Source organism: Mobula hypostoma, chromosome 8 (assembly GCF_963921235.1).
Source record: "Mobula hypostoma chromosome 8, sMobHyp1.1, whole genome shotgun sequence".
Lineage (NCBI taxonomy): Eukaryota > Metazoa > Chordata > Chondrichthyes > Myliobatiformes > Myliobatidae > Mobula > Mobula hypostoma.
Window position 1 is genome coordinate 65,817,671 of NC_086104.1, and position 144,179 is coordinate 65,961,849.

General features: G+C 42.0%; 2 long non-coding RNA genes across 2 annotated transcripts; one reads left to right on the forward strand and one right to left on the reverse strand.

Annotated features, from left to right (window-relative positions):
- Positions 1-4,177: 4,177 nt before the first annotated feature.
- On the reverse strand, positions 4,178-62,881 carry LOC134350131 (uncharacterized). The gene is made up of 3 exons (XR_010018827.1): positions 62,834-62,881; positions 23,629-23,833; positions 4,178-4,241 (listed from the first exon to the last, which is right to left on the reverse strand). It is a non-coding gene; the product is annotated as an uncharacterized LOC134350131 (long non-coding RNA).
- LOC134350130 (uncharacterized) lies at positions 57,603-83,916 on the forward strand. Its single transcript, XR_010018826.1, has 3 exons — positions 57,603-57,749; positions 82,789-82,841; positions 83,566-83,916. It is a non-coding gene; the product is annotated as an uncharacterized LOC134350130 (long non-coding RNA).
- The last annotated feature ends 60,263 nt before the right edge of the window (positions 83,917-144,179 follow it).

Genomic DNA, 144,179 nt, shown 5'->3' on the forward strand with positions numbered 1-144,179 from the left:
GCTTGGTTTCTATTGGCAAGGATCTTTGCTAAGTCATTGATCAACCCTGCAAGTTGCATGTCACAAGATCTGCCCTGACCGGAATCCATGTTAATGGTGAGTAAGAGCATTGTGTCTGTCTAGATGGTCCATAATGTGACGGTGAATAATATATTCAAGAATTTTACAAGGGATGGAAGTGAGTGAAACTGGTCTGTAATTTCCCAATGTCAAAGACACTGGCATTGAAAGGTGTGAGGGAAGAGAAGTGCAGTTACTATTACAAGGGAGAAGGTGCTCAAAAGCAGAAAGACCAAAGGGTATACAAGTCACCCAGGCCAGAAGAACTGCACCCTAGAGTTCTAAAAGAGGTAGTGTTAGAGATTGTGGAGGTATTAGTAATGATCTTTCAAAAATCATTGGACTCTGGCATGGTTCCAGAGGACTGGAAAATTGCAAGCATAACTCCACTCTTAAGAAAGGAGGGAGGCAGCAGAAGGAAATTATAGACCAGATAGCCTGACCTCAGTGGTCGGGAAGGTAGGATGAGGTTTTGGAGTATCTGGTGACACAGGACAAGATAGGACAAAATCAGCATGGTTTCCTTAAAGAAAAATCTTGCCTGACGAAACTGTTGGAATGCTTTGAGGAGATTACAAGTAGGATAGATAAAGGGGATGCTATGGATGTTGTATATTTGGATTTTCAGAAGGCCTTTGACAAGGTGCAACACATGAGGCTGCTTACAAAGTTAAGAGGCCATGGTATTATAGGAAAGTTACTGGTATGCTATGTTCCCTCTAAGCTGTGCGTTTGTGCACGTGCACACACGTTTTTCAATCGGCGCACAAAGGAAATTAATGTGTGCACAAAAGGTTAGTTACCTAAAATAATGTAGTAATTATTAATCATACTTATTGAAAATAATCTTTTAGCTAAATGTTTCTGTTAACTAGTTAGTCGGTTTTTCAAATACCTCAATGCACGTCACTAATTTACGTCACCTCACCTTTCCTGTTCCGGTTTGTACAGCTGCATCATGGCAGCAGCCACCTTTGGTGGACAGTGTTCATATTGTAAAGTTTACAAAGATTTGTTTCAAATCTTGTAGATAGCTTACTAAGTTTTTATTGAAAAAGATCAGTCAAATGACCCTGTGGCTAAATACTGTCACAAGAAATTGATAAACATCACATAAAAAGTAGCTTTACAGGTTTTAAGTGATGTCTTTGATGAACTGGCTGCAGTGTGCAAGATTCTGCAAAAGAGTGGCCTGACACTGATTGATTCACTTCATTTTGCGCGAGACAAAATTAACAAGATAAGAAAGCAGTATCTGGGAGACAATATTTCGTGGAGTGACAAAGTTAAAGTTTTGCTAAGCCAGCAATGTGAAGAAAACGTCACAGTAGATAACAAGTTCACTGTTGACTTTTATAAATAGTCTTTGTGTTCATTTAGAAGAAAGGTTTCCTGAAGATGAGGTACAAGAATGGTCAGCTTTTGATTTCTCCGCAATTGCAGATTGTGACTTCACATTTGGCGATGAACAAGTTAATGCCTTATATCTAAAATATCATGATTTTCTAGCTGAAAATACTGTAATAGTTAGTTTAATGATTTCAAATTTTCCATGCAAGAAAAAATTAAATCCAAACTGATTTCAAACTTTGCTCAAATGGTGGCATTTGTACTTCAAGATGAACAGTTTTGCAACCTTGCACAGTTGATGGACATTGGGGGAACCTTTCTTGCGTCTAGTGCGGACTGTGAGCAAGGTTTTAGCCTAATGAATCAGCTCAAAAACAAGCTGAGAAACCATTCAGGTGAATGTCATTTGGATATGTTAATGAGAATCACAAGTTATCAATTGGATAAAAGTTCTATTAGTCTTGATAGAGTTTACAAAGAATGGGTAAATGCCAAAGACAGGAGAGAGAAAAAAATAACTGAGTGACTTAAATACGTATGTTATTTTGTTGTTATTCTGTGCAGTTTTGTGTCAAATATTTTGTAAACCTACATAAACTGTGCCATGTGTGCATTCAGTGCACACATACTTTTGTCACAGGAAAAAAATTTGCACAACGTAAGATTTTTGCGCACACTGACTACTAAAAATTAGAGGGAACAATGCTGGCATGGTTAGAGCATTGGCTGATTGGTAGGAGGCAGTGAACAACAGGAATTCTGCAGATGCTGGAAATTCAAGCAACACACATCAAAGTTGCTGGTGAACGCAGCAGGCCAGGCAGCATCTATAGGAAGAGGCGCAGTCGACGTTTCAGGCCGAGACCCTTCGTCAGGTAGGAGGCAGTGAGTGGGAACAAAAGGATCCTTTTCTGGCTGGCTGCCAGAGACTAGTGGTGTTCTGCAGGGGTTGTTGTTGAGACTGCTTCTTGTTATGTTGTATATCAATGATTTAGATGATGGAATAGATGGCTTTGTTGCCACGTTTGCAGATGATACAAAGGTTAGTGGAGGGGCAGGTAGGGCTGAGGAAGCAGGTAGGCTGCTGAAGGACTTAGACAGATTAGAAAAATGGGCAAGAAAGTGGCAAATGAAATAAAGTGTTGGAAAATGGTCATGCACTTCGGTAGAAGAAATAATAGTGCAGGCTATTTTCTAAACGGGGAGAAAATCTAAAAATCTGAAATGCAGAGAGTCTTAAGAGTCCTTGTGCAGAATATCCTAAAGATCAAATTGCAGGTTGAGTCAGTGGTGAGGAAGGCAAGTGCAATGTTATCATTCATTTCAAGAGGTCTAGGATACAAGAGCAGAGATGAGATGCTGAGACTTTATAAGATGTTGATGAGGCCTCACCTTGAGTATTGTGGACAGTTTTGGGCCCCTCATCTTAGAAAAGATGTGCTGGCATTGGAGAGGGCCCAGAGAATGTTCACAAGGATAATTCCAGGAATGTAAGAGTTACCATATGAAGAATGTTTGATGGCTCTGGGTCTGTACTCGCTGGAATTGAGAAGGATGAAGTGGGATCTCATTGAAACCTTTTGAATGTTGAAAGGCCTAGACAGACTAGATGTGGAATGGGTGTTTCCCATAGTGGGGGAGTCTAGGACAAGAGGGTACAACCTCAGGATAGGGGAGCATCCATTTAAAACAGAGATATGGAGAAATTTCTTTACCCAGAGGAGAGTGAATTTGTGGATTTTGTTACACAGCAGCTGTGGAGACCAGGTGTTGGGTATATTTAAAGCAAAGATTGATAGGTTCTTGATTGGCCATAGCATCAAAGGTTACTGGGAGAAGGCTGGGGAGTGTGGCTCAGGAAGGAAAAAGAAAGGATCAGCCATCTCCTTCTTTGAGAATTGAAATCCAAATGATTGAATTGCGGAGCAGACTCGATGGGTTAAAACCGGCTTAATTCTGTTCCTATGTCTTATGGTCTTATGGTCTATGAGCACTTCCTGTGTGATGAGAGCTGGGTGGTGGCAGAGAATTCAATAGTCTTATGTCCTGGGAGAAAGAACCCGTTTCTCATCCTGCCAGTTCTTGTCCTAACCTTACGGTGCCTCACACTTGACGGTGTAGTGGCGGGAGGGGGTGGTCAAAGAGATTGTTGGACGGATGGGTATGCAGCACTCCTACTAAATATCTCTAATGGGTGGAAGAGAGACCTCGACGATCCTCTCAATAGTCCTCACAATCCTTTGTAAGGACTTGTGTTCAGATGCCTTGCAATTCCCGTACAAGATGGTGATGCTGCTGGACAGGACACTCTCAATGGTGTTCCTGTAAAAATTTTTTAGACTGGGGGGGTGTGGGGAAGCCTCACTCACCTCAATCCCCTCAGGAAGTGGAAATACTGCTGTAGTTTCTTGGTTTCTTGACCAAACAGGTGGTGTTGAAGGGCCAGGTGAGACAGTCGTTTCGCTGCACTCCCAGAAATTTGTGCTCCTAACTCTCTCCACGGAGGAGCCATGTATGTGCAGTGAGGAGTGGTTAACTGCACCTTCCTAAAGTCCACCATCATCTTTTTGATCTTGTCCACATTGAGACTTAAGTTGTTGTTCTCACACCATTCTTCCAACTGCCCTTCCTCCTCTCTGTACTCTGACTTGTCGTTGTTGTTGACAAGACCAACCACTGCTATGTCATCAGCGAACTTGATCTAGCAGTGTAGTCTTATTGGAATTTCCAGATATTGTAACTGCATCCAAAAAATTCTTCCGTGATTCTTCTGCCATTTTCGGTCTTTCCACTCGGAATATGGGGCCATTTTTTACAATCCCACAATGTAACTGAGGGAGAGGAAGCAGGTAGGGATTAGCAGATAAAAATGGAGTGTGATTCACACTCTGGAACATTTATACATCAGATGGCACCCTCAACGTATCATGGCTGGAGACTTCTGCTTCCAATTTTCCCATCTTGGAAAAAGGTGGCTAGTGAATTTAGCCTGGTTCCAGATGGGAAGCAGCTGAATTTCAGAAAGACCTCTGTATCTCACCTCGTATCACACTCCCCTACATTCTTTTTGCTTTTCAGTAAGCATCTCCTTCTTTGAGAATTGAAAACCAAATGATTTCAAGCTTGAGTACCTCACAACTTTTATATTGAGTCCTAGACCTTGTTCCTCACTGCGACTTACCGAGGAGTCTTTCCTCCTGGTACATCCTGGCCCTTGTTACCGAACACCCTTCACCTCCCTGCCTTTCCTCTCACTTCCAGCCCTCTGTGCCCTCTGCACATTCTCCCGTCACACTGCACCTTGAGAAGAATGGAGCACTCCTGTTCTGAAGGTGAAGTCAGCATGTATTTCTTAACCTGCTAACTTTACACACTTGGAGAAGCCTGAAAAAACTCTCTTCAAGCCAACATCCTGAAGAGCATTTAAAACCCACAGGTTATTGACTATTCACTTTCAATGGCCCCTCATACAGATGGCATTAGCTGTAATCTGGCAATGCTGGTGTAAAATAAGCGCTGCAGACAGCATCAAGTGTCATGGTAACACACCTCCCTATATTACTTGAATAACAAATATTTATGTCCACACGGATTCAACTTGATACCAATACTGCCCAACCAACAAACAATACACAAGTTATTTTGTGACTAATAGCATTTCTGAGTCCAAAATGATTGTGGCAGAACTTCAATGTGAACCATCCTCAATATACCCCACATGTTCTGTGACTTCCTCTGTAAGTGGCCAGTTAATGTGTAGTTCCCACTAAATGATTCTATTTTCTTCTCCTCACCTGATCAGCAGATGACTCAATGACCGACTGCATAAATGTCCAGTGACGTTTCTTGTTTAGAAGGCAGATAAAGGATCTGACCCGATTTCACCTTCCCTTCCTGTGGGGAAGACACCTGGTCACATGATCTCGGTCCACAATTGCACAGTCAAGATCAAAGATATGACATGGAATGTATGAGGCACATAACTCATTGTGACACATTGGTCTAGAAAATCAATTCCATCGAGTGTGCTGTTACGTGCTGGTTATTGAACTGAAGTGCAAACAATTGTTGATGATGATCAGGTTTCGTGGTATGTTCAACAAAATGTGTTTTCAAATTCCATCCTTCTGTGTGAACATTGTGTCAGTGTATAAAAGGTATTTTATGTGCAACAGTAACATTGGTTGCCATGCAGCACACATTTGACAATGTGGGCGATTAACAGGAAAGCAAGCCCAGAGGGGCTCAAGCCCACTGAGTGATCTTGGAAGGAATAAACCTTACCTGAATCATTTTTTGGAAATCCAATCACCAAATCAGCCATCTAATATCACCTCTGTCACCTGTTTCCAACTCAGTGTCAGAGCCAATTTATCATCTTTCCCTTGATCCCATGCCCCTAACCTTTTGGACCAGTCACACATATGGGAATTATCCAAGTAAGCCACATCTTCTGCCTGCTTCTGTTAATAAAGTTTGCTTCCTCTCCAAAAAATCAAGTTTGTCAGCCAAGATTTCATTAGCTTTCTCAAACTAGTCCCTACCTTTCCTCCTGATCATTAACCCTGTCTTTCAGAATTTTTTCTAATGACTTTCCTACTTTTGATGTTAGTTTTATAAATAGGAAGGCTTTTCCCTGCAGCCTTTTTTGAACAGGGGGAATTGTATGTGCTGTCATCCAGTCATCTATTCACTCTCTTGTGGCCAATGAAGATTTCAAAATCTCAGCCGGAGCCTCAGCTATCTCTTCCCTTTTCTCCTGCAGCAGACTGAGATGAATCTCACCTGTTCCTGGAGATTAATCCACCTTTACGCTTGCTAAGACATCAAGTACCTCCTCTTTATTTATGGAGACCTGCCTTAGAATTGTACCTTCATCTTCACTGAATCCTCCAATTACAAAGGCAAAGTTCAAGGCCTTCTTGAACATTTTTTGTGAAATATGAATTCACGACTAAAGAGATTGCAATTAATAGGAGTTATTTAAATGGAAAAGGCTTGATAATTACAAACATGATTTTTCAATGCATGGACTGAGTTCTGGAACAATCTTTTCAGTGGAGTTTCAATCTAAATGAACCAACAAACACAAAAAAAACTTGGATAAACTTTGTGGTGTTAGAAGACTCTTGTTAATCTTTTTCCCTGTCTCTGTCTTTATGGCTGACTCTATCAAGCCTTCAGTTTCTGTTATCCTTCAGCAGCTGATGGAGCAACATCACTGCCATCTCCAATGTCTGGAAGTCAATGGTAGCCTTCAATTATTTGTTAGATTCTTAATATCTCTTCAATGTGTGGCAAAGATACTGAAATAAATGGTTCGATATGAATATTGTTGCTGAAGGACCTGGGAGTACAAGTGCACGGTTCCCTTAAAGTGACATCACAGTTAGACGTAGTGAAAAGGTCTTTTGTCATGCTGGCCTTCTTCAGGCAGGGCACTAAGTATAGAAGTTGGATTTTGTGTTGCACTTGCACAAGATGCTGATGAGGCTGCATTTGGATTTGAACTGTTGTGCTCATTTTTGGCCACCCTGTATAACAAAGATGCCATCAGCTGAAAAGACTGCAGAGGAGATTTACAAAGATGTTGCCGGGAATCAAGGGACTTAGTTATGGAGAGGTTGAGTAGATATGGGCTTTTTTCATTGAAGTGCAGGAAAGTTAGGTGTGATCTTATAGAAGTGTTTAAAGACATTAAGGTGGATCATTAGGGTTGATTATGCATAGTCTTTTTTCCAGAGTTGTGGAATCATGCATTAGAGCACATAGGTTTAAAGTGGGAGAGGAGAGATTTAAGTGGAATCTGAGGGGCAACATTTTCACTCATGGGGAGGTCAAAAATGGAATGATCTGCCAGAAAAAATGGTTGAGGCAGATACATTGAAAACATTTTAAAGGCACTTGTACAGATACAATGGATAGCATAGGTTTTGAGGGATATGGGCCAAGTGCAGGCAAATGGGACAAGAGTAGGGTCTCCTTAATTTCATTAGGCAGAATTCACCCAGACTGTTAAGGGTTAAGTGCACCGTGTGTGTTTCGTGTAACATTGTACATTATTACATTTTGGAGGTGTTTTTTTTCCTTATATTTGTTTGCTTTGGTAATAAAGTGTACATTAGAAGTAATTACATGCATGTCGATTTCCGTTGACGCTGCCTCATTGGTGACCCCGACGCTTCTCTGGATGATTCTGGAGTGATTCTGCTCACTTTACGGTAATGACTGCAAATACTTTTGCTCTCAAGCTCCCAGAATTCTGGCAGGAACACGCCGCCGTTTGGATTTGCTCAAACAGAGGCCCAGTTCGCAGTGCGGAGAATCTCGCAAAACGACACAGAGTATTTTACGTTGTCACTGCGTTATTCAGCCCTTCGGCGATGAGCACCCTTCAGCACGCCCTGGAAGTTGGCAGGTATGAGACTCTTAAGCAACTCCTTCTAGAGACTTTCAAACTTTCTGAGTCTGAACGCGCCCATCGACTCCTCTCACTGCCCGGCTTAGGCTACTCCAAGCTGTCGCAGTTGATGGACCACATGTTGTCCCTCCTTGGTGGACATCAGCCATGTTTCATCTTCAGAGAGCTTTTCCTGCAACGACTGCCAGGTGAGGTGCAGTTGGTTCTGGCTGGCTCTCCCCTCAAAGACCTCTGGGCTCTACTGAAGAGGCTGACAAGGTGTTTTCCATCACCAAGAAGGCCTGTGCGATCGTGCGGCTGGACAGCAATCGCTGCAGCTCAATGATGCTCTAACACCTTGTGTTTCTACCACGCGAGGTTTGGGCTGAGAGCTAAGAATTGCTGCCCATCCTGCAGCTTCAAGAAGTCAGGAAACAGAACAGCCGGTGCCTGTTAGCTGCTATGGGCATCGGCAGGTCAGGCAGTTTGTTGTTTGTTTCAGACTCAGTTTCCTCTGTGACATGGGCACTCAGGTGAGCATCCTGCGCACGTCTAAATTGGACATACGAACTGGGGAATATGGACCGTCTCTTGAGGTTGCAAGTGGCAGCACTACCTGGACTTCTGGTAAGTGTGAGATGGCATTGTGCTTCGGAGGGCAGAAGTTCCACTGGAATTTTGATTTGGCGGCATTATCTACACCCCTGCTGAGGGCCGACTTCCTCTGTGCCAACAGCCTTCTAGTTGATGTCCAGAACTGGCGCCTTGTCAACGCAGAGACCTTCTACTCCATTTCCAGGACACTCAGCGGCACCAGAACTTCGAAATTCTCCAGCGCCCTTTCCGCCTCCGACGACTTCCTCCACCTCCTTGTTAAGTTCCCCGACCTGACCGAGGCCACCTTCTCCTCCTCCACCGCTAAACATGAGGTGAAGCACCATATCCTCACCACTGGCCTGCTTGTTCATGCCCACACCAGGTGCCTCGACCTGGAGAAGCCAGCTGCCGCCAAGGCTGAGTTTGACACAATGGAGTGCCTTGGCATCGTCAGGTGGTCCAGTAGTCCATGGGCTCCCTCTCTCCTTGGCATCGCCTTGAGCTTCCTCTCACCATGAGGTTCCTCTCACCTTGGCATCGTCAGGTGGTCCAGTAGTCCATGGGCTTCCTCTCTCTGCATTGTGCAAAAACCAGGGGGTGGGTGGCGTCCATGTGGCGATTACTGCTGCCTCATTGACGCCATGACCCCTGACCGATCACAATCCCACGCATCCAGGACTTCTCTGCCCACCTGGCAGGGAATATTATTTTCTCGAAGGTGGACCTCATTCACGGTTATCACCAGGTCCCTGTCCACCCAAGTGACATTCCTAAGACCACTGTTATTACACCGTTTGGTTTGTTTGAGTTCCTTCGAATGCCATTTGTGCCGAAGAATGTGGCCCAGACCTTTCAGCACCTCATGGACAGTGTTCTCAAGGATTTGCCTTTCCCGTTTGTTTACCTTGATGACATTATGGTAGACAGCTCTTCGAGGGACAAAGGTCTCTTACACTTGATAATCCTTTTTGAATGCCTTAGTCAGCACAGAATTATCATCAACCCGGCAAAGTGCCAGTTTGGACTGACCGTGGTCAATTTCCTCAGACACCATGTCGATGCAGCAGGGGCAGTTCCCTGCCTGCCAGCTCAAGTTGAGGCCTTTAAGTGCTTCCCTCAGCCAGTCACCGTTATGGCCCTGCAGGAGCTTTTGGGCATGGTGAACTTTTAACACAGTTTTGTCCCCAAAGTGGATCAGCTCATGCACCCCCTCTATGAGGCCCTTAAGGGCAAAGCTGCCAAGCACGTCATGGACTGGGCAGAGGAGAGGTCCAAGACATTCATGGACACTAAACAGGCATTATCTAACACAATGCTGCTGGCACATCTCCTCCAGACACACCGATCGCTCTCACCACGGACCTGTCGGATTGCATGGTCGGCGCATTGCATAAGCAGTTGGTCGATGGCATTTGGCAGCCTCTCTCCTTTTTTAGCCTTCAGTTTCGTCCCTGTGAGTGCAAGTACTGCACGTTCAACCATAAGCTTGGCAGTGCGACATTTTCGTTTTCTCCTAGAGCGCCGTTCATTAACAACTTTTGTGGATCTTAAGCCTCTAACATTCACCATGGCTAAGGACTCTGAACCTTGGTCTGCTCAACAGCAGCACCGTCTTCCTTTTATTTCAGAGTTCACCACGGACATCCAGCATGTCACAGGGATGCACAACCTTGTGGCTGACTGCCTTTCCTGGTCCTTCACTGGTGCTGTCCATTTGGGCGTGGACTACGCTCAGATGGCGGCAGACCAGGTTTCGGACCCGAGCGAGCAGGCGCTGCGTTCCGTGGACACAGGGTTGAAACTGGTGGACATTGCTTTCAACGACAGTGGTGTTTCACTTCTGTGTGATGTGTCAACGGGGCGACCCAGGCTGGTTGTGCCAGTGAGCTGGTGGGGGCACGTCTTCGATGCAGTCATAGGGCATCGCAGAAACTGGTGACGGAAAGGTTTGTGTGGCACGAGCTTAAGAAGGATGTCAGGGACTGGGCTAGTGCTTGTTTGGCGTATCAACTTGCAAAGGTGCTTTGAAACGCCAAGGCTCCTTTGGCTCCTTTTGCTGTCAAGTGGCATTTCGACCACGTGATTGTGGGTTTTGTTGGCCTGTTGCCCCTGTCCTGTGGGTTTACTCACCTCCTCACCATCATTGATAGGACCGCAGGCTGGCCAGAGGCAGTGCCGCTGTCATCCATTTCAGCTGCGGAGGTGGTGCGAGCATTCGTTGGGTCATTGATTGCTTAGTTCGGCATCCCGTCAGATACCACTTCAGACCGAAGGACGCAGCTTATGTCCAAGCTTTGGTGTGCAGTTGCCCATGATCTGGGGGGGTCAAACTGAACCAGACCACAGCTCATCACCCTCAGGCCAGCGGTCTGTTCGAGCAGTTCCACCATTCAATGAAAGCCGCTCTCCGTGTATACCTCATTGACGATTGTTGGGTGGACAGACTGCCGTGGGTCATGTTTGGCCTGTTGGAAGTGGGGGATAAGTTTTTTACGCTGGACTTTGGAGATATCCCGGACAGTGTTTCTGTGGATCGTCTCAAGCCTGCCCATTTGGACCTGGACTCTCCAGTGGAAATGGCACAGCCCCTGCGGAGCGGCCAGCCGCCCACCTCTAGACCTTCTGACATCGACTGTTCTTCCTCCCCGGCACCTGCCCCGTGAAGGCAGGAGTAGGTTTGGCTGGCTTTTGCGGGCCCCTGCTCATTTGACATTGTGAATTCTTGGGGGGGTTTCGGCTGTAGGGGCTCCTTAATTTCATTAGAGAGAATTCACTCAGACTGCTAAAGGTTAAGTTCACCGTGTATGTTACATGCTACGTTGTACGTTATTACATTTTGAGGTGGGGCTTTTTCTTATATGTACGATATCGCCATTTCGACTGAGGGTGGGATAAATTGTATGTTAAAAGTAATTACACTAGTTTCGATTTTTGTCGACACTCCTAGCTTCGATGGGAATCTGGGTGGGTATGGATCAATTGGACCAAAGCACTTTTCCTTGCTGTATGACTCTATGGCTCTACTTGGGTTCGGGAAATAGAACGTATCTAAAGCATGCAAAACAATCCAACAGCTGTCTCTGCTGGGATGATGAATTGGATTGCTACCTTACAGAAATCAGAGCTTCTGGCTACTTTTGAAGAAGATTTTAGGAGAGCGTGGTGTGTTAAAGATCTAGAACCTTGAGTGTACTTCTCATTTTCATAGAGAAGTCCAGAATACAAAACTACTGCAGACAGCTATAGTAATGATAGTCAGATTATCACCAATATACATCATAGTGTATAAGGCTGAGATGCCGCTGATAAATGCAGTTTGTGCTATCAAATCTACTATGAAAGTAATATGAGGTGTTCAACAATTTAGTCTTTAGTTCTGAACAGTTTATAGCGATGTTAAAGTTCTACTCCCAAGGTAGAACAATGTTTCAAATTGTTAATGTATCAAGGCACACTAATAAAGTCCTTTGAGATGTTTTATTGCATTAAGGTGTTATGTTAACGTACAGTACCTTCAGAAAATTTGTTTCATCCATAAATTCAATTGTGTGTTTCAAATCTCAGTACTGCTTCTTTAAAAAATGCTCTAGGCATTTAAATGTGACTGATTGTGAAATTTTAAAACAAAGATATTGCTCAGTTGGCAGACAATATCGGTCACTTTGCATTGTGGTAACGGGCAAGTAGGGTCTGATGTGAGTTGTGATGTTTTTGCTTATCCTGGAGCCCCAGGAAAATGAATGCCTTGTTAAAAATTTATTACCTTTATCATACTACCACACTGTTAGTCACTACTATTGATTTCGTTACAAATGCTAAGTTTTTTAGGTGTTTTTGAGACTTTGGGGATATAAATATTAGTGGTCTAAACAATGAAGTTCAGAATAAAATTTTCAAATCTGTTTGTTCATAAAGTTTGGAAACATGATATAAACCGTGAAGAAGCTGTAAGAGTGCATTGGTAAGCCAGCAGAATGGGAGGCTAAATCCAATGTATGGAGAAGTATGAAATGGTACACCTCCATAGAAAGATTAACTCTGCATTGGGTTACCCAAAAATGGGGAAATTGTTCCAAAAAAAGTGTGACGTTGTGGTAATGTGACACACATTTCAAGATAAATGCTGCAATGCAGCTTGCAGATCCTAATGGCAGCACAACAAGCCCAGTGTAGCTGCTGGCACTTTGCTGGACTGCATTCCCACCAGGGCTTCGCCAGCGGCACAATATCACTGCAATGGAGGTGTGAGGGGCTGCAGCTGGTAGACCTAATCAAGGGCATTAACGTACTTACAGTAAGCTACATGCCAGTACAGAAGTTCTGTCCTTCAGGACGGGAGATGGCAATGCAGTCAGGTAGCTACAAGAATATCCTGGCAGGCGGAAGTGACTCAAATTGCTTCCTTCAGAGAGAATCTCTGCTCAAGCAATTTGGTAACCTTACAAGAAGTGGGCAGATGCAATTGATGAGCAAGTGTTTGACTAATCAAGCAGCAATATGGCATCAATGAACATGTCTCTTCTTTTGAAGGAAGACAAAAGTACCTCCACTCTCACACCTCTTCATCTGGAGAAGAATCTTACTCAGATAGCACAGGATGAAGAGGAGTGACAACCCTAGAGACCAGGCATCTGTGATTTGGGGCCTCTCTGTCAGGACCAGTCCTTCTCTGAAGGTTGAAATGATTAATGCGCAATTGACCAGCTGGTTGGTGCCTGGAGAGGTGGCATGGTCTGTAGCTTATGAACATTGATCATTATTCTGATACCACTGGCAACTCATGCATGATGTGACCCACCCCTATTTATCCCAGTCTGCCCCTCTAATTAGGCTGGGGCAGATCTTTGCAAACAACTTTGTAGATCATAATGGACAACAGCAGGAACTGAAAGAAGTAGATAGATAGATAGATACACATACTTTATTGATCCTGAGGGAAATTGGGTCCCGTTACAGTTGCACCAGACAAGAATAGAGTACAAACATAGCAATATAAAATAAATAATTAAATAATAATATGTAAATTATGCCAGATGGAAATAAGTCCAGGACCAGCCTATTGGCTCAGGGTGTCTGACCCTCCAAGGGAGGAGTTGTAAAGTTTGATAGCCACAGGCAGGAATGACTTCCTATGACGCTCAGTGTTGCATCTCGGAGGAATGAGTCTCTGGCTGAATGTACTCCTGTGCCCAACCAGTACATTATGTAGTGGATGGGAGACATTGTCCAAGATGGCATGCAACTTGGACAGCGTCCTCTTTTCAGACACCACCGTCAGAGAGTCCAGTTCCATCCCCACAACATCACTGGCCTTATCAATGAGTTACGAATGAGGTAGATATTCACTTCCTATGCCGGGGACCTCTTCTTTTTTGCCAAGCTGAGCTTCCTAAAGACGGTTGAGGTAGGCCAGACCCCAGTCTAGAACCTTCACTTCCCTGAAATCAAGCAGTTATTTCTCCAGGAGTACCTGGCTTTGGTTACTTTTCTAAAACAAAGAAAGAAATTTGACAGAGGTGTAGTAGTCACTTTGGATAATCCAGTAGCCAGGAAGCTGAGAGTTAATGTTGTCTTCAGCTTCAGAAGGAGTATAATGCAGACAGGAAAAGGTCGTCTAACAGACTGACACCGTTTTTTACTTATTACTGCCTTAGAAGCTACCATCTGGTGTCTTGAAAGACTCTCTGTGCACAGGGTCTTCACTGATGGACATTTCTGTGTCTCCTGTGCTGTCATCTCTGACCCTTTTGAGTTGTCTGTGGTACCTCTCCTGACGCTCCCGGCAATCAGTACTGTTATCACTGAGCCTCACAGTGAATGCGCAGAGTAACAGTTAACAAATGTTCTCCAATAGTGGAGATGGGGAATTTTCTGAAGCTGGCCTCCTTTGAAGTTAGCAGGTTCTCATGTTAACCAGCTGTGCTCCTAGTTTTCCTATGATTATTCCACGGTGATTTTGTCTGGAGCCTTGGGCTCCAGTGTATGTAGGAATGGACTACTATGTGTTTCGTGTGGTGATAGATGTCATTAGATACAAGTCTGGGGCTGGGAAAAGGTCAGGAGGGTAACTGCAGATTGTAACGGAAACTATCCATTCTCTGGGTCCAGTTCCACAACAGCACACTGTCACCCAGACAGAAGATAAATGATGACTTATTATGCACAGTTCCAGTAAAAAACTAACTTTGGATAATGTGGCATATCGTGACATACAGCATAATCCAATTTCCAGGCAAATGTAGACCAAATAGTGCAATTTTGAAGAGTTTGCAGGAACACAGTGCCCTGATTATTTTGGTGCAGAACACATGGATGAGGCAGTCTCTCCGAAGGACAATTAGGGCTTTTCTGCTGATCCTTGAAAATAGATAGGCATCTTGAAGGACACGCTGAAAGTAGTTCTTGTCTGGAACCCACCACCTGTAGTAGTGGTGGAAGTAATCCGGGCTTTCAAAAGGGAATTCGAAGAGCACTTGGGATCATAGGAGAAGAGTGGAGGGAATGTGACAATGGGGTTCCTCAATGAGGAAGTCGGCATAATCTCAACGGACCAAATAGCCCTCTGGGCCATACCGTTTGTGTGGTTTATAATTCTCAAAGTAATGGCTGCAAGTGTGAGGTTATTGTCAGTTGTATTGCCCCTGGGGGTAAAAGAATCAACTGCAGTGGGAACCTAGTACTACTCAGAAGCCCTGTTCAGAATCAGAATCAGGTTTATTATCAGCATAAGATGTGAAATTTGTTAACTTAGCAGCAGCAGTTCAATGCAATACATACCGAGCAGAGAGAAAAAATAATAAAAATAGTAAATAAAATAAAACATAATAATAAATAAACAATTAAATCAATTATGTATATTGAATAGATTTTAAAAACGTGCAAAAACAGAAATTCTGTATATTTAAAAATAAGTGAGGTAGTGTCCAAAGCTTCAATGTCCATTTAGGAATCAGATGGCAGAGGGGAAGAAGCTGTTCCTGAATCACTGAGTGTGTGCCTTCAGGCTTCTGTACCTCCTACCTGATGGTAACAGTGAGAAAAGGGCATGCCTTAGGTGCCAGAGGTCCTTAATAATGGACGCTGCCTTTCTCAGACACCGCTCCCTGAAGATGTCCTGGGTACTTTGTAAGCTAGTGCCCAAGATGGAGCTGACTAGAGTTAAAACCTTCTGCAGCTTCTTTCGATCCTGTGCAGTAGCCCCTCCATACCAGTGATGCAGCCTGTCAGAATGCTCTCCACGGTACAACTATAGAAGTTTTTGAGTGTATTTGTTGACATGCCAAATCTCTTCAAACTCCTAATAAGGTATAGCCACTGTCTTGCCTTCTTTATGACTACATCGATATGTTGGGACCAGGTTAGATTCTCAGAGATCTCGACACCCAGTAACTTGAAGCTGCTCACTCTCTCCATTTCTGATCCCTCTATGAGGATTGGTATGTGTTCCTTCATCTTACCCATCCTGAAGTCCACAATCAGCTCTATTGTCTTACTGACGGTGAGTGCCAGGTTGTTGCTGTGGCACCACTCCACTAGTTGACATATCTCACTCCTGTACACCCTCTCATCACCACCTGAGATTCTACCGACAATGGTTGTATCATCAGCAAATTTGCAGATGGTATTTGAGCTATGCCTAGCCACACAGTCATGTGTATATAGACAGTAGAGCAGTGGGCTAAGCACACATCCCTGAGGTGCACCAGTGTTGATTGTCAGTGAGGAAGATATGTTATCACCAATCCGCACAGACTGTGGTCTTCCAGTTAGGAAGTCGAGGATCCAATTGCAGAGGGAGGTACAGAGGCCCAGGGTCTGTAACTTCTCAGTCAGGATTGTGGGAATGATGCTATTAAATGCTGAGCTATAGTCGATGAACAGCATCCTGATGTAGGTGTTTGTGTTGTCTAGGTAGTCTAAAGCCATGTGGAGAGCCATTGAGATTGCGTCTGCCGTTGATAGGCAAATTGCAATGGGTCCAAGTTCTTGGTGAGGCAGGAGTTCAGTCTAGTCATGACCAACCTCTCAAAGCATTTCATCACTGTCGATGTGAGTGCTACCGGTCGATAATCATCAAGGCAGCCCACATTATTCTTCTTCGGCACTGGTATAATTGTTGCCTGTTTGAAGCAAGTGGAAGCTTCTGCCTGTAGCAGTGAGAGGTTGAAAATATCCTTGAATACTCCCGCTAGTTGGTTGGCACAGGTTTTCAGAGTCTTACCAGGTAATCCATCGGGACCTTCTGCCTTGTGAGGGTTCACTCTCTTTAAAGACAGTCTAACATCAGCCTCTGAGATGGAGATCACAGGGTTATCAGGTGCAGCAGGGATCTTCACACCTGTAGTTGTGTTCTCCCTTTCAAAGCGTGTATAGAAAGACATCGAGTTCATCTGATAGTGAAGCATTGCTGCCATTTATATTTTTGCTTTGTAGGAAATAATATCTTGCAGACCCCGCCAGAGTTGCCGAGCATCTGATATCACCTCCAACTTCTTTCAGAATTGTCTCTTCACCCTTGAAATAGTCCTCCGCAAATCATACCTGGTTTTCTGGTACAGGCCTGGGTTGCCAGACTTGAATGCCACAGATCTAGCCTTCAGCAGATGATATACCTGCTGGTTCATCCACAGCTTTTGGTTTGGGAATGTACAGTAAGTCTTTGTAGGCACACACTCATCCACACAGGTTTTAATGAAGTCGGTAATAACTGCAGCATACTCATCCAGATTCAAAGATGCATCCCTGAATACAGTCCAGTCCACCAATTCAAAGCAGTCCTGTAGGCGCCCCTGTGCTTCCCTTGTCCATACCTTCTTGGTCCTCACTGCTGGTGTTGCAGTCGTCAGTCTCTGCCTATACTCAGAGAGTAGAAGTACAGTTAGGTGATCAGACTTCCCGAAGTGAGGGCGTCGAATAGCACGGTAGGCATTCTTGATGGTGGTGTAACAATGGTCCAGTGTGTTGTTTCCTCTGGTATTGTAAGTGATCTGTTGATGGTAATTGCTTAGTGATTTTTTCAGACTGGCCTGGTTAAAATCTCCCAAAACGATGGTGAAGGCGTTAGGGTGCGCTGTTTTGTGCATGTTCATCCCATTGTTCAGATCATCTAAAGCCTGCTTGACATTGGCCTGAGGTGGAATGTAAACTGCTACCAAAATGACCCCAGAGAACTCCCGTGATAGGTAAAAAGGATGACACATTACTGCTAGATATTCCAGGTCTGGTGAGCAGAACTGGGACAGCACTGATATATTTGTGCACCAAGAAGAGTTGATCATGAGGCATACTCCTCCACCTCTGCTTTTGAGAGACTCTATAGATCTGTCCTGACGGTGTATAGTAAACCCATTGATCTGAATTGCTGCATCCGGTACGGAAGGGGTTAACCAGGATTCCGTGAAACAAAGGACACACGCAGTCCTAATGTCCCTCTGATTCAGCACCCTAGCTCTGAGACCATCGGTGTTATTCACCAGAGACTGCATGTTCGCCAGCAAGATCATCTGTATAGGGAGTTTGAAACCCCACAAAGTGAGGTTCCTCCCACAAAGGTACAAGTGGAGTGAGGAAAATGTAAGGATTGCCTGCTGAGCTCCTTGATGATTTGTTGAGTCAACAGTACTCTGAATAAGGCTATAAAACCTCAAAGTTACAATTGGTGCCTTCCTTGAAGCAGGCTGCAAATGAGTGAAAATTGGAAAAGAATACCATGCTGAAGAATAACAGAGCAAAACATTGAGATCCTGCTTTTTTTTTAGCTAGCTCTCTTATGCCCTTTTTCATCTCAAAATTGGTGGATAATCAGTAAAAAAAAATGAAACTTCATGTTAATCACCACCCCAAAGCTGTTGAGAAAGAATGGATCATTTCTAAGCTGATTTTAGGCTCTGCACACCAATTCTGTTCCGGCTGATTCGCTCACTATGAGCAAATGGAAGAGAATAACTGATATACAGATGCTAAAGGAATAAAAGAAGATGGGGATGGTGGAAGAAAATGGTGTTTGAAGACGATGAGCCCTGGTCAAATGTACATTCCTGCTCCTATTTCACAGAGCTATACAGAGATACAGAACAGAAACAAACCAACCATTCCGTAGTGCAGTGGCAACCTATCTATCGTGATTCTGCATTAATTCCATCTGCTTCTGTTCTCTCCACATTCTCATCAAATCCTCCCAGATTCTACCACTCACCCACACAACTCACAGTGGCCAATTAACCTACAACCTGCATGGCTTCGGGATGTGGGGGGATATCGGAGCACACTTGAAAAACCTATGCAGCGAGGGAGAATATGCACACTGCACACAGATATAACTCAAGGTCAAGACTGAGCCCAGGGCTCTGATGCTGTGAGGCAGCAGTTTTAGTAGCCGCTCCTCTTTAGAACCCTACATTTTTATGTGCACACCAGAAACGTTCCGCAATAGTGGATAGGAAATGAGTCTTAAGTTCATGCAGAGTGATTTTCGTATCTTTTCAAATCCATTATCTTATAAGGTTCCTTGAAATAGCATTTTAAGACCCATATATTAATTTCTCGATATTATCTTGCACCTACTCCATCCCACCGGTTGTTTGCTGAACTGGAAAGCAAAGCTCAGGTCAGCTCCCTGGGTAGTTTCATTTTGAACAGCCAAGCACGAGAAGATATTTGCAGGAAACATTCACATACTAGTTTGAGAACCTAGTCGATGTCTTTCCTATTTATTAATAGCACTTCCCTTTAATATAATGTAGCAAAATGCTCCAAAGCACTTCAAAGGAGTCCCATGAAACAAAGATTGATTCTGGGCCATAGAGGTCCAGAGGGCAGGTGAATAAGTGTTTTGTTAAAGGGTGAGGTTTTACAAAATGCCCTCAAGATGGAACAAGTGATATAAAGGTGGATATGTGTAGGAATGGAATTCTGGGGTGAGAGACTTTGGTAGCTGTCTTCTAAGTAAATGCATGCTCATACCTGATTGCCAAAAGATCATGTAAATGCAATTGAATTGTCTGGGGTAGTTTGATTAGTCGTGCCAATCAAATCAATACCCAAATACTTTCAGTGATAACAATCTTTAATCTTTTCTCTGAAAAATTTTCCACCTCATGCACTGTGGCAGGTTCTAGTTTAAATGAAATTTCATGAAGCTTTTTCAGTACAGAGCTAGAAACCTGCTGAACTCTTTGTGTAAAAATGTGAAAAACAAGCGTTGCAGCAACTACCATAAACCAGACTCTTTTAAGTGCAATGTAATTCAGGTTTTGTCTAGTTTTAATTGGCATGAATTACATTTGGTGGAAGATGAAGTTCTCTAACCACTAATAATGAAAGACACTGAATGAAATGTAAAATGATCTATGGTACTGAAATTTCATCACAATACACATTCTACTGACTGAACAGAAGTTGAACATTATCAAGAATAATGAGAAACCAGCGTCAAGAGTTCAAACTATTGACCTTCCGCTAGAACTGGAAATGTGACCAAACAAGTGAGGAGTTGGGTCGAGAGGTCAAAGACGAAAGGAATGTCTGTGATAGGGTACAGTCCAATCCCAGCTCTCCTCACTACCACAATTATTCTCTCTGTACTTTCCAATCCTCTCTTCTCTGCAACATAAAACATGCTTTTATTTCCTTTGCTTTCCAGTTATTGTGAAGGACCATTGACAAGGAACATTAAGCCAATTGCTATCACTCCACAGATACTGCCTGACCTATGCAGCATTTGAGTAATTTTCTGCTTTTGACCTTGGAATAGTTTCAGTATTCTTCAACGAATTAGTATGACAGGGGCGTTTACACCCCTTGGCAGACAGGAGAAATGAAAGGTCTCGACCCAAGGTATTTTTATCTATTTATTTAGAGATAGAGCAAGGAACAGGCTTTCTGGCTCAACGAGCCACACTGCCTGGCAACCCACCTATTTAACAGTAGCTTCATCACAGGACAATTTACAATACTGTACCTATTAACTGGTACTGTATGAACAAGCCACACAATAGCTTAATCACAGGACAATTTACAATACCTATTAACTGGTACTGTATGTCTTTGGACTGTGGGAGGAAACCCACACAATCACAGGGAGAAGATACAAGGTCGTTATAGACAATAGACAATAGGTGCAGGAGTAGGCCATTCGGCCCTTCGAGCCAGCACCGCCATTCACTGTGATCATGGCTGATCATCCACAATCAGCATCCAGTTCCTGCCTAATCCCCATAACCTTTGATTATAGAATTGAATTCCGAACTCCAACCCCCGAACTGTAAGAGCATTGCGCATATGTAGTATTGCTACACTGGCGCCCTAATTTGGTTACCTGTTTCCAGTCACAGATAGTACCTGACCTATAGAATTCACCAGCATTTTGTTTAAGACAGAGGAGCTCTTCTAACACTTCATCTAACAGTGCTGCTTCCCCTTGGTTTTGCGTGATAATATTGGTCAAATATTTGCACTTACTGTTAGCCCACCAAAATAGGTCTTTATCCCTACAGCAAGTTATAGGAGCAAAGGAATCAAGACTATCGATCTTTATGTAAAGTGACAATCCAAATGGTGGAAAATACCGTCATTTGTACTGAGTCCTAGACCCTACATGATACCATGGGCCAGAAATGTCTTCTGGTGCCAGTATTGATTGATTGGTATGTCCTAAACCCATCATCACAGCTGGAATGTGAATGATGTAATTATGCAATGACTCAGGCACACACTGAAAGAAAACAGTGGTGGCCCTCTCATGTCTTACTTTCTCCTCCCCCACCCTTGAGATCTATCCATTCCCTCCCCTCAGTTCCCAACCTCCTTCCCTTTATTCTATGTTCCACTGTCCTCTCCTATCAGATTCCTCCTTCTTCAGCCCTTTACCTCTTCCACCTATCACCTTCAAGCTTCTCACATCATTCCCCTTCCCCACCCAACCACCGCTTCACCAGGTGTCACCTGCCAGCTTATCCTCCTCCCTCTGCCCACACACCGCTTCTTATTCGAACTTCATCCCTTTTCCTCCCCAATCCCAATTAAGGGTCTTGGCCTGAAAAGTCGATTATTCATCCCCCTCCATAGCTGCAGCCTAACCTGCTGAGTTCCTCCAGCATTTTGTGTGTGTTGCTAAAACAAGCACCACTTCTCAGAAACACTCAAAACCAAGCATAAAATCAATGAAACAGTGAAGAATTTTTAAAGAATTACTCTGAAATGTTGATAATCAAAAAAATTAAAATTTAAAAGGAATTCTAAACACCTTTAAACAATTAAAGGCATTCAAGAAAACCAAATTAATTTTTGAAACATGAAAGTTCAGTTTGTATTTTTCAGCAAGTTCCATACTAAATACAATAATATATGCTTGATAGAAAATTGTGTATGAATGGATTTTACATTCAAGAACACAAACTTGGCTTATATGTAACAGTTTTAACATAAAAAGATGGCTCAAGGTCGTTCATATTAGTTTTATTAAAGAAAATCTGACACTGAACTATAAAAGAGATCGGATGATTGTATCAATGATACCGATTTCCACCATTCCCTTTTACTAGAGCTACTTGAGCTTCCCAGAGATATTCAACTTTCCCAAAAGGTTATTGCTTTACCATACATAACCAACAGCATCTCTACACTTCTGCTTACCTTCTACTCATCCTAATCCCTCCTACCTATACCATGTGCGTATCCCTCCATCTTCCTTACATCCCTGTGCCTATCCAAACATCTGCTAAAAGCTTCCACAACTCCATCAATCTTGGTGTCATAAGATATAGGAGCAGAATTAGGCTACTTGGGCATTTGAGTTTGCTCCACCATTTCATCATGGCTAATCTATTTTTCCTCTCAGCCCCAATCTCCTGCCTTCTCCCCATATTCTTTCACTACTCTCTGGCTAAAGAAATTTCTCCTCACCTCTTATCTAAAAGGACGGCCTTCTATTCTGTAGCTGTGTCCTTTGGTCTTAGGCACTCCCACAATAGGGAACATGCTCTCCACATCCACTCTGTCACTTTATCCACTCCAGCACCATTCGATAGGTTTCAATTAGGTCACCCCTCATTCTTCTGAATTCCAGTGAATACAGCTCTGGAACCATCAAACGGTCTTCATATGACAAACCATTCAATCCTGGAATCATTTTCGTGAACCTCCTTTGAACCCTCTCCAGTTGCAACACATCCTTTCTCAGATAAGGGGCCTAAAACTGCTCACAATACTCCAAGTGAGGCCTCACCAGTGCTTTATGAAACCTCAGCATTACATCCTTGCTTTTATATTCTAGTCCTCTTGAAACAAATTTAATATCGCATTTGCCTTCTTCACCACAGACTCAACCCGCACAAGGACTCCCAAAGCCCTTTGCGACTCAAATTTTTGTATTTTCTCTCTGTTTATTTCATTTCTTCTTCCAAAGTGCATGACCATACACTTCCTGAGACTGTATTCCATCTGCCACTTCTTTGCCCATTTTTCTGATTTGTCTAAGTCCTTCTGTAGCCTCTCTATTTCCTCAAAACCACTGCCCCTCCATCTATCTTTGTATTAACTGTAAACTTTGCAACATAGCCATTAATTCCAATATCCAAATCACTGACATATAATGTAAAAAGAATCGGTCCCAACACAGATCCCTGTGGAACACTACTAGTTACTGGCAGCTGACCAGAAAATAATCCCTTTTTTCCCCACTCTTTGCCTCCTGCCAATCAGCCACTGCTTTATCCATGCTAGTAGCTTTCCTGTAATACCATGAGCTCGTAGCTTGTTAAGCAGCATCATGTGTGGCACCTTGTCAAAGGCCTTCAGAAAATAATCATCTGCAAATTTACTAACCCACCCATAAACATTTTCATCCAGAGGTCCCAGCACAGATCCCTGTGGAACACTACTAATTACTGACCTCCAGCTCGAATAAGCCCCTTCAACCACAACCCTCTGTCTAAGTGCAAGCCAGTTCGGAATCAAAACAGCCAGTTATCCATGGATCCCATGCATCTTAATCTTCTGGATTAACCTCCCATGAGAGACTTTGTCAAAAGTCTTACTAAAGTCCATGTAGACAACATCTTTTGCCCTACCCTAAGATATATCTCTGGTCACCTCTGTGGTGTGCTGTAGAGTGTTGGGCTTCTGCATTTCCCCAGCACCTGTGTTTACTAATTGTTGTCTTAACTGGAGTCATTAAGCCCTCGTGCTTTCTGGTTAATCTTGTCAAGTTACTTGTGACTCACATGGGTTTTCCGCTTTCTAGAATGATTTAGTTTGGACTCCTGATTAGCTCAGGTCATGGAGTCCTTCTGCTGAGGATGACTTGCTTGGTCATGCCACCGATGCTCTGCTGGGATTCCTACGTATAACCTTTTGCTTCCATCTCAACATGGGAGTCTGCTGTTGCTCGCACCTGGCTTCAGTCGTTACCAGTGCTCACCGTGATAGCTGCCAGATAAAAAATGAGAAACAGGGTTATATTTTTGGTCCATGACCTCTTATCTCTGACTTGTTCCCATGAACTTCTCGACATTCCCTACTTATTACACCACTGGAGGACTGTTTTCAATATGAACTAAATACTCACAGCCATTTGATGCATTTGATGCATTTGTCATAGAATTTTGCGGTGGTGAAACCTCGCATGAAAAAGATCAGTGGTCTATTTTACACAACCTTTTCCAGCCATTACATTTATCAGGCAACTTGTGTTATCGTCAGATCATTTAAACAAAAGTAACATCTGTTGCCCCTTAACTTGACAGATTCTCTGACTTCAGCATTGTTGTTTGAGTTACGACTTTTTCAGTAATTCCACTTGCTTGACTATTTTAATTGTTCAAAAGTGTTTTGTAAATCTTTTAAGATTTTACATTTTTATTATTAAATCTTGCAACAAAACATTTGAAATAACCCTAACAAACAATTTTTCACAAGTGGTCAAGAGATAAAATGCCATATTTCCAATTTGTAGTTGTAGAAACTTTTACCACCCCTCCTCTACCTCAAATGGAAGTGCCTTCCATTGACTAGAAATAGGTTTTTATCTGGAATATTGAAGGATCTGCAGATGTCTCTGCTGATTTTTCCATGAGGAATTTACCACATATCATAAATGAAATTGGATCCACAGGATTGGCAGTCTCAGGAGTAACGCAGACACTCCTGAATAAATGCCACATATGGAAAATAGTATAAGGTTCAGGGGTTAACTAAAGTCTGTTGGATATTCAGATAGGTAACAAATACTCAAAGCTTATTGCAATCCAGGAAGGGATTGATTCAGCATCCATCTGTTAAAAAATTGTTTCGATGCTTGATACCAAAATTAAACCTGCAATTGAGATCCCACTAACAATCCAATGGGCAATCTAAAAAGGGATTAGAAAACAGCATGCTGCACTAAGTTCTTTCTAGGAATTTTTTTTTAAATCCTGACTTGGGTGAGTAATCCGTGATCATGATGTCATTGTCTATTATATTAATTGATGGGTCAGGTATTATTATACAATAATACAAAGGATACAGTCCTCATGTTAGCTGTTGTGTCTTTCTTGCAAAGGTGCCAAGATTCATTATTATGGTGTTCATCTCAAGAGTATTCCAAATCATTGACAGCTCCAATTTGTTTGAAATATAATTCAACATGATCTCACCATTTCCTTTCTGTTCTACACTGTTACGTTTCAAGTATTGTGTTGAAATGGATGTCAGTGTTTAGCAACAGTTCACAGAGATGCAAGGAATTTGTTATGTAAGTCAGGTAGTAGCTCCATAAATAATAAAACTTGGCTGATAAATATGAAAGATTAACAATGAATATCATAAATGCAGGTAGGCACTTAACCATTCCTTTATGAACATTGTTCGTCCGAAGGTAACAATGCCATAGATTAATAAGGAAAGCTTTTACTTCATGTTTTCAATTGTATTTACCATACCTGACATCAAGGTTATGAATCTACTGACTCATTGAAACGTGGAGAGGTAGCCATTCTGCTCACACAGATAGACCAAAGAACTTCCCACAGGATTTCCCATTGGATTGTAATGTTCAAAACTAATTTTATTTGAGGACCTCATCTTGAAGATCAGAAATTGGTCTCACAGAACATTGAGAGCACATTGGCAAAAGGATGAAGAGCATCCGGGATGTCTGCAATGATTAGATCTCTCATATCTCTCATATGAAGATGATGTTGGCAGCAATACAACTAAAACAAGAAGAAAAACAGCTCTTATAAGTATTTGATGTAAGATGTACACTCCATGGTATTGCTGAAGCCAGGAAGAAAGAGAGCTCAGGGCCATGCACGAAATAGGTACAGGGTGTACTTAGCACAATAAACATGCAAATGGAGTTGAAACTCCTTCTGCAGATTCCTTTATCAAGGCAGCTGAGCCCTAAGCCCTGCTGATGCTGGATAAGTGGAGCCAGGAAAACCACCTTTGCTCTCACCCTGAACAGCAATCTTCCATAAGACACCATCAAAAATATTTACTTAAGTGTGATGTAGAGAACTGTTCCTACATGAAGAGCAGATGAGTTGTGCAACCATTAGCCAGAGCCCCCTAATCAGCACATTACAATATTATCACCTAAATTGGCCTAAACAATCTACTACTGTTGTCCTGAAGAGGGGTCTCAGCCCGAAACGCAGACTATCTATTCATTTGCCGCATCGGATACTGCCTGACCTGCTCTGTGTGTGTGTGTGTGTTGCTTTGGATTTCCAGCATTTGCAGACTTTCTTGTGTTTATGATTTACTACTGTTTTTGTTGGGACAAAAAGGTTGAAGAGATTGCTGTACTTATTAAAATTATATTCCTTTTCATGGTTAAAAAGGAACATTTCATGCCCATCCCTAAATGCATTGGGTTCATTGCAGTAATTCAAGTAATGTTAAAAGATGGTAGATCTCTTTCTTTGAAGGATTTTACATGATTTTGAAACTTTTGATATATTAACAGATGTATTGACCTAATTTTACAACTTGTTATAGTAGAATATGCAGTTGCAACATTTTGAGAGCTGATGTTAAAGGTGGGAGAATCACTGCGTTAATCCCAGCAGTTTGACCTGCTTGGATGGCACCCTGTCTGTGACAATGTGTCGGTAACAATGACTTGAACATAAATAAACTAAAAGTGAATTATAGCTGTGGTCATACAGGTTAAAGATCCTTAAAAAAAAGTTCACTGCAGTAGCCTTCACATAATGAAAAATAAATGGATGCAGAAGGGCTAAGGATCTATTTTGCAGTTATAAGCATGTTAAATTACTTTTTATTTGCAGTTAAATCCAGCAGTAGTCTTGTAGATCCAAAGGTAGAGTGATAGAGATACTGTGTGCGCAGCAAGGAAGCAGGCCATTCAACCTAACATAGTCAGTAGGTACCCATCAATATTAACCCTCTCTTACGCCACTTGTACTGTATCCTTCAATATCTAGGTATTCCAAGTGCTCATTTAGACACCTCTTAAATGTTGACAGCAAATATGCTTCCACCACTCTCTCCAGCAATGCAATCTTTGTACTCACCAATCTCTGGATGAAAAGGACCTCAAGTACCTAAATCTATGTCCTTTCATTTTATTCACTTCTGATAAGGGGAAAAGTTTCTTGCACTCTACCCTATCTTAACACCTCATAATTCTTTTAAATAACATTTTTTTATTTATTACTAACAAACCAACAAAAAAAAACTGCACATCCACAAAAACCACAACCATAGCAAAATCAAATTAAATATTGAGCAGCAAACACCTCATAATTTTACCAACCTAAATTATGTCTCCTCTTAACATCCTCCACCCTAAGGAAAACTGACCTAGCCTCTCAAGCTTCTCTTCATAACTAAAATGCTCCAACCCAGGCAACGTAGTACTCTATCTAAGTCACACTCTTGGTTACAAACACAAGAAAATCTGCTGATGCTGGAAATCCAAAACAACACACACAAAATGCTGGAGAAACTCAGCAAGTCAGACAGCATCTATGGAAAAGAGTAAACAGTCGACGTTTCAGGCTGAGACCTTTCATCAGGACTGGAATGGAAGATAAGAATTCAGCGTAAGAAGTTGGGGTTCGGAAAGAAGTACAAGGTGGTAGGTGATAGGTGAAACTGGCAGAGAGGGAGGGGGTGAAGTAAAGAGCTGGGAAGTTGATTGGTGAAATAAATAAAGGGCTGAAGAAGGGGGGAATCTAATAGGCAAGGACAGAATGCCATGGAAGAAAGGGAAGGGGGAGGAGCACCAGAAGGAGGTGATGGGCTGGTAAGGAGATAAGGTGAGAGGGAAGCAGGAATGGGGAATGGTGAAGGAGAGGACAAGGGGACCATTGCCGGAAGTACGAGAAATCAATGTTCATGCCATCAGGTTGGATGCTGCCCATTTGGAATATAAGGTGGTGCTCCTTTAAACCTTAGTGAGCCCTCAATGCAGCAGTAGATGAGGCCATGGACTGACATGTCGGAATAGGAATGGGAAGTAGAATTGAAATGGGTTGCCACCAGGAGATTCTGCTTTTTCTGGCAAGTGGAGTGTAGGTGCTTGGCGAACTGGTCTCTCAAACTACATTGAGTCTCACTGATATACAGCAGGCAATACCAGGAGCACCAGATACAGTAGGTGACCCCAACAGTCTCGCAGGTGATGTATCGCCTCACCTGGAAGGACTCTTTGAGACCCTGAATGTTAGTGAGGCAGGAGGTGTAGGGGCAGGCAAGGCTTTTGTTCTGCTTGCAAGGATAAGTAGTGAGGGAGGAGGTATAAATTAACTTGAACAGGCTAAACACAACACTGCTCAGCTTCTGGTAGACTTAAGTAATGCTCCAATTTGCTCAGAATGTATAAATAAAGAAATGACTGGTTAAGGACTTCAGACACTGACACAAAGTCAGCCTTTATGTAAGCACTGGCCTTCAACTCAGTTTCACCCACGTTGAAAGATCTTTTGGTCTGGAGTAATAGATTACAAATGGTCTGAAAATAATACAGTATTGATTCTTTTTAAAATCTAAGAAGATGATGTTTGATTTAGATGTGGATCTGCTGGGCCTGATTCACAGAAAGCTCAGGACAAGGGGAAGAGATCGGAACCTCAGACTCAGCTAGTCAGTTATTTTATTACCTTCCTGTAACAATCTTCATCTTTGTGAAATTGTCCTTTTAAACAAATCATAAACTTTATCTAGTGCCAGTCTGTCTCAAAGGCACTGGAAGTTAAACCGAGTGGCGTGGTGTGTGAGGTTTCAAATTTTGTTGTAGATTTACATATTTAAATATTTTGTTCCCTTTCTATCTCTTTCATTTTCCCTGTTTCGATCCTGCCTCTCCTTCTCTGAGCCTGACTTTGCATTGAGTTCACACACTCCAATCCACACTTCCTTCTCCGTTCAACCGATCGGTTAAGGATTGCTGGCTCTGTTCACTCAGATACTTGATGCTCATCGCACTGATACCAGCTCACACTCTCAATAGCTTGTTGTGCAGACAATTTACAAAAAAAGATTCAAGAAGTCTCACTAACAGCAGACTCTATTGAATAATGCAGCAAAATATGGTCTATTCTTTGACATTAGCTGGTACTTCAAATTAAACTGAAGGAGGTACTGCATTGGTGTTCTGTATATGTTAGGGATATTAAAAGCTACACCTAATTATCAAACTGTTCTGAATTAATTGCAAATCATGTGCATGGAACATCTCCTGAACTGGATTTTCTCCCCTCAGTTAATGATGCAACCATCATAAAATTTGAAACAGGAATCCTATTTAATAAAAGCTCCTCTTTTATCAAAATGAGACATTATTTTCTTGAGGTGATGTTCCTGTGGTTAAGTGGCCAATAATGAAATGTTCATGGTGAGTGGGAAAACAACATAGTTTTATCCCGGTTTTATCTATGCTAAATTAATTGATTTGCCCATTGCCCGATAACTGGCCACAGTCAATTATTTTTCAATTAATTCACAGCCATGGCTATCTTAAACTCACCTGGTCTCACTCTGCTTCCTGTGAGGATTCCATTCCATTCTCTCACTTTCTCCATTCCTACTCTACTTGCTCTGATGATGAGATTTTCCACATCAGTGCCCTAAGACTTCTTCATCCTCAACCATAGATTTCTATCTACCAGAGTTAACAGGGTCAGAGCCAAAGCTGCACTATTAGCTACATCTCTACTTTTACTCCCTTCCCTGCCAGACTGAATAAGAAATGGTTCCTTCCCTCCTCAACTTCCACACCACCAGCCTCCACATTCAACAGTCATTTATAGAGCCACTTTCAACAAAATTTTGCCAAAATCTGGATCTCCTGTTCTCAATCTCTTCATCACTCTTTGGTTATTCTTCCACCTCTACCAACCATTTGACTTCTCACAGTACTTTCCCCAACAAACGTGGGGAAATGCAGTGCCTGCACTTTACCTCGTCTCTTCCTGCTATCCAAGAATCCTTGTGGTCCTTCCAGGCAAAACAGCAATTCTCTTGCACTTGTTCCTATTTAGCGTCCTGCGCTTGATGCTTCCCATGTGGTCTATTCTATATTGGATAACCACTTTGCAAGGCAGTCCCATTCAGTCCATTAAGAGCTGATGTGATTCTTTTAATGTAAATTCACTCTAGTCAAAGAATGATGACAAACATTTAAATGATCCCCCACAGTGAGAAGCATAGGGTGAAAACTGTTCAAATGTGAGTGTTTTAATTAAATGTCTCCACATTGAACAGTACCATGTCTATAAATGATAACAAAAAATAGGATGATGATAACCAGGATGGTTTCAAAAGTTGATATTACATGTCTTTCATGAAATGTTGTTTTACTTCTCCTCTGTAGCTCTGGTTTTCTGAAATCAACTCGGATTTCCCAGATTTAAATTTTTGAACTTGTATCACTGTGCAAGTATGAAAAGTTTCATACAGTGTTGTCACAACATTAAGACCATATGGCCATATGACATAGGAGCAAAATTAGGCCACTCCATTATGGCTGTTTATTATCCCTCTCAACCCCATTCTCCTGCCTTCTCCCTGTAACCTTTGAAGACCTGACTAATCAAAAATCTATCAACTGCCACTTTAAATTTACTCAATGACTTGGCCTCCACAGCCACCTATAAGACCATAATGCCGTAATATATAGGAGCAGAATTAGGCCTTTTGATCCATCAAGTCTGCTCTGCCATTTCATCATGGCTGATCCATTATTCCTCTCAGCCCCAATCTCCTGCCTTCTCCCCTATTCCTTCATGCCCTGACCAATCAAGAATCTATCACCCTCTGCCTTAAATATACATAAAGTCTTGGCTTCCACAGCTGCCTGCGGCAAAGAATTCCACAGATTCACCACTCACTGGGAAAGAAACTTCTCTATATCTCTGTTCCAAAAGGATGCCCCTCTATTCTGAGGCTATGTCCTCGGTCCTAAATCTACTGTTGGACACATCCTCTCCACATCCACTCTATCATTCTATCCACTTCGTCACCAATTACCTCATTCCTCATTCTTCTGAATTCCAGTGAGTTCAGGCCCAGAGCCATTAAATGTTCTTCATATGACAAGTTGTTTCATCCTGGAACCATTTTCATGAAACTCTTTTGAACCCTCTCCAGTTTCAACATATCCTTTTCTAAGATACAGGCCCAAAACTGCTCACAATTCTCCAAGTGAGGCCTCACCAGTGCTTTATGAAGCCTCAGCATTACATCCTTGCTTTTATATTCTAGTCCTCTTGAAATGAATGCTAACATTGCATTTGCCTTCCTCAACACAGACTCAACCTGCAAATTAACCTTGAGGGAATCCTGCACAAGGGCTCTCAAATGCCTTGGCACCTCAATTTTTTGTACTTTCTCTCTATTTAGAAAATAGTCACCTCTTTCATTTCTTCTACCAAAGTGCATGACCATACAATTCTCAACACTGGATTCCATCTGCCATTACTTTGCCCATTGTCCTAATCTGTCTAAGTCTTGTAGCCCCTCTATTTCCTCAAAACTACCTGCCCCTCCACCTATCTTCATATCATCTGCAAACTTTGCAACAAAGCCAACAATTCCATCACCCAAATCAATGACATATAACATAAAAAGAATTGGTCACAACAGAGACTCCTGTGGCACACCACTTCCTCACCAGCAGCCAACCAGAAAATAGACCATAAGATATAGGAGCAGAAGTAGGCCATTCGGCCCATCAAGTCTGCTCCGCTATTCAATCATGGGCTGATCCGCTTCATCCAGTCATCCCCACTCCCCTACTTTCACCCCATACCCTTTGATGCCCTGGCTAATCAAGAACGTATCTATCTCTGCCTTAAGTGCACCCAATGACTTGGCCTCCACAGATGTTTGTGGCAACAAATTCCACGGATTTACCACCCTCTGACTAAAGTAATTTCTCCGCATCTCAGTTCTAGAAGGACGCCCTTCAATCCTGAAGTCGTGCCCTCTTGTCCTAGAATCCCCTACCATGGGAAATAACTTTGCCATATCTAATCTGTTCAAGCCCATTAACATCTGGAATGTTTCTATGCGATCCCCCCTCATTCTCCTGAACTCCAGGGAATACAGCCCCAGAGATGCCAGATGTTCCTCATATAGTAACCCTCTCATTCCAAGAATCATTCTCGCAAATCTTCTCTGAACCCTCTCCAATGTCAGTATATCCTTTCTTAAATAAGGAGCCCAAAACTGCACACAATACTTCAAGTTTGGTCTCACGAGTGCCTTATAGAGCCTCAACATCACATCTCGGCTCTTATATTCTATACCTCCGGAAATGAATGCCAACATTGCATCCACCTTCTTCAAAACCGACTCAACCCGTAGGTTAACCTTTAGGGTATCTTGCACAAGGACTCCCAAGTCTCTTTGCATCTCTGCATTTTGAATTCTCTCCCCATCTAAATAATAGTCTGCCCATTTATTTCTTCCACCAAAGTGCATGACCATATACTTTCCAACTTTGTATTTCATTTGCCACTTCTTTGCCCATTCCCCTAAACTATCTAAGTATCTCTGCAGACTCTCTGTTTCCTCAACACTACCAGCTCCTCCACTTATCTTTGTATCTTCGGCAAATTTAGCCACAAATCCATCAATACCGTAGTCCAAATCATTGACATACATCGTAAAAAGTAATGGTCCCAACACCGACCCCTGTGGAACTCCACTGGTAACTGGCAGCCAGCCAGAATACAATCCCTTTGTTCCAACTCACTGTTTTCTGCTGACCAGCCAATGTGCCACCCATGCTAGTAACTTCCCTGTAATTCCATGGGCTCTTATCTTGCTAAGCAGCCTCATGTGTGGCACCATGTCAAAGGCCTCTGAAAATCCAAATACACCAGTCTACAGCATCTCCTTTGTCTACCCTCTTTGTAATTTCTTCAGAGAATTGCAGTAGGTTTGTCAGGCAGGATTTTCCTTTTAGGTGGAGGAGTGGGTAGTGTTGAGGAAACAGAGAGCCTGCAGAGAGACTTAGATAGTTTAGGGGAATGGGCAAAGAAATAGCAAATGAAATACAATGTTGGAAAGTGTATGATCATACACTTTGTTGGAAGAAATAAATGGGCAGAGTATTATTTAGATGGGGAGAGAATTCAAAATGCAGAGATGCAAAGGGACTTGGGAGACCTTGTGCAAGATACCCTAAACGCTAATCTCCAGGTTGTGTCGGTTGCGAAGAAGGTGAATGTATGTTGGCATTTAGTTCTAGAGGTATAGAATATAAGAGTAGGGATGTAATGTTGATGGTCTATAAGGCAGTATTGGGCTCCTTATTTTAGAAAGGATAAACTGACATTGGAGAGGGTTCAGAGAAAATTCATGAGAATGATTCCAGGAATGAAAGGATTACCGTCTGAGGAACGTCTGGTAGCTCTTGGACTGTATTTCCTGAAGTTCAGGAGAATGAGGGGGGATCTCATAGAGACATTCCGAATGTTGAACAGATTTATTTCCCATGTTAGGGGATTCTAGGACAAATATAGAAACATAGAAACATAGAAAACCTACAACACGAGACAGGCTGTTCTTTCCACAAAGCTGTGCTGAACATGTCCTTACCTTAGAAATTACCTAGGGTTAACCATTACCCTCTATTTTTCTAAGCTCCATGTACCTATCCAGGAGTCTCTTAAAAGAGGGCACGACTTCAGGATTGAAGGACGTCATGTAGATAAGCCTACGAGAGGAGAGGCTGTACTTGGTCTGGTATTGGGAAATGAACCTGGTCAGGTGTCAGGTCTCTCAGTGGGAGAGAATTTTGGAGATAGTGATCACAATTCTATCTCCTTTACCATAGCATTAGAGAGGGATAGGAACAGACAAGTTAGGGAAATGTTTAATTGGAGTAAGGGGAAATATGAGGCTATCAGGCAGAAACTTGGAAGCATAAATTGGAAACAGATTTTCTCAGGGAAACGTACGAAGGGAATGTGGCAAATGTTCAGGGGATATTTGTGTGGGGTTCTGCGTAGGTACGTTCCAATGAGACAGTGAAAGGATGGTAGGGTACAGGAACCGTGGTATACAAAGGCTGTTGTAAATCTAGTCAAGAAGAAAAGAAGTGCTTGCAAAAGGTTCATAAAACTAGGTAATGATAGAAATTTAGAAGATTATAAGGCTAGCAGGAAGGAGCTTAAGAATGAAATTAGAAGAGCCAGAAGGCCTTGGCAGACAGGATTAGGGAAAACCCCAAGGCATTCTACAAGTATGTGAAGAGCAAGAGGATAAGGCATGAGAGAATAGGATCAATCAAGTGTGACAGTGGAAAAGTGTGTATGGAACCAGAGGAGATAGCAGAGGTACTTAATGAATACCTTGCTTCAGTATTCATTATGGAAAAGGATCTTGGTGATTGCAGGGATGACTTGCAGCGGACTGAAAAGCTTGAGCATGTAGATATTAAGGAAGAGGATGTGCTGGAGCTTTTGGAAAGCATCAAGTTGGATAAGTCACCGGGACCGGACAGGGTGTACCCCAGGCTACTATGGGAAGCGAGGGAGGAGATTGCTGAGTCTCTAGCGATGATCTTTGCATCATCAATGAGGACAGGAGAGGTTCCAGAGGATTGGAGAGTTGCGGATGTTGTTCCCTTATTCAAGAAAGGGAGTAGAGATAGGCCAGTGAGTCTTACTTCAGTGGTTGGAAATTTGATGGAGAAGATCCTGAGAGGCAGGATTTATGAACATTTGGAGAAGCGTAATATGATTAGGAATAGTCAACATGGCTTTGTCAAAGGCAGGTCGTGCCTTGCGAGCCTGATTGAATTTTTTGAGGATGTGACTAAACACATTGATGAAGGTAGAGCAGTAGATGTAGTGTGTATGGATTTCAGCAAGGCATTTGATAAGGTACCCCATGCAAGGCTTATTGAGAAAGTAAGGAGGCATGGGATCCAAGGGGACATTGCTTTATGGATCCAGAACTGGCTTGTCCACAGAAGGCAAAGAGTGGTTGTAGATAGGTCATATTCTGCATGGAGGTCAGTCACCAGCGGTGTGCCTCAGGGATCTGTTCTGGGACGCCTGTTCTTTGTGATTTTTATAAATGACCTGGATGAGGAAGTGGAGGGATGGGTTAGTAAATTTGCTGATGACACAAGGTTGGGGGTGTTGTGGATAGTGTGGAAGGCTCTCAGAGGTTACAGCAGGACATTGATAGGATGCAAAACTGGGCTGAGAAGTGGCAGATGGAGTTCATCCCAGATAAGTGTGAGGTGGTTCATTTTTGTACGTCAAATATGATGGCAGAATATAGCATTAATTGCAAGACTCTTGGCAGTATGGAAATCAGAGGGATCTTGGAGTCTGAGTCCATAGGACTCTCAAAGCTGCTACACAGGTTGACTCTGTGGTTAAGAAGGCATACAATGCATTGGCCTTCACCAATCGTGGGATTGAGTTTAAGAGCCGAGGGGTAACGTTGCAGCTATATAGGACCCTGGTCAGACCCCACTTGGAGTACTGTGCTCAATTCTGGTCACCTCACTACTGGAAGGACGTGGAAACCATAGAAAGGGTGCAGAGGAGATTTATAAGGATGTTGCCTGGAGTGGGGAGCATGCCTTATGAGAATAGGTTGAGTGAACTTGGTCTTTTCTCCTAGGAGCGACGGAAGATGAGAGGTGACTTGATAGAGGTGTATAAGATGATGAGAGGCATTGATCGTGTCAGAGGCTTTTTCCCAGGGCTGAGAGGCTAGAATGAGAGGGCATAGTTTTAAGGTGCTTGGAAGTAGGTACAGAGGAGATGTCAGGGGTAAGTTTTTTACGCAGAGAGTGGTGAGTGCATGGAATGGGTTGCCAGTGACAGTGGTGGAGGTGGAAGCAATAGGGTCCTTTAAGAGACTCCTGGATAGGTACATGGAGCTTAGAAAAATAGAGGGCTATGGGTAAGCCTAGGTAGCTCTATGGTAAGGACATGTTCGGCACAGCTTTGTGGGCCAAAGGGCCTTATTGTGCTGTAGGTTTTCTATGTTTCTATGTCCTTATTGAACTGAGATGTGGAGAAATTGCTTTAGTCAGAGGTTGGTAAATCTGTGGAATTTGTTGCCACGAACAGCTGTGGAGGCCAAGTCATTGGGTGTATTTTAGGCAGCAATAGATATGTTCTTGATTAGCCAGGGTATCAAAGGGTATGGGGTGAAAGCAGAGGAGTGGGGATGACTGGAAACATTGGATCAGCCCATGATTGAATGGCCGAGCAGACTCGATGGGCCAAATGGCCTACTTCTGCTCCTATACCTTATGGTCTTATGATTTAGCACAGTACTGTATATTTGAAAAAAACTTTTGATATCATCTTTTATATTATTGGCTAGCTTACCTTTGTATTTGATCTTTTCTCTCCTTTTGGCTGTATTATTTGCCTTCTGTTGGTTTTTAAAAGCTTCCTAATCCTCTAACTTCCCACTAATTTTTGCTTTATTATATGCCCTCCCTTTTACTTTTATGCTGTCTTTGACTTCATTTGTCAGCCACAGTTGTCTCATCTTCCCTTTAAAATACATCTTCGTCTTTGGGATGTATCTATCTTGCACTTTCTGAATTGCCCCAGAAACTCCAACCATTATTGTTCAGCCATCATCCTTCCAATCAACTGTGGCCAGCTCCTCTCTCATGCCTCTGTAATTTCCTTTATTCCATTGCAATAATGATACATCTGAATTTATCTTCTCCTCTCAAACTGTACAGCGAATTCTATCATATTATGATCACTGCCTCATAAGGCTTCCTTTGCCTTGAGCTCCCTAATCAAATCTGATTCATTTCACGACACCCAATCCACAATTGCCATTCTCCCAGTGGGCTCAGCCACCAGGGAGTCTAAAAAGCCATCTTGTAGGCATTCTACAAATTCCCCTTCTTGGGATCCAGCACCAACCCAATATTCCAAATCTATCTGCAAATTTAAATCCTCCATTACTATCAGAATATTGCCCCTTTTACATGCCCTTTCTACCTCCCATTGTAATTTGTATCCCATACCCTAGTTTCTATTTGAAGACCTGTATATAACTCCCATCAGGGTCTTTTTATCCTTGCAGATTCCTAATTCTACCTACAAGTATTCCACATCTTCTGATCCTGTGTTGCCTCTCTTGAAGTATTTGATTTCATTTGTCACCAATAGAGCCACCCCACTCCATCCAACAACCTGCCTGTCCTTTTGATACAAGTTATACCCTTGGATGTTAAGCTCACAACGCTGATCTTTCAGCCACGACTCAGTGATGCCCACAGTGTCATACCTGCCAATCTCCAAGTGCGCTACAAGAGCATCTATCTTATACTGTTGACGATGTGCATTCAAAATATAACACCTTCAGTCCTGTATTCATCATCCTTTTCAATTTTGCCCCATGTTACACTCCAACTCATCCCACTGACATTCAACTTTGTCTTGTCATCCGCTTGTCCTTCCTGACACTCTCACATGCACAGCATCTACTTGTTTACTAACAACTCCATCCTCAGCTCTATCATTCCAGTTCCCACCCCCTGCCACATTAGTTTAAACCCTCCCCAACATTAAGGTTGAGACAGCCAAAGCTGATCCCTTAGCTTCAATGGTTAAATAGAATTGTGCATTTAAAACGTGGAGAGGATGGAACACAGGTCACACAAAAAACATTGCAGAAGAAAAGAAGAAACACATTTTCCTCATTTCTAAAGATACTATGACATCCTATATATGTTGACAAAAGCTCCTGGCTAGTTCCAGATCAGAAGATAAGACCTTGAACAGCATGAGGGCCAGATTCCATTATCATTCTGCAACTGTAAAGTATAGCAGCTGCAATCAGGGGTTTTCTCACAGATCTGAAGTCGCCGAAGACTAGTATGTGGTACAAGTTGGAACTGACACTGTAGAATCTGTGATATGCATATTAAAAGGGCATTATTCAATTATAAGAATATGATCTTCAAGCAAAGACGTGATGCTGGGATGCTGCAAAGTAGCATGGGCACAGTTCTCCCATAATCGAGAGCATCCAGAGGAGGCGGCGTCTGTCAGCAAGTTTCCTGATCATCTGGGTCATGCCCTTGCTCTTCTTTGAATATATTTAATGTATGTATGTACCCAACCTCATTAAGGGGGAAGAAGTATGCTATTCCTCATTTGAAGAACTCCCTTTAAAGACCCCATGGTATCAACTCCCACTAACATGAAATAATACAATAGTTATGGGGGATTTCAATATGCAGGTAGATTGGGAAAATCAGGTTGGTGCTGGTTCCAGGAAGGGGCATTTCTAGAGTGTCTACGAGATGGCTTTTTCGAGCAGCTCCTGGTTGAGCCCACTATTCTGGTGTTCTGGTATTCTGCTATTCAGCTATTCTGGATCGGGTGTTGTGCAATGAACCAGAATTGATCAGAGAGCTAAAGATAAAGGAACCCTCAGGGCAAGTGATCATAATATGATTGAAATCACTCTGAAATCGGAGAAGGAGAAGCTAAAGTCAGATGTATCAGTTTTACAATGGAGTAGAGGAAATCACAAAGGCCTGAGAGAGGAGTTGGCCAGAATTGAATGGAAAAGAACACTGGCAGGGATGATGGCAGAGCAGCAATGGCTGGAACTTCTGGAAGCAGTTCAGATGGAACAGGATATATACATCTCAAAGAGGAAGAAGTATTCTAAAGGCAAGATGACACAGCTGTGGCTAACAAGAGAAGTCAAAGCCAACATTAAATCCAAAGAGAGGGCATATGATATAGCAAAGATTAGTGGGATGTTAGAGGATTGGGAAGCTTTTAAAAACCAACAGAAGGCAACTAATAAAATGTAATTAAGAGGGCAAAGATGAAATACAAAGGTAAGCTAGCCAGTAATATTGAAGAGAACACCAAAAGTTTCTTCAGATATATAAAGTGTAAAAAGGAGGTGAGAGTGGATATCGGACTGCTGGAAACTTTGCTGGAGAGGTAGTAATGGGGGACAAGAAAATGGCGGATGAACTGATTAAATATTTTGCATCAGTCTTCACTGTGGTAGACACTAGCAATATGGTGAACATTCCAGGTATCAGGGGTCATGAAGTGTGTGAAGTTACCATTACTAGAGAGAACGTTCTTGAGTAACTGAAAGGTCTGAAGGTAGATAAGTCACCTGGACCAGATGGTGTACACCCCAGTGTTCTGAAAGAGGTGGCTGAAGACATTCGGGAAGCATTAGTAATGATCCTTCAAGAATCACTAGACTCTGGGATGGATCTGGAAGACTGGAACATTGCAAACATTACTCCACTCTTCAAGAAGGGAGAGAGGTAGAAGAAAGGAAACTATAGGCCAGTTAGACTGACCTCGGGGGTTGGGAAGATGTTGGAGTCGATTATTAAGGATGAGGTCTCAGGGTACTTGGAGGCACATGATAAAATAGGCTGTAATCAACATAGTATCCTCAAGGGAAAATGTTGCCTAACAAACCTGTTGGAATTTTTTGAAGAAATATCAAGCAGGATAGACAAAAGAGAATCATGTGATCTTGTGTACTTGGATTGTCAGAAGGCCTTTGACAAGGTGCCACACATGAGGCTGTTTAACAAGCTACGAGCCCATGGTATTACAGGAAAGACTGAAGCATGGATAAAGCAGTGGTTGATTGGCAGGAGGCAAAGAACGGGAATAAAAGGAGTCTTTTCTGGTTGGCTGATGATGAAGAGTGGTGTTCCACAGGGGTCTGTGTTGGGACTGCTTCTTTTTACATTATATGTCAATGATTTGGATGTGGAATTGATGGCTTTGTTGCAAAGTTTGCAGACGATATAAAGATAGGTGGAGAGGCAGATAATTTTGAGGAAGTAGAGAGGCTACAGATGGACAGACAGATTAAGGAATGGGCGGAGAAATGTAAGATGGTATACAGTGTTGGGAAGTGCATGGTCATGCACTTTGGTAGAAGAGTTGACTATTTTCTAAATGAAGACAAAATACAAAAAACTGAGGTGCAAAAGGTCTTGGGAGTCCCTGTGCAGGATTCCCTAAAGGTTAATTTGCAGGTTGAGTCTGTGGTGAGGAAGGCAAATGCATTGTTAGCATTCATTTCAAGAAGACTAGAATATAAAAACAAGGAAGTAATGTTGAGAATTTATAAAGCACTGGTGAGGCCTCACTTGGATTATTGTGAGCAGTTTTAGGCCCCTTATCTGAGAAAGGATGTGCTGAAACTGGAGAGGGTTCAAAGGAGGTTCACAAAAATGATTCCAGGTTGAATGGCTTGTCATATGAAGAGTGTCTGATGGCTCTGGGCCTGTATTCATTAGAATTCAGAAGAATGAGGGGGGGACCTCATTGAAACCTATCGAATAGTGAAAGGCCTTGATAGAGTGGTTGTGGAAAAGATGTTTCCTACAATGGGAGAGTCTACGATCAGACGACACAGCCTCAGAATAGAGGGGCGTCCTTTTAGAATGGAGATGAGGAGGAATTTCTTTAGCCAGACAGTGACGAATCTGTGGAATTATTTGGCACAGACAGCTGTGGAGGCCAAGTCTTTATATATATTTAAGGGAGAGGTTGATAGATTCTTGATTGGTCAGGCATGAAGGGATACGGGGAGAAGGCAGGAGATTTGGGCTGGGAGGAAAATTGGATCAGCCATGATGAAATGGCAGAGCAGACTCAATGGGCCAAATGGCCTCATTCTGCTCCTACAGTATATCTTATGGTCTTATGGAAACAAAAAGGCTTTCACAAAGAGCACAGTCTGAAAACTTACTTCTATTTATTTATTATTTATTTGGTGCTATTGTGCAGAAAAGGCCCTTCCGAAGCAACAAGCTGTACTGCCCAGCAACCCACCTATTTACATGACAATTGACAATGACCAATGAACCTGCGAACTGGTACGTCTTTGGGATGTGGAAGGAAACAGGAGCATGTAGCAGAAACCCAAGTGCTTCATGGGATAAACCTCTTACAGGCAGCACGCCCACGCTAACTGCTACCCTACCGTGGCACCCCAAACCTACTGAATAGTGAGTTGATTTTAGAATTTTCATGTGACTTTGAAGAGATTTCTGCCTTTTATTATAATCACAATCAGAAGTATTCAGTTGTTTTATCTAAAACTGATCTCAAAGCAAACTGTGTATTTTTAACACTGAGGCTATTTTAAATGCAGGTGAATAGTATCATTATTAAGAAGCAGTGTCTAATTATCTCAAGACAACTAGTGATGAGATTTTTGGTCCCTCCCTCAAAATATATTTGCTTATGCCAAACTACACTTTACATTAATGTGACTTCTGACTGGCTGTTCACAAAAGAAAATCACATGTTCATAAACAATGCCAGTATTGTGTATATATGACTTCTTTGCCTTCTTTGGCAGTACTCCAGGTGCAGAAAGAATTCTCCTTTCGTTCTTTAGGTTTTAGGAGACTGATGTAATAAATGTGAGAACTGCAGATTCTTCACAGCTGGAGCAGAAGGTGCTAATGGGGTAGAGAGAGACCATTTGAGAGGTGGTGTGCTTTGTCCACCATTAACACAGGGCTTCTGTAAGCTCCCGTAGCAGGGAAACAAGATTCTCAGTAAAACCCAGAATACTCCTTCTCCTCCTTCAGTCATGGGACAGAGGTTCCCAGGAACAACAAGAGATCTTGCAAAGAGGATTTAAGCACAGCTTTGACTCTTTTCGTCAGTATACCTGGCAATTCCCTGTGACAATGGGCAGAATGTAGTATCTGTTTCTTGAGTCAGGTATCAGCCATGCAAATGACATGGTCTGCCTCATGGAGTCAACAGAGTGCAATCTGTGTTGGGGTTGATGGCACCAGAGACGATGCTGAGATTTGGTTTGCTGTTTCTCACAGTGAATTTGGAAGAGTTTGTGGCAAATCTATTGGTGATAAATCCCAGTGCTTTTATGTGACCTGTATAAGTTGTCCAGCAGTCAGAGCAAATGGGAGAACACAGATTTCTGCTACTCAGTAGATCATGGGTTTTGTGCCAGACCTGAGGTCTTGATCTTCAAACACCCTCCTTCTAAACCAGTCAATGTTGTTGACGCAGGTGCGTTGAAAGCATCGGTCAATTTCATCGACGTCATCCTTTCATTGAGAGCTGACTCCTGAGAAACAGGAAAGTCCATGATTTCCGGGGTCTCAGTGGAAGCTTTTGTTCCTGGAGGGGTATGTTACCTAGTGTGGTCTGGTCAGTTGAGGAGTATTGCCTTGCAGGTGTGGAGTGTAAGGTCCAACTCCTCGAATGTTGCGTTGACAGACTTGAGGAATGGCAGGGAACTCAATCCTTGAGCAAGCATGATCTCAATCCTGCACCTTGACTACAGAGGTTCAGATAACTTGGGTTTTGAAGTGTAGTCGCTGTGAGTTGTATAGTTTCCATTAGGTCTGTGGAGTAGTTCACTCCAGCATGATGTTTGTTGGTGCTGAAACTGAAACAATTTCAACGCACTTTTACAGCAAAAATTCTGAGCCCATGCCTGCAAGGAACTGAATTGAAGCCATCACAAACACCTTTCACATAGAATTCTAATGCACAGAGAACAGTGGAGACTCTCAGCCTGTTAGTGTGGGCTAGATTTGAACTCTCAACCTCAGAATACTACAATTGAATGCTTTCTTTATAAATAGCTCGTTTCATATTGACCCACTTGAACTTTTCAAGGTTGTATGTTCAGCTAATAGACAAAATGAATTGAGGAACACTGGTTACTATGGTGAAAGGTTCAATAACCAGGAAGCATAAGTTGAAATTGAAGAAATTAGGAGTAAGAAGGGAACATTGTTGTATAATTTCACTGAAGTATAAAAGATTTGCAGACTGATAGCCAGGATAACCATTAAAAGGAAGAGTTCAAGAGCTATGTTTCTAAAGGGAAGGAATCGAGAAATTCAGTGAAAGTTTAAGGGACTTGCAGAGATCTATTTCCTGTAAAAACAAATGCTTTAATGACAATCAGGATGTTTTCTTGCTTGCAGAAGAAATCATAACAATGCAGGTCATGATGCTGGCAAGTTGAAAGAAACAACATTTTTTAAAAATCATTTTTTGTAACACAGTAATGATGCTAGGATGGAACAACATTTTAATAAAATCGTTTTCTGCAACATAGCAATGCTGTGAAATTTTAGCACTGTCCACAGCTATTGAGAAGAGTTTTCCATTGAATTTTTCCCAGACCATCACAACATCCCATTCAAATTTTTACTCTCAGAAATTTCTACCAAAAGTAATGTCAGGTTTGTAATGGGGACTACTTTCAGCAAAGGGTCCCAATTTTCAAACATGTAGCAATTTAACACTAAAACTGTAAGGTATACTTCTGATGAAAGGAAAGCAAAGCCTGACCATTGCCACCTACCAGCTACATGCACCATGCAGAGCTGGCAGAATGTGATGCCGATCTGAGTGAAAGAGTATTTCCACTTGGATTTCGAGTACAACACTTCAGTCAATTCCCTGTCTTAACCTCACAGAGTGGAACTCAGCATTAAAAAGGAATGAAAGGGCGACTTCCCTCACCAGCTATTCAAAGGAGTCATGAACGTCTTATGAGTTTGTTACTAAATTATATCCTCTGACTACTGGTAAAGTTAAACTTGTTTTGGAGCTAAACTTGGAAACTCTGTAGGGAGTGGACTGCCAGTACTGAAGTAATTTTCTGTTTATTTAAAAGCTTGTGCTGATGATGCAGCTTCCTTTTCTGGCCCTCCTGTTACTATATCTTGGTGAATTACTTGTTTCCTCAGGAGCTTTACCACTGTGTGTGTGTGTGTGTGTGTGTGTGTACCTATGTGCCTGTGATGCTGCTACAAGCAAGTTTTTCATTCTCCCTGTACTTCATTGTACTAGTGCCCATGAAAATGAATTTGACTTGAACCCTCAAATCAATCATCAACAACCCTCATCAAAACTCCACAGCCCTGACCCTCTTTTTTTCTCAGATTATCACCAGCTTGCTCTGAAGAGCTGTGTTCAGTCCTGAGCCCACTGTTTCCATGTAGAATTTACATTCCCTGGGACTGCCTGGTTTCCTGTTGTGTGCTCCAGTTTCCTCCTATATCCAAAATAGCTTTACTAGCTGCTCTGGAGTGTGTAAGTGACAAAAAAAAAAATCGCCATGAGCCTGTGCGAAGGGGTAAGTTGCAAGGTCTTAAGAAAATAAAGAGAGTGGGAATGATGCTGATGGAATGTGTAATTTATATGGAATTGATGGTAGAATGGCCTCTTTTTGTGTCACAAAAAAGAAGTCATTTAAAGAGATGTTTCCCAAACCTGTGCCTCTTTCCAACATTTCCATATCTGAATTCCTTCAGGTTGTCAGAGTTCTGACAGCTTTGCCAAAGTTGCAGACAAAATCCCATGTGACCATGACCATGACCATGGAAACGTGGCTCCCTTCATTCTTCCCATTCTCTCTGTAACAAAACACACAGATGAGCACATCTGCTTCCTCCAACACCTCTCCTGCCTTCTTCCTTCTCCTCATGATGTTCTGAATCGCACCACTCAGAGCCAGGGGATTCTGTTCATTCACTGCTCCCTCTCCTCACTGTGAGCTGTGGATCTTCATGGGCCCCATTTCATTTGTGATATTGAAGAACATCACCAAAAAATCTGGTCCACCTCAACACCATTTGTCTAACTGCCCAGTATTTCCAAACCAGCAGGCTGATGGTCTGAAACCTACCATTGAAAAAATAAAAATATCATGTCGCTAAATGAAAAGAAACATTACCATTACTCCCTACCACAAACTCCATGCCCTGGCCATTGACACTATCCTCTTTGGTAATGTCTAACTTTGAATCATATGACTTGTAACACTGTAGTTTCATTTAATGGCATGAGCTGGGACCTCAGCTCATCTGCTGTTGAAAGCCTCACCGTGTCCATATTTCATTCAGACTTCACTAATCGAATGCTGTCCTGCCTCACCACTTACCCTCAGTTCCTCTGGTCTGTTCTTCTGCCTCCATCTTAAGTGTGTGGGAAGCGGGGAGGAGGAAAGGGGTTTGTTTCCCTGTTGCTGTTTTATTGCTTGTTGCGTTCTGAGTTGTTTGACTGAGCAGACGGCATACTATGTTGGTGACGGAATGTGTGGAATATCTGTGGGCTACTCCAGCACATCCTCAGGTGTATTGTGATCTAATTTTTATGTTGCAAGGTCCTGTTGGACATTAGTAATATAGAAAACCGCAGATCCGATTCGCTGGTTCATTGGTGAGACCAACAGTGAGGGAGCTGCATTGCCTTGGTTGCTACGTAGACCAGGCTTCCATGCCAAGGATACGCTGGAGGTGGTGTAAAACAGCAGAAGCCTCTATGGGCAAGCTGAAATCCGTACTGGCCCCTCCCATCAGTGCTGCCCTCCAGTGTTCGCTTGGTGGAAGCCATGCTGGACCAGGACAACATCCCATGCACCATCAGTCTGCAGGCCATGCCGCTCAGGAACTTGGACTATATCATTAAATTGAATTGACTTTATTTCTTACGTACTTCACTTACATGAGGAGTAAAAATGTTTACATTACGACTCCATCTAAAAGTGCAATGTGCAATTTATAGTAATTTGTAATAAATAGTATGTACGACAGGACAGTCGATATTGCATAGAAATGCAATTGTATCAGCGTGAATTAATCAGTCTGATGGCCTAGTGGAAGAAGCTGTCAGTCCTGGCTTTAATGCTGTGGTGCCATTTCCCAAATGGTAGCAGCTGGAACAGTTTGTGGTTGGGGTGACTTTGGTCCCCAATAATCCTTCGAGCCCTTTTGACACACCTGTCTCTGTAAATGTCCTGAATAGTGGGAAGTTCACATTTGCAGATGCGCTGGGCTGTCCGTACCGCTCTCTGCAAAGTCCTGCGATTGAGGGAAGCACAGTTCCCATACCAGGCAGTGATGCAGCCAGTCGGGATGCTCTCAGTCGTGCCCCTGCAGAAAGTCCTTAGGATTTGGGGACTCATGTCAAGCTTCTTCAACTGTCTGAGGTGAAAGAGGCACTACTGTGCTTTTTCCTCCACACAGCTGGTATGTACAGACCGCGTGAGATCCTTGATGATGTTCATGCCGAGGAACCTAAAGCTGTTCACCCTCTCAATCCCAGATCCATTGATGTCAATAGGGGTTAGCCTGTCTCCATTCCTCCTGTAATCCACAACCAGCTCCTTTGTTTTTGCGACATTGAGGGAGAGGCTGTTTTCTTGACACCACTGTGTCAGGATGATGACTTCTCTGTTGGCTGACTCATTATTATCTGAGATTAGGCCAGTCAGTGTAGTGGTCAGCAAATTTAGGTAGCAGATTGGAGCTGTGGATGGTGACACAATCATGGGTATACAGAGACAGTACACAGTACCTGTACTGTATATTATGTCTTTTTAGTTACCAAATAACACTCAATATTACTGAGCTAAGTACTCTTATTTCTATTTCCCAACTACCTTCCTATTCGAACCAATGTACAGTACTGTCTAAAAGCCTTAGACACGCTAGCTATACATATACTGTATGCCTAAGACCTATGCACAGTACAGTATTTTTTGAGAATGTATGCTTGTCTTTCTGCTATTGCAACTACACGTGCCACATGTGCTCTGTGCTGTTTGCTGTGTGTTGTGTGCTGTGTGCTGTTGGTACTGTGTTTTGCAGCTTGGGCCCGGAGGAACACCGCTTAGTTTTGCTGTATTCATAGAGTCATAGAGTCATACAAATCTACAGCACAGAAATAGATCCTTCGGCCCATCTAATCCATGCTGAGTCATTATCTGCCTCGTCCTATCGACCGGCTCCATAGCCTTCCATACCCCTACCATCCAGTACCTATTCAAGTTTCTCTTAAATGGTGAAATCAAACCCGCATCCAACACTAGCACAGGCAGCTCATTCCACACCTTCACCACTCTCTGAGTGAAAATGTTCCCCTTCATATTCCCCTTAAGCATTTCATCTTTCACCCTTAACCCATGACCCCTAGTTCTAGTCTCACCCAATCTCAGTGGAGAAAGCCTCCTTCATTTACTTTATCTATACCCATCATCATTTTATACACCTCTGTCAAATCTCCCCTCATTCTTCTACATTCAAGGGAATACAGTCTTAACCTATTCAAACTTTCCTATAACTCAGCTCCTCCAGTCCTGAAAATATCCTTGTAAATTTTCTCTGCAATCTTTCAATCTTATTAACATCTTTCCTGTAGGTAGGTGACCAAAGCTACACACAGTCCTCTAAATTAGGGCTCAACAACGTCTTATACAATTTCAACATAACATCCCAACTCCTGTATGTTAATTTATCCCATTGATTTATGAAGGCCAATATGCCAATAACTTTCTTTATGACCCTATCCACATGTGATGCAACTTTCAAGGAATTATGAATCTGTATTCTCTGATACCTCTGTTCTACTGCACTCCTGAGCCCCCTACCACTCACCATGTAAGACCTACCCTGGTTAGTCCTTCCAAAATGCAAAACCTCACACTTATCTCTTTTATATTCCATTTGCCATTTTTCAGCCCACTTTTCCAGTTGGTCCAGATCCCGCTGCAAGCTTTGATATCCTCCTCACTGTCCGCTGCACTCCCAATCTTGGTGTCATCCACACATTTGCTAATCCAGTTTACCACATTATCATCCAGATCATTGTTCATAGACGACAAACAACAACAGACCCAGCACTGATCACTGTAGCAGACACGGCCTCCAGTCAAAGAGGCAACCATGTACTACCATTCTCTGGCTTCTGCCGCGAAGCCAATTTCTAATCCAATTTACTACCTCATCTTGAATACCAAGCAACTGAACATGTATCAAGGTCTTTAGCATGGACCTTAGCAAGGCCTTTGACAACCTCCTGTGTAGAACTTTGTTAAAGGCCTTACTAAAGTCCATGTAGACAACATCCACTGCCTTCCCTTCATCAGCTTACCTGGTAACTTCCTCGAAAAACTCTATAAATTTGGTTAGACATTACCTTCCACACACAAAGCCATGCTGACTATCCCTAATCGGTCTTTGTCTGTCCAAATACTCATATACCCAGTCCCTTAGAATACCTTCCAATAACTTTCCCACTATTGATATCAGGCTACCAGCCTGTAATTTTGTGGCTTATTCTCAGAGCCTTTCTTCAACAATGGAACAATAATAGCAATCCTTCAATCTCCAGCACCTCACCCCACTCTAAATATCTCTGCTGGGGTCCCTGCAGTTTCTGCACTAGCATTCCACAGGGTTCAAGGGAACACATTGTCAAGTCCTGGGGATTTATCCATCCCAATTTGCCTCAAAACAGCAAACGCCGCCTCCTCTGTAATCTGTATCGGGCCTATGACATTGCTGCCTCTGTTCATCTCCTGAGTAAATACAGATGCAAAAAATCTTTTTTAAGATCTACCCCATCTCTTTCGGCTTCACACATCGATTACCATTCTGGTATTCTAGAGGATGAATTTTGTGCCCTGCTATCCTTATGCTCTTAATGTGTCTGTAGAATCCCTTAGGATTCTCCTTCACCTTGTCTGCTAGAGCAACCACATGCCTTCTTTTAGCCCTCCTGATTTCCTTCCTAAGGGCTTGCATGCATTTCCTCTACTCCTCAAGTGCCTCATTTGTATTGATTCTCTGTTCTAAATTCAGATTTCCAACATCAGCAGCTTTGTTTTTAATTCTCCCCAACTCAGCTCTGCCCAGTACAAATTTCATGTGTACGGTTAAAACTTGAACTTGAACTGGATTGGTCGTTGAGGCAAATGATTCATTTTGCTATATGTTGACAGGTACATGTGATAAATAAATCTGAATTTGAATCTTACTGTACTTCCCAGGACATATAACACCTATATGTTCACCTTGTCCCTTTCTGCCACCCAGGGTCACAGCTTTCCCAGGTGAAGCAGCCATTCACTTGTATTTTTTTCTGGCCTGGTGTAAATAATGTGATCTCATCTGCATTTTAGAAATCAGGTCCAGATTGTTTGATCACCTTATGGAGGATCTGTATTTCGTCCACATGGTTGACCCTGAACTTCTTGTTGCCAGCCATTTTGTCCCATTCCCACTCTGACCTACTTGCTTGTTGCCCCTTGCATGGTTACAGAGAAGAACAAGACCTTATTTTCTCTGTGTTCCTCACAGCCTTCCAGACCTGGCAATCAATTCTCCACTTCAGGTAGCTAGCTCTTTCTTTCTGTTTGTGTCAGATATGGCTATTTCTGTCAGACAGCTATCTGTGATTTTGTCTCAGTTTTTCTCTTTTCACTAGCATGGTCTGGCCTGCTGACCATGCCTGATATAACTACCACATTAACTCATATGTTCTCGCATAGGTCCTCCACATCCCTCCCTCCATCTTTCTGCTCCTGGAAATTAACTTGTTTTCTCTCTTCCCTAGTTCTGACAAAGGGCCTCAGACCTCAGCGCTTAACCCTGTTTCCATTCCCACAGATTTATTATAATCTCAGTCGAGTTTCTACATTCTCTGTTTTAATTTCAGATTTTCTACATTTGCAGCTTTATTTTTAATTTTCTTTAAAACTCAGCTCTCCCAAGCTATTGATTATCTGTCTTGATATTCAAGATTCATTTATTATCAAAGAATGTATACAACTTTGATATTTGCTTGCTCACAGATAGCCACAAAGCAAAAAACCCAAAAGAACCCTATTAAGGAAAATAAAGGAAAGAAAATAAAAATAAAAGACCAACGTTCGATGCGCAAAAGAAAGGAGAAAAGAATCAACATATCTAAGATTTTCAGCAGTAAAGCTTTTCAAAGGTGCCTTATTTGTTCTGGATCGGCTGGCTGGAGTGTCTGCATTGCAGAGCAGACATCATCAATCTCCATATCTTTGACCTAGTCCAGGTCCTGAGCCTGTTGCCATCATTCTTTGTGTAACATGTCCAATCCATCTGAGGTCCTGGAGGAATTCCATGATCACCAGAACATGATGGAGGACAAAGTATCTGTCTCTGCATGTTTTAAGATAGATACTTTGTTCAGACTCTACTGTTTGATGTGACTTTATTATAATTTGCTGAACAACCACAGCTAGCTCTGCTGTGGTTCCTTTTCCCAACAGGACTAGTGGACCTTGGTCATATTATTCCAGCCTGGCGGAATTGGCGACAAACCTAACAGCCTCATCGGTGTCGATTAATGCCGTGTGGATTTCACTCACCACTTTAATGGTTCAGATAAAATTGTCAAATTTGGGATAATCTGACAAAATTTCTCGGAGACATTAAAATTCTGGTACCAAAAATCAAAAAAACAACTGTAGATGTTGTCCCACCTGCTTTCAAACATCTTCTCCAGTGCACTGGAAACCCCACCATTAACAACTCATTGCACAAGCTTAGTATCAGCCCAATGTACTCACGAAAGCATTTCATCTCATCCTACCTCACACTCCCTTTGTTCTACACATCCCTCACCACTGTCCCTCCTCCTGATAGCCTGCTTGTATCTCTCTTTCCCAGTTCATTCAAAGGGCTATAGACCCAGAGCTGGCTGTTTCTCTTCCCTTCGATGTTCTCTGACTTGCTGAGTCTTTTCAGTATTTCTTGTTTTTGTTGCACATCCCGGTGTTCTGATCCACAGAATTCTAATGCTTCTAGTCTCAAAGTGAGACTTCCCAACCTCCTGACTTTTACACTCAATGCACTGACTGATGAAGGCAAACATGCCATATTCCTTCTTTGCCACCTTATTCACCTTTTCTTTCCACTTTGAGGGAGCTATAAATCTGCATCCACTGTACATTAATGTCCTAAAGGTTCCTACAGTTTACTGTATTCTTCTCTATTGTGTTTGACCTTCCAAAGCAAACCACCTTATTCTTGTAACAAACAAGAGAAAGTCTGCAGATGCTGAAAATCCGAGCAACACACACAAAATGCTGGAGGAACTCAGCAGGCCAGGCAGCGTCTATGGAAGAAAGTACAGTCAACGTTTTGGCCCGAAACCCTCTGGCAGGACCTTATCCTTGTGAAGATTAAACTCCATCCATCATTTTTCTAACCAGCAATCCCTTCCCGAGTCTCCAACTATTCTATGGCCTGCCATGTACTTTGACAATATTCCTTGATATTTTGTGTCATCCGCACACTTAGCAATGAGACTACCTTCAATTATATCACAAACGATAGAGGTGCCAGCATTGATCCTTGTAGAACACCACTGTTCATGGATCTCCTGTCAGAAAAAAATCTCTTCTATCACTACCCGCTGTCTTCTATGACCAAGCTCATTTTTGACCCAATTTGCCAACTCCCTGTGGATCCCTGAGGCAGCCTATTCATGAGGGATCTTGTCAAATCCTTTACTAAAATCTATGTATACAATATCTGTTACCCTGCCCTCGCCAATTATCCTTGTCACTTCCTGAAAAACTCAATTAAATTCATGAGCCAATACCTCCACTACACAAAGTCATGCTGACTATTGCTAATAAGCCTGTGCTTTTCCAAATTCAAGTAAACCTTGTCCCTGAGAATCTTCTCCAGTAATCTCCCTACCATTGCTGTAAGGCTCACGGACCAAAAGTATCCTGGTTTGCCCCTCTTGCCCTTCTTAAACATAGGAAAAGCATGGACTATTCTCCAGGTTCTGGCATCTTGCCTGTAAATAATTCAAAATGTAAAGATCTCTGGCAGTATCTAAACATGCCACTGTCAGTATCCTGAAGTAGCTCCTATCAGGCCCTGGGGTCTTATTCATCTTAATATTTTTCACAACACTTAATGTTTCCTCCTCCTCAATATCAACATGCCCTAGAATATTAATATACTTACCTCCCTAATTTCATCAACATGCATATCTTTCTTCTTGGTAAGTATGGAAGTGAAGTATTCGCTGAGGACTCCACCTACTTCTTCTGGCATAAATCCCCTCCCCTGCCCTTTCATGGACCTATCCCTTCCCTAGCCACACTCATCTTCCTAGTATATGTATAGTATATTACCCTTGAGATTCTCCTTAATCCTATTTGTCAAAGACATGTCATGGCCTATTTTAGCCCTTTCTTTCTTTAAACATTTTCTGCTTTCTTTATATTCTTCAAGGGTCTTGTCCGATTTCAGTTTCCTAAACCTTACATGTGCTTCCTTTTTCTATTTGACTAATCACAATATCTTGTCATCCAAGGTTCCTGTGTTTAAACACACTGCAGTCTCCTCTCCTGTCATCGTCTGTAGTGTAAATGCCACTTAGCATGTATTCTTCCATATTCTCTATTACTTCCTCTGTACTCAAGGCTCACTTGTCGCTCTGCATATGTGGTTCCCTGCCTGAAAGACATAAATGGGCTGTAGTTTTCAGGGTTTGAAGTATTCTGTCTGCCCCTGCAAACTTGTGCAAGCTGTTCTGGGTTGCTGCAGCTCAACGCTCAAGTTGTGCTGAATGAGCAAGCAGACTGTTTTATTTCCCTGGCATTAATAGTGGGAACTCCCACTATTTGCATTTACATGGATTTCCTCCATTTGGAACCATGTAGCTTGTGGACTTCCCATCAAAGCCACCCCAGCCTCCCATGACACCATGATCACAGTCTAAGGCAGATTACTGTTCATGTAACTTACACAGTGGTTTCATTTCTGCATTGTGAGCTGACCAGAACTCTTTCACATTCGACAGTGCCACTTCCTTCACGTACCAATCCACCAGCCTTTTCAGAAATAAAAGTCTGGTAGTTTAATTTTCTTGGTCACTAGTCATTCATCAGTTAATCTGCGCAATAATCTCTGCAGAGTGCAGGGAAAGTGTAAAATTGCAAAATTTCGTTGTGTCTCTCAGAAGTGCAAAGTATTTGCTATTGCGCCCACTGTCAAATAGATATGTACACTGCATTTTTCATTTTGAAATAATTTTGGATGGTACTAAGCCGAAACACTTTAGATCACTTTGTGAGCAGGATATTACAAGTCTGCAACCCTAACAAATTAGCTGTTTTTTAATATTATTGACAGTGCATCTCAAGAATAAGGAACTCACACAAAATGCTGGAAGAACTCAGCAGGCCAGGCAGAATCCATGAAAAAGAGTACAGTCGACGTTTCGGGCTGAGACCCTTCAGCAGGACCAAGAATACGGAACAAGAGAAATTCTGCAGATGCTGGAAATCCAAACAACACACACAAAATGCTGGGTGAGCTCAGTAGGCCAAAGAATATAGTCAACATTTCGGGCTGAGACCCTTCGACAGGATTATGTGTTCCAAGAATAGGGAACTGGATTTGGGCTGTGGTCATGGTAGGCTGGGTCTGTTGGAGACAGAAGTGCACGCATAGGATCTCTGCCCCACAGTCTCGGTTTTTGGGTCAACTGAGGTCCTTCTGGCCATACTCTCACGACTGCTTATTGGAAGTTGGTTAGGTAGCTGTAAGTGTTGCCTCTACTACCTTCCTGATCTTCACTCTCACTCCTGCCCTCCAGATATATTGACTCTCCTCAACTCTCCCACCCTAGAGTGTCTAGGCAGTCCTCCCCTTTGGATACCTTGTGTCCCAGCAACCCCTTCCCTGGATCTCCTGTGTGCCAGTATCCCTCCCTCTGAATCCCAGTGACTCCAATGCTCTCCTGCTCAATGCCCAGTAACTTTGCAACCCTTCAATATTTCCCAATATCCACTGAATAGACAGATCGCTAGGTCTCCATTATCTTCTCACAGCTTTCAAATTCTAATCCTGAGGGTTTCTTTTGCTCAGGGATCACTGAACTTTGTTCTTCCACAATTTCATATAAAACTTCTCTGACCCTATTTGTGCCATCTCACCTTGAGCTCCATTTGCACACGTTACTTATAAATTCAGTTTGGAGAACTCACCTCCCCATCGCTGGTGTATTTATTCTTGTACCCATACTATGGAATATCACGTAACTGACTCAGATCTGAAGCATCGATCAAATATCTGTTGTTATTGCAGGCAAGCTGAATTCAAGCACAGTATATATAATGTTGAATATGCCAAACTGGATGACACAGTTTCTTAAGGCAACAGTGACTCCACTGACTTTGTTGTAGAGCCGCACTTTACAGCTTATGCACATGCACCTGACTGGGATTTGTAACCGACCTATTGATCAGCTGGAGAATCCACTCCCATGATGCCCTGGAAGGTTTGATTGGAAATGTAAATCATAATTTTATCAATGAAGATGAAAAAAATAGATAATTAATCAGTGCTCAAACAAAAGAAAACCTACAGATGCTGGAAATCCAAGCAGTATACACAAAATGCTGGAGGAACTCAGCAGGCCAGGCAGCATCTGTTGAAAAGAGTACAGTTAACGTTTCAGACCAAGACCCTTCAGCAGGACCGGAGAAAAAAAAAGATGAGTAGATTTACAAGGTGGGGCGGGAGATGGAGAAACACAAGGTGATAGGTGAAACTGGGAGAGGGAGGGAGTTGATTGGTGAAAGAGATACAGGGCTGGAGAAGGGGGAATCTAATAGGAAAGGACAGAAGGCTGTGGAAGAAAGAAAAGAGGGAAGGAGCACCAGAGGGAGGTGGTGGGCAGGCAAGGAAAAAAGGTGAGAGAGGGAAAGGGGGGATGGGAAATGGTGAAGGGGCTGGGGAATTACCGGAAGTTCACCACTTCCCAGTTCTTCACTTCACCCCTCCCCCTCCCATTTCCACCTATCACCTTGTGTTTCTCCCACCCCTCCCCCACCTTTTAAATCTACTCCTCATCTTTTTTCCTCCAGTCCTTCGGTCTTGGCCCGAAACGTTGACAGTGCTCTTTTCCATAGATGCTGCCTGGCCTGCTGAGTTCCTCCAGCATTTTGTGTGTATTGCTCGGATTTAATCAATGCTGATATCTAATTGAGGTTAAATGAACAGTTTCATAATGTATCAGAAGGCCAAATATTAAGGAGCATTTGATATGGGATAAATTATCTGGCAGTGTTTATCACAAACCAAAAGCTGTTAGAAATTGCTGTGATTGAAAATTACATATCTGCTTGAAGTGTATAGTTAGAAAATTGTTCTCTGTTTAAATCAGATTAGCAGAATATCCCATTTGGCAAGAGGTTAGGGAAAGTATCTTGATGAGATCAGAAAGTAGGTTTTTATATGGGAATCACTGTCAGATAGCAAGGCATCATAGCTGCCTGAAAACTAAATCTAAGCTGGGGATTCAACAGAACGCCTGATGGGGTCATGCATTCAAGAAATTTGAGGGTTCAAGTAACTGAAAGAATCATTTTAATTATTCCAAAAAATGATGGCCTGCAGCTTTTCTTGAATATTCATGACATCAGTAGCCTTGAGAATAGACAATTTAATTATAGCAATATATTAAGATTCTCCCAGTCAGTGCTTCTTCCAAGGGCATCTTGATTTGGATGGTCTTTTATTTGGGTTCAGGAAATGAACCATTTAGCCTGACACTTGCTGTTCATGTAGGCACTTACAAATAATCAATTATCATCTTTAATTACAGTTATATAAATATATGATTACCACTTTCACATATCTATCTCCCTTGTTTCTTTTTGAAGGTTACTGTAAAATGTTAATGCTCTTTGCCTTTTATATTGATCAACGTTGTGACATGTTTACTTGTACATTTTCACTGATATGCATCCAATGGGCAAAAACCGCTTACGTACAGCCAAATACAATGTTTATGTAGCCTCCATTCAATCTTCCACCCTTCCTAAATTGCTTCAGTCATCAGCCTGCATTCTGCATCTTTATTTGCAGCAAATTTGCTCATTCATTATTCTTTTTTTCTGGTGTGCATTGGTTCTTAGTCTTTTAACGGCTTAAACTTAAAATTCCCATCACTGTTCAATTGTTCAGTTACTCAAGACACGAAATACTTTGATTCCTCCATTTCAGATTCTGTCTGCATGCACGACTTTCTTCAACAAATCATTGGTGCCTTTAGCCAACTGGGTCCTACATTCAGGACCTCCTTCCCTGGATTTCATTCCACAAGTGTTTCATCTCCCTTAAGGTAGCTCTTAAATCACAACTCTTTGTCTAAGCATTTAGTCACCGATCCAAACGCTGTCAATTTTGTCATTAACTGAACTGATTGTTTTCTTCCTACCAAACTACATATTTGGAGATCTTGATTTCAGCTCTGGTGAAGTCATATCATCACTTTTTACCATGTTCTTAAAGTCACCATTCCTCTGTCAATGTCAGGAGTGGAGCTGATGGGCCATTCGCACGTCCACCCAGCCTACATCATAAATACTATGGTTGAATTCACCTTGCCTTCCATAATCACAGACATTTCATTATTCATCTTTTCCATCCATGTGCCCCGACTCAACAACTTGTTACATACACTTATCAGCCTCCCCCACCAGATTACCCTGTCCCTTTCCCGATTCCACCGATCATCAATGAGCGGCTATCTCACCCTTCCCTCTCACTTCTATTTACTGGCCAACTTCCCTCTGCACTGTCAGTGCTGATGCAGAACTTTGACCCAAAAAATCGATCACCTCTTTGCCTCCACGTTTGTGGGTCCATCCACTGTGATTTTTTATTGGTGTTTTTTTGGTCTATTTAGTCTTTGAGGCATCATGTTTCAGTTCCTAGCCAATCCCTCCCTTTCAACAAAGATTATGAAATAATGACTAAAATTTTATCTATAACATGAGATTTAAGCGGTTCTGGACCAGGTGTCACTGAAGATCTGGGGCAGCACGGTAGTGTAGCGGTTGGTGTGACACTATTACAGCTTGGGGGAATCGGACTTCAGAGTTCAATTCCAGAGTCCTCTGTAAGAAAGTTTGTACATTCTTCCCGTACACACAAGTGTTTCCTCCAGATGCTCCATTTTCTCCCACAGTCCATCAAAATGTCTCATAAATGTGGCAGCTGTATCTCAATCCTTCGTCTCCACTGGCAGTGTGTTCCTGGTATCAATCATTCTCTGTGTTGAAAAGATTCCTCTCAGATCCCTTTAAAAATCTGTCTTTTCACCTTAGATCTATACCTTCTTGTTTTTGATATCCCTACAAGAGGAAAAAAAATGTGTCCACCTGCCCTATCTCTGCCTCTCATAATCAGGCATACTTCTGTCAGAAGCCCACCCTGTCCAATCTCTCCCCATAACTAAAGTCCTTCAATCCAGACATTTAAGAAGTCTGTCAGACAAATGTTTTTCCTACTGCAGAACCTTTTAGAAGTCAAAGGATGTCTTCATTTTATTTATTTTGAATTTAGCAATAAAGTTCAACTGCATTAAATTTAAATGTTGAGGGTTGAACAAACACACAAAGATATTAAAATTTAAAATATCAACTCTTAAAACTGGGAACTGTAATAAAATATGTTACTGATCAGGTGGGAACAGAACAAATGCATCTTTAGTGATTTAACATAAGCACAAATTGGTTAAGGTTAAAAGTTAGGATTAGTCTTATATATCAATGAAAACACAAGATTCTTGTCAAAGTAACAGCCTGTAGGTTTAGGAGATCTTTTCAAATGTATGGTTGTCATCATTGTCATCACTCTGAGCCTTGTCAGGAAGAGCAGCTCTCAGTTCCAAAGATGAACTTATCTTTAATGACTGTCCCAAACCACAGGAAGTTTTCTTTTAAATAATGCACTTAGAAATTTACAGGGAGGACTCAGTCAAGAAAACACAAGTCCAGAAATGTTTCCCATAGTTTATCTCAGATACTATGGATATTTAGACTAAGCTTGGTTATCTGATTTTCTGCTTTCAATTAGGTCAGGAGGAAAAATGCTGCAGCTGGTCAGGCAAGCCCCATCCAGGAAGCTAATATTCTATTCCCCAAATCGTTAACAACTTTCTGAGAAAGGCTGTTGAAAACTGGGTCAAACATGGCTGTGATGTCACCTAAAAACGATTAGATTGGCCTGGCATGTGAACGAAAGGTATGGTGTGAGATGATGGTTTTTCACTGAAAATGGAACTGTGCTTCAGAGTGATTAGAACCTGTGTAAGAAGAGGGGTTAGATTATTGTATATATATTTGATGATTTTATTGTCGTATGCACCAGGGTGCAGTGAATTTCGTTGCTCGTCGAAGAAACAATATACCTGGTAATAATGAATGCAACATTAATCAGAGCAGTGAGTGCAGTGAAATCAGACGGGATGCGAGAAAAGGATACTGAAGTGATGATAATGGAATAACTGAGACAAGAGCCCGAGAATATTGGCAACACCTCTGGGAAAGGAGGGTGTGAAAGAGGTTCAGAAGTCTGATATAGCAGAGATGAAGCAACTGTTATTAAGTCCGGATGTGTGGGTTTTCATGTATTCATGTATTGAGGCCAGGTATTGTTTCCAAGAAGATTGAAGACAGAAAATAGAGTGGCCAGGGTGGCAGCCAACCTTGACCATACTGGTAGCCTTCCTGAAGCAACACATCACGAGGATGGACTCAGTGAAGGAAGTGACAAGCCTGTGAGGCACTGAGTAGTGTTTACCACTCTCTGTAGGTTCAGTCAGTCAAAGACAATTGAACTGCCACACCAGGCTGAGATGCAACCCATCAGAGTTGCTGCTGACATTGATGCAAGAGAGTTGAAGTTGTCAGATATCTCTATTGCAGCTCTTTTGATGAGGACAGGGTCTTATTCACCCATTCCCCCCCCCCTTCACTACCTCTTAGGTTAGCAACCAACTCTTGCTGACATTAAGATCTTAGTTGTTGTTTTGACACCCTGACACAAGGTTCTTGATTTCTTTCATGTGGTCTGTCTCATTTTTGTGCATACTGCCGCTAATGATGGTACCATCAGCAAATTTAAATATTGGGCTGCTACTGTATTAGAGAATGTGTTCAAATAAGACTTAGTTGTCCTGTACATTGGAGCCAAAAAAAGGGAAAATGGACTTCATACAAGCAGGTGAATGCAGCAGGCCAGCCAGCATCTCTAGGAAAAGGTACAGTCGACGTTTCAGGCCCAAAGGGTCTTGGCCCAAACATCAACTGTACCTCTTCCTAGAGACGCTGCCTGGCCTGCTGTGTTCACCAGCAACTTTTATGTGTGTTGCTTGAAATTCCAGCATCTGCAGATTTCCTCGTGTTTGCGTTCATACAAGCAGGCGAAGGAGAGTGTTTCACTGAGTTTTACTAAGTGGTTAAATAGAAAAACAGTTGATGAGTTTGTCAAGAAATGTTATAGACCAAAAGACCATAAGACACAGGAGCAGAATTAGGCCATTTCATCATGGCTGATCCTTTTTTTCTCTCAGCCCCAATCTCCTGCCTTCTCCCCATATCCCTTTATGCCTTGACCCATCAAGAATCTATCAATCTCTGCCTTAAATATACGTAAAGCCTTGACCTCCACAGCTGCCTCTGGTAAAGAATTCCACAGATTCACCATTTCCTGGCTAAAGAAATTCCTCCCCATCTCCGTTCTAAAGTGATAGGCCTCTATTCTGTGGCTGTGTTCTCTGGTCTTAGACTCTCCCAATGTAGGAAACATCCTCTCCACATCCACTCCATCAAGGCATTTCACCATTTGATCGGTTTCAATGATGTCACCCCTCATTCTTCTGAATTCCAGTGAATACAGACCCAGAGCCATCAAACGCTCTTCATATGAGGTCTAATGTTTGTATTAAGATTTGTATCAGTGCATCTTTGAACTTTGAAACCCCAGAAAATGGAAAACTTTAATATTCCATCCATTTAATTTCAATAACTTAATCCAAGTACAGGAAATTTAAATGCACTTAAATGTATATTACTTAAGGTTTCAGAACCGTAAATCACTTTGTTGCCTTCTGACTGGGATAAGCATTTTGAGGAGAGCAGGTGTAGTTTGAGCAGGGTTCACGCACAGAAGGTGAGGCAAACCTTTGCCTGGGAAAGGTAAGAGGACCAGTTTTACCAAAAGAACATGCTTATAAATGGTGCCATTTTTTGTGAAAGGGTCAGTGATTATAAGCCACGCTTGTGCTGGGAATGAGCTTCAATGCTCATAGTGATGACAAAAGCAGCTATGATATGAGAGCAGACTAAGATTGTTATTATGGCAGGTACTGCTCCAGTCCTAAAATTTGAGGGAGGAGGAGAAATTCTGACAACTGGTGAGGAACCCTGAATCCCTTCATGAAACCTTTTCTCACAAGCGGAAGCTGGCCAAATAAACGGACTGGCCAGGAGCCAGGAGGGTGAGTGAAAGGCAGGAAGCCGCAGCTGGGAATGTTTAGCAACAATCTCCAGTAATTGAGTTGGAGGATGCTGGCAGACCTCACTGATCTCAGCAGGCACAAGAAGCAGGATAGAGGAGGCGATAAAAGATGGTTTGCAGTAGAGAAAGGAAGAGATTATTCGTTACATTCTGGCGTGATCATTATCATTATATGGATCTAACTTACACAGATCCAGTTACATGTTTGGAAACCCCTTGTCACCCCATCCAAGCAACAAGTATCACTGGGGTTGGGGCAGCTCCAGCTCTAGTTGTCTCATGCCCCACAACACAGCCCCTAGACCTAATCTTAAGACTATATTGAAAATTCTTTCAGTATTAAGTCATAAGACTGTAAGATATAAGAGTAGAATTGGGCCAATTGGCTCATCGAGTCTTCTCCACCATTTTATCATGGCTGATCCAATTTTCCTCTCAGCTCCAGTCTCCTGCCTTTTCCCTGTATCCTTTCACACCCTGACCAATCAAGAATCTATCAATCTCCACCCTAAATACAGTACGTATATGTAAAGAGTTGGCATCCACAGCCACCTGTGGCAATGTATTCTCAGCCTTTTGTGTATGGGGGCCTTTTTCTTCAGTGTTCACTTGTCGCATCGATCCACCCACACTCTGCAAGCACATTTCATTTTTGGCCTTTCAGCGGCTGGAATGTCTCAGCACACAGGGTCCAATCCCCAGTTCTGAGCCACATCCCATGGGGAGGTGGGGCAGTGGGGCCTGCCTATAAAAGAATTCTCTAGTGTAAGACTGCCTCCCATTGAACTTGGTCTGAAGACCTCATTTTACAAAATGCTGACTGAAATTCTGAAAGTATGGAAGAAACAATGCAGACAAAGCCCTCCATTTCTGATGAGTTCAGTCACATTTCCCAAAGTTGTAAATCACAGTGGAAATTCAATGTCAATTTGTTTTTACTGATAAGGGTTGGATGTTGGAAGAGCCTCCTGTTTTCTTCAGAGAGTGAGATTCAATCATTTATTTGAGAACATGAAAATGTATTTTTCTGTTACCCTGCAACGTCAGCTGTTACCCTTCCATGCTTTAGGATTTTAATCCGGATTATGTGCTCAATAGATGAGAGGATTAGGCAATATCTGCAGTGAACTTTAAATGTTCTAACTTTACAGCAGATATGAAGAATGTAGGAGGTCAAGAAGGTACAGTATGTCTGAGGAAAGCATGAAATATAATAGAATATTCAGAAATTCAGACCTTCACTCAAAACAATATTTACATCAGACATTTTTATAACCTGTTAAAGCAGGATGCTATATACAGATTTATTCATTATAGGTAATAATGATGCTGAAAAAAATCTGGATTTCGATCTGCAAAAAATAATCACTTCTTTCTCTGCACAAAATTATAATTTTGGCAGTAACCAGGGATAGGTAAATCAGTGCCTACTAACAATGAGAGATCTTCCTGAGCAACAGTAAAGTGGCAGTCAATAGGTTTTGTCATTATACCAGAGTGAGGTCGAAGGAGCTGAGGATGTATTAAGAACTGCAATCCATGTTGTTTTCTTCTTAACAGCTTACATCGTTTACTTTTGTCCATTCAGACACCCAAGAGGCAATGCAATTAACCAGATTTAGTCTGTTATTGTATCAGCCGTCTCATTAAGTCTGGTAGGTTAAGGTTTGCAATTTCTAAAAGGCATGCTTTTTTCTGCTGTTGGAGAGAGTAAACAATAGAAATAATAAAGAATAGAATAAATAATAATAATTAATAATAGCATAGTAATTTCCAAGGTAGGGACATGTTCAGCACAGCTTTGTGGGCCGAAGGGCCTGTATTGTGCTGTAAGTTTTCTATGTTTCTATGCTAGTGGTTAAGGCGTTCATCTGGTGATTTGAAGGTCGCTAGTTCGAGCCTCAGCTGAGGTAGCACATGTGTCCTTCAGCAAGGCACTTAACCACACATTGCTCTGTGATGACACCAGTGCCAAGCTGTATTGGCCCTGGTGCCCTTCCCTTGGACAACATCGGTGGCGTGAAGAGGGGAGACTTGCAGCATGGGCAACTGCCGGTCTTCCATACAACCTTGCCCAGGTCTGCGCCCTGGAAACCTTCCAAGGCGCAAATCCATGGTCTCACGAGACTAACGGATGCCTATCTATCTATTTTTCTCCTTGTACCTATCTAAGTCTCTTAAGAGACCCTATCATATCCACCTCCACCACAGTCGCCAGCAGCCCATTCCATGCACTCACCACTCTCCGTGTAAAAAAAACTTAACCCTGACATCTCCTCTGTACCTACTTCCAAGCCCCTTAAAACTGTGTTAGCCATTTCAAGCCTGGGAAAAAGCCTCTGGCTATCCACATGATCAATGCCTCTCATCATATACACCTCTATCAGGTCACCTCTCATCCTCCGTCGCTCCAAGGAGAAAAGGCCAAGTTCACTCAAGCTATTCTCATAAAGTATGCTCCCCAATCCGGGCCATATCCTTGTAAATCTCCTTCAATTTCAATCAGGATTGATAGAAATATTGAAAGATTTGTTATTGAGAAACAGTAATTAAGTAAACTTCAGTACCTGTTTGTTACTGATGTACCCATTTTGTGTGTAGCTTTAAGTGGTGGATATCTTTCTAAAAGCAATTCTGATCACTTTATCTGCCCTGATATTTTAAACATGAACATCATATGTGTAATATAGAAAGACTATTCCAAGTAAAGTTACCAAAAGTAAGATAATAATTTCTGAATTTTGAGATATTCAGTATATGTTCTTTTATAACAAATCTTCAAGTTAAATAGGATGTACTGTACTTACTCTTTTGACTGTTGTAACAACCTGCTGGAGGAACTCAATGAGTTGAGCAGCATCTTTGAGTGGGAAAAGAATTGTTGATTTATTCTGTTTGGCCAGCAGCTGAAGAGTTATTTTTAGTGTACCCCATGACCCTAAATCGGGTTGTTATTCAGCATGTGACAAATTGCCTTCCAGATAACTATGTTCATAATTTAAGTATTTTGGTTAATAGAAAGCCTAGTTTTATGAATGGAAATGGTGCCCTGAACTGCACAGAAAAAAATGTGGCAGTAAATCAAATATATTTCATTGTGTGAAAAGAGACCCTTATTTCTGGCTTTTTTCCCTTCAGTCTGACCTTTACTGTGAGTACATTTACAGAGGTAGCTTTGCATACTCGCAGCCTCTTCAAATGTGGAAACTATGCCCTGACCCCACCATGTTCCCAGGGATCAGCTGCTTGAAAACAGTCAGAAATAAATCTAGAACTTTATACTCTGAAAGATTTATTACTGCATCATGCAGTTCTTTTACAATGACGATCTGGCACGTCTCCTTTCCAGCTGCCATGACTATTTACTGCCTTCAGAAGGAACTGAATGAACCTTAAAATATGAGTTTACAACTGTGTCCTTCTAACCACTGCATGTGGTAGGTCATTTGATTGTGATGTTCATGCATCTTATTCCTACCCCAAACTAAATACAATTGACATGAGAATAGTATTTTTGGCCATGGTATGATTTTTTTTCAGTTCAGTTGTTCAGAAAAAAAAATATTTCACTGTGCTAGGGATAAAGCACAGGCTTTTCTGACAACTGATATTATTTCAAGGATAAATCAGATAGGACATCTGATAGAACTTCATCCTCTGCTTCTTCTTGGAAAATTCCACTGGAAAGAGAAACTGACCCTTGTTTAAATGCCTCATCTGAATGACAGACTTCAGACAGAGCAGCACTCTTTCAACTGCACTAGCTTTAGCCCAGGTTATAGAGATGTACAGCACGGATCTTCGGCATACCAAGTTAAAGCCAACCATTAATCAGCCATGTACATTAACCAGAGATTAATCCCACTTTATTCTCCCCAGTTTCCCACCAACTACCCCTAGATGTTACCACTCACCAACGCACTAGGGCCAACAATAACAGAATGTAAAATTATGTTGCAGTTACAGAGAAAGTGCTGTTCAGGGTAAACAATAAGGGGCAAGGGCATAATGAAGTAGATTGTGAGGTCAAGAGTCCACCTTATTGAACTAAGGGAACATCCAATAGTCTTATAACAGCAGGAGGGAAGCTGACCTCGAGCAGCACACAGAGAATGCTGGAGGAACTCAGCAGGTCAGGCAACATCTGTGAAGGGAAAGAAACAGTCAACATTTCAGCCGAGACCTTTCATCAGGACCCTTCAGCTCGATTAACATGCTTCTAGGCTTTTGCCTGGCATGGGGGTAGGAGTGGGTGAGAGAGAATATCTGGGGTGTGTAGGGTCTTCCATAAAGTTGGCTGTTTTACTGAGGCAGAGTAAAGTGTAGACAAAGTCCATTGACTGGAGGATGTTTTCCATGATGTGCTAAGCTGGGTCCACAACTAAGCTGGGTCCTCTCTGCAGTTTTTTGCAGTCTCGGGCAGAGCAATTGCCATACCAATCTGTGATGCTTCTGGATAGGGTGCTTTCTATGTTGCACCTGTAAAATTTGTGAGGGCATGTCAAATTTCCTTAGCCTCCTGAGGAACTAGAGGTGCTGCTGAACTTTATTGCACATGGTCTCAACGCGGATGGACCAGGACCAGTGATGTTCATCCTGGGAACTTGAAGCTCTCAATCTTATTGATCTCAGTGCCATTAATGTAAGCAAGCTCTCTATCTCTTTCCTCTACTCCAACTCATTGTTATTTGAGATTTGTCCCATTACCATGGTTTCACTTGCAATCTTGTAGATGGAGTTTGTAGAGAATGTGACCAGGCAGTTGTGAAAATATAGACAGTGAAACAGGGAGCTGAGGGTGCAGTCTTGTGGGTTACGGTGTTGAGGATAATCATGGCAGAGGTGTTGCTGCCTGTCCTTGCTAACTTTGGTCTGATTGTCAGGAAGTCAAGGATCTAATTGGAAAGGGTTGTGTTGAGTTCCAGGTTAAGGAGTTTGGAGATGGGTTTGTTTGGAATTATGTTATTTGAAGTGGAGCTGTATTTTTCAAATGTTTTTACATGTGCTGTGAGTTTCTTCATCCACTATCCTTTCAGATAGAGTTCCTGATTCTACCACTTCTTGAATGAAATGCTTTTTTCACAACTCACAGTAAGCACTGCTCTCCATATCTCCCATAATTTTATACACACCAAATCCAATTTCCCCTCCGTCTCCTTTGTTCCTAAGAAACTATTCCCGGTCTAGGCAGTCACTCCTAATAACCATACTTCACCAACCTATTCAGGACTTCCCTCTCCACCCTCACAGTGGTGACTGAAATGCATATGTTCTCCCGTGGTGACCAGAACTGTATATGGCTACTATAACTAATGTTTTCTACAGCTCTAGCAAGGCCTCACTGCTCTTTTAAGCAGTGCCTTGACCAATAAAGGCAAGTTTCCCTTGTGTCTTCCTCACAATCTTCTGAATCATTGTCCTGCTACCTTCATGGACTTGTACTTAGGGGTAAATGATAAACACTGAGGTATGAAGAGTATGCCTTCTTTCCTCCACTCCTCTTCATACCTCATTGTTTTTCATTTATTCCCTTACTTTATTTTCCCTTCACAAGTACTTTGCCTCACAGTGTTTTCGCCTGAATTCCATTTGTTATCTTTACATCCATCAAATCAATCTATTACTGTCATCCTGGAATTTACAACCTCATTCCTTTTTATCATCCAAACCACCAGTAATTTTTATAAATAAGAGCCCTGCAGAACCCTATGGTAGGTACTCTCCAGTCACTAAAATTCCCATTGACTATAAACCTTTGCCACTCCACCTCCAAACATTTTATTCAACATTTGTCTGAATTATTTTAACTAAGGCCCACGATAATTTTATAAACTTCCTTCTGGATCCTCTTAGAATTTCTATTTTACGATGAAAATGAGAAACAAGACACTACAGCTAATATTCTTAAATTTCAATTTCTATAATCTCCTTCATAGAAAAACCAATAAATCATTCCACTTATAAACCAGTTGGAGATCATTTTATCTGACTTGTTTAATGCTCTGCAATGAATTAAATGCCAGAAATGCAATATCTTCCCTTTTTTATTCTATTGTGAATTAACATATTAGTTTCTGTTTCTTTAAAATATGTTCATCTTTTGTAGTAATCATTTTTTGTTCTTTGTACCTATAGGGATATGATGAAATGGAAAAATAAAATTTGTTCTGAAATTACTTGGTACAAAATGCATCCAGAATTAGACACAGGATTATCTGCCAGAGAGCAGACACGTATCCCTGAAGGTGAAGATAGCACATGCTGAGCTCATCATTAACAAATTAAAATACTTCATTCACTGAAATTATTATATCAGGTGCTTTGAAGTGAGGCACTGTGGCTGACTAAAATTTGGCAAGTTGACCTTCTGACTTATTGCATTAAAGGTGACCTCATGAGTTATTTTTAAACTTTTAGTGATTCTACCATCAACAAAGTTTGAAGTTCAAAGTACATTTATTATCAAAGGATATAAACTGTATACAACCTTGTGATTAGTCGATCAAATAAAAGTGATTTACATGACTGTGCAAAGGTCTATATATATATATAGACCTGGGTGCCTGAGACTGTTGCACAGTATATATATATATAGGCATCTGTTGGTCTCATGAGACCATGGATTTGCGCCTTGGAAGGTTTCCAGGGCGCAGGCCTGGGCAAGGTTGTATGGAAGACCAGCAGTTGCCCATGCTGCAAGTCTCCCCTCTCCACACCACCGATGTTGTCCAAGAGCAGGGCATTAGGACCCATACAGCTTGGCACCAGTGTCGTCGCAGAGCAATGTGTGGTAAAGTGCCTTGCTCAAGGACACACACACTGCCTCAGCCAAGGCTCGAACTAGCAACCTTTGAATCACTAGACGAATGCCCTTAACCACTTGGCCACGCGCCAACACGACTGTACTGTATATATTAGATCATACCATGAGAATAAAAGGCATATTTCCATGTAGATTTAAGAATTCCATTTAAATGGTCAAGTCCCAAACTTGCTGACTGCTCTTTGCTAATTATTTATCAATTTCAGTCTTTTATTCAGCTCTGTATGGAGATGGCAGCATCCCCATCCCCATCCCCATCCCCATCCCCATCCCCGTCCCCGTCCCTGCCCCCCCCCCCCGCATCCTATTTCTCCTTCATTTCACAATCTCTTTTCATTTATAAGTGGTGGTTAAGCCTAATAATTAATGCAATAAAAGTTATCAGCTGCAGAGCTGAGTCCAAATTGGCAGTCCTAACATGATGCTCCATGTGATGCTGGTGGTCTTGTCCTACAGAAAAAAAAATGCAGCTGAAATGCATTTGTAACCCTCATATGGATGAAGAAGAGCAAAGTTAAAACCCTGAGGAAGGAATACAGTCAGCATTGATTGTTGAGTCCTGGGGTAAAGGCCTGTTTGTCAAACCTGTGAATGGTGAGTCCTGGGGTCGAGGCGCAAAGATCAAACCTGGGATTGGCAAGTCCTGCAATTGGCATAGAGGTTCTTTAAGAATCTTCCCTTTCCACTCCCTGTCCTTGCTACTAATGCCCAGCCACAGTTCCAATCCTTAACCAATTGTATTCCCAGTATCCTCCCCCCACCCCACAACCTAATTACATAGCAGATTCATTAAATCCTTCTGACTATTGTCAGAAGTCCATTTCCTCCTAATACCCCTCTCTTTGATGCCCCTGACTCCTTCTCCCCACCCCTTACCCTCTCTTAAACTAACCTACCTGATTGATGTGGCAGATCTAATAGACTGTATGTGTTTTAGCACACTAAACCATGATGCTATTGGCCTGGGGTGTGATAGAATATTGCTCTTGGGGCCTCCTCTTCTTCAGCACATAAGAATTTATTTTTTGTTTATCCTCACTTTTAACCTTTTATTCATAGGAGGAAAAAGTAGAGCAAATTCTAACCTGCTAATCTGACTGTCAGCCAGTGGTTAAAATTATCCTTCAGTACAGATGACAAGCCCTACATTTTTCTCACGAGCTGCTCCTTTAACTGCAAAGATCAGACTTGGCTGAAAGGCCTATGAAAGGCAGGTGTATGGTTACTACCCCTTCAGGAAAGAAAGAGTCATCTCCCAGATGCTGGCGCCAGCAACCCAGGAGAAAATTGTAGGGGCATTAAAACAATAGCTGGGGTTTTGTGGTTGTATTTTCATTATTTCACAGTGAAACTCACAACAACTTTGGAATTAGCACATTTGTAGTGAAGTGCAGGCATTCAGAAGTTGTTGTGAGTAATTTCCAGCTCATCTATTCTCTTTTATAGATCTTCCTCTCCAACATACTTTTCAGAACTCAGTGATCTCATAAGAAACTGATTTTACAAGGTACAGTACCTTTGCATGGCCCTATAAACTAGCTTTAATGTGTAACTTCTTACCACTCATTATTTCAAAACTGTGTCTTTTAAAATACTGCCTTTCATACTATCATTCCATTTACCCCAATGGTATGTATTGTCAGTTTTATGTTTTTTTAGTTTCTGTAAAATAATTATGAAATATTATGCTTTTTATTTTCTGTTTTGCTCTGTGACTCAGCCTGTTTGCTGACATCACTGATTAACTATGGGAAATCTCACTGACAGCAGTCCCCATGGGAAAGGCTGGAATCCCTCCTGAAATGACAGCAAGACTTGTTGGCAACTTTCTCTGAGGTCGGCTGTGAACTCCATGGCTCCATGACTGACTGCAAAAGCAGATGATTTCCATTCAATGAACATTTTTCATTAGAAAAGTAATGAGATAGAGAAAATAGGTAGCCAGACAGCTAAGAGTCCATTAGCAACTGGCCATGAAAGGTCAGGGAATCTCAGGAATTCAAGATTGTTTTTAACGTCATTTCAAGTACACAAGAGTAAAGGAGAAATAATTATTACTCGCAATCTAATGCAGCACAAAAACAATAAGATAAAGAACACAATAATAAAAACACACAAGAAATATAAATTCATAAGGTAGCTTATATACATACAAACATAGATTGATTGTATGTCCATAATTTGATGTGAGGCGTTACGGGAGTGTCTGTGCATAAGGTGACTCTGACAGGAAATGATAAAGTAATGGTGATGGGGGTGGAGGGGCAGGTTAGTCGGCGGAGGTCAATCAGCCTTACTGCTTGTTTTTGAGCCTGGTGGTTCTAGCATGGATGCTGCGTAGCATCCTCCCTAATGAGAGGAGGGACAAACATTCCACAAATAGGATGGGTGGATCCTTCATGATATTACTGGCCCTTTTTCAGAAACTTTCCGTACATATGTCCAATATTGTGGGTAGGCTGGTATGCTGGTACATTGAGCAGTTCAACTTGTCGCTGTAGAGCCTTCCTGTGTCCTCTGCAGTGCAGTTTCCGTACCATGCAGTGATATGGCATGTTAGGATGCTCTCAGCTGCACATCTGTAGAGTGACATGAGTACAGATGTGCATAGTCCAGCTCTCTTCAGTGTCTTTTAAAAAGTAGAGGATTTGGTGATCTTTCCCGATTGTGTAGAATGTGTTCTGTGACCATGAGAATTTGGGTGAGATGTGCACTCCCAGGAACCTGTAACTACTTGCAGTATCCACTGCTGTGCTGACGAAGTAAAGAGGGGTGAGAATGGTACAAATTCTCCCAAAGTCAGTACCATCACCTTTGTCTTGTTGAGGTTGAGAAAGAAATTATTTGCCTGGCACCAGACCTTGAGATCTTCCACCTCCTCTCTGTAGACCATCTCATCATTGTTGATGATGAGCTCCATCGCTGTCATGTCATCAGTGAACCTGACAATGTGATTACTCGGGTATTTGTCATGCAGTCACGTGCAAGCAGAATGTATAGCAATGGGCTTAGCACACAGTGTTGAGGATATTGGGGAGGGAGAAGCAGTTGTGCGTCCTGACTTTCTGAGGTCTGTTGGTTGGTTTTTGGAGATGATGGAGTGAGTGAGCCTGGGAGCCCTTGGCATTGACCCTGTAAAGCTCCCAGCACAGGTCAGATATGGGGTAGGAAACTTCCTGCTGATTATCAGTTACCGTCTGCCCTCAGTTGATGTATCAGTACTTCTCCATATTGAACAGAGTACCACAGTGTAACTTAAATGAAAACAGAAAATGCAGAAAAAAGTCAGCAGATCAGGCAGCAACTGTGGAAAGAGAAACAGAGAAACGTTTCAGGCCCAGGTCCCTTATCAGAACTCAAAAAGTCTCAGACCTGAAGCATTAATTCTGTTCCTTTATCCTGACCAGCTAGGTGTTTCTGTTTTTGCTTCAGATTTCAAGGCATCAGCAGCTTTTTGAATTTAAAGTAATTTGGGAGCTTAACAGTTAAAAGACCATAAGTCCATAAGATATAGGAGCAAAATTAGGCCATTTGGCCCATCAAGTCCACTCTGCCATTTCATCATGGCTGATCCATTTTTCCTCTCAGCCCCAATCTCCTACTTTCTCCCTGTATCCCTTCATGCCCTGACCAATCAAGAATCTATCAGCCTTTCCCTTAAATATACATAAAGGCTTGACCTCCATAGCTGCCTGTCACAAAGAATTCCACAAATTCACCCTCTCTGGCTAAAGAAATTCTTCCTCATCTCCATTCTGAAAAGATGCCCCTCTATTCCAAGGCTGTGTCATCTGGTCCTAGGCTCTCCCGCCAAAAGAAACATCCTCTCTACATCCACTCTATCAAGGCCTTTCACCATTCAACAGGTTTCAATCAGGTCACCCTCATTCTTCTGAATTCCAGTGAATACAGGCCCAAAGCCATAAAACAAGCTATTCAATCCTGAAGTCATTTTCGTGAACCTCCATTATGTAAAAACAAAATTTCAAAGTAATTCATATGTAATGCTTCTGGGATGTACCCTGAGATTATGAATTAGCTGTCTGCAATTCATTTTAAATTGAAACATATGATATTTTGTAAATCAATGAAGAAATCATATCAATTTACATAAAGTAGTATTGCATGTCATGCTCATGGCAGTGATAATTCCCGACAACATTTATTTGTTCCATTCCCTTTTCCCATGCCCAACAGTAGATTCAAAATCTTTTCTTACATTATATTCTTCTTCATATTTGAATGTCATGTTTAAATGTAATTTGAATGTCACACTTAAAGGATTCTGTAATTCCATCCAAATCAATGGAAGTAAAAATGGGATGTAAAATGGGCTGCCAACTCACTGCTACCCGATTGATACCAATGCCCAGTCAGGCTTATTCTCATCATTTGTTAAATTGATGCTATTTGGAATTTCACCATGGGCTTTTCATTTAGGATCCTACTTGGATGTGTACTACAAATACCAGGTTTGGACCTCTTTACCACTATGACCCAGTTCTTTAAAGCAAAGTGTATTTTTGGTAATTAATGCCTAAATATCAGAACTTAGCTTAGGATGTCAGTTAAAATGTAAAGAATTGATGTTAAATAAGGATCTCAATATTACATTCAACAATATGAGCACAGGATTCATTGGATGTTTTATTTGCTTGCTTGGCAGGAGCACTTCTCTCAGCGATGATGTCAAGGCAGTATGTGACTTGGAAGTGTGTTTGAAGGCAAAACTATTCTTATGCACTTACTGCCCTTGTCCTCCCCCCAAAAAATTAACAGTTCATCTTGGAGATAGTGTGCCCTCTATCCATGATAGACTCATGATGGAGGGAGTGGATATCTGGACTGTGAGTGATGTGCCAAATCGAATGATTTTGTTCATTTGAAATTCCTGCTTGGTTCAACAAGTGCACTTCTGTTAGGTGTGTCGACTTTTGGGTGTGAGAAATCGGCCACTTCCCTAAGAATGTCCAGTGAACCACTTACTCACTCTAGTAATTACAAGATTTGTATGTTCAGCTTTTGGTTAATGTTCATCTGGGAGGTGTGTGATGTTCCATTGAACGTCAACATGCATTTTTCCTGAGATGTTGTCTGGTATGTGATAAGCTGTGGTGCGTTGAACAGTTGTGTTTCAATCAGATCCTTGGGATTTAAAACCCAACTTTCACCTACATAGCTGTCTCCTCACACTCTTTCAAAGCATATGCCTGGAGAGTCTCCTGGACTCTTTCTACCTCACCATGTCTTCCAACAGAATAATTCAAAAGTCATGGAGCCTGCTTTATTCTTCTACCAAATCACAAACACCTCCATAATTATCTTGACCATCCCCAATTCCCCTCACCAATGTTGCCACAATACATGAATTTGAATTGGTGTTAGCTGCTCATGAAACTGGCTCCCCTGCTAAAGCACCAGTAGAGTTAGCCCCAGCTACTTGCTGAAAATTTGTGCACTACCTGAACAGTCGAACACATATTAACCAATCAGCACAGTGCCCTTGGCCCGGTTTCTGCAGGTCCCACCCTTGCCCCAGCAATCCTCTGAAACTTTGTGAACAATCTAAAGGAAATTTTTTATACAGGAATATTAAATGTCTTTTCAAAAATGGGTTCAGATTCAGATATATATATCACATATACTGTACATCAAAACGTACACTAACATGCATTGTTTGCACTTTTAGGATGTGTTGGGGGCAAACCCGCAAGTATTGCCACACTTTCTGACCCCAACATAGCATGCTCACAATGCTGGAGTGTTTGCCATTGTCAAATAGCTTCCTTTCCTTCCAAATTATCATTTTAAAGATACTATACAAAGCAAAAAAAAATCCATAATATTTAAATGGTACAGCATTAAAAGATCATTGCACCAATTATGAATGCAATATATTGATGTAAATAACCTTGAATTGCCCTAAGATTCTCTATTCACTGAAACAATAATGATTCTCCTGCTCACCTTGAAGTATTTTAGTAGATGCAGTCTGCTGTCTGAGGTGTACTGGTGAAGGTGGGTCATATTATGTTAATCATGTGTCCTTTGGTTGTCTATTAGGCAGTAAAAAAAGAGATTGAGATCTTTTTAAATTCAATACCTAATTGCTCTAAGCAATCAACAGTTTTAATACTCTGAATGAAGTCATTTTTGTATAAAATGCTTTTCCTATTATTTAATATCTTAACTAATATAGCCTAATCTGATTGACTCTGAAGATAACTGTAATAGAAAATGAAATATATGATTTATTTACTTCCATATTTAGTTGCTATTTATCAATTATATTCAGTTCATTTATGATGAGACCTCTAAAAGAATTCAAAACAACAAAATATTTATTCGGCCTGTCACAGTTTACTGTATTTCTATATGACCATAAGATACAAGAGCAGAATTAGGTTATTCTGTCCATCAAGTCTGTTCCGCCATTCAACCATGGCTAATTTTTTTTTCAACCCCATTCTCCCACCCCTGCAAACCTTAACCATTTTGTCAACCATTATTTTGCAATATTCTTCAAATTTACCGTTATAATATTTGTCACAAGTCAGCTGTAAATCACAATTATAATGGAAACTAAGGATTTTAGAAATTTAGACAGTTCTTCACCCTTTTCAGGATTTGAGGAATAAGTTAGAAACGCTGGCCATTTCTGTAAGAAAAGTCTGCTTTCCCCATGGAATCAATCTCTGCTATGAAACAAAATGAAGCAAAGAGCAATGAAAGGCTTAAAGTTATTGTTTCTTTATTAATTGCCTTTAGGAATAGCAGTTAAAATTTTCCAGTTTCTTTCTAGATGTACAGATTATTTTGTTCTTTTAGTACATCAGAGCTCTGGTTATATTGCAATTTGTAACTTGATTTTGATTGGTGATAGTGGAATTGCAGAAGGCGTGTCTGTAACTACAACATCATGATACAGCACAGAGATTAGTGCGTGCTTGCATTTAAAGAGGGCAATGAGAACCCATTAAACAAAGCAGACAGAAGTGAATCTGGAATTATACTCTTGTGCTGTATTAGAAAGGCGAGGTGGACTCCATGGTTCAAGAAGGTTTCTATTATAATAAAACATATTCTCTGTATCCTTTGCACAAACACAGAGGGTGCAGCAGTGATGACAGCAGCTCTGAAAGGGTTGTTGCTTTGTTTCAACTTTGCTCTGTCTGCTGCATCGAAGAACTGGTAAAATTATTGCGGTCGCCCATATCCATTGCTCATTGAAGTAGATATTTCTCAAGACTGCTGAAGATGGCATCCTAACATTACCCATTTGTGGAGTCTATCATGTATTAAATGCACAAGCAGTGTGCTCAAAAACATTGCTGTAATATTAATTGAGCATAAAAACAAAAGGCAAAATCTCTTTTGTTTTTCACACTTGATTTTCGATATTGTTTTAAAACTTTTCAGTTGACAATGTTGTGAAGGGCTTATTGTCCCAACAAATTAAAAAGCCTTTTGACCCTACCTGTTTTCTGTTTTGAAACAGATTCAGGCAAGGCTGATTTATGTTGTGCTCTGGATCCTTCCTTACTGTAGCTGTGTTTTGTCTGCTTCTAAAGAAAAAGATTGTGTGTAACCACAGAAACCTAATGGAATTCAGTAGCAAGCTTGTCAACCTTCCAATTCGTAAGTGTATCGGGGAACAGCCCTTCAAATTATAGAGCTAAGGCAATTCAGGATGCAGGCAAGGAAGTAGGTGGTGGCAGCCTAACATCACAAGTACCCTTTCTTTGCTTACATCAGCCTCAGGCTCACTAGTAACAGGCACTACTGGCACCAATTGAGTGGGACTGAGATTTTGCAACAGCCTCATTTCAGGCAGGGGTCATGCAAACATTTGGTCCTATTTGGTCCCCTGATGTGGCTTCCAACTGTGAAAGTACCCCAAAGAAGATGAAGAAACTATACCAGCCAAATGCCGACGTCATATATTTCAGAGTGCAAAGGCACCAACCAAAATACGTCTATGTTAGGGTAACCAGATCAATAAATAAACAGCACAAGGGAAGTAAATTCAGACAACATTAGAAACAATATGAAAAAGGTGCATTATTGTACAGGCCAAGAGATCTACATTTATCGAACAGCCTGCAAAGGCAAAGTGAAAGAATGGAGGACTTCATAACCCTTTCAGAATATTTAATGCTCCCTGTATGGTTCAGGGTTGAATTGGGATAAAAACTGAAAAGGCTGGAATGGTAACATCTGTGGGGTGGGAAACAGTTAATGTTTCAAGTCAAATGACTTGCAGAACTATTGAAATGTTCCATAATCTCCATAGGCGTAAACGGAACAGTGCTTGTGCGATTCCTCTCTGGGAAGTGGGTTCAGAAATGTCAAAATTACACAATAATTATCTTCATAAAGCATAAACAGGTCACCGTTGCAGATGTGATTATACTTAATAGCCTGACTCGAGTAAATGAAGCAGTGCGGATGCAAGCATTCCAGGTGCAATCACATCTGCCTTTATCTTTGCCTTCAGAACTGTTATAATAGAAATGATCAGGGACCTGACTGAACGATCAACCACCTTTTTAGAGGTGAGTTTCCTTGAAAAGAAACATCCGGCACAGCCTATTTCATTACACTGCAAATCAATTGAACAAGTGAAAATGGCCATCAGCATCAATTTACTGACTTTGCCTAAAATAAAGAGGTGTAAGTGGCCCCCTACAGATTGTGCAAAGCCTCCAAGAGAGTGCAGTTGTTAAATTTGGCACCAGGCACATTCCTTAAGTGTCGGGTTTCTGGCTTTTACCAAAATCACCCTTTCATCTGCTCCTTCCTTTGGATGATATATTTAATGCTGATGGTTTTCCTCTTTCCTTAGATGTGGTTTCCTTGATCAGACATTACAATGATTAATGTTTATTTTGCAGGTGAGACGCTTTTCCAATTCTATTCTTTGCCCCCAGCCCTTCCTTTCATCTCCATGCACCATCAGACTGTGTAGGAGGTGCATAAATGGGAAACCCGTTTTTCTCTCACCATCTCTACAGGATATTGTTAAGGAGATCAGAAAGGAGGAGCAAAAATATAGCAACCTATTATCTCCAAATGTCTGTTTGATAGCAGCCCTCTAGTATCTTAGTAAAGAAGCCTTCTGCCACATCTAAGCCCAAAACTGACAAAGACTTGGGGTATTTCTGGGAAATTATGTCCCAGATAATTTATTAATGTGGCCTTTAAATGTACACTCAACTCAGAATTTCCATCCCCTCTGGGTATCATCCATCACTTACACATTTTAAATATGTTCACAACTTTTATACTAACTGATAAATGAGTCAAATTCCTGGGAGTCCCTGCCTAGAAGAGCTGAGGGAATACCTGCATCACACATGGCAACGACTCACCAGCAAACTCCCGGGAAATTAGCAATGCTCCTGTCTTCAATGCCCATGTGTTGAGGATTTTTTTAAATATTGCTTCAAAAATCTCCTTTGAAAAGAAAATTAATTTCATTTTTTTTCATCATGAGTCAGATGCACTTCACTTTACAAGCATGCACTGGGTAGAACAGAATATGACAAAGGTGAATTTGATATGCTGAATTGTCTTCTCTTGTCAGAATGATTAAACTGTAAATAAAAACAATTTTCATAATTATGCAACAAATCTGAAAACCCACAGGAAGCCTTGAAAATGGTAAAATGTGCAACCACAGTAAGAACGCTGAGGCACATTGTTTTATTAGCTTATACTGCTCACGTACAACTTAATGAATCATATATCAATCTTCGATCATTTAATTAACCCTCACCTCCATTCAGGATCCAAAGCAGTCCTTCCAGGTGAAGCAACACCTCACCTATGTATCTGCTGGGGTCATCAGTTGTATCCGGTGCTCCCAATGTGGCCTCCTCTATATTGGGAGACCTGTCATAAATGGGGGAGCGCTTTGTCAAGCACCTCCCTTCCATCTGCCATAAGTGGAACTTCCTGGTGACCGAGCATTTTAATTCTGATTCCCATTCCCATTCTGACATGTCAGGCCATGGCCTCTTCTTCTGCCAAGATGAGGCCACCCTCAGGGTGGAAGAGCAACACCTCATATTCCGTCTTGGAAGCCTCCAATGTGATGGCATGAATATCGATTTCTCCTTCTGGTAAAAAATAACCCCCTTCCTCTATTCCCCACTCTGACCTCTTGCCTCTTCTCACCTGCCTATTACTTCCCTTTCTCCCATGGTCCACTCCCCTCTCCTATCATATTCTTTCTTCTTCAGCCCTTGTCCTTTCCCACCCACCAGACTTCACCTATCACCTTCCAGTCAGCCTCTTTCCCCTCCCCCACCTTTTTATTCTGGCATCTTTCCCCTTCCTTCTATGTCCTGAAGAAGGGTCTCAGCCTGAGAGGTCGATGCTTATTCAATTCTATAGATGCTGTCTGTGCTGCTGAGTTCCTCCAGCACTTTGTGTGTGTTGCTTTTGAGAATGTAATACCTGTTTTGATTCCAATATTAGTTTTGTCCTGTTGATTTAGTTCAAGATCGTTTTCTCTCTGTCCCAGTTCAACCTTATACATTAATACATTAATATTAACTCTTTTCGCAGATGCTGCCTCATCTGCCCAGTTTCCAGCATTTTCTGATTTTATTTCAAATTTCAATCAGCTACAGGTTTTTTTTTAATTTCCATACCATACCATTTTGGTTTTCGCAAGCAAACCTTTCCACATTGCATGAAGGATTGCTGGGAGAGGATCAGGTGTAAGAATGTGCCATTTGACAATTTTGTGATGTCCCATCTAAGATTTAAATGGTTTTATAAAGCACTAAATTGTACCATATAGTCCAATGAATACAACACCAGTATTAAGCCATTTTATCCAGTGGCAGAATCAGCTGCAGGCAACCCAGTTTCCAACTACTGAGAATAATGACAGTATATGTGACACTGGGATGCTCACTGTGCATGGAATAATGTGTCAGGACTCCCAGTGCTTCTGGTATCAATTGAGGCCGTGCATGGATTTGTCATGCAAGATGCAGTACAAACCTTAAAGTGTTTTACAGTGGGAAAATATCCCATTGAAAGAAAAAAAATTAAACTAAAAGACAGGTAAAATTGGCTGCTTTATACTGTTCATCATAATAGACACAGAAAAGACATCTCTAAACAAAGCAGCCGTAGACTGCAGTCAACAGCAGAATCCCCATTATGTTGTGCACAGCACAGAGTGTGGGAGCAGTGTGTTTCACAGGACCCTCATTTGCACTGCAAGAGAGATAAGTGGAGTTTTGTTTATGTGCAAACAACAATTACTTTCTGAAATGCAGCTCCTGACAGTTGGTGCTGCAGGGCAGTCGACTGCACTTCCTGCAGATGGCTGCTTAATCCTTGCAGAGCTGGTAGAATCTGAAGGCAAGCACCAAACAGGTGGTAATTGACACAACTGATGACCTGTGCAGACAAGTCACTGACAGACAAAAAGAATGGGTAGCTGAAAAGGCTTCTGTATAGCTTTATAATAATCCTTCTCCTTCATCAATCACAAACGATAAGGAGTTCCTTGCAGGTTATTTGTGCATAAAAATATTTATGAAAATATCTGGTAACTTGATAGTAACTTAATCTCAATCCTGTTAATAAAATATTTAATCTGTTTGATCATAAACTTTATCAGCTTTGTTTCAATGTTTATGTCAATATTTTTCAGAAATTTACTGAGAGAAATAATTATGATTGCAATGCTGTACAATATCCAGGATGTTCATTTAGTCAAAAGTAACTAGTCAACTTGACTGACTTTAAATATGGCCTTGAGCTTCCAGGACTAGTCTGCCAATGTTTTATGAACTCTGCTGTACATATTAAGATTGGACATGAATTTGGGAGTGAAAATCATTATAAACTTTCCTAGTTTATAAGTAACAAGTGCCTTGTTACTTCAAGAACAAATTTACAAGAAACTCTTATCTGCCACAAAACCATGAGATGGTTTATTTTAATAGTTTAACTCAGTGATTCCCAATAGTGGCTGTACCCTAAGGGGGTGGTTACGTGTCCTAAGAAGGCATTAGGAGAAATAGAAGTCATTAGAGAGTATTCAAGATTCTTGGGGGGAGGGGTGGTAACCACACCTTAAATTCAGGCATGAGACCTGACCGACCATGTCAACTCGCTGCTGTTGTCAACATCTGATAGGCATTCCCAGTTTTGTGTTAACTTTTTATTTTAAATTAGCCCCGCTAATGATGGATAAATACTTATGGCACGATCTCTATGAACCTGAAGGTGGTGAAGCCTTGAATTCTAATCCTTCCAAGAAACAGAAACTACAGAAAGTGCATCAATACAGTGTTACATACCTGGAGTTTGGTTTTATTCCATACCCGTCAGATCAGCGACACCCCATGCATCTTATTTGTAATACTGTACTGTCTAATGAAGCTATGAAACCAAATGGACTGCAGCAACACTTCCATAAAAGACACCCTGAAAAGGCTAGTCAAGATATTACTCAGTTCCAGAAGATGAAAGAAGCATTTGAAAAGCGTTGCAAACTTGAGTTATTTGTCAAGAAAGCTAAAAATGACCTTGATAGCAGTTCCAAAATGATAGCAAAGTGTGGAAAATCTCATACAATTGGTGAAAGTTTAATAATGCCTGCTGCATCAGAAGTGCTCACTACTGTTCTCAAAATAGATATCAGTATTTTAAAATCAATTCCTCTGAGTAATAACTCTGTAGCTCATCGTATTGATGAAATGAGTGAAGACACCAAGTATGAACTATGCACAGAGCCACAAAAAAACAGAATTTCAGATACAACTGGATGAGTCCACTATGCGAGACAATGAGGCATTGCTAATGGCATATGTGCAGTTTATCAAAAATGGAAAAGATTATGAAGATGTTCTCTTTTGCAAAAAGTTAAAAACAAATATCAACAGAGAATCAATCTATGATTAGCTATGTTGTGGATAAAAGTATTCAGATTAGGAACATGATTTCTTGTTCAACAGATGGAGCACCATATATGACAGATCACCATGCTGGTTTAGTGGCATTTATGAAAAAAGAAATTCCAAGTCTGTTTGCAATCGATTGTGTAATTCATCATGAATATCTTGGAGCCAAAAACATCAGTCTGCAATTTTTTTCAAGCATGACTTTTATAATATCTGCTATCAGCAAAATTAAAGATCATTAACTATATTTCGCAAGTTATGCTAAGATAACGATGAAGAGTTTGAACACCTGCTTCTTTACACTGAAGACCTTAGCCGTCAAAAGGCTGCTGCTTAAGATGTTTCTTTGATGTTTTTGACGCTGACACTGTGGTTGAATTTTTGCTCAAAGTTAACAAGAGCTTAGGAAACAAGATTGAACTTCTAAATGGAGATGTGGTATACCTAGGCGATCTGTATAACAAAGTGAGTGTTCCAATTATGAAACTGTAGGGTGAGAATTTCAATTTAATCCAGGCAAAACATGTTGTGTCCACTTTTATTGGAAAATTGGAAAAGTAAGCAAAACTTTGGGAGAAGAATGTTCTCACAGTTTCCCTGCATGGTAAGTATGGCACTCTCTTTCACAGAAGGTGATTTGCAAGAATACTGTTTACACCTGCAGTCACTGAAGAAGGATTTTCAGAATTGATTCAAACATTTCAGTGATCTGGAAAATCCAAACTGGCTAATTAACTCATTTCTTTGCAAGATGGAAGAACAGGAAAATAGCTTGCAAAAAAGAATTATCGGTTCAGAACGATGAAAAAGCAAAAATGTCAGCTTTTGAGGTATGTGGCTACGCTGTCATTCAAAGAATCTTGGTCCTTGGAGAAGAGCCAAACTGCTCTTCATTGCATTTCCATCCTCATACCCTGTTGAAAGAGACACATCGACCTCCAAATCCCTCCTCCACATAAAAAACAAACAAAACGGATCAAATTCCCCTGCCCCCACAAAAAAAACAAGAAGATTGAGCAAAAGAAACACAGAATATAAAAACTACAAGACAGTAAGATGGAGTCTATAGTCCAAAGTCCAAATTCAAAACTGAGAAAAACATGGGCAATCCTCTCCAGGCCTGTACGCAGCTCTGTCCCTTCTCCGGTACAGAGCAACCTATCAAAAAGACAGGCAGCCAGCGTACACCCTCCACACTCACTTCAATGCTTCAATCTCCCTCGTTGTTTTAATCAGCGAATAGTGGGAACTTTAATCGGTGAAATGGAGCCAAACATCAGCTTGCGTCCCATCCTTCAGGCTGTCCGTTACAAGGTTTGTGCACACTGCCTCTTGGAATCCTCTCGAAGACTGCACAGCACTGGAACACCAGAATGATCTCCAAACTTCTGCACCCACCTCGATGTTTCACTCTCCCTTGTCGCTTTAATCAGTGAACAATGGGATCAGCAAAATGGGGTCAAACATCGGCTCACGCACCATCCTGCAGCCTTCTCACCACGAGGTTCGATCACGCTGCCTCTGCCTCCCGAAATCCTCTCGGACACCGTGGAGCACTGAAGCACCCAAGCGATCTCCAAACAGGAAAACACATACTCTGATAGTTCCAGAATCACATTCAAGATGAGAAACAACCGTTAAAGACATAAAAGAAGTGGAAAAAATGGTTTCATGATCTATCCAGAAGATGTTGACCAAAGGAGCGTTGTAAAGAGGCGCCATCTTGACTGAAATTGGCAAGTAAGAGGGGCATTTGCAAGTATGAAAGTGCTTTGGGGGGGGTATTGGGCTAAAAAGAATTGGAAAACATTGGGTTAACACCTTTAAAAATAAGTTTCAGATACCCATATAATAAATTAATTGTTGAAATTTCATGAGATACTATGAACCCATAACTTTTAGTTCGGTTTGAACACAATGTTTTCACCAGTTTCTTAGAATGCATCTGACTGTCCTTTGACTTGTTTTTATAACTGATTATTTTAATGCTTGAACAATTTTGATCTACACACATGATGTCTTACCCACCCGCTATGTACATTAAGTTATCAAGAGTAATCTCCCATATTTTCCATCTGTTTAATTCACACAATGACTGAGCACAGAAGTTGTTCATCCAACCAATTGTGCCAACTCTATCCAATTTATTTAATTCCTTGCTTTTTCACATGGGTCCCTTCTTTGTATATTTGCAAAGAGAAAGAATTATCATATTAACCTACATTGCCAAAAGAATCAACTTATGAATGATATAATTGTTAAACAATTGTAAGATTCTAGTGTTATCTAATAACATCAAGTGGTTTAAGTTATCAAGATTGGATAACACAGGTTCGTGTTAAAGTACATATAGGAATTTTATACAAGCAGAATTACTTAAAATGTAACCATTCTCTCTCCCTGCTTCCCAAATTTTACCATGTTCCCTTCGAAAACCAGAATGAGTGAGGAAAAATTAGAAGTAAACTTGGTCTTGGTATTGCCATTGCACATTTACCAGTGACTTCCTACATCTGCAGCAATTTGTTCGCACCCTGGAATGGTTTCATGTGACAAAAAGCAAGTGGTGAAAAAGAAAAAGACACAAGCAAATTGCAGAAAAAATGTGCATTAAACTTAAAATAATAACCATTCCAGTATCAATATGTAAACACATTACTCACTGTTTTGAAGTATTGCTTTACTTTGTGTGTTGATTTTATGACTAAATATTTATTCTCAAGAAGGACAATTTCATTACCTGGCAATGAATACTTGTCTGATATGTTGAGACACCTCCAGACAGGTGCTGAGCAGCTGAGTAAAGAACAAAGCTGCAAACACTCCCTTGGCCCATCCATAGAGGTGTTCCCTCTGTCCAAACCTATGAATTGTTCTTCTGTTCACAGCTATCATGTTTTGACTGAAGCTCACCGTTTGCAAGTTTTCGGGGTTTTTTTATGATTGCTCCTTTTGACAGCGTTAGGAATTTGTTGACACTAATTTTAACTATGTTCCTTTCAATCAGCATGAAGCATTCACTTTCATCTACCTTGGATTCAACACCAAAACCTGGAAAATGTAAGTAATCAAGACCAAACATCCTTTTAAAATCATTTTAGATACTCTTGGGATCAATTTAATAGATATTTTCAGGTAATTTAATAACTATACAATGATATCTGTGAGCTTTGTCATTTGTCCATGTTGTATAAATATTGAAATTATATGTTCTTATTACGTTTTCATTAATGGTAAGATGGTGAATGCTACAACCTGTTCTCCAAGTTGGGACTACAGCTTCCCTATTGGATAAATATTTAAATAGAATAACTTCCGATTTCTTTGCTGGTGCCTTCAGCTATCTGCAAGAAAATGGGAATGCTTATCACTTAACAATGTGAAATGTAATTCTCGTCTTGTTATTTACAAGATGCCAGAGAAAGGTGGTCTTCAGTAACTAGGTTGGGTACTCTAATTCGCTGACAGACAAAACTTGGGTTAGAGCTAATACTAAAGAGATACAAATAGGAATCTGTTAACATAAGCAGAAAGCGTTACCAATGAAGAACGAATAAGTCACACAAGGGTCAAGAGAATAAGTACAGTATATGTCTTAAAATAATATTTTTCAGAACAGACAGTGACAATTTAAAGTTAATGGTTAAACTCAGACTTGCTAGATTCTTGTCTCTGGAAGATGGGTTTCAATTGTAGTCAAATAAAAAAGATAAAAGGAAACTTTACAAAAATAGAACTCTATTGTCATACCTAGTAAATGCCTCTAAGCACCTCTGTTTTACAGTTGAAAGGCATGTGGACTGACAGCAAGGATTCCTGATGATGGCTAAACCATCGACATTCCATCAGCGAAGAGGTGCCCACGTCACATTGCCGACATCTGAATCGTCCAGCCCTCACGCCAGCAGTGCCCTTCTCTTCTAGTGATCCACGCTCTGCCGAGAATGTTTCGTACACCCGCCTTGCTGAATATCAGGAGGTCTTCAGTCTAGAGACCCCAGAAAGGAACGGGATCACTGGCTTGGTGCCGCAAGATACACACTTGAATGCAGTTTTAGCTTATATGCGTAATTAAATCAACATTAATGAATCCCATTAAACTTATTTTATGTTAACTATTTCATAGCCTTTCCTGCTGATTTTACATTACACACAAAGGAGCCTATCTGTTCATGTGGAATGCTGCAACAGCTTTGGATTTATACCAAAGTAGTCCATAAAATTATTATTTCACCCTCCTGTGGAAAGTTAGTTCTTCAAAAGAGTTAGATATGGCAAGCAATCTGCCATACATTGAAATGATAATTTGTTTTTATTATAGATATTTCTATTTCCCATGGTGAACATTCATGCAAATCTGTCACATGATGTTGTGAATTTTTACTGAAGTAATTGCTGAAATAGATAGTCAGAGGTGATTTAATACTTAGTGTTATGTTTTATAACTCCAGAAATTAATCAAAAGGAAAACACGGGAGCCCAGGAAAATGTGTCCATTTCTTTTTACTTTAGTGAAAGGCATTCATATGACAGAGTGGCATAATGACATATGCCATTCACACACCTCTACATATAACCCATAATGAGTTATGTAAACAAACAAACAATAATTTAATCAAACAATATATTTACAATATTACTGAAACATTAAATACACAACACTCCTCCCTGCTTAGCTATAAACTCCAACTCAATATAGAATGCATCTCAACTCAAATATGTAAGGTATTGCTCTCTGGTCATTTTTAGAAATACAGTATGCATGCAGTACACTATATAATACAACTAAGATATAGACACCCACAGCAGAGTAAATATTTAAATTGACCAATTCAGGCCTAAAGATTTAATCACTGTGGAGGATTTACTCTTATGAATAATGTCTTTCCTAATGGGGGGTGGGGGGTGGGGAGTGGGGGTACTCTACTTAGCAGGAGAGACCTGTGGCTGTGAAAGAACCTCAGATTCTGAGGCCTCCTCCATGATGGTTGTAGGAGTCGACTCTGGGACTGCAGGAAGTGGTTCTGACTGCTCTGGACACCTTTCTTTAACATTTGTCTCTGCTCTCCTCAACTGGTTGATGGGGCGTCTCCAGATGACATCAGACGCTCTCTGCACTGTATAGGAAAGTGGTCCAGTTCTGTCCTTAATCCTTCCAAGTACCCACTTTTGATTGCAGGGACTGCTTGACCAGCAGTGAAACATCGAACCTCTTTGTTTGAGGAGCCCTCAATTTCTCTCAGCTGTTTGTCCTTCTGGGATTGGGTTTGAGGAGAGCCTAGCATGAGCACAAGGGAAGGCCCAGGAACAGCATAGCAGATGAGTTGTTGCTTGTGGAGTGTGCTGCACTGCGATAAGCAAAGAGGAAATTGGTGATCTTCCGATTCAGTGCCAGTGTAGTGTGTTCTGCTGACATTGCTTTCAGTGAGTTCTTCAGACTCTGGACAAACCTTTCCTCCAAGCCATTTATACCTGGCTGGTACAGTTCAGATGTAATATGTCTTATTCCATTCATTTTCAGGAATGACTGAAACTGTTCTGCATAAACTGTGGTCCTTTGTCACTGACCAAGTGTGCTGGATCACTAGTCCTTGAGAAGAGGCTTCTCAGCACTTGAACAGTGTGTGAGGCTGTAGTCGAGGTTATTGGGAACACTTCAGGCCACTTTGTAGCTGCATCCTCTACTATCAAGAAATTTGTGCCCATGAATGGTCTGGCCCACATGAACCTTCTGCCAGGGGCGGGAAGGCTATTCCCAGGGATGGAGTGGCATTGCTCTTGACATCTCCTAGATGTGTTGGTATCCTGAACAATGCATGGCAATCTGCTTGATCTTCCTGGTCACCAGACAAAGCTTCAAGCCAACAATTTCATTTTGACAACACCTGGATAACTGGCATGTAGCTCCTCCAACACTTTAGCCCTCAGCTTAGATGGAACAACAACTCTCAATCCCCACATAAGACAACCCCAGAAGGGCAAGTTCATCCCAGGCTTTTAAATGAAAGCGGTGCTTCAGTTAGATGCCATTTCTGAATGCTTTCTGTAAGATTCCACAAACAAAACAATCACTCAGTCTATCAAAACTGGGGCCCAAAACTATTGACAGTACTCCAAGTGCGGCCTGACTAGTGTCAAATAAAGGCTCAGCATTATCTCCCTGCTTTTATATTCTATCCCCTTGCTATAAAAGCCAACATTGCATTTGCCTTCTTTTCCACAGACTCAATCTGTAAATTAACCCTCTCGGAGTGTTGTACAATGACTCCTAAGTCCCTGTGCACCTCTGATGTTTGATCCTTCTCCCCAATTAGATAATAGTCTGCACTATTGTTCCTTTTACCAAATGCATTATCATACACTTCTCAGCACTATATTCTATCTGCCACTTTTTGCCCATTCTTCCAATTTGTCTAAGTCCTGCTGCAATTGCATTGCTTCCTCAGCACTACCTACCCCTCCACTTGTCTTAGTGCCATCCACAAACTTTGCCACAAAGCCATCAATTCCTTTTTCTAAATAACTGACAAACAATGTGAAATGTGAACAAGTAGCTGTCCCAATACCGACCCCTGAGGAACACCACTAGTCAGTGTCAGCCAACCAGAAAAGACCCCCTTTTTTTCCCACTTGCTGCTTCCTGCCTGTCAGCCATTCCTCTGTCCATGCCAATATGTTTCCTATAACACCATAGGATTTTATCTTGTTAAGCAGCCTCATATGTGGCACCTTATCAAACACCTTTTGAAAATCCAAGTAAATGACATCCACTGCCTCTCCTTTGTCGACCCTGCTTGTTACTTCCTCAAAGAACTCCAACAGATTTGTCAGGCAGGATTTCCCTTTACAGAAACAATGCTGACTTTGACTTATTTTATCATTGGTCTCCAAGCATCTCAAAACCTCATCCTTAATAATAGACTCCAACACTTTCCCAACCACTGAGGTTAGGCTAACTGGCCTATAATTTCCTTTCTTTTGCCTTCCTCCCTTCTTAAAAGAGTGGAGTGACATTTGCAATTTTCCAGTCCTCTGATATCTTGCCAGAATCAAGTAATTCTTGAAAGATCATGACCAATGCATCCATTATCTCTTCAGCTCTCTGGGCTCTGGGATGTAGTCCATCTGGCCCAGGTGATTTATCCACCTTAAGACCTTTCAGTTTGCTTAGCACGTTTTCCTTTATAATAGCAACGGCAATCAGTCCTGCTCCCTGACACTCACGGACCTCTGGCATACTGCTAGTGTCTTCCACAGTGAAAACAGATGCAAAGAACCTATTAAGTTCATCTGCCATTTCTTTATCCCCCATTACTACCTCACCAACATCATTTTCCAGTGGTCCAATATCAACTCTCACCTCCCTTTTACTCTCTATTTAACTGGAAAAAAATCTTTTGGTATCCTGCTTTATATTATTGGCTAGTCTACCCTCATATTCCATCTTTTCCCTTCTTATAGCTTTTTTAGTTGCCTTTTGTTGGATTTTAAAAACTTCACAATCATCCAACTTCCCATTCACTTTTGCTACCTTGTATCAGTGGTCCCCAACCTCCAGGCCACGGACCAATACACTGCCGCGAAGAATGCAGTGGTTCAGCGGTAGTAGGAACACACCCAACACATCTTTAAGAAAAAAGCCAAAATAAACAAGCTAATTAATTAGGTGCCGCCCACCTAATCCACCCAATTCCTCCAATCCACTTGGACAAATTCCTTTCTCATGCCTCTGTAATTCCCTTTATTCCATTGCGATACTGATACATGTGAGTTGTGCTTCTCCCTTTCAAATTGCAGTATGAATTCAATTATATTATGATCACTGTCTCGTAAGGGTTCCTGTACATTAGGCTCTCTAATAAGTTCTGGGTTATTACACAACACCCAGTCTAAGATAGCCTTTCCCTGAGTAGGCTCAAGCACAAGCTGCTCTAAAAAGCTATCTCGTAGACATTCAACAAATTCCCTCTCCTGCGATTGGACACCAACCAGGTTTTCCCAATCCCCTTGTGTATTGAAGTCCCCCATTACAATTGTGTCTTTACCCTTATTACATGACTTTTCCAGCTCCGTTTGCAGTCTTAACCCCACATCTTTATACAATTTAACTCTTTGCTCTGTCTGCATTTGAACCCAGTCATTGGCTTGTCCTTCCTTACACTCATGTTACACCCATCATCTACTTGCAAACCGGCTGGCTCATCAACAGCTCTATCATCCTGGTTCCCATCCCCCTGCCATATTAGTTTAAACCACTCCCAGCAGTTCTAGTAAATCTGCCTGCAAAAACATTGGTTCCCCTCAGATTCAAGTGCAACCCATCCCTTTTGTACAGGTCACACCTGCCGCAGAAGAGATCTGAATTATTCAGAAATCTGAATCCCTGCCCCCTGCTCCAATTCTTCAGCCACACATTTTTCTGCCACCTCATTCTATTCATATCTTCACCATCACGTGGCACAGGCAGCAATCCGGAGATTACTACCTTTGAGGTCCTGCTTCTCAGCTTCCTTCCATAACTCCCTATATTCATTTTTCAGGACCTCCACCCTTTGCCTTCTCAAGTCCTAGGTATCAATATGTATCACGACCTCTGGCTGCTAACCCTCGCTTTTCAGGATACTGTGGACAGGTCCAAAAACATAGTGGACCCTGGCACCTATGAGGCAAACTACCATCTGTGTTTCCTTCCTGTGTCCACAGAATCGCCTATCTGTCCCTCAGACTATGGAGTCCTCTATTACTGCTGCCAGCATCTTCAGTTCCCTACTCTTCTGAGCCAGAGGGCTAGACTCAGTGCCAGCACCATGGCTGCTGTTGCTCCCCCCATAAAGTGCAAGAAGGTCTGTGAACCCCGTAGAACTTACTCTATTTCTGCATAAATATGACCTAAAATGTGGTCAGACATTCATGCAAGTCCTAAAACTAGATAAAGAGAACCCAAATAAATAGCTAACACAAAATCCCAACAGTACTCAAAATGGAGAACTTATTTTTGAGGCGGGCAACCAAAGAGGTTCTCCCCTCCCTCTCCTGACTGTCACCCACTTATTTGTCTCCTGTAGCCTTGGGGCGACTACCTCCCTGTAGCTGCTGTCTATCACCTCCCCACTTTCCCTAACAAGCCAAAAGTTATCGAGCTGCAGCTGCAGTTCCCTAATGCAGTCCCTAAGGAGCTGCATCTCGATGCCCCTGGTGCAGATGTGGCCACTGGGGAGGCTGGGAGTCCCCTGGACATCCCACATCTGACACCCAGACCAGAACACTGGCTCTGCTGACACACTCCCTATTCTCTCAAGATTTAATTAAGAAATAAGGAATGAACTTACCTACTTACCTTGCCTCTGCCTGTTCTCGCCAAAGCCATACTATTCTGCTTCAGACTTGAAAACTTGAGACCTGCAGCAATGTCTTTTTTGTCAAGTAGTGGTTTCCTCCATGGTGTCCTTTCATGAACACCATTCTAGTTCAATGTTTTTCTTATCATGGATACACGAACAGAGACTTTAGCAAGTTCTATTGATTTCTGCAGGTCTCTTGCTGTTGCCCTTGGGTTCTTTTTCAGCTCCTTCAGCATTGCACGTTGTGCTCTTGGTGTGATCTTTGCAGGGTGCCCATTCCTGGGGAGAGTAGCAACAGTACTAAATTTCCTCCATTCAGAGACAATTTCTCTTGCTGTGGACTGATGAACATTCAGGTCTTTAGAAATGTTTTTGTAGCCTTTTTCAGCTTCATGCATTTCTACAATTCTTCTTCTAAGGACCTCTGAAAGTTGTTTTGATCAAGGCATAGTGCACATAAAAAAATCTTTCTTGAAAACAGCAGTCTCTGTCAGTAACCTGACTTTGTGTGTCTTTTTTATCAGGCAGGGCACCTCTATAACCCACACCTCCAATCTCATCTCATTGATTGGAACGCCTGACTCCAAATAGCTTTTGTAGAAGGCATTGCCCCAAAGGTTCACATACTTTTTCCAACAAATACATGTAATATTGGATAATTTTTCTCAATAAATAAACAAACAAGTATCATGTTTTTGTGTTATTTATTTAATTGGGTTCTGTTTATCTAATTTTAGGACTTACATGAAAATCTGATCACATTTTAGGTCATATTTACGCAGAAGTAGAAAAAGTTCTACAAGGTTCACAAACTTTCTCACACTTTACGGTAGATAAAAACATAGATAGAAAAGCATTATCAAGGATGCATCTCACCCTAACCATGGACTTTTTACTCTCCTCCCATCCGGTAGGTGCGACAGGAGCCTCTGCTCCTGCACCAGCAGGCACAGGAAGAGCTTCTTCCCTGAGGCTGTGACCCTGCTGAACCTCACATCACAGCACTAAGCAGTATTGCCCCCCTATTGTACTGTCTCAGTACTTTTATATTTGTGTGCTGTAGCACTTACTTTTTATTTGCAGTTATGTTGTAGATAACATTATTCTTTGCATTTCTGGTCAGATGCTAAATGCATTTCATTGGCTTTGTATCTGTACTCAGTACAATGACAATAAGGTTGAATCTAATCTAATCTAATAAACCTTATGGTAGGTAGCCATCTCAGGTTCATGTTAAAACTTCCTCAGTGCCACTGTTATGTTTTGTAACTCCAGAAATTAATCAAAAGAGAAACATGGGAGCCCTGGAAAACACGTCTACTTAATTTTACTTTTGTGAGGTGAACACATATGACATGATAACATAATTATATATGCCATTCATGTACTTCTTACGTATAACTCGTAATGAATTATGTAACAAACAAAAAGCAGACAAGAGAAAATCTGCAGATGCTGGAAATCTGAGCAACACACCCAAAATGCCGGAGGAACTCAGCAGGCCAGGCAGCATCTATGGAAAAAAGTATAGTCGGTGTTTCGGGCCAAAACCCTTCGGCAGGACTGGGTAACAAACAAAGAAGGCTTAATCAAACAAAATCTTTACAATATTACTTAAATGTAATTGAAATATTAAATACACTACACTTAGTTCAGATATAATCATTTTATTACAGTGCAAGGACTGCCAATTTGTTGATTCTGTTGAGTGAATCCCACTTACGGCTGTTGGTGTACTGGATCAGTGACAACATTTACTTGCTGGCATTGGGGAAGTTGGATTTGCTGACCTCAGGATTGGGAGAGCTGGTCACATGATCCCTCCCTACACCTGAATTCAGCAGTGGAGATAGATAACAAAGCATAGGGGATCCTTGCCTTTATCAGAGGTGTATAGAAAGCAGGGAGGTTATCATTCAACTGTATTAAACGTTTCTACATTGCTACTGCTTGAGCACTCTGTACAGTTCTGGATGCAACATGAGAGGAAAGATGCGATTTGTTGGGGAAAGTGCAGCAGAGGTTCACCAGGAGGTTGCCTGAGATGAAGTGGGGAAGCCCGAATGATCTACACAGAACTTTGAGGAGCATTGGTGGAGCAGATAGTGAGAAACTTTTTTTAAAACATTAGCCAAGGAGTCAATAAGCAGAACTCTGGAGATTTAGTGGAGATTTCACCTAAAGGCATGACTGAAATCTGGACCTTTGAAGACAGGAACACTCATGGCATTTAAGAAATATTTAGCTGTGCAGTTCAAATACCAGAAGGATGTGGGATAAATGATAGAAGATGCGATTATCTCAGGTGAGTACTCATGGATGGAATGGACACTGTGGGCCAAATGACCTGTTTCTGTACTGCCTGTCCCTCATGACTTCATGTTCTTGGTATTCTTGTTCTTGGAAAAAGAACAAATAAGGGATGTGATAAATTTGAAAAAAAATGGGATCAAAATATCTGAGATTGCTCAAAATGAAATACAAGAGATGAAAACTGAATTTGCAGGGCAATGAAGAGTTGGGTGTATGGTTGCTCTTGAAAGTGTAAATGAGATGCTAAAGACTCAAAGGGAGACGTGTTGAATGAGGAACTGAAATTTGCCACGTATTCAAGCAGGCCACTGAAGAATCAACTGACTGTATGTCCCTAAGTGCAAGTATTGGAGAGGTTGCAATTACTAAAAGTATGTCGTGCCTGCAGAGAAGGAGGTTGATGTGGATATTCAAGTGGGAGATGTTGAGAAGGGGCACACTCTCACAAAGCTGTTCCCCTACTTGTGTTGCCCCTCTCCCAGCAATGAACAAGTAGGAGGAACCTGTTAATGCTATCCACTTCACAGCAGGCACAGGTGGTATCCTGCATTTACATGTAGAATCTTTGACTGTGCTTTTATGAGAAAACATAAAATGTGTAGATAAATCCACAGAAAAAGGATAAACTAGTTTAAACAGCCAAAAAAGGGAAGGGAAAGATTCTCATGAGCCAGGATGCAAGGTTTCCTTTGATGGCAATGTAAAAATGTGCGTGGAGCTGTGTAATGTCAGAGGTCCCCTTCATCTTCAGTCCATAGTCCTAACCTTTCTGTCTCAGATATTATTGGATTGCTATACATATTCAAACCATTTTTTCCTGCAAGTGCTATTTTAATAGCCACTTTACATAAAAATGAAAGATATAGGTAACATAATCAATAAGTTGAGACTTTCTGCTTGTTTTTAAGTTTTGTTATTCTTAAAGATACAAGGTCTTCATTCTGGAACAATTCTCATGACATGGTTATTGCTCTACATCAGAGAGGTCCTCCTGCTTGCCGATATAGTGTTACAAATTGGAGTTTCCTCAAAATTCATTTGGAAATCTGCTACTCAGTAAAAAAAGATTAATTTGGCAAAATTCATATGTATTTGACTGGACAAATCATGCCAGGGATTTTAAAATCAGGCAGTTACTGCCAAAGATCCAATTGTAACATTAAATCCTGAAGACTAGTATGTTCATTACCTTTGCAGGTTCAAGCACTTGAGTGGAAGACCTTGCAGTGTGTCTGTGGATTAAACATTCCAGGTAATTCATCCTTTATCAGAATCAGAGTCAGGTTTATTATCACCGGCATGTGACGTGAAATTTGTTGACTTACCAGCAGCAGTTCAATGCAATACATAATCTAGCAGAGAGAGAGAAAATTAATAATAATGATGATAAATAAAATAAAACATAATAAATAAACAAGTAAATCGATTACGTATATTAAATAGATTTTTTTAAATGTGCAAAAGCAGAAATACTGTGTATTAAAAAAGTGAGGTAGTGTCCAAAGCTTCAAAGTACATTCAGCAATTGGATGGCAGAGGGGAAGAAGCTGTTCCTGAATCACTGAGTGTTTGCCTTCAGGCTTCTGTATCTCCTACCTGATGGTAACAGTGAGAAAAGGGCATGCCCTGGGTGCTGGAGGTCCTTAATAATGAACGCTGCCTTTCTGAGACACCGCTCCCTAAAGATGAGTTGGGTACTTTGTAGCCGAGTACCCAAGATGGAGCTGACTAGATTTACAACCTTCTGCAGCTTCTTTCAGTCCTGTGCAGTAGCCCCTCCATACCATACAGTGATGCAGCCTGTCAGAATGCTCTCTACGGTACAACTATAGAAGTCTCTGAGTATATTGGCTGACATGCCAAATCGCTTCAAATCACTAGAAAGGAAAGGGAACCGGAAAACCAGGGAAGGATACACTAAGAGACTGTGACGGCATAAATTAAAAAGGGATATTGAGACAATCCATAAGCGATGGAAATTCAGTGGGTAAAAACGAAGGAACAAAAATTATGCAAGAATTTCTTGGGAGCCGACTACATGAACCCTGACAGCAGTGATAAATTAGGAGAATGCATAAACACAGAGATCAGTGGAGCATTTTGGTAAATCAGTGTGATTATAATGAGAGACATTAATTTTCACATAGACTGGGACAAACAAAACAGTGTGAGTCCCTGTGGCAGCTTATTCCTTGTGTGTAGTCTCGAAATGTTTCAGGAACACATAGTTCCAGCAACTCCAAGAGAATGAGCCAAATCACACTTAGACATGAGCAATGTGTTTGTGTTAGTTTAAAGGAATTCTGTGCACATCCTGTTTAGAACCACTAATATCGTTTGAGGCTGTGAAACTCGGGGAACCTGGTCAGTTTCAGCTATAAAATGACTGAATTCACTGTTGGACTTGAGTGGATGAAGCATGAGTCAAAAACCAATCTATCTATAGCAAGAAGGAATATAGTTGTCTCCTCAGAGGTGTCTGCCAGCTGAAGAAAAGCTGCTCTTAATATTGGGCTCATAAGCCTGTAATTCTTTCTTTTTAAACAAGAGGGTCATGTTAATAGCCTTCCACAAGAGGACTGGAAAATGATGGTCAGAGCCTCTTTTCCTTCTTTTGTTTTCCTTAAGAGTATGCCATACATTTTATACAAGTCTGGCAATGTATTTACTTTCAAAGATTCTGAACCTCATAACGTTTCCTTTCTCACCATGTTTATCTCATCCAATATTGCCTGCTCCTCCTGCTTAATTGCAATGTCTGTGAAGACAGTCATGAAGTAATAATTAACACCTCATCAAGTTCAACAGTAACAAAAAAAAGCAAAACTGTTGGGATCTGGTGTTTTTGCTTCAGATGACAGCATCTGTAGTCTCATCTCCAAATTCAACAGTAAAGCCTGGATTGAAAACATTGGGCACAATAAGGAATGAATAGAGGATACAGCAACAAGGCTCCCTGATTTTTTTTTACCTGCTTTGAAGGACATGAGTAGTTCTTCGCATGATCATGGACAGTGTAATAGCAAATCAGACTCTTCTCCGCCTGATATTTTGGCAATCACATCAAATAATGCACCATTTTGTCATATGCTGCTCTTGACACATTTGGTAGAGGTGTCTTTGAGGTAAACCCCCCTCCAAATAGTCTCAGTTCAGATTGAATGTTGTTCCAGCAACATGCAATAAATTATTCCCTTGTTCTCTATGTATTGTTCTCTGAGGGTTTTTTGTTTCTTTGTTTTTTCATGGATTTTCTTTCCTTCCCTTTTTTTTAAATTCCTGTCTTCACTTCTTCTGTATATTGCTGCAACAATAACTTGCCGTATCTTATCCCACCCTGGATGGGATCATCCAGGAGGTGAAACGACCCATGGTGAGTTGGTAAATTGGATGCAAAGTTAGCTTGATCACAGAAGATGGGGGTGGCTGGGGGAGCGGTGGGAATAGTGGTAGATGGGTGTTTCTCTGACTGGAAGTCTGTGACCAGTGGTGTTCTGCATCGATCACTTCTGGGATCTCTGTTTGAAATATATATTAATGACCTAGATGAAAACGTAGCATGATTAGTAAGTTTACAAGTAACACAAGAATTGGTAGAGTTTTGGATTGTGAAGATGTTGCTAAAGGATACAATAGAATATTGATCAGTTGAAAATTTGGAGGGAGAAGGAGCAGTCTGAGTTTCATCTAGGCAATTGTGAGGAGATGCATCTTGCAAGGTCAAGTGTCAGAGGAAAATGTACAGTAAATTGCAGGGCTCTCAGGAAAAATATACAGAGAGATCTTACATTGCAAGTCTATAGCTCCTTTAAAGTGGTAGCACAAGATGATAGGGTGGTAAAGAAGGCATACAGTATGTTTGCCTTTATTGTTTGGGGCATTGAGTATAAAGAGTTATGTGGCAGTCTTAGATATTTTTGGTTAGACCACATTTGAAGTATCATGTGCAGTTCTGCTTGCCATACTATAGGAAGAATGTGGAGGCTTTGGAGAGAGTGCAGAAGAGATTTACCAGGATGCTGCCTTGATTAGAGAGTATTAGCTATCAGGAGAGGTTGGACAAACTTGGATTGTTTACTCAGGAGCTTTGGAGATGGAGGGATAACCTGTTAGAGGTATATAAAGTTATGAGAGCCACAAGTAAGCCATATAGTCAGACTCTTTTTCCTTGGGTAGAAGTGTCAAATACAAGATGGACAGAATGTGAGAAGAAAAATGTTCAAAGGAGATTTTTACATAGACTGGAGGAATATGCTGCCAGGGATAGCATATTTGAGACCAAGGTAGAAGTGGCATTTAGACAGGAACACAGGATTAGTTTCGATATTGCAGAAATAGTGGACTAAAAGGCCTTACCTGTGCTGTACAGTTCCACATTTTCACTTTTGTTCTGTCTTTGACTTTCTCCATAGCTATGCAAATATGACCACTTTGACCAAAATAATTTCGCACTCTTACCTCCTCAGATTCAGAATCAGAATCAGTTTTATTATCACCGGCATGTGGCATGAAATTTGTTAATTTAGCACCAGCAGTTCAATGCAATATATAATCGAGCAGAGAGAATATAATAATAATAAATAAAATAAAACATAATAATAAATAAACAAGTAAATGAATTACGTATATTGAATAGATTGTTTAAAATGTACAAAAGCAGAAATACTGCCTATTAAAAAAAGTGAGGTAGTGTCCAAAGCTTCGAAGTCCATTCAGCAATTGGATGGCAGAGGGGAAGAACAATGAGAAAAGGGCATGCCCTGGGTGCTGGAGGTCCTTAATAATGGACGCTGCCTTTCTCAGACACTGCTCCCTAAAGATGTCCTGGCTACTTTGTAGGCTAGTGCCCAAGATGGAGCTGACTAGATTTATGACCTTCTGCAGCTTCTTTCAATCCTGTGCAGTAGCCCCTCCACACCAGACAGTGATGCAGCCTGTCAAAATGCTCTTCACAGTACAACTATAGAAGCTTTTGAGTGTATTTGTTGACATGCCAAATCTCTTCAAACTCCTAATAAAGTATAGAACTGTCTTGCCTTCTTTATAACTACATCAATATGATGGGACCAGGTTAGATCCTCAGAGATCTTGACACCCAGGAACTTGAAGCTGCTCACTCTCTCCACTTCTGATCCCTCTATGAGGATTGGTATGTGTTCCTTCATCTTACCCTTCCTGAAGTCCACAATCAGCTCTTTCGTCTTACTGACGTTGAGTGCCAGGTTGTTGCTGTGGCACCACTCCACTAGTTGGCATATCTCACTCCTGTACACCCTCTCGTCACCATCTGAGATTCTACCAACAATGGTTGTATTGTTGACAAATTTATCGATGGTATTTTAGCTATGCCTAGCCACACAGTCATGTGTATACAGAGAATAGAGATGTCCCCCCCACCCCAGAGTAGTGGGCTAAGCACACACCCCTGAGGTGCGCCAGTGTTGATTGTCAGTGAGGAGGATATGTTATCACCAATCCACACAGACTGTGGTCTTCTGGTTAGAAAGTCGAGGATCCAATTGCAGAGGGAGGTATAGAGACCCAGGTGCTGCAACTTCTCAATCAGGATTGTGGGAATGATGGTATTAAATGCTGAGCTATAGTCGATGAACAGCATCCTGACATAGGTGTTTGTATGGTCCAGGTGGTCTAAAGCCATGTGGAGAGCTATTGAGATTGCATTTACCATTGACCTATCATGGTGATAGGCAAATTGCAGAGGGTCCAGGACCTTGCTGATGCAGGAGTTCAGTCTAGTCATAACCAACCTCTGAAAGCATTTCATCACTGTCGATGTGAGTGCTACCGGGTGATAGTCATTAAGGCAGCCCACATTATTCTTCTTAGGCACTGGTATAATTGTTGCCTTTTTGAAGCAAGTGGGAGCTTCTGCCCATAGCAGTGAGAGGTTGAAAATGTCCTTGAATACTCCCACCAGTTGGATGGCACAGGTTTTCAGAGACTTACCAGGTACAGTACTCCATCAGGACCTTCCGCCTTGTAAGGGTTCACTCTCTTTAAAGACAGTCTAACATCGGCCTCTCATTCATTCTCCAAGACTGAATCAATTTTCAGATAGTTGAAATCCCTCTCTTTTACTCTCCCAGTTGTTATTGTATTTTTCAGACATTTGTCTGCATATTTGTCTTCTTCTGACTTTTGACAGGTCTATACAGCACTTTCCTGATTCTGTATTTCACAGTGAATACCAGTAAGTAATACTTCTTCATTATTGTCCATCTTGCATTAATTTCTACACATCTTCTAGAACTGCTTACTGATCCTGTGCCTTCCATTTACAGCTTTGTTTTCCCTCTTAAACTATCAGATTCTCCTGTCCCTACCAGACCATTTTAAGCCTTTCCTGATGACACCAGTGGACCTGCCCATCTGGGAAGTCAAATTGAAATGTGTAGCCAACAGAGTATCTTGCCTTTTGTGGTGGACAGAGTGAAGTTTCTGGGCAAAGCAGGGGTCAGAGGGAAAGCAGAGTGAATGGAATAAGAGAGAAGGGGAGTTGGGCAGGACTGAAACGTCGACTGTACTGTTTTCCATAGATGCTGCCTGGCCTGCTGAGTTCCTCCAGCATTTTGTGTGTGTTGTTCTGATTTTCAGCATCTACCGATTTTCTCTTGTTTGACGTGGAAGATGCTGCCTTTTGTGCTCTGTCCTCAAATGCTGAGTTCCTCCAGTGTTTTGTTTGTATAGCTGATCATTAATTTAATTTTATTAATTAGATCTTTAATTCAATAAAAGAAAAACCACTTAATAATTCCCAGCACATAATTGTATCTAGTGCTCTAATTTAGAGGGGGACAATAAAAGCTGCAATAATCATCAACTGATCACTGACCGTCTGTTCCACATCTTCTTCCACTGCTCCTCACAGTAAGTCAAGGATTCATTCTTTACTTGTAGCTCAAGTTCCCCCAAGTCTGCTCCTACCTCTGCTCCTTGCAATTGGCTTGGGTCTAATTCAACCTTCACCTGCTCCACTGTCACCCCCATTGCTACAGTCTCCATCACTCCTTGACTGTGGTGACACCCTGGAAGTCTCTTTGAATGTCAATGTCCAGAGCTATATTTGTGGTATGCGGAACTGTCAGTACAACACTCGGGCTGGATAGCTGCTCCTGCAGCAGAGCCTGGACTCAGAATGCTACATCATGGTTGCTCAACAGGGATGTCCTTCAAGAGATCAAGGCAGTTGAGAGTGGTGGAGGAGATTTGATTGAGGTATACCAAATTATGAGGGGTATAGCTAGGGTAATGCAAGCAGGTTTTTCCCTCTGAGGTTGGGTGGGACTACAACTAGAGATCATGAGTTAAGGGTGAAATGTGAAAATGTTAAGGGGAACGTGAGGGAAAACTTCTTCACTCAGAGAGTTGCTTTGCTGGTGACTAAGGTTCAAAATGTATAACAGGAACTATGTGAAAAGCTGACTAAAAGATCAAAAGTTCAAAGCTCAAAGGAAATTTATTAGTAAATGTATGTATACAGAATATCACCATATACTGCCCTGAGATTCATTTTCTGGCAGCATTAACAGGAAAATAAAAAAAATCAATAGAAGTCATGAAAATCTACACATAACAAAAACTGACAAACAACCAATATGCAAAAGAATACAAATCATGGAAATAATTAAGAAAAGCAGGTGCTGAAAATTGGAAGTGAAAACAGAAAATGGCAGATCCAACAGTATTTGTGGGAAGAGAAACAGTTCATGCATCAGGCTGAAGACCCTTTTTCACAACTGTTTAAAATTGGTTTTAGGCGCAGGGGTTGTGATGCAGAATTAACCAAAGCCTGCTGTGTAATGAATGCAGTCATGATGCACTTCACTCATAATTTCCAGTGACATTCAGTATTACCTCAGGAGGAGAGGGGGTGGTGGGGGAGGAAGTGCAGCTTAACACTATCATAGGGTCATAGAGGTGCAGTAAAGTACAGCACAGAAACAGGCCCTATGGCCCATCTAAGTCCATGCCGAGCCATTTAAACTGCCTCTCTCATCGACCTGCACCAGGACCATAGCCCTCCATATCCCTACTGCCCATGTACCCATCCAAACCTCTTAAACGTTGAAATTCAGCTCACATGCACCACCCGTGCTGGAAGATTCAATATTAAAAGCGGAGCAATGATAGCACTAAATGACAACTCCTTTGCTTGCATCTTCGGAAACAGCTCTATTTCCATCTTTAGTATGTTTATTTTTCCCTTTCAGGGTTCTTTTGAAGACCCTGAGCTGGAGTTACCCACAGACTATGGTTCTTTGCAGGAGTGGGACCCGCTCTCAGGGTTTCACAACCGGCCGTTGTTGTTCGGCATGCCAAAGGCTTGGCCTAAGAGTCCGGATCGGATTCAGAAGCCTAGGATCTCGGGGCTCTGGAGACAGGCAGATTGAGGGTCAGTGTCACGACGGGAGACCGTGTATCGTCAGGGGAGTTGGAAAATCTGCGGTTGTGTGCCCAGTTTTTTGGGCACAGAGCTCGAAAAAAGTGACATGGCGGACTTTTAATATTGTAAACCAATGAGTTGTTTGTTATGTCTCTCTGCTCGCTGGGAAAACACAGGCATCTCCTTTTCCCTTATTTGGGAGAGAGAGACCTCTGGTATGTCAAATACTGAGTGAAATGCAGTCTCTGAGGTAACTGCAAGTCTGTGTCTTTGCTGCTGCTTTGCTCATGCTTCAGTGCTCAGTGGTGGGTGCCAATGCTTCCTTTTTGCCGGTGGGGGGAGAGGGGGTTTGTTGCTCACTGCCGCTTACGCAAAGGAGGGAGGGGAGCTGGGGGGGGGACTTTGGGGTTCTAACATTTAACTGTCATTCATTCTTTGGGGCACTCCTCTGTTTTTGTGGATGGTTGCAAAGAAAAGGCATTTCAGGATGGATATTGTATACATTTCTCTGAGATTAAGTTGTACCTTTGAACCTTTGAAAATTCTCCCCCTTGTTTTCGATTCCCTGTATGCACTTATCTCTCTGTTGCTGCAGACTCCTACAGCTTGCTGAGGACTGTGCTTTCCTCTATTCCATGCCTGTAATACTTCACCTAATCTAATCTCACCTGAATGGGCCCATGTTCTCCCAAATATCTGTCCAAGGATGGACCAAATCATCTACAGCATTAGGTAGCTGTCACATCATATCAGTCCAAGGGATGATCCTGGATACATACAGTACATGCATTATGCTAAAGACTGCATGCATTGCATTTCTGTGATAGTTCTTCATCATCACCCTTACCATTCTCAATTACTGATGAAAGCTTCATCCTCACCCGTTACCACTAGATTTTAGCAAATCAGAGGAATGAACTTGGGTGGCAGAGTTTGTTTAGCACAAATGGCCAAGGGTAGATTAGCAGGAACACTATTAACAGTTTGACCTAGAAATTTCAACAGCAGCTGGTGTTCCTTGAGTACTTTCATGCAGTAAAATGTACTTTGCAGGTTTATAACCGAACAAAATTTGACACCATACCATACAAGGAAATGTGCAGAACACCTCTGAAGAAGAATGGAGGTTTTTGGATGGAATTCCAAAGTTTCAATTGCAGACAGGCGAAGGCAAAGTGGCAATTTGTTGAATGATCAAAATAGAGGGGAGCTAATTGGCCAGACTGGGAAAATTTGTAAAAATGAAATACATGCAAACCAGAAGCCACTGAGTGTCTGAAAGCAATGGGTGAATGGGTCTTGATGAAAGTTAGTTCACGTGTTGCTGAATTTTGGCTCATTTTGTGTTTGCAGGATGGAGGAAGCTGCTCAAAAGACTGTTGGAATAATCAGTTCAGAGAAAGCCAAAACAAGCATAATGTTTAATAATTAACACTAAGTAGCTGCAACATCTATTACTGTTGCTGCTGATCCCTCTGTTAATAACCTTTTCCAAGGAAAAAAGTATTCATCGTTTTTTATCAAGTGCAGGCTACTAACCAACACCCAATAATTTCTCTTGTTCCAAGAGTGCGGAAGACTGCAACTAGATGTTCAAAGAGATATAGATGGTGCACACGTGATAGAGATGAAGACAAGAAAGGAGGGATTTGCATTTTTGATTCAGGAGAAATTCTTAGTAGTACTTGGAGAGGATATCCTAAGAAATCATCCACTGAGGCTTTATGGAGAGAATTTAAAATAATGGGATTAAACCCCAGGACTCCTCAATAGTCAGTGGGAATTAGATGAGCAAATATGATGGGAGGCTGCAAACAGGGTTTTAATAGTTAGTAATTTTAACTTCCCTAATGCATTGACTGGGGCTGCCATGCTGCTGAGGAATTTGCAAAGTGTCATTGTAAAGGTCCGCCAGCAACATACATCTGGAGTAATATCTGACTTCCTCTTGGGAAATGAAGCTGGGAGAGTGGTTAACTTGTCTGTGTGGGATAGGAGGTGGGCACAGAGGGAGCAGTGACAATGATTTTATTAGCTTTTAAATAGTTATGGAAAAATATAGGACTGGTCCATATATTGGCAAGGCTAATTTTGACGGCATTTGATTGAGAAAGATTAACAGGTAAAGAGAATCTGGCAAATGAGATAGGGAGAGTGCAGGGCTAGTATGTTCCTTCCTGTTCGAGGGAAGCGAAATTTTAGCAGGCCCATGCTAAAGACGAATGTCTGTACACAGAAGACCACTATCGATCTGTTAAGCAATCAATTGATAGGCGCACATGTGCGTACTTGTCGCGTTTTCGACACGATTCACTTGATAGAAGAGAAATCGCACTCAGAACTGAAGAGGTGAATATCCGAGCAGGTGCTACACTAGAAGTGGACCAACCCATCTTCAACAGCTCAGCATTATTTTTTGTTTTGGGATCAAATTTCTAGCTCAGAGATCGTTGGTACAGTAAGTCAGCATGCCCACCATTATTTGCTGCTGTTTTATTGAAGGAACTCAGTCGCTAGCTGTTTGTCAAATCTGAAGCTTTTTTTAACCAGCTTCTAGGCAGTTGGCTAAAACAAATGTCAGGTCACCGAAACATGTAAATTAAACCGGAACAGTGCCTTTTGAAGGATCCATTTGACAAATTGGTCACAGTTTAAACCAGGCAGTTATATCCTGAAGTCTTCAGTGCTCCCTTATCCACCAATTCAAGCTAGATTTCAAAAATGACTGTTACGGGTACAAAGAGCAGATGTGTTTCCCAGACACAGCAGGTGTCATTATCACCAGTTCTCTTCTCCTTCCCAAACTTGCAGCTTGCCATTACTTGCGAGGTAAGCACCCGAAGCTGGTTTACCCCACGGAGGTATGATTAGGACATTCTAGTTATTTACCTGGCTGAGGAAACGATTCATGTCGGTCCTCCAGCTCAGGAACTGCCTGCAGGTGTTACTCTTCTAAGGCCTGGGAGGTACAATAGATGACTTGCATTTATTCACTGTAACGGTGTTCAAATATTTGGAAGCTTTTTATTCTGTAGGAAGTGTCACAGTTGTAGATGCGGAGAGGGGGATGGGGAACAGACATGGATTTCCCTAAAATAACTGGCACCAGTGTAAATAAAGTCTGAGTCAACAGCAAGCTGACAGAAGTCAAGTTCTTATCAGGAGCCAAGATCCTCCCATTTCCTAAGGCATCCTGCCCTCTATTTCAGAAAAGAGCTAATGAAAGCCATTCCACTTAGAGGGCTATTATTACCGAGTACTTGAGTAAGTAATTGCCTCAGAGCCATTCAAAACGCACCAGAAAATCCATCAAAGTACATCAGATGTCAGTGTTGGCTTATTTTAAATGAGTACTGTACTATTAATAATGAAAGCTCTTTTTCCTCCAAAATAAAAGCTGTAAAGCCAGGCTCAATTCAAGTAGTAAAGGCTTAAATAGAAATGGTAAAGAACACAGGGAATTGTGAAGCCCTGAAATCTATTTGCTTCAGAAAAGATACACCAAAATGCCATATGGATCAAGCCCCGTGATTTGTGCTGGTCTCATACAAAATGTATGTGCTTCCCCCTCCCCCACATGAAATAATTATAGCACTTAACCACCGCCAATCAAACTACTTTTCCCATTAGTGCGCAAAAGTAGACAGTTGTTTCACCAAGGCAATGCAGCAGCTGAAACAGATTGAAACCTTGTCTGCACTTATAAAGTGGCAATACTCACTGCTGGAAGTCATTGTGTATCTTGGGGAGTGACTGTAATAGGCTAATGGATAGATTATGCTCAAGAGAGAGATTCTAGCTCTCTGAATTAGGGGCACCAACTTGTTCAAGACCTGTACGCCATTAGCAGCAAACACTGAAGGTCAGGTTCAGGCACATCTGATCGTTCCATTCTTTGAGCACTATTTAATTCCAGAGATATTCCACTACTTATAGAGCCATGGAGCTGATGCACTTCATAACTGGTACCTCAGTGTAATCCCATTCATTTACAGTATTTGTAGGTTCAGAATCAGTTTTCTTGTCACTGACATGTCATGAAATGTGTTGTTTTGTGGCAGCAGGACAGTGCAAAGCATAAAAGTGACTATAAATTACAATAACTGATGAACTAACATTCTATGAGTGAACAGCTTAGGGTTCACATATCTACTCACAAGCCAAACATGCAGTTGATGGCTCCCTAAACATTAAAGAGCCTGATTATCTGTGAAGTACCTGAGGAACAGGAGATGGATTCAACTGCCTTGAATAGAGAGCTTCTACCAGGTCACAAATGCAATGTAGTGCTAGAACCTAGGGGTGAGATTTATGTGTACTGCCTCCGTCTGGAATGACCTGCTGAGGAGTGAGGGGGGTGAGAGGTAATAGGTTCAGGGCTACTGTGACCTTCACCACCAAACGCATAGTGGTTCTCATTACCCAAAAGGTCTGAAGTTAGATAAACCACCTGAACCAAATAGACTACACCCCAGGGATGGAGCCGAAGAGATTGTGAAGGTATTATTAGTGATCATTGAAGAATCACTCAACTTCACTCACCCCATCAATGAACTGTTCCCACAACCTATGGACTCACTTTCAAGAATACTTCATCTCATGTTCTCAATATTTATTGTTTATTTATTTATTGTTACTACTATTTTTTCCCTTTTCGTATTGGCGTTTTGCACGTTGTGTTGGGAGTGGTCTTTCTTTGATTCCATTGTGTTTCCCTAATGCCTGCAAGAAAATGAATCTCAGGGTTGTATATGGTGACATATATGTAATTTGATAACAAATTTACTTTGAACTTTGAGAATCACTAGATTCTGGAATGGTTCCAGAGGACTGGAAAATTGCAAATGTCACTCCACACTTCAAAAAGGGAGGGACGCAGAAGAAAGCAAATGATAAGCCAGTTAGCCTGACTTTAGTGTTTGGGAAGATGTTGAAGTCAATTATTAAAGATGAGGCTTTAGAGTACTTGAAGGCACATGAAAAAATAAGCCAAAGTCAGCATGCTTTCCTTCAGGGGAGATTCCTGTTGGAATTCTTTGAGGAAATATCAGGCAGGATAAACGAAGGAGAGTCAGTGGATATAGTTTACTTGGATTTTGGAAGGCCTTTGACAAGGTGCCCCACGTGAGGTTGCTTAACAAGATAAGAGCCCATGGTATTACAGGAAAGATATTAGTATAGATAGAAGGTTCACTGACAGGCAGGAGGCAAAGAGTGGGAAGAAGGGGGCCTTTTCTAGTTGGCTGCCAGTGACTAGTGATGTTCCTTAGGGGTCGGAATTGGGACTGCTTATTTTCACATTATATGTCAATGATTTGGATGATGGAATTGATGGCTTTGTGGCCAAGTTTGTGGATGATACAAGGATAGGTGGAGGGACAGATAAAGTTAAAGAAGCAGGGAGTTTGTAGAAGGAGACTTAGCTAGCTTGGAAGAATTGTCAAAGAAGTAGCAGATCTATGTATTTACTTACTACTGTGATACAGCACACTATAGGCCCCTCCAGCCCTTAGAATATAGTGTAGGAAAGTGTGTCATCATGCATTTTAGTAGAAGGAATAAAGATGTAGATTATTTTCTAAATGGGGAGCAAATTTAAAAATCAGAGGTTCAAAGGGGTTTGGGAGTCCTTGAACAGGATTCCCTAAAGGTTAACTTGCAGGTTGAATTGATGGTAAGGAAGACAGTTGCAATATTTACATTCATTTCGAAAGGACGAGAATATAAGAGCAAGGATGAAATGCTGAAACTTATAAGGCATTGGTCAGTCCACACTTTGAATATTGTGAGCAGTTTTGGCCCCTTTATCTGAGAAAAGATATGCTGGCAATGGATAGAGTGCAGAGGAGGTTTACAAGAATGATTAAGGGAACATATGAAGAATGTTTCATGGCTCTGTGTCTGTATTCTCTAGCATTTAGAAGAATGGGGGGGGGGATCTCATTGAAACTTATCGAATATTGAAAGGCCTAGACAGATGTAGAGAGAATGTTTTCAATAGTGGATGAGTCTCAGACTAGAGGGTATAGCCTGAGACTAGAGGAACGTCCATTTAGAACAAATAGAAGGTGGAATTTCTTTATCCAGAGGGTGGTAAATCTGTGGAATTCAGAGACAAAAATGACTTTGTGGGTCAAGTCATTGGATAATGGGTTGTGAGAGTGTGGAGCGAGTTGTCAGTGCAAGAGGTGCATGCGAGCTCGATTTCAACGTTTAAGAGAAGTTTGGATAGGTGCATGGATGGTACGGAAATGGAGGACTATGGTCCCAGTGCAGATTGATGGGAAAAGGCAGTTTAAATAGCTTGGCATAGATTAGATGGGCCGAAGGGCCTGTTTCTGCGATATACTATTCTATGGCTCTATGACTCTATATATTTAAAGCAGAGGTTGATAAGTTATTAGTTAATCAGGGTGTAAATGTTTACGGAGAGAAAACAGGAGGAAGGGGTTGAGAGGATTAATAAATCAGCCAGGAAGGAATGGCAGAGCAGACTTGATGGATGGAATGGTCTAATTCTGCCCTAATGCCTTATGGTCGTACCAGGTTTGGGGGTGGGAGGGGGATGAAGATATGTTGTGGAGGAAACTTTACTTCAGCACAGTCAGTAAAATGTACAACCCAGAAAAATGCAATAAATTCTCCTTGAACTCCTGCAAAAGTCTCACTGAATCTGCATCAGTGAAATCCGTATCCTGAGAATGAACAAGGAAATAAATGATCTCTTTAGGTAGTGCACCGGGGTGTTTGATGCTTATACTAAGATAATCGCATTTAGGCATATAACGTGGTTAAGCAAAGCATCAAATGGGCATTGCTTGAGGATTGACATCACCATGTATGCATCTGTGTTAATGTTTTATATCCACAGAACTTTATTCAATGTTTCAAGTATTCCAGGGCAATTTATGATTAAAACTGTGCATGGTTTATTTATTTATTTATTGGGATATAGCACAGAATAGGACCTTCTGTCCTTTTGAGGCACACCACCCGATTTAACCCTAGCCTAATCACAGGACAATTTACAATGACCAATTTACTTACTAACTGGCACATCTTTGGACTGTGGGAAGAAACTGGAGCACCCGGAGAAAACCCATGCGTTCCCTGAGAAGGACGTACAGACTCCTTACAAATAACATTGGAATTGAACTCTGAACCCTGACACCCCGAGTGGAATTGAACTTGGAACCCTGACATCCCGAGTGGTTAACGTGATGCTATCACAGCTACACTAGCATGGCACCCAAATTAGGACCCATATGGAAAAAAGGAATAGGGCAGAAAGAATAAAATCAGCTCATTTTGTTGCTATTGATTTATTTGCTCTTGGCCAATATGTATCACTCAATAAATGTCACGACAACAGATGATCTGGTCACTTTCTCATTGCTGTTTTTGAGTTTGCCTGGCACAGATTGTCTGCTGCCCTTCTAATGTAACAACAATGACTGCAATTTAGAAGTATTTCAGTGGCGGTAAAGCACTCTGAAGCATCCTAAGATGATGAAAAGTGCAGTAGAAAAGCATCTATCCTTAAATTTCCTTTTTATTTCTTGACATTGATATAAAGTGTACTTTCCATCAGTTTGCTGTTGCACCCCTTCTGTGGTCAGCAAATGTAATGTGTTCTTGTGATTCTAGGAAGTATTTCTCCATTTCTGTTCTGTTCTGTTCTGGTACAGTCATACATGCTGTATTTCAGTGCTCTTGCTTAATTCAGGAAGTGTCTTCCAGACTTCTCCCAACCTGCTGTGGAGAGATTTGAATTCAAGGTTATTAATCCAGGCCTTTGGACTTTCAGCTGCTATGCCACATTACCCTTTTGCACCAGCCAAAACACTTTTCAAAGACATTAACAATTATAGAAAGCAATGAGAATTTGTAAAGCTGCAACAGTAACCAGTGGAAAGTCTACAGCTAACCCATTAGCAGTGCCAGTTATAGGTTCTCCTTGTGTTCAGCTGAGTGAAGTTAATGGGATGTGGCAGGAAGGGACAGAGCATTCATTGGAACACTGATCTCCAAGATAGTAATACGCACATTGTGATTGATGTCATTTTCTATACATTTCCTAAAACTGTTCACTAGACAACTTGTTCAATCTGACATCCGTCAGTTAATTTGTTTCACTAATATGCAGACAAATTTTGGAGGTTTAAGTGTCAAAATAAAAATGAGTGCTAATCTTTCAAGTTTTGCAACTAGTCTGTAAATGCATCGCCACTGAAATCTTCTCGGTCCACTGAAGTTGCTAATTCCTGTTGTGAATACCAGGAAACTTACAATATTTCATTAAAGATATAAGCGGAAAACTGAAGATGGGGGAAAGATGAATAAAAATCCATAAATTACAGGAATGGTGCTGAAATAGCATTTATATTTAATGATTACTGTATCTGTAATTAACAGGGCATGAATAGGTGGTACAAGTGTGAATCATTCTCAGCACTTCACAGGATACCACAGAGACTAATGGCCAAAATTATAGGCAGTTAAGTAGCTCTTCTAACATATTTCCAAATGCAGCAGAGTTGTGCTGTAATAATAATTGTCAAGAAGTCAAACTTTAAATTGATCAAGAGCACTTTAACTACCAGCCCAACAATAGAATTTAACCTGCAGGTCAATGACATACCATCACTCCCACTAATGTCAACCCACCCAGTCAAATTTTCAAAAATTGGGTCATCAACATAGGTTAGAATATGCTACTCAAAAGCAAATTCATGAAAAGCAAGTAGGCCATTAGGAGAAAAAATTTACGAATGGTCCTCAGAACTCTTCAATATGTATGGTTGGCTTGAGAACAACCACACTCAAATTGCAACAGCAAATTTACTCTAGCTGACATCAATAAGAATTGCTTTCCAGCTTAGATGTGAGATTTTGTCTCGGCCTTTAAGATCAGTGGGTTTTGGATCACCTGGGCAATACTAAAACTTATATCAGGCTGCTGTCTATTGATCACACCTCAGCATTTAACACAATCATCCCTACAGTTCTGATCAAAAAGCTCCAAAACCTGGGCCTCTGTACCTCCCTCTGCAACTGAGTCGTCAACTTCCTCACAGGGAGACCGTAGTATGAGCAGATTGGAAATAACATTTCAACCTCGCTGACAATCAACACTGGTATACCTCAAGGATGTGTATGCTTCGCCCACTGCCCTACTGTCTCTACACTCATGACTGTGTGGCTCGGCACAGCACAAACACCATCTATAAATCTGCTGATGACACAACTATTTTTGGCAGAGTTTCAGATGGTGTCAAGAAGGAGCGAGATAGATCAGCTGTCTGAGTGGTGCCACAGCAACAACCTGCACTCAACGTCAGTAAGACAAAAGAACTGAACGTGGACTTCAGAAAGAGTTAGACGAGGAAACACACACCAGTCCTCATTGAGGGATCAGAAGTGGAAAGGGTGAACAAATTCAGATTTCTGGGTGTCAGTATCTCTGAGGAGCTATCCTGGGCCCACCATATTGACGTAGTTACAAAGAAAGCATGACAGCTTTCTTTAGGAGTTTGAGGAGATTTGGTATGTCACTAAAGATTCTCAAATTTCTACAGATATACCATGGAGAATGTTTTAACTGGCTGCATCACCATCTGGTATTGGGGGGGGGGCTACTGCAGAGGGTTGAAATAAGCTGCAGAGAGTTTTAAACAGTCAGCTCCACTTTGGGCACTAACTTCCCCAGCATCAATGATGTCTTCAAAAGAGCGATGCCTCAAAAAGGCAGCGCCCATCACTGAGGACCCCATCACACACTCAATGTTTCAAGAATAGCTTCCAAGAAACTAGGATGCAGCTCCCATGTGTCTGACAATTTGAAGATAGTTCTTTGTGGGCATCTACAATTCTGAAACCAGATTTTCTGAGTAAGCATCCAAGTATGAAATTTAATTTTCCAGAATAGAATGTGGTTATGCCTATTTTAGGGTTGAATCTCGCCACTGAGAATTTGTGACCACTCACTTTGAAGTACAATTCACCTTTGCACACCTGACATATTATCACATCATTTTAGTATGGTTTGGTTTTTGGAACATAACTATAGGGATTAGAACAAGTTTGCATAGGAGTGATCATAATTGGATGCTCCCAGAGCAATCATACCTTCAGAGTGGTCAATGGATTGGGACCTACTAAGGTAAGTTGGATGCTTGTCTTCAAACCTTCAGAGCAAGATGAATATTGCACTAACCACTGTCCTTACACCCCTCCTTAACTCCTATCTTTCCATTCTAATCTGACTAACAATATAATAATCTTGCTTTTGTTCCATTGATAACACCCCTGACCACCCAATCTATTCCATCTCTTGAACCCATCCTGACTGGCCAAGCTCCATGACCTCCTTCTCTCCCACCAACCACCCAAGGCCCAAGATGGAGACCTTGATACCCACTCTAACCAGTTGCTGCAGAATCTCCCCTAATCCCAGTCTTTCTTTCAGATCCTTGATCCCCTTGATTCCTGGATGTTTTTTGCACACACTCAACATTTATTCCCCCAGTCAGGCTCTCACCTCTCCTCTTCCCCTGCCCAAATCCAACCCCCAGTCTCAGAATCTTGCTTTGACCCCTGACAGCTACAGTACCCAGGCTCAAGGCTTCAGATGCCTCTGAAGTTTGCAATAACCAAGATAGGCATTAGCTTGCCATTTCTGCAACCGCTGAGCACATCACCATGGTGCAGAACAACTTCTGGACCATTTAGCTTACTACATAACACAGTGGAAAATGAGTTACTGTGAATCAGGATTACATGCTTAATGTAAATCTATCAGTTCAATGTATTACTCTGAGTAACATATTGGTTAGGAATCTGTCAATCTTTCAGATGAAAATGTCATCTTATTCTCTTGAGAGAAGCCAATCAAATTCTAACTGCACCTGAATAAACAACCATTCTCTGCTCTCTACATACAGCAACCAGTTGTGATTTGACTTGTTCATTTCTGGAGTTACAGGGAAAACACCACTGCACACCAAGCACTTCCCCAGGTCCAGGGACACAACATCAAGGAGGAAGGCAATTGGGGCACAGTTTCCAACTTCTTGTATGAGCTTTTAAGATCCTTTTGCAGCAGGTGACCCACTAGTGTCTTTGAAGGCTACAGAATGAAAGACAAAATCCAAATGCCAAACTTAAAGGTAATAGTCCCTGATAAATTTCTCTGATTTACTTTTACTTCCATGGTGATCGTAAAAAAAGTATAGTTTAAGTTCATTGAGCAAAACAAACCACCTGGATATGCTAACAATGGCCAACAATGGCTCCTTTCAGAATTACAAGTAATATTAATTTTAATAGTATTTCATTGCTATCACTGAATAGAGTGGTTTTTCAGTCATTATGATTCAAAGAGCCTTGGTTTGATTTTAATTGGTACCCAACAGTCTTTACTTGACAAAACTCATTAATTTCAGACCATAATACCATAATACATTGAAGCACTATTAGGCCATTTGGCCTATCAAGGCTGCTCTGCTAATACATCATGTCTGATTTATTATCCCTAACTCCCTTCTCTTGCCTTCTCCCCATAGCCTTACTGATCAAGAACCTACTAACCTCGCTTTAGATACCCAACGACTTGGCCCCCACTGCTGTCAGAGGCAATGAATTCCAGAGATACACTACTCTCTAGCTAAAGAAATTCCTTCTCTCCTCTGTTCTAAACGGACATCCCTCTAATCTAAGGCTGTGCTCTCTGCTCCTAGACTCCCCTATGAGACGAAACATCCTCTCCACATTCACTCACTCTATCTAGGCCTTTCAATTTTTGATAGGTTTCAATGAGATCCTCCTCATTCTTCTAATCTCCAGCAAGTACAGGCCCAGAGCCATCAAACACTCCTCAAACATTAACCCTTTCATTCCCAGGATCATTCTTGTGAAGCTCCTCTCGACACTCATCCTTTCTTCAATAAGGAATGCAGAACAATTCTCCAAGTGCGGTCTGACCAATTTCTTATTTTCAGTGGAATATGCCAGTTGATAACAACTTATCACTAATCAGCACTGAATCCCTTGTAAAATTGTAAGATTGGCCAGAAGTTCAGAACTGTTATCTGTGCTGTTCAAACATATTTATCTCAAAAATTATTTCATTATAATCTGTCAAAATTTTATTGCTATTTGTTTGGGCTTCTGCCAATGTGCAATTTACGCAAAGGCTTTTGTATTGAGTAATCAACAGGAGTCAAAAGCATTGTCAACAGTTACTTTTGACAGAAGTTAGGTGCTCACTTTATTTAACTGCAGATTTGGTAAAGCAAGAAAAATTGATTCAAGTACCTTTAATTCTCATTTTTCACCAAAAATGTCAAAAAATTGATGCCTTCCTGCATCTGCTGTTGTCAAATGAGATCATATTTCAAATTACCTCACAGATGTTAAATTGCAGAACAGTTGTTTGTGATATTATTTCAGAAAATTGGGTGATTAGTCTGTAGCACAAGACAACAGGAAGTTTTGAAAAAAGGCAGGGAGAAGACAAGGTGAATCAAAATGTCTAGACATAGCTCTCAAATAGAAATTGTAGGGGAAGGTGGCTGGACAGTTCCAAGGTTTTGTGGAGAAAGGAGGAATATCATTCACCCCAAAATGATGGCTGTAGTGTATCCACTTTCCTTTATTCTGCTGATGGATAAATGATAACAAAGAAAAATATTTAGTTAAAAACCAAGTTGGAATTTTTGATGTAACGTGCAGAATTACTTGATAGGTAGCTGGGCCAAATAATTTGTTGTGTGAAGAATCAATTCCAGGTGCTTGTTGGACAACAAAAAAGTCCTGTTTAGAACGTCAGTAGGAAACAATCTACTGTATCTTAGGTGGTGTGCACCTATTCAACTTCAGGAATATACATAGAATAAATTGAATAAATTAAGTCACACTTTCCAACTCTGTAAAATGTGGTCAAAACAGGTCAGAAACTGAGATAATGCTAAAGTAGAATGCATTTGACCACCAAGCCATTTGTATCAATTTTTCTCATTGTGACTCTAGGTAGGTACTTGTACACCTGGCCTGCAAAAAGAGCAGTCAGTCTGCCGTGTTCTACCTGAAGGCCAACAGTTATTTTCCTTATTGTTCTTCAGAGCTCTGTGCAGGAAATCCAGAAATGCTTTAGTTTAATCCTCCATTCCTCTTAGACTAAACTACCCATTGGGTTGACCTCACTTTCAGTTTGTTTCCACCAAATATAAACACATCATGGAACTAAATGTGCAATCTTGCAAGATTTGTTCTTCATTATAAATATGTGACTTTTTAAACCTGCAGTTACTTGTGACTGGCAAATATTACACATTGAAGTTGTAATGCAGTCCAATGTGGAAATGTGGCACACCTGAGAGAAGTGCTAATCGCAGCCATACACATAAAGTAACATCCATGGAACAAATATTATGCAGCTTCATTACAAGCATAGGTCCTCTGACTTTGAGGTAATTCCCCTGTTATCTAGATAGGGGTTCCAATGTAGAGTTATGGGGACGCAGCACTGCAGAGAGAGTGAAGAACCTCCTGCAGAGACTTAGAGCAGATGACCTGCTACCATCTATGAAGTGCTACAAAAATGCAGAAATTGCAAATACAAAGCTTAAAGATATCAAAATAGCTTACATTCCTCTAATTTAATTATTATTCCCCACAGTGATAATAAATTTACTGAGCGAAGCAAACCACCTGGAATGATTATAAAGCTCCTTCCAGAGGGCCCCTCCCCTTCCCCTTTCCAGTAATGACCCAGCAGTTCCATTAACATCCCAGCACAAAACCTTAGGTCCAAGAGGGAGCTGTAGCACGGAGTACAAATAAATCTGCATTTGTGGGCTACAAGAGCTGAACTGGTGAATCTGAGTCCAGGGTCAGGAGGAAAGTAGGTGCAGTCACAGACAAGGTAGAGGGAAATATGTGAAAAGATAAGGAATCTGTTATGTCTCCAAAATCTTCACAATCCCTATCCCTCCACCCACACCCCCACCCAGTATGATAGAGGACAACATAATTTCAGCCAGAAATCTATAAGATCTTGCTCACTTTAATATTTGTTGCTTAGTGGGTCAGTCCATTGTTAAATGGGGACAAAACACTGCAAATGCTGGAAACAAAAATAGAAAATACACAAACCTCTCAGCAGGTTGAGCATCATCAGTAAGAAGAGAAATAGAATAGATATATCAGGTCAAGGACCCTTCATTAGAACTGGAAAAGTGGAAAATCAAGGGTGTTTAAAGCAGCAAAGAGGGGGGAGGGTGGAGAGAACAGAGGAAGTGTCTGTAATAGGGTGCAGACCAAAGTTGTCAAGGTAACAAATACTTAAAAAAGACATATGGAAGCAAAATATGTGAAAAATAAATACATTGAAAGAATAAGTACAACTATGAAGACATAGATGAAAAATAGTGTTTACGTTAAATCGCAAGCCGAATATTAAGCCCCGAGGGTAGTAATGTACCCAGACTAAATATGATGTGCTGTTCCTTGTGGTTACATCGGGCATCGCAGGAAAAACATGAAAAGCCAAGGACAAGCTCAAAGTGGGGGTGCAACAGAGGACTAAAGTGACAGGTGACCAAAAACCCAGGAAGGCTTTCTAGCTGCAAAGCAATGTGTACTGAAACAGGCCTTTCAGCTCACTGTGTCCACACGTGAAACTCCTATTCATACTCACCTCATTCCCATCTAGTTTATTCTCCCATATTCCCATCCGATCCCCTCAGATTTTACCACACATCTACATGCGAGGGTGAACTTACTTTGGGTATTTAACCTACACCTTTTGGGATGTGGGAGGAAGCCAGAGAACCCAGAAGCAACTGTGCAGTCACAGAGAAAACATGCAAACACCAGACAGACAGTGCGGTCTTGACAGAGGTCCAGTTTGAACCCAGGTCACTGGGCAAACCAAACTTCGAACCTGTTTGGTTTCTGCAATGGAGGGCAGATCATATAGCCAGATCTGAGTGAAAGGTAATGAATTGGAAGATGATGGAAGTGAGTTGTTACTTCAGCTGGAAGGTTAGATCCTTTACTAGTGAAAATGGACAAGGTCATGGGAAAATGCAGCGAGGAGGGGAGTAGTTGGTGGAAATGGAAGAGAGTACCAGGTGCTTGTGGATTACTCAGAAGAGATGGTAGGGGGAGGGATGTGGCTGATACATCAGGTAGTAGAGATCCAGTGAATTGTGGCAGGATAATCCATTGAGGCTGGCGGTAGGGAAAGTGAGGCAAGGGGAACTGTATCTTTGTCCTGGACCAGAGGAGAAGTAGAGGAGAAATGGCTGAGAGCTTTGTCAGTTATGTTTAAGGGGAATCCATGTTAAGGATGACATCGTAAAGGCACTACTTTGGAAAATCTCGTCATCAGAGCAGATGATACATAAACTAGGAGAATGGAATGGATTCCTTGCTGAAACAGGGCAGAAAGAGATGTAAGGATAATAGAGAGTCTGGGTGGCCTAAAATAGTCCACTAATTTATCCTTTGAGATTGAAGTTACAACGTCAAGAAAAGGAAGGAATAGCTCAAGCTGATGTGAAAGGGAGCATCTCATAGTAATTGGCAGAACGTATAATGATATTTTCATGTGAAGTTGGTGCTGTTTGATCCAATTTCAGACGACTTTCCATTCCCCAACGTCCATAGATATCAGACGAGGCACAGCTTTAGATAAATACAATAGATCAGTAATGTCACGAAATGATACCAAAAATACACAGTTTCTGGTTCAATGGACTTCTGGTGAAACTACCAAGCAGATTGCCCTTATGGTTCACTTTGGGTTCAGGCATTTGGACTGAGAGCCGGTAAAGAAACAAATTAACATTTTTGAACCTCAAAAAGAGCGCAAACATTATACATTTCCCCACTGCAGTAGTTGCAAAACAGGCCTCAGTGCTTGAAAATATAGATTGCTTATGCCAACAGCACAGACATTGAATAATCCAGTTTCAACCTTTTATATGTCGTGAAGTGCTTTGGCCCATTTGTCTTTCAAATTTACCTCTACAGAAAATTGAATTAATTTTCAATTGGATCTGCCTTGTTGCCAGGGTGATGGGCTTATTTTGTGCAGTCATTTTTCACAGCATCACCATCATTACATCTTTTCCAGAGCATTGCCATCAGTTAGAAAACATGCTTCAATGAATCGCATGCGCTGCTCTGTTGTATTTTTCAATTTACGCACTTCCATGTATCCTTTCGGCTGATTGACCCAGGACACGCCTGGGGAGCTTTTGGCAGGAGTCATGCTTACCCAAACAAGTCTGGGCCTCCTGCCAAGCTTCTCCAATGAACTGTGTGTCACTCCCACATGTGGGAATGTGTACTTCAACCACCAGCTCTGCCATTTTATAGGACCTGGTCAGTCTTTTACCTCAGTGTCACTTTCCAGCCCTAGTCCTATATCCCTTGATTTTCCTAATATTTAAAATTTGTTCATCTCTGCTTTGAATACACTCAGTGCCTCAGCCTCCAAAAACATTATGAGTTAAGTATTCCAAAGATTTACAACCATCTGGGTAACAAATTTCTCCCCCTGAATGGCTCATCCCTTATTTTGAGACTGTGATCTCTCATTCCACGCACTAAAACCAGGGAAAATACCATCTGTGCAGCTCCTCAGTCAAGCCCTGTAAGAATGTTGTATGTTTTATTGAGAGCACCTCTCTTTCTCCTAAACGCAAGAGATTTCAGGGCCAGTGTGCATTATCTTTTCCTCATATGACAAGGCCACCCCACCCCCACCACTCAATCCCGATCTGATGAACGTTTGTAACATTCCCTTTATCTGTCTGTTGTGAAGCCAGAGCTGTACATAATTCCACAGACGTGGTCTCACTGATTCCAATCTGATTGCAGCAAGAAATATCTACTTTCGTATTTGTATTGGTTCTTCAACGTACTATTCCAGGGGCCACCTCTTCATGAATTTATCTCCACGATATTGCAGCTTTTTTTGCCAGTCCATATGTAGACTAAGGTCTCACATGATTATTGTATTAGCTATATTTCATGAGCATTTAAATTTTTACTACACCTGATGAAATCACTACTGTTTGGGGACCTAGCAGAACTTCCTTTCTTTCAAATAAATATAATATCTTATGGTGCCAATTCACTTCATAGAGGGAGAACTCATTAATATTTTTATGAATTTTGCACAGTATTAACATTACCAATCTGTTCAGAGGCACTTGCATTTCTTTAGCACATTACATCATTTTTCAGATGTCTCAAAGCAATTTACAGCTAGTTAAATACTTTGAAAGCATTAGGAATGTTGTAACACACAAAATTCTGGAGGAACTCAATAGGTCAAGCAGCACCTATTTAAAGGAATAAACAGTCAACGACTTTTCAGGCCAAGACCCTTCATTGGCACCTATGGACCCTGAAGGGTCTCAGCCTGCAAGGACATCTGCTTTATCTTTTCCAGGGATGTAGCCTGACCTGCTGAGTTCCTCCAGCATTTTGTGTGTGTAACTCTGGATTTCCTGCATCTGTAGAATCTCTTGTGAGATAAGAGATAATGCTGAGCCTTTATAAGACACTAGTCAGGCTGCACTTGGAGTATTGCCAACAGTTTTGGGCCCTATAGCTCATAAAGGATGTGTTGTCATTGGAGAGAGTCGAGAGGAGATTCACGAGGATGATTCTGGGAATGAAGGGATTAACATGAGAAGCGTTTGGCAGCTTTGGGCCTGTACTCACTGGAATTTAAAAGAATGCGGGGGGATCTCATTGAAACCTACCAGATGTTGAAAGGACAAGATAGGGCGGATGTGGAGAGGATGTTTCCTTGGGTGGGGGTATCCAGAACTAGAGGGCACAGCCTCACAACTGAGGGGCAACCTTTTAGAATGGAAGAAAGGAGGAATTTTTTTAGCCAGAGAGTAGTGAATCTTTGGAATGCTCTGCAGTGAAAGCCAAGTCCATGGGTATATTTAAGGCAGAAGTTGATAGTTTCCTGATCGGTCAGGGCATCAAAGGATATAGCGAGAAGGCAGGTGTAAGGGGTTGAGTGGGATCCAGTATCAGTCATGATGGAATGTTGGAGTAGACTCGATGGGCTGAATGGCCTAATTCTGCTCCTGTGTCTGATAGTCTTACGTTGTTTTGCAGCAGAACATAACTATAAATTACAAAATAAGTAAATAGTGCAATTAAAGGAATAACAAGGCAGTCTTCATGGGTTCATGGGCCTTTCAGAAATCCGACAGTGAAGGGGAAGAAACTTCCTAAATTGTTCAGTGTGGGTCTTCAGTCTCCTGAACCTCCTCTCCAATGACACTAACACAAAGAGGGCATGTTCCAAATGGTTTCGGTCCTCAGTAAAGGCTGCTGCCTTCCTGAAGATGTCCTCGATGGCAGGAAGGATTATACTGTGGTGGAGCTGGCTGAATCTACAACTTCCTACAGCCTCTTGTAGGCCTGTGCATTGCAGTCTCCATACATAGGGTTGCCAACGTTCTCACTCCCAAATAAGGGACAAAAGTAGCAGTCAAATCTGGGATACTTGTGTTTACCCTGAGAAAGACTACCATGACCATGAAGCCTTGCGTAAACACTTGTGTGCACATGCGTGACGTGCGCACGTGTGTACGTGTCGATTTTTTTCTGCAAATTGGTTTTGGCTTAATCTTTCTGATTCTGATACATTGTACATACATTATTTCTACTTTATATAGGCTGTGTAATTATCATATCGTTCCTGCTTTTATTATATGTTAGTGTTATTTTAGGTTTTATGTGTTATTGGTATGATTTGGTAGGTTATTTTTTGGGTCTGGGAACGCTCAAAAAATTTTCCCATATAAATTAATGGTAATTGCTTCTTCGCTTTACGCCATTTCAGCTCACAAACGGTTTCGTAGGAACGCTTTACCTTAGCGGGGGAAATACGGGAGAAGGGCAGTCCCGTATGAGACAAACCAATTTAGCCCAATATACAGGATGTCCCTGCTAATACGGGACAGTTGGCAACCCTACCATACCGTGCCGAGTCTACAACTTCCTGCAGTCTCTTGTAGGCCTGTGCATTGGAGTCTCCATACCATTCTGCAGTGTGACTGGTCAGAAAGTTCTCCATCACATCTATAGAAACTCGCAAGCGTCTTTGGTGGCATGCGGAATCTCCTCAAACTCCTAATGAAGTAAAGCTGCTGGCATGCCTTCTTCAAAATTTTATCAAAGACATACTTTCAGGGTGTAATCAAGAAATTGGTACTTTTTTACATTCTACTTGGTCTTGTTTTAAAATTCAACCCTTTTGGATAAATTTAAGAGTCTTATTGGAACAAATTACTGGAATTCAACTTCCACATAACCCTGTATTATTTTTATTAGGTGATATTGAAGGGATAAAACCGAAACTTAAATTGAATAAATATCAGAAAGAATTTATAAAAATTGCATTGGCAGTAGCTAAGAAGACTATAGCAGTTACTTGGAAATCTGATTCGTATTTAAGTATGGATCGTTGGAATAATGAAATGGCTAGTTCTATTCCACTCGAAAAAATTACTTATAATTTAAGAAATAAATATGTAACATTTTTGAATATTTGGCGCCCTTATTTACAAAAGATAGGATGGCATATTTAAGTGCTCCGATAAAGACCTTGGTCCCTTGGAGAAAGTAACGAATAATTATACCAAATTTATTTTGAATCCCATGGAGCATGTGGAAACCTTCCAATAACCAGGCGGTTCTTTTCTTTTTTCTCTCTTTCTTTCTTTTTAGGTAGGACTATATATATGGGGGGGGGAGGGTTAAGGGGAGGGGGGGAGGGTAGATTTTATCTTTTCATGTATTCTTTTTGAAAACTCAATAAAAATTATATTACCAAAAAAAAGACATACTTTTAAAGTGATGGAAGGGAAGTATAGGGTGGATGTCAGAGGGAGAGGTAAGTGCATAGAACACACTGTCAGGGATAGTGGTTGAGGCTGTTATATTAGGGACATTTAAGAGACTCTTATTGATTTTATTTATTTATTCAGATACAAGGAAAAGGCCTTTTCGGCCCCTCAAACTGCACTGCTCTGAAACCCCTGATTTAATCCTGGCCTAATCATAGGACAATTTACAATGATCAATTAACCGACTAACCGAAACCGGAGCACCTCGAGGAAACCCACACGGTAACGGAGAGAACATATAGACTCCTTACAGGCATCGGCGGAAATTGAACCCTGGTCACCTGCACTGTAAAGTGTTACACTAGCCACTGTGCTACCGTGCCACACGTGGGTGAATGAGAAATGGAGAGCTATGTGGGTGGGAAGGGTTAGATTGATCTTACAAAAGGTTAAGAGGGTGGCACATCATGGGCTGAAGGGCCTGTGCTGTGCTGTACTATATTATTTTCTATAAAACAGAAACCAAGCATTCAAGTTAAGTGTTGAGTCACTGTGCTTCGTACTTGTGTCATGTTTTCTGGATACAGATCAATAGAGAGTACATCTAAATTTGGAACAGTCTCTCATCGCCTGTTGATGCCTCTACTGTCTCCACATCTGCTTCCATTAATGTAGCTTCTTTGGTCGTTTTCCTGAGGTTACACTGGTTCCTCCAAAATGGGGCACCATGTTTGAATTAGAATTGGAATTGGTTTATTTTGATCCCACGTATCGAGATGCAGTGAAAAGCTTTTTCTTGCATTCATTCATATAGTTCAATTCATTGCTTTGAGGTAGTAAGCCAACCAACACATATTCCACTCTCCCCTCCTACCCCTCCTCACTGTCCCCCACCCTGTTCTCATGACTATACCCCTTCCCCACATGAAACCACCACAGTGGGCTTCACAGCTGAACAGGTGAGAAGACAGCTGAAACATCTCAACCCAAGCAAGGCTGCAGGACCAGATGGTGTCAGTACCAGGGTGCTCAAAGCCTGTGCCCCTCAGCTATGTGGAGTACTTCGCCATGTCTTCAACCCAAGCCTGAAGCTCTGGAGGGTTCCTGTACTGTGGAAGACGTACTGCCTCGTCCCTGTGCCGAAGACGCCGCGCCCCAACGGCCTCAATGACTACAGACCGGTGGCATTGACCTCCCACATCATGAAGACCCTGGACAGATTTGTTCTGGAGCTGCTCCAGCCTATGGTCAGGCCACACTTAGATCCCCTCCAGTTCGCCTACCAGCCCCGACTAGGAGTTGAGGATGCCATCGTCAACCTGCTGAACCATGTCTACGCCCACCTGGACAAGCCAGCGAGCACTGTGAGGATAATATTTTTTGACTTCTCCAGTGCGTTCAACACCATCCGCCCTGCTCTGCTGGGGGAGAAGCTGACAGCGATGCAGGTGGATGCTTTCCTGGTGTCATGGATTCTTGATTACCTGACTGGCAGACCACAGTACGTGTGCTTGCAACACTGTGTGTCCGACAGAGTGATCAGCAGCACTGGGGCTCCACAGGGGACTGTCTTGTCTCCCTTTCTCCTCACCATTTACACCTTGGACTTCAACAACTGCACAGAGTCTTGTCATCTTCAGAAGTTGTCTGATGACTCTGCCATAGTTGGATGCATCAGCAAGGGAGATGAGGCTGAGTACAGGGCTACGATAGGAAACTTTGTCACATGGTGTGAGCAGAATTATCTGCAGCTTAATGTGAAAAAGACTAAGGAGCTGGTGGTAGACCTGAGAAGAGCTAAGGTACCGGTGACCCCTGTTTCCATCCGGGGGTCAGTGTGGACATGGTGGAGGATTACAAATACCTGGGGATACGAATTGACAATAAACTGGACTGGTCAAAGAACACTGAGGCTGTCTACAAGAAGGGTCAGAGCCGTCTCTATTTCCTGAGGAGACTGAGGTCCTTTAACATCTGCCGGATGATGCAGAGGATGTTCTGCGAGTCTGTGGTGGTCAGTGCTATCATGTTTGCTGTTGTGTGCTGGGGCAGCAGGCTGAGGGTAGCAGACACCAACAGAATCAACAAACTCATTCATAAGGCCAGTGATGTTGTGGGGATGGAACTGGACTCTCTGACGGTGGTGTCTGAAAAGAAGATGCTGTCTAAGTTGCATGCCATCTTGGTCAATGTCTCCCATCCACTACATAATGTACTGGGTGGGCACAGGCGTACATTCAGCCAGAGACTCATTCCACCGAGATGCAGCACAGAGCATCATAGGAAGTCATTCCTGCCTGTGGCCATCAAACTTTACAACTCCTCCCTTGGAGGGTCGGACACCCTGAGCCAAAAGGCTGGTCCTGGACTTATTTCATAATTTACTGGCATAATTTACATATTACTATTTAACTATTTATGGTTCTATTACTATTTATTATTTATGGTGAAACTGTAACGAAAACCAATTTCCCCCGGGATCAATAAAGTATGACTATGACTATGACTATGTCTATGTAAGATAAGTCAATAGCAGAATGTAGAATAAAGTGCAATAGCTATAAAGAAAGCGCAGTGCAGATAGACAGTAAGGTCATAAAAAGGTATACTGTGAACTCAAGAGTCCATCAAGGGACCATTCCACTGCTATATAACTGCAGGGAAGCTGTCCTCAAGCCAGGTGAGGTAGGGCTAGTGTGTGTTGAGTCACCACTGGCCTCTGACATGTGTGACATTAGCCTAATTGGGGCTTGTTTCTCCAGCTGTTAACAGTCATGGTCTGTCCTTATTTCTTAGTTTCCTTCAGCTGCTTTCCAATGCTCTCGTTCACTTCAGGTTTCCCACTTCCATGTACAGTGGAGCTGTGAATTGTATAACAGAGGTGATTTCTTGCCTTAAGTTAATCTTCATGATCTTATCTTGGTGTCCTTTATCAGTTCCATCTGAAGTAATGCAACATAGCATCTTCTGGTCTGCTACAGTGAAATCCATATTATTTTAGTCTTGGTTCTTTCTGTTGTCCACCTTCCATGAAGGCCATCCAACAAGCTTCAGTGCCATTTCATTGGGCAGTGACATCACAAAATACATTGCACCTCCCTGAGATTGACTGCCAATCTTTGGCAGACATTCCAAATTACTCTGTGAAGGAAACCCATGAGGTATATGGAGGCTGTGCACCCGAGGTCAGATATCTGGTACTGTGAAGTAACAGTTCTACTAGCTGCGCCCATTATACACTGTTTGTGGAGATGATTTTCCAATCCAGATTGCACACACTGTACATTTCCCATATATAGGGCAAATGTTCAGCTGTTCACGTTGTCATCAACAATACTTGCAACATCTTTTGTGCCTGTTCAATCCCTCCTCTGCATTTTGTCTCACACTTCACCACATGTACTTCCTGCTGCTGGCCATCCCACATTATAACCTTCCTGAAGTAGCGATGTGTCTAGGCACATCTGCATGCAATTTTCTCACGTTAACTCTCTCTCTCATGTAGTGAATGTTCCCTCAGGCTAGATTCCTGGATTCCACCAATAATTCAAACTGCAAAATTGCAATTACCTGCTAACAATTTTAGCTCCATTAAGAAAGATTCAAAGGATTCTCCCTGCTATTAGTTGTGGGTAAAGAACCAATAAATGTCAACTCTTTCATTTTACAGTGTGCTATAATGTGCTTGTAATACAGAGACTGCTTGGGTTATGAATGACCTGACTTATGGAAATTCAAATTTACACATATTTAACCATGCATTTTAGAGCATTCTTCAAGCTAGTATTAATAATAATAATAGCAATAATATTATAATATGGTATTCTTTAATGACAGGTACCATATATATTCCATTAGTTTAATTATGGGTGGTGTTAGGTGATTATTCAATGAAATAAAAATAATTATAGTGAGTGTATATATTGGGATAGGATATGAGTTACTATAAAGAAAGATATTTCTGACTTGCAGGGAAACCAGCTTATTGGCTTTTCAAAGGAATGGAATGCTTATGCAGCCCAGGACTGCTTGATTAACAGTCAAAGCCACTTGGACATACCACACATACTCTCTCCTTTACCACTTCTCTTCTTTAAATGGATTACTTCCTTGGAAATTTAGCTATTCGGATATCGTAATTTGCTCCATTGTGCATTATTCTGGTTAATTTAAACAGCTTTATAGTCCTTTGACATACTCCCATGTGACAAGGTTGGAGATGATTAACACACGGTCAGACCAAATACTGGCCAAACGCTTGAGATTCTACCCTCTCGGGGTGCTGTAGAGGCATGAAGTTCTAGAGGCCATGAACATTTCTCTGCAAGAACTCGGCAACATCCTATTATCTACTGCTACAGGTGCCAGCTGTTGCACATTGAGACAATATGAAGTCTTTCTGCTTTTATTCGCTTTCAATTGGATCCTTTGGAGGATTGCTCTCTGCCAAATGGGAGCAGCTTGAAGTTCCCTCGGAGCAGAAAGGTGCTACTTGTGAGAAGCTTGCTGCTCTCATGAGCTGATTGTCATCCTCCAGGTGCGAGAGGAGCTAGCCATTCTCCATGAACTGAGAACGACTGCATGTCATCAATAGCTCACTGACTGAAATAGATACCATGCAAGCTCCTTGCTCACCAGTGTTGTCCAGGGGGGGGAAATTTCCATTTTGCCAGCTTTCTTTCAATGTCCTTGATGGCCAATGTCTACCTCCTGAACTCAGTGGGCAACTTGGCTTTGGATGCTGAGGAGGAACCTACTGCCGCTCTTGCTGCTGTTGCTCTCCACTCTGTGCCTCATGGACCTCAGGCGCCTCTCCTTTCGGAGAGCAGCTGTCTCGCAACATTGAACAGCAGATGACTGGATCTACTCATCTGCTAAGTGCCACCAGACTAAAACCCATCTTCGGGAGATCAGTGGCACTTTCCTGGTGCTTGAGAGGCTCAGCTGCTGTCATTGGAAACGCACGGCTGTGAGTAGCCAGGAAAGTGGAATTGCTCGTGTCCCTCAGGATCCAGGCCCCTGGGCAATGTCAGCTGCTGAAAATGTCTGTTATCATAGACTCCTTCAGTTTGAGCAATATTCACCACCACAAAATTCTTCTTGTGATTGACAACAATCAGCTCATGGAGGGAGTGAAAAACTTTCCTCTTCATAAAAGTTTCCAGATTATTAAGAGTTCAGGATGTGAGTGTGCTCACTATCGGCCAATACTAATGAGAAGCCAAAAATGCTCCCAAGTCCCAGTACCAGTGATATGACATATTCCTTTATGAAATCAAAGTCGATGTGACCAGTTCCTGTGTGAGCTCCCTGATGCAGCACTAAGCAGCCAATCAGTGGACACAACTGAAATGGGCTACGTTGGTTTGGAATGACCCTGTGGTGAGGAAATTGAGAGGTGACAGCCTTAGATAATTTGTGCCTACAAATAGGTTTAACAACACTTTCAAGAACTCAGAATCCTAACCAATCTTTGTTCCTGCAAAGTGGCATTGCCTCAAGGGAAGTATATTCAGGAATGCATTGTGCAGCACTGAGGTGGTGCCTGTGAAGATTGTGGGGTCGGCTCGAGACTGATGGGTTGGTCTTTGCTTGCTGCTTTAGAGCTCCCCACCTTCCCGCATGTCCATCCAGAGTGAGAGAGTTCTGTATGCAGCATCACCCCTCAGGCACTCTCAGAATGAGAGAGTCAGCAGTGGGTGCTGGGAAAATCACTCACTTCTGTTTCAGTGCACCTTGTGGACTCTGGATTTCGGGAGAAGGTTTTGCAGCTTACGGTCATATCTGTCATCATAGCTGAAAGTGGCCAATCAGGTCCCTCCACTCCAACAGCAAGAAGAAGAACAGACTGACATCACGAGATCCAGGCTCAACGGAAACCATTCCACCACAGCTGCAGTGCTGTGCTTTCTCAGCCAGCTTATTTTGAGGACAGAAATGGCCTTTGCCTGTCTGGTGATGTTCTTTGGTGTGGGTTGTCGCCAGGCATGCGTTACACCCATGAATGCCAACCTTCATTTCCTGCAAGTTCATCCTGAAGTTATTTCCAGCATAATATACTCAGGATAAAATCAAAATTGGATCATGTAGTTTGTAAATGAACAGGTGCTATACAGTCCAATATATTAACATTTATTTTCCAAAGTAACAAGCTTAAAAAAAATGCCACAGCAGACAAATTTTTGCAAGTTGCATGGCTTTTGAGTCATTTGGGGAGTTTTACACCAGAAATGCGGGTCAAATGGTCGTCGTGACATGTCTAGTGTAGTGGGGTTGTGCTTGTCATTCTCATTTCCAGCTACCACCGCTGGCTGGCAGTCTCACAAAAAGGAGAGCTGAATGTGTAAATCTCTCCCTGCCAGTACGTAGCCTCTCAACAGCAGGCCTCATAGGATGCCTCCTTGTTGGTGACATACGGAAGCTGAATACCCTTCAGACTCGGGCTGAGCTACAGAGAATGGAGAGGACGTCTGGCCCCTGCACATGGAGCACACAGTCCCACCGGTGCGTGGACACGTCCTGGTTCTCGTGAGCCAGTTCCCCAGCTATGGGTAAATAGCCCCACTGCTTTGTGGGCAGCCTTGGGAGAGATTAAGGCTATGGGAGTAAACTCAGACAGCAAATCTGGAGTGGAGCCCCTGAGGTGGCAAAGCCTCACTAAACATCCTTCTGGCAGATCCTGCAGCCAAGGTGGTGCCAACATATTGCTTCACTTTCCTTTGGACTACACTGGTGAGGCCAAGAGGCGAGATCTAGACAACTAGGTATCCCAAGATCTCTACGCCTTCCACCCAGGCTTGTGCCCTGGAGAGGTCACTCCTGTGCCGCTGTTCGCAGCAACAACTGATGACTGATAAGCCCTCACCGATTGGCATAGGTAATGGGCACTATGGGCTGTCTACGATGGCAGGAGGGATCATTGTGTCCCACTTGTCATCTACTTCCCACCTCAAGCTGGGCAGCCCCTGGCTATTAAGGTGCTGATTTGCCACAGTCCGCCTGTTTCAACAGGTGCTTGGAGCTCAGCAGACAACTTGGCAAGCAGACTGCCAACATCACACCAGGCAAAGAACAACCAAGAAGCAAAAAAAGAAATCTCCAATCCTACGATTGGCAAGTTGGAACATCAGGACCATGTGGCCTGGCCTCTCCAATGACCTACAACATGTCGACGACAACAGGAAGATGGCCATCATCGACGGTGTGGTCAAAAATCTGAACAGTGACGTCGCGGCAGTGCAGGAGACCAGGCTCCTCTCAAATGGCAGCCTCAGAGAACAGGACAACGTCTTCTCCTGGCAGGGGAAGAAACCAGAGGAACCACGGCAGCATAGCACTAGATTTGGAGTGAGCAGCTCTCTGCTTTCCTCACAGGAACGGCCATCCAGAGGCACAGAGCACATTCTGTCTCTCCGCTCTGCCACTTCCTCCAGCACAGAGAACATTCTGAGCATCTATGCACCAACTCTCTGTGCCTCTGCGGAAATGAGGGACTAGTTCTACAAAGACCTTGATTCCACCACCAAAAGGCCACCCGTACCTACTCGGAGACTTCAATGCCGGAGTGGGATCTGACCACGACTCCGGGCCTAGCTGCATTGGACATTTTGTAATGGGCAAACTCATCAGAAATGGATGGAGGCTATGAGAACTTTCCTCCTACTGTGACCTCTGCACAACCAACACATTCTTCTCAACCAAACCACACCATTTAGAGTCCTGGTGACACCCTAGATCTCATCACTGGCACCAGCTGGACCTTGTCATCACAAGAAGACGATCGCTAAACTGTATCTTCAACACTCGCAGCTAGCACAGTGCCAGCTGTGACGCCAACCTCTCCCTGGTCAGCAGTAAAGTGCATCACCAGCCCAGACAAATCCGCTGCTCAAAGCAGAAAGGACGCCCACGCATCAACATCGCCAGAACCTCTCTCCCCGATCTCTGCACACGTTTCGCCAACACCATCGGGAAAGCTCTCCAGGACCACCCTGCAGGGAGCGTCGAAGAGAGATAGAGCCACCTCTGTGATGTTGTCTACAACACAGCCATGACTACCTTTGGCAGGCAAAACTCAGATTGATTCAAAGCTGGAATCGCAGATCTAGAGCCTGCCATAGAGGCAAAATGACCAGCCCTTATCCAGCACAAGAAGGACCCTTCCGAGAAGACTTTTGTTGCTCTCATGAAAGCCAGAGGTGATGCCCGGAGTTTCGATCATCGCTGTGCCAGTGACCACTGGCTGAGCCTCTGTCTGAGCATCCAGTGCTCCGCTGACTCCAGCAATATCTGCGGCATGTACGAGGGCAGAAGGGAGGCCCTTGGACCATCCGACCCAAAGACCACGCCACTCAAGTCCTCCACTGACAGGACAGATAGAAAGATGGGCCGAACGCTACCAGGAGCTGTACTCAAGAGAGAATGTCGTCACAGATGTCGCACTCGAAAGCATCCCGAGTCTGCCTGTCATGGAGGAACTTGACCAGTTGCCGTCTGTTGATGAACTCAGTAAAGTAATCAATTGCCAAGGAAGAGTTAAGGTTCCTGGAAAAGACGGCATGCCACCTGACATCATAAAGGCTGGTAAGACGTCTGCTTTGCTACACCAGCTGCATGAGCTTTTCTGCCAGTGTTGGGAGGAAGGGTCAGAACCTCCAGACGTGCACAACCCTATCCTTGTCACCATCTATAAGAACAAAGGTGACCATAGTGACTGCAGTAACGACCGAGGCATCTCACTTCTCAGCATCATCGGCAAGGTTTTTGCTCGTGTGGTACACAACAGACTACAAGTACTGACTGCTCACGTATACCCAGAATCACAGTGCAGGTTCCAAATGGGACAGTCAACAATTGACATGATCTTTTCAGTACACCAGCTGCAAAAGAAATGCCAAGAGCAGAGGCAACCATTGTATATTGCCTTCATTGACCTGACAAAGGCCTTCAACCTGGTCAGCAGAAAGGACTTCTTCACACCACTCCAAAAGATTGGATGTCCCCACAAGCTCCTCAGGATGATCACATCTTTCCACAAAGACATGCAAGGAACAGTCCAGTTTGACGGCTCATCCTCGAATCCCTCCTAATTAGGAGCCGCGTGAAGCAGGGCTGCATATTGTCTCCTACACTCTTCACCATCTTCTTCTGCCTGCTACTGTCTCATACCTTCAGTTCATCAGAAGACAGTGTACACCTCCACACCAGAAGTGCCGGGAGGCTGCTCAACTTTGTGCGTCCAAGAGCAAAGACCAAGGTGCAACTGGTACTGAGAAGGGAGTTCTGTTTGCGGACGATGTGCCGCCCTGACATCAGACTCAGAGGAAGCCCTCCACAGACTCATCAACTGCTTCGCACTTGCCCCTGCAGAAGCCTTGGTTTGACTACCAGCCTCAAGACGACAAATATCATGTACCAACACGTCAACAACATACCAAACATCTGCATAGCCAACTACACCCTCAACATGGTGGGTGAGTCCACCTACCTTGGCTCCACTGTCTCAAGCAACCTCTCCCTCAACCTCAAACTCAACAAGCGGATCAACAGAACGTCAACAACAATGTCTCGCCTGGCAACAAGAGTCTGGGAGAATTCCACGCTGACCAAGAACACCAAGATGAAGGTCTTCCAGGCCTGTACGCTCAGTACTCTCTTGCACGGCAGTGAAACATGGACGACCTACTCTCACCAAGAGCGCAGCCTAAACACATTCCACCTTCACTGCCTCAGAGAAATCCTGGGCATCACATGGAAGGATCACGTTTCAAGCAAGGACATTCTAGAACAAGCCTGCATCGCAAGCACGGTCACCCTCCTCACTCAGCATCGCTTGGTCACGTCAGCTGCATGGAGGACCCCAAAGACATGTTGTATGGGGAGCTCGCCGCCAGCACTAGGCCAAATGGAAGACCAGCCCTGCATTATAGAGATGTCTGTAAGTGCGATATGAAAGCAGGGGACATTGACCAAACAACCTGGGAAGTCGTGACAGCCATCCACAGCAGCTGGAGATAGACCATCAAGGGAGGTGCAAAGAGGAGCGAGCAAAAGGGAGAAGAGCAGTGGGAAGCAAAGAGAGAGCACGGATGGCTAAGGGAAGCACCAACATCAGCACCTCCACAGGCTGGCCCAACATCCACTTGCAGAAACTGCAGCAAGACCTGCCGCTCCAAAATTGGACTGCACAACCAAAGCAGATGTTGCAGCTCTACAACGAACTGAACCACTGCGCACGCACCATTGTCCTTCGAGACAGATGGATACCATCATCATCATCACACCAGAAAGAAATGTTCAACAGTAACAAAAGTTGAGGCAATTTCCTGGGAGTTGCTAGGGCAATGTCCACCTAATCTACATAAAATCCAGACCTTGCAGAGTCTACTGCACAGCAGGCCAACAAACTTAAGTGCCACAGGCATTTCCAGTTCAGATCAGTACACACACCACAGACCACAGAATACAAGGGCTTGGAGCCTCAGATTTTTAGGCTGATAGCATATGGACTGGCTGAGATTAGAGCATTGCCTCCTATCATTTCTATCACCAATGTAAATTTGAGAAGCAACATTTAAGTAAATCACAATTATGTTACGAAAAACAAACCAAATTACATAATGGTGTACACACTTTGAGATTTTTCTATCCATGATTCCTAAAGTGCCAAATATGGAAGTACATTATAGATTATTTTTCTGGAATCCATTTAGCCAAGAATAAAACTAATTCATCCTTATTTATTTTGTAGGAGTAATAATTGTTGTCAGACTCTTCTGTCAAGGAGCTTGTATTTGGCTCCTGCTCACTGATGCTCTGCTTATTCAGACAATGCTATTGTTCATCATTGCAACTTAAGTAATTCACTGAAGTTTCACTGGGCAGTTATTGCAGCAGTTAAATAAAACACCTTGGCAGGAGCCTGGGTACTCATTCAAATCTGTAAAGAGTGCCCAAATATAAATATGTTCACAAAACCAGTGCGGAAAGTCAGAAGATGGAAGAGATGTGCTGGGGTGGCAGGGATCTATTAAAATAATTTCCCCTGAATATTTGTATATCTCAAATGATTACGTAATAGCTGCTGGACTCAAAGAGTTAGAAAGAGTGGGTTTGATTAGCAAAAAGGCCTTTTATTGGGTACATGAGGAGCATGAAGATTCTAAACATAGTTCTTGCTTTTCAACAGATGTAGTGATCATTTTAAAACAAGTGGGTCCAGACTGCTATCAAATTAGCAACCAAGACACGGCGAAATATATCAGATGCCTGAATTACAAAACTAGTTTTGAAATATTATCAATGAAAAGTGATTGATCTAAAACAAGAACTCTTTTTCAATCCAATGCTGCTCCCTGACTTGTTAACTACCTCCAGCAATTTTGATTTTATTTTATTCGCTCCACCAGCCTCTTACATAAGAACATAAGAAATAGGAGCAGGAGTAGGCCATCCGGTCCATCGAGCCTGCCCCGCCATTCAATAAGATCATGGCTGATCTGTCCGTAAACTCAGCTATATCTACCTGCCTTTTCCCCATAACCCTTAATTCCCCGACTATGTAAAAATCTATCTAACTGTATCTCAAATATATTTAGTGAAGAAGCCTCAACTGCTTCCCTGGGCAGAGAATTCCACAGATTCACCACTCTCTGGGAAAAACAGTTTTTCCTCTTCTCCATCCTAAATCTTCTCCCCTGAATCTTGAGGCAATGTCCCCTAATTCTACTCTCACCTACCAATGGAAACAACTTTCCTACTTCTGTCTTATGTACCCCTTTCAAAATTTTGTATGTTTCTATAAGATCCCCTCTCATTCTTCTGAATTCCAGAGAGTACAGTCCCAGGCAACTCAATCTCTCCTCATAGGTTAACCCCTTCATCCCTGGAATCAACCTGGTGAACCTCTTCTGCACTGCCTCCCAAGCCAGTATATCCTTCCTCAAGTATGGAGACCAGAACTGCACACAGTACTCCAGTACTCTTGCACACTAAATTTCACATTCATACTTATTTTCACTTAAATTTAACACCTTATACTTCCCAAAATTGAAAATGCTCCCATTAGTTGTCCCTTCAGCAAAAGTATTCAAATTTTATTAGTTTTCCTATGTATTAACTAAACGTTCCGATTTAATATCAACCCCAGTTTTTAAACTCCTGATTCAGAAATTCCAGTCATGTATGTAAGTAGTAACATGTGTTTCCAATGCTGTAGAATATCACTTCCCCACTTCTGACAGAATCAGAATCAGGTTTATTATCGCTGATATATGTTGTAAAACCTTTTGGGGTTTTTTTGGCAGTGGTATAGTGCAAGACATAAAAAATAATTATGTTACAATAAAGATAAATAAATGAACAGTACAAAAGAAGAACAGTGAGGTAGGTGTTCACGGGTTCGTGGGCCGTTCTGATATCTGACAACAGAGGGGAAGATGCATTTCCTAAAATATTGAGTGTAGGCCTTCAAGTTCTTGTACCTGACATTCAACAAAATTGTTACAATTTTACAAAATCACTTGAGCCCTAAACCACTGGTAATAGCTGAGAGATTTAGATTTTACAAAAGGAACCAGTCAAACAATGAAAGCATTTCTGAATACATTGCAGAACTGCACAAACTTTCCCAGTAGTGTGACTTTGGAGATGGACTTTCTGATGCATTAAGGGACAGACTTGTATGTGGCATGCACAGTCAAAGCACTCAAAAGAGGCCACTGCCCGAAAGAGAGCAAACCTTAGGATGGGTACTAACCATTGCAATATCATTAGAAACTGCAGCAAAGGATGCAACAGCACTACAGAAAAGGAGGTTAGAATGTGAAATGCACAAAATATTCCTGAATGGTACAAAAAACCAAGGATGGTAGCGATGTGGCAAATCTTCCCATTATGCAAATGACTATTGGTTCACAGAAAAAGTCTGCAGAAAGTGTCACCGATAAGGTCACTTAAAGAAAACATACAAGGCAGACAAAAGCACAACCGAGTGAAGACTCAAACACAAAACTATGCAAATATACAAAGTTACTGATTGTAAAACAGAATCAGACAAGATGAAGTCTGACAAATGTGAACTGCCATGCCTGAACTGCATAGTGTAACTGAAGCAGATCTCAAAATCATCAGGATCACGATATATGTGCCCGGTGTAAAGCTGAAAATGCAGCTGGGTACAGGGTCAACTTTGTCTGTAATTCCAGAGGCTGAATACAACAGACTGTTTTCTAAGACACCATTAGAGAAGACCTCAGTGACGCTAAAACTTACACAGGTGAAAAGTGTTTCCCTAACACAAACTGAAAGTAACTGTGACATATGGATGCCAAGCACAGCAGTTAGAGATCTGTGCATTGAGAAGTAGAGGGCCAGAATTTTTCAGGTGTGAATGTTTGAGAAAAATCCAACTAGACTGGCACTCAATCAAAGCTCTCAGTGTGACATCAACAGGCAACAGCACCCCAAATGGTAGCAATAACCAGAGACTGGCACAGCAGCTTAATGCCAATGAGAAGGTGTTTGAGAAGGGTTTGGTAAACTCAAAGGCATGAAGGCCAGAATTGAACTGGATGAAAAAGCAACACCAAGATTCCATAAAGCACGTCCAGTGCCTTACACTCTACGTCCTAAAGTGGATGCTGAACTGCAGAGCTTGGAGGCATCTGGAATTTTCTTCAATGTTGAGTGGAGCGAATCCCAGTGACCAAGAAAGGAAAGGCCAGAGCCATTCACATATGTGGGGATTTCAAGATGAGCATCAACCCTGTGCTGTGTACAGTGCCGTATCCCCAGAAATGAATAGAAGACATTTTTACATCTTTGGCAAGCGGGGAGAGCTTTCCAAAGATTGGCTTGTCACAAGCCTATCTGCAAATGGAGATTGAGGAGTCAAGCAGAACATTCCTCGCAATCAACACTCACAAGGGACTGTTCCAGTATAATTGTCTCATCTTTGACATAGCATCAGCTCCATCAAATTTGGCAAAGAACAATGGACTAAGTGCTCCAAGATATCCCAACAACACAATGTTAACTCATTGACATCGTCGTGACTGGCAAGAATGATGAGAGCACCTCGAGAAGCTTGGTAAGGCACGCAAAGAGAAACGTGAGTTTTTCAAGAATGAAATCTAATTTTGCGGACACTTCTTTGACAAGCATGGCTCATGTACATCACAAGAGAAGACTGAAGCAGTGCTACAGGCACCCGAAAGGAAAATGTGTCCTAACTCAGGTCATACTTTGGCCTTGTAATCTACGACCACTGCTTTCTACAAAACAGTGCGACAATACTGCATCCATTGAACACACTGTTACAGACAGGAGCAAAGTGGGAAGAGTCAGAAAGATGTGAAAAAGCATTCCAGGAAACAAAGAAACTAATAACATCCGATGAACTGCTCACCCATTATGACCCATCCCTGCCCATCAGACTGGCATGCAATGCATCCCCTTAAGGTATTGGAGCCATTTTGTCACACACTATGAAAGTTGGATCTGAACTCACTATTGTGTTTGCTTCAAGATCGCTGACGAGCGCAGAATAGAACTAAGCACAAATCAACCAAGAGGCCCTTAGTCTTGTATGGTGAATAAAGAAGTTTCACCACTACCCTTACAGACAAAAGTTTACACTAGTGACACATCACCAGCCCCTAGTGTCCATTTTCGATCCCAGGAAGGGAATTCCAATAATGACTTCTACCTGGTTACAATGTTGGCACTATTCCTAAGAGCCCACTTTTATGACATAGAGTTCAAAGGTACCAAAAGAAAAATGTTGATGGCTTGTCATGTCTTCCACTGTTTGCAGCTGAAGAAGAGAAGTCTTCATTCTGTGACCCAGCAGAAGTGTTCCACACCGCATTGGCGGGAACAAATTCCAAAATACAAAGTGAAACAAGGAATGACCCAACATTGTCAAAGGTCTCTGAAATCACCATGCAAAGATGGCCAGTTCATAGTAACCCAATGTTTCCAGAGTTTTCAGCGAGACAAGACCAAGTGTCAGTATGTCAAAGAACACTGATGTGTGGATCTCGTTTTGTGGTTCCCTCTCAACTGCATACCAGAGTGTTAGAAAATCTGCATGAAAGACACCTGGGTACAGTCAAGATGAAGAAGCTCACACGGAGCTACATGTGGTGGCTGGGAATAGATAAACAGATTGTAGATTTGGCCAAAAATTGTTCAGGATGCCAAAAAGTTCAAAATGCACCCCCACGGGCACTGTCACACCATGGGAGTGGCCATCATCACCATGGCAAAGAGTACATATTGACTTGCTGGGCCATTCATGGACTCCATGTTTCTGATTGCTGTGGATACTCATTCGAAGTGGCCAGAGGTTATACTAATGAAGACAACCACCTCAGCAAAGACTATCTCCACTCTTAGGGCTATTTTTGCCGGAAGTGGCTTACCAGAACAAATTGTGAGTGTTAACGGATCACAATACACGTCAGAAGAATTCTGACTGTTCATGAAGAAAAATGGCATCAGACATTTCAAGTCATCTCCTCACCACCTAGCAACGAATGGGTTAGCTGAAAGGTCTATCCAAACCTTCAAGAAGTCCATTAAAGCTACGGACAAGGAGGACATTTCTCTTCAGCACAAGGTGAACAACTTCCTTTTTGTGTGTCAGAACTCTGTTCATGCATTGACAAATCAAACACCTGTTCATGAGCAAGAATCTGAGATCTCTCATAGACCTCCTGAAACCAAACCTATGGATGGAAGTGCAGAATAAACAGTTCAGCCATTTGGCAAGTGAAGCAACGAGGAGCTTCAAGATTGGACAGGAAGTCCTCGCACATGATTACCGAGAAGACAAGTGGACTTCTGGCAGGATAGCTACAAGAACTGGACCATTGATGTACACAGTGGATGTTGGCGATCAGACATGTTGATGTCATGTGGTCCAGATACTGGATACTGAACCCAAGAGCACACCTACGTCAACTGCATCCAACAAGAGGGATACATTATGGTCACTCGACTTACATCTCAGTGAAGATGTCACTGACAGCAACGTGACACCAGAAACTGAGAATGTTGTCTTGGACAAGACACTGACCAAACTAGATGCCACTGCACTGGTCCAGAGGTGCGATGAGAACGTTATCATTGACAAGACACCTACCAAACCTGTTGCAACTCCACAGGTCCTGAGGCACCTTCCTGAAAGCAACAGAGTGCCAGTGCCATGCAAAAGACTGAACATTTAGAACTGTAAAGTTAGTTATGGACTGTTATTGTGAAAGCGTGTTTATTTGAAATATGGATTTATGAAAGGGCAATTGAATGTTTTGTACATATACAGTTTTACATTGCTTTAATCTAAAGGGGGAGGAAATGTAATAAATAGATCTATTTCTTTTAGGGCAAGGACTCCCCCCCCCCCACTTAGCAGTACATATTGATCTGTTGTCTGTACATGCTCTGTTGTCTACACATGTGCATTGTTCTCTCTCTCTTTTGTGCTGCAATGTGAATACACCGGTTAAAGCCATCTCCCGCATGCGTGCTTTTATTTAATTGATACGTAGTTGTGCACAGACACAACAGCAACCAGTCAAAATGCTCTCCATGGTACTTTTAGAGAGATTTGCTTGATTTTTGGTAACATACAAAATCTCCTCAAATCTCATTTAAGGACTATTTATGCTGTCTATGGTATTTACAATGCAGCTTGGATATGCAAATCTCTGACCCTTCATCATCAAATATATTGTGAATAGCTAAGGTTCTATTGTAGATTCCTAATGAACACACTTGCCCCGTCCCATCAATCAGAGAACGTGTCTGTGATCCCTGGGTTCGAACTCTCATTTCATAATAATAATGAAACTACGCAGTTTCTATTCTCTCGTGTTGGTTAATAAACCATATCAAGTAGCTTCTGTAAGAGCTCCTCAACATCCTCTATGCGACTGATGCCAAGCTAGGCAGTTTGATTGCTCCAACCTTTTATTTCTCTTTGTTGTTGTAGTGCCTTGTCTGATCTGCAATAAACTTTCCACTGGATTGGAACTTAACTAGAGGACAAATGGGAAATCCTTCAGTCAGTGCAGTTTTCATTCCAAATCCAAGCTCGTGAACAAATGACATCAATTCCTCCACCTCCCTGTTTAACATTACTGAATTACAGTACATAGATGGCAACCAACATATACATATGCTTGAGGCCAAGATCAAAGTCAATTTTACACCCAAAACATGCAAAACTAAGATCCTCTCCCAAACTGCCGCTATTTTACAACCCTCAAGTCAACATCAAAAGACTGGAAAATGTGAACTACTTTTTGGAAAGCCACCTTTCAATGCAGGCGAATATCAATGATTAAATCTATCTTTGCCTTTGATATAGCGCCACAGCAATTGGCCATCTGAGAAGTATACTTGAAGGTTAGGACCTCAAACTTAGGGCAACTCAGGCAGCAAGTTCTTCATCAGAAGTATGGACCACCTACTCCACACAGCACTGGAGAGGTCCCAACAACGCTTCCGCCACAAATTCCTCCAAATCCGTTAGCAGGGTAAAAAAAACAACATCCTCAGCCAAAGTTACATTCATCTATTTATCTTTTATTTGTTGAGATACAACATGGAGTAGGCCTCTCAGGCCCTTCGAGCCTTGCCACCCAGCAATCTCCCGATTTAATCCCACCCGAATCACAGGATAATTTACAATGACCAACTAACTGGCCAACCTGTGTGTCTTTGGACTGTGGGGGGAAACCACAGCACCCGGAGGAAACCCACGCAATCACAGGGAGGACGTACAAACTCCTTACAAGCAGCGGCAGGAAGCGTATTAGGAAGCTTCAGGCTCCATGCACCTGAGACCAGACTGCAGGCCAGGCATTCTATTCCAAGCTCTTTCATGCCATGAAATTACCAGGTAGACAGAAAAAAAAAGGTTTCTTTAAATAAGAGGAAATATCTCCAGAGCTATTACTGCTCATATTGCTTTGTCTGTATATTTGAAAATTTATCTTAATGTTCAACTTGCAATGGTAATGTGAAGTATCTGTTATCCTCCCTATATCTAAATGTACAACTTCAAGACTGACAGGGACTGTTACTGTGTTTTTAAGGAAATGGAAGTACATTTTCATTAGACGCATCTTAATCTGTTTCATTCCAATATTATTGTCCAGCTGTTCTGGACTAAATAAACGATAAAATAGCTGTTGTCTTCCCAAGGTTCAAAAGGAATCCTGTTTTATGGCACATTGTGATGACAGCTAATTTCAGCAATTAAAAGCCATAACTTTACTATAAAGATATTAGGGCCTGAAAATTCACTTGCACAACACCTCTCTGGCATGGAATTACACAGTTGAAAATTACTCTTTCCTCAGAATGTCCCACAAAAATGACCATTTTCCAGTCATTTCTGTCACTCTGACATTTGACCAGTCTCCTTATCTCATGATTTTCATATGATATCCAGTGATGATACCATATCAAGCCAACCTGAAGTCTCTGAACAACTACCACCAACCTATCACTTGCAGAACCAGAGAGGCCAGTACACTTGATCACTGTTTCACCACCATCAGGAATGCTTATCATGCCATTCCCCACGCACCCTTTGGACAGTCTGATCACCTGGCTGTACTCCTACTTCCAGCACACAGACAGAGACTGAGGACCACAGTGCCAGTGGTGAGGACCACAAAGGTGTGGTCAAGTGAGGCAGAGGATCACGTACAGGACTGCTTTGAATCGGTGGACTAGACCAAGGGTCCCCAACCTTATTTGCTCCGCGGACCAGTTTAATATTGACAATTCTCTTGCGGGCCAGCCGACAGTGGGAGGGGGAGAGGTGTTCAAGTTCAACAGAACGTGACAGGGCATGAGGAAAGGTGCAGCTCACTCATATCATTTCACATCACCAAATCATATCATAGCACATGCTTTGGTTGGGGACCACTGGACTAGACAATATTCAGGGATTCACTTTCGAATCTGAATGACTGTGCCACAGTTGTTACCAACTTCATCAAGATCTGTGTGGATGAGTCAAAAGCCATGGACAAACCAAGAGATTCACAATTAGCTGAGGGCTAGGTCTGCAGCATTCAATACCAGTGAACCAGAGCTGTACAAGAAGTCCAGTGCGACCGACAAAAGACTTTTTAAGAGGAGAAAAAAACAATTCCAATTGTAGTTAGTGATGGAATTGAATGCATGTCAGCTCTAGTATGAGTTGCAGGCCATTACTTCCTACAAGGCAAAACCTAAAATCATGAATGTTTGTGATGCTACACTCCCAGATAAGCTCAACATCTTTTACATGCACTTTTGGAAGGGAGAATAAAACTATACAGCGTCTGGTGACCCTGTGATCTCTGTCTTGGAGGCTGACATCTGAACACCTCTCAAGAGGGTGAACCCTTGCAAGGCATCAGGCCCTGATCATGTACCTGATATGGAATTTAAAGCCTTTGCCAACCAACTGGCAGGGGTATTCAGGGACATCTTCAATCTCTCACTGTTGCGGTCGAAGGCTCCCACCTGCAGCAAAAAGGGAAACAATCATACTGGTGTCCAAGAAGAGCAGGGTGAACTGCCTCAAAAACCATTGCCCAGTTGCACTCACGTCGACTGTGATAAAGTGTTTGAGAGTCTGGTCATGGCCAGAATCAACTCCTGCCCAAGCAAGGACATTGATCTACTGTGATTGGCCTGTCACCACAACAGGCCTACAGTGGATGCAGTCTCACTGGCTCTCCACTTGGCCTTGGATCACCAATACCTACGTCAGGCTGCTGTTTACGAATTGAAACACAATCATATCCTCAATACTTAACAACAAGCTCCAAAGCCTGGGCCTCTGTACCTCCCTCTGCATCCGGAACCTTGACTTCCTCACTGGGAAACCACAGTCAGTGCAGGTCAGAAATAACATGTCCTCCTCACTGACGATCTGCACAGGCGCACTTCCAGGGTGCGTGCTTAGCCCACTGCTGTACTCTCTCCACACCCATGACTGTGTGGCTAGACACAGCTCAAACACCATCTATTAATTTGCCAATGACTCAACTACTGTTTGCAGAATTTCAGATGGTGACAAGGAGGGACACAGGAGTGAGATAGATCAGCTGGTTAAATGGTGTCACAGCAACAACCTGGCATGCAATGTCAGTAAGACCAAGGAATTGACTGTGGACTTCAGGAAGGAGAAGTCGGAAGAGCACACTCCAGTCCTCATCGAATGATAGGCAGAGGAAAGAGTGAGCAGTTTCAAGTTCCTGGCTGTCAATATCTCTGAAGATCTATCCTGAGCCCAACATATCGATGCAACTACAAAGAAGTCACAACAGAGGCTATATTTCATTCGGAGTTGGAGGAGATTTGCTATGTGAACAAAGACTCCAGCAGATTTTTACAGATGTTCCATGGAGAGCATTCTAACTGGTTGCATTGCTCTCTGGTATGGAGGGGCCAGTGCACAGGATTGGAAAAAGCTGCAGAAAGTTGCAAACTCACCCAACCCTATTATGAGCACTCGCTTCCCCAGCATCGAGGACATCTTCAAAGCCGATGACTCAGAAAGTCGGCATCCATCATTTGGGATCCCCATCACCCAGGACACGCCCACTTCTCATTGCTACCATGAAGAAGGAGGCACGGGACCCTGAATACACACTCTTGGCATTTTTAGAAACAGTTTCTTAACTTCCTCTATCAGTTTTCTGAATGGTCAATGAACCAAAGCACACTACCTGACTGTTTCCCCCTCTCTTTCTGGACGACTTACTTAATTTAATTTTTCATCTAGGTGGGAGGAGAAGATGGCGGCGTGACGCTGTGCGCGGCCGTTCCGAATGATATCGATTATGTGTGAACTAGGGGACCGTGCACAATCCGGATTTGATGGAGACAGCGTGAGAAGAACGGAGGAACACCTGGAGTAACTTCTGAAATGCCCGCTTCACTGCCACTGCTACTGTGCAGTCGAGAATCTCCAGAGGGGAAGGCCCCAAAACCTCGGCTTTGCCTATTGCCTGTTGCCGGGACCAGGGTCGAAGCGCTCAGCAGAGATGGTGCTCGGTGCTCGGTGTCAGAGAGTTGGTTGGAGGCTCGGAGTTTTTGGACAGACTCGGAGTTGGACTGTTGTCGGATGCTTCCAGTATGCTGCATTGGCAAGTTGGCGGCGCTGGAGGTTCACCGTCTGCATGAGATGATGGGACTTTCGAGAGACTTTGAGACCTTTACCGTGCCATGGTCGGTTCTTTTCAAGTTACGGTATTGTCTTGCACTGTTGTAACTATATGTTATAATTATGTGGTTTTTGTTAGTTTTTAAGTCGGTTTGTCATGTGTTTCCGTGATATCATTCTGGAAAAACATTGTATCATTTCTTAATGCATGCATTACTAAATGACAATAAATGAGGACTGCCTGTCCTCATAATCTAATAATCTAATCTAATATATATATATATTTCTTATTGTAATTTATAGTGCGTTTTATTTTGTATTGCAATGTACTGCTACCGCAAGACAACAAATTTCATGGCTTATGCCAGTAATATTAAACCTGACTCTTATTCTGATCCAGTGGTGTAAATCATCCACCTCTGGGATATTGTGGCTGCAAAATATGTTACACACAAAGCTCACTGAAGCAATGCCTAAAGGTACTTATAGCAGCACCTGCTAAACCAACAATATTGACTATGTAGAAATACGACAGGGCAGCAGGTCAGTAGGAAGATCACCACATCCAAGTTACCCTCCAAGAGACATAACATCTTGATTTGGGAATATATCACTCCTTCCTCAGTTATTGAATGCAAATTTTGGAATTTCCAACTCAGTAACATGAGTGGTGCGTTCACTACATAGATGAGAGCAAGTAAAATGACTCACCGTCACCATCTCAAGGACAGCTAGGTTTGGGCAATAAATGCTTGTCTTGCCAGCAATACCCACATCCTGAGAATGAAAATAAATCTCATCATCATTTCTCACAGTACATGCCAATATAACCTTTGGCATCAACATTACCTTGATGGAATGCACAAATTCTGTGGGCAATGAGATGCACACCCAGGTACTGTTCTGCCTGGATGTGACAGATGACACAATTTACAAGCTATTTTAATTCTATTGTTCTGCTGTCATTTCCACATTTTTATCGTGCATTCAAGCTTATTAGCATAAATGCTCTTCGTAATCTCTCCTGCAGTGAGGTTCTGTGACACTTACTTGAGTGAACAGGTTCTTACATAATTAAACCAGTAGATGGCTGTTAGTCAGCAATCTTTCCACTTTATTTTCACTCTTTATTGGATTGGAGTCATTAGAAGTGCAAGAGAACACTGTGATAAACAACTCCACACCACATTGGGTCTTTGTAAATCATTGCAGGTTTGACAGAACTATGATCCTTCCTTACAGCAGACCAATGGGAAAAGATCCAAAGTATATAGAAAAACACTTGTTAGAAGCTCATTCATCATTATTTCTTAGAGAAACATGAATACATTCCAGGTTGGAACTTCATGAAATCACAAATCACCCCAAATCTCCCTTTGAGAAAAAAAACTTGGGCTGAATCATGTTGGACCCAACCGCTTCTGGCGATTCCAGTCCATCTGTACATTTTCCAAATGAATAAGGATGGGCCTCCCTAACCTGGCAGGCATCCAGCAAGGTGAAATGGGCTCCAAGCAGCAGGCCAGTCTCAGTCAGAGGCCCCACAGTTCCCCACTGGCAAAGGCCTTTTCAGAGTTTTTAAATGGCTTCTGTTCAGAAATGTTTTAAAGCTACTTAATGATTTCAAAAAATGAAATTACTTTGAGGTGGAAGTGACTGTCCTTGATTATATTTTACCAAGTGTGGCATCAATGTTCAGTATAAACTTTGGCATCAACGTTGATGCCACACTCAGTGAAATATAATCAAAGACAGTCACTTCCACCTCAAAGTAATTGGACATTGAAAGGAAACAACTCCAATGATTAGAGCCATATCTCACATGAAGGGAGATGACAGTAGTTGCTGGAGGTCAAACATCCCAGCCCCAAGTTCCTCAGGACAGGGTCCTAGGCTTCAGCATCATCACCACCTTCATCACTGTCCTTCCTTCCATCACAAGATCAGAAATATGGATGTTGCTGGTGATTCCATTGCAACACTGACAGGTCATGACCATCTCTAGCAAGAGGGAACCTCACCACATAACCTTCATTTTCAGTCACATTAGCTTCCCCATCTCTCATCACCAGCATCCTGGAGGGCACCATTAATCAGAAACTCAGTACTCATGGGTAATCAGACCTCATGAGTACAATGGCTGCAAGCCCAGGTCAGAGACTAAGCATCCTGTGATGAATTACTTACTTCCTAATACCCCAAGGGAGCTTGAAGGAATCCTCTCCAGAAGCCTAGATAAGTGCAACAGCAACAATACCAATAACACCCAAGAAGCTCAGCACCGTCCAGGACAAAGCAGCTTACTGGACTGGTACCTTATCCACTACCCAAAATTACCTTTCCCTTCTTCATCAGTGCACAATCTACAAAGTGTGGTGCAGTTACTCACCCAGCCTCTTCTGATGATGACATCAGCAAAATCTGCAACCTTCACCACCGAGACGTACAAGGCAGCGGGTCCATAGGAACAGCGCCACCAATAGGTTCCCTCGAATCACGTGCCATATAAACTTTGGCATGTATCGCCGGAAATGTCATCATTGCTGGATCCACATCCTGGAGCTCCCTGCCCAGAAACCTCCATCACCTCAAAGGCTATTAGGGATGGGCAATAAATGCTGATCGTGCTGGCATTTCCCCAGTCTGAAAAAGAATAAACAAACAAATGACTTTTTCCACAGAACTGGTAGCAGCATACAAAAACAGGTTGGAAACAAGTTCATCCAGATTCCTTGTTGAGCATAGAAATGCTCTGTCACCAGACCCAATGGTGAACCCAGCAGCAGCTCAGACAACTTCCAGCACATCTCAGAATACTGCCTTTCACATCTCATCTGGAGAACTCCAAAACGTGTCGCGGCACAAACAGTTGCCAGTCAAATGCTCTCTTTGGAACAGGCAGCTCAGTCAGAGTGATTTGTGTTATTATGTGCTGTTCCTATCTGTAGTCCGTACTGATTGTTGCAACTATTTCAGTCACCCTTCAATGTCAACTTATCTGTGATTCCTCACATTTATGACAGAAGCCAGCATCGTAAATTAAAAATCATGAAATAATTTTATTAGTGTGTGTCAATCAGACTTGACATAACATTTCATCACAAAGCATTTGTGAATATGTGCTCGTGATTGTCTCAAATAACAACAAAAATGTTAAAGCGTAACTGTGAATGAAATGTTGCTGATTGCTGGAACAGATGGGTCACCTACCAATGAACACTCAGCAGAAGGGAAAATGCCAATCTTGGCAAGATTGCCATCAATAAAACA